Below are 102,695 nucleotides of genomic sequence, written 5' to 3' on the forward strand. Positions count from 1 at the left end.
CTGCAGATGCGTCTGGCGATGAGGTTTGCCTCACGGAACACCCGAGGCCACAGACTTGGTGAATCATGGAAGAATGGGTACTTTAGAGTTTGAAGGGTTTTAGATTTTGTGTCGTACGACCCGCAAACGATTTTCTTGTCGTTTGTCAGGGTTGGGTTGGATTCCTGTCAAACCGCATGTCAAGATCTAGAATCATTAACTATGCTGGCAGCACTTTTGAACTGCAGACTAGGAACCGAAAGGGACGCATAACATGTATATTCAAAGAGCGAATCGAGGAGAGGATTTCACAAGTGGCATCAAAATTATGAACAGGGACCAACTGGGACCGCATGATCTGTATAACACTACAGCATGGGCAATAAGCGAATTGATTGAATGGTTCTTCCCCGAACATCTTGCAATCACCCAGCGCAGCAGAAATTACGGTCGATTGGTTAATGCGGTGGAGAAAGCAACAAGTTGCATGAAAAACGATTGACTGTGACTCATCCTGCACGTGATAGTCTCACAGGAGAGCTTGCAAGGTATGGATGACAGTTCGTTTTACCAAGTGATTTAAAACATTGGAGGCTGTATGCTCCGATCTCTTTAGGAGAGTTTGGCTTGTCAATCTACGGAGGCTTGAGCCAGAGAGCGGGTCAGGCAAGAATCCTCGATATAAAGGCCGATTGGTATGGGGCGAAATACAGTAGCAGGGTTCCCAGCCCCTACGAAAGACGAATGTCTGTCTTGTCATCAAGTCCTGGGGTGCTAATTCACTTACGGGACACTTGTAAATCATCCTATATCAATAGCTGTACGAAGAATCGGGGGAACTTTCAGAAAAGTCGTCGAGAAAGTAAACCTTACCATAGTTCGTCGTTTGTCGTTCGTAGCTCTTCGTAAGGGTTGCGAAACCTGGCTAGTAGAAAGGCCTTCGATCGGTCATCGAGGATCTTTGCCTAAGTGGTACTCAAGCCATCCTGAACCTCTCGCCAACACTCGGCACTAAAGACCGGGCGTTTCGAGTGGAGGAGAATGCGACTGACTCTGGTCTTTCGAGGATGTCCTCATGGCGACATCAGAGTTTGCTCGAGTAAAGCAGGAGGAATGACACCACGCGAGCAGTCACAACCAGGGTTCATTTCGCATCCTTCTGAGCTTCTTTGACCCAAGGGGTCACATTAGGCAAGGGGTATGTTACCTCAAACGTTATACAAACGCTCAATGCCGTACTTGAGGAGACTGGCAACTTGTTGCAGATAGCTGTTCCCAACTTTCCATTCAACAGGCGAACCGTGGCTATGTTGGATGAGTCATTGTCAGCATGCTGCATTGGGAGTCTTTTAATCGACTCGCGCAGGAGATCAATTCTCTACCAACTCGAAGCTTCTGATAACGGGCAAGAGAAGCTATGCGACACCTCCAGTCATGTAGCTGCCCAGGTTGGACTTTCACCAGAGACAACATGCTTTGAAAAGGCCAGGTGGAACTTTTACCAGAGACAACTTGGTTTTTAAAGGCTAGGTGGAACTTTCACCAAAGACAACTTGCTTTCAAATGTTACCCTGAAGTTCTTGGAAGTTACGGGTGTGACTCCTTAGTGGATAAGGTTCCAATGGTAAAAATCTTTAATCCTGGTTTGGCCTAACAGTTACCACCAGGTGGGAAACAAGGCCAGGGATCAATCGATTACCTCAACATCAATATAGCTTTCAGCAATACAGGTGCGAGGCAGTGACATTAGATAAGGTGGAAGACTTGTTGCAACTCCTTCAAGGTAATGTAATCAGAGAAACACCTGGACAACCCTGAGCTATTTAATGCTTCATTGGGTTCCAATCCAGTTCCCGACCAGCTTCCAGACTGTAGAGAAAATGCTGGCACCTGGATTATCAATCGAAATAACCACGCTTTCATGAAGGGGCACAATCCTTTAAGGATGTTGATGGTTTTGGGCAGAATCCGAGAGTCTTGAAATTCCAGCAACTCCAGGATTCAACAACCCCTCTGGAGAGAAAATGACAAATGACAGAGGAAATTGTAAGGCAAATCATATTTATTTGCCATTCCAGGCCTTCACATTCAAACCAAAAGAACACAACGTACAATGAAGATACTCTCTTTTCACTCGTATAAGGTAGGTCCATTTTCATGGGTCAACTGGCCCAGTCGAAGAATGAATTCCATTAGAAGAATGAATTGCATTATCCATTCATGGATTAGTTATTTCATTATCAATGCTATGCCTTGTCTTTCTTGGACCATTGTGGTTCAAGTCAAACCAAAGACAGGGGCACGAACTTACTTTTTGCCACAGACCTTGTAGAAGTGAAAAGAGATCAATTTGAATCATATCTATATATCAACATAACCTGTATGAATGTATACGGAGCCATCTGCTGGGCAGAACAGCTATTCCTTCATAAGTACACAATACAATCATACTACATGATCAAAGGGCAAAAACCTGTGCCCCGCAGAAAGAAAATCACACCGTACCCACCCGAAATGATGAAAAACAGAACCAAAATATCCCCAAGGCTAGACACGGTAATGTAAAAAGTGATGGATTTTAGTCTGAACTTGTCAAACCTGATGTTTGGCATGGTGGTTGTCAGACTTTCCACGTGCTAAGCAGTGATAAAGACCAGCTCACATACAAGTACAATTAACATACTAAAGCCCACATGATAACAAAGTGCAGTACCTCACCTTCCAAGTTCTCAGTGATTTAACAAGGTAGTCACATCAGTTAATTTTTGCAAAGGTATTCAGTGTTTTAACATTGAAACTAGAAGTTTGAGACTGAATTTCTGTAAGGTGCACCAAAAGTCACAAATAATGAACCAGAAAAAGGGCAACCTTCAGATGCCTTCAGTGACTCGACACTAATATTATGAGCTCGAGGTAAAACAAATACATAAGGTGCACGAAAAGAAATGAAATAGAAGTTTCCTAACGAAAAAGATGTATGACATATTAGCAAGTATATCTCTATATGAAATAACATTTTTAAGCCAAAAGTCTCAAAACATTTTCATTGGTAACTTTGAAACTTGTGAATCAAAACAATGAACGAAATGTTTCCAATCCAAAAGAATTTCACCAATAATTTTATATTTCCTAAGTTTCTTGGTGACATTCTCTCTGAATCGACCATTTTCAGATAAATTAAATGGATGAACAACAAATATCATCTGTACAAGCACATTATCTTCAGGGCATACCCTGCCTTTAAGCTGAAATAAACCACCTTTATTATGTTACAAGTTTTGACATTTCTTCTCATTTCAAGCAACTGACAACTCATTTTGATAATCTACCGAAGCAATTGTTGATGAAAAACTAGGGAATGTCACCTTTACAGAGGCTCATGACGAAGTTTCTACTCGCTACTATCAAAGCGTTGGTCTCTAAGAAGATGGAACTCTAAAACTGGCCATACACAAGGTAAGCTATCAAAGCCAATAATGGATGATGAACACTGCTCAGGGGTGACATTGATTGAAAAACGAAGTTCCCATGACTGTGACAAGGTTTGATTAAATGATGATACAGATGAAAGGGGTTTATAATTAAGTAAGCTCTACTATGTCACTGGGAATTTTCATCCTTACACTGGGACTTCATTCCATCCGTGGGACACCGGTGATGCAATGGAAGCGTTCCAAAACTACTGTAGTCCATCTCATCTCAAAATCTTAAATTTCTAAGATGAAAACTGCAGTCAGACATGCAAGTCAAAAGTTTCTTTGACAGAAAGGTGTTTTTTAGAAAGGACCAAGTGATTGACGTTTAGGGCATTGCTGATGCTTAAACCATCAGATGAGATGGACTACTCCTCATGTGATACAATGTAGAAGATACATGCAATATACAAACTACAATGCATGGGTTTTTTTTCCTAATATACTACATACAACGCAGGTCTCCAGGGTGTGTATAGCATCAAAAGACATAGGACAGTAAACAAACTTATTTATAGGCAGTGGGACATCAGACATGGTTAAACAAGAAATCATCAGAGAAAATTACCCTACACCTCAAAAACAATTATTCAGCTCAAAATTTTGTCCAATCAACAGATATATAAAAATGGCACGGTGAATTGAACAACTAATGGTTTGCTTTAGACCTCGTGTTTCGAGCTGTTGATTTGATATTTTCAAAATCAACCCCCTATCAGTACAGCAGAACTTTTGTCTTGTAAACCATATATTTCCTCCATCGATGTCAAGCAAGTAGCACAGCAGCCCATTCATCCACCATTCCCCATCTTACCCCAATATGTCCAATCCTTAGTCCAATCCCCACTTGAAGCTCAAATAGAACAGAATCTTACGATTGCCTCAGATTAAGATAACATGCCAAATGATAAAGATCTGTTACCAAATGTGACCCGCTCTACCAAAACTAGGCGCTTGTCGCATCTGAACTTGACAGGTTGATACGGACTTGTTGTTCATTTCCCTATTGTAGACCTTTTGTGAAATGTGACCAAATCAGTTTGTAATAGATTTCACAAAAGGTCTACAATAGGGAAATGAACAACAAGTCTGTATCAACCTGTCGAGTTCAGATGCGACAAGCGCCTAGTTTTGGTAGAGCGGGTCACACATGCCAAATGATAAAGATCTGTTGCCAAATATGTACGTTTCATGCATATGCGACAAATAGTACAGTCAACAGAAAAAGGTTTGTGTGACGTCACAGAGTGTTGGTGACGTCATAAAAGGCATCCTAGGCGATATGATGTGCGTGACATCATTTGTGCTCATTGCCTCTGTTGTCATTTATCGCAATGCCATAAAAGTTACATATTCATGATCTATGTGACATTTCAAAACAATATGGCTTGTCAATCTTTGAATTGAAAGCCTTTTATTTGAACTTAAGCGAGACAGCTCATGGAACTAAGGAAAAGAGTTCAAGAAATGTAATTGGTGCCAGCGATCAACAGACAAATATCACAAATAACTATGGCGAAGACCAAAGGAGGATCATAAACTTTATAAGGGTGCAACATCCAATCAAAATGGAACTAGCCCAAAATGAGAACTAGTTTGAAATTCCCACAGCAACTTCAGAACGACTCAACTCAAGCAAAACACCAAATAGTTTTCAGTATCAGAAATTATGATCATCTGATTAACGGAGAACCATGCAGAAATTGCTACCATCCAATTGATCATTCATAGGATGAAAAAACGTGCGTCTGATGGTATGTGATTTAGATAGCGTCAATGTCGAAGTCTTCTTCCTCTACTTCCTGTGCCGGACGGGCAGCTGGCTTGACGGGTTCAGCCTTGATGGTCTTGGTGTGAACCTTGGTGGCATCCTTCTTGTAAACAACCTGAAGTGATAAAGACAGACATTGTGTTAGAAATCTTCCTCCAACACCAAAAATACCTTGCAGGTGTTTAAGAATGTATCAAAGTTCTTATCACTTAAGGGTTACAATTAATGCTGCTTTCAGTTTCACAAAATGAAATGATTTGGTCAAATTAACAATAAATTCAAATATACAATGAAATAGGTCATTGAGCTGGCCTCATAAAGGGACTAGTATAGTCATCATGATATATTTCAGTCACAAAATAATCATTGGCCAGCTCTTTGAGGACAGGTGGTCTGAGTCAGGAAACATCATGTTCTGATATGTGATAACTTGACCGCAGTGTACTTGGTAGGAAGTCACTGGACAGGCTGTCACAAGGTTATTGTGTTCAAGGATTGTATTTCGTTTGTTGATAACAATTACACATCAAGTGACCAAGGTTAAAAGATCATAATCATGACTCACTCACTTTTTGTAGGGCAAATAAACTCAAAAGATTAAGATTTGCCAATATTGACCAAGGTTCACCATAAGCTTCTTTACGATTTACTAATATTATGCATCACATGTATTAACATTGTTAACAAGAAGGAAACATGCGGAGCTGTTGGTAAACCACAGTCTGGCTGCCCAATGATTCATAGGGTGGCACACTGCCAGGATGCTAAACAAGCAAAGCCCAGACACTATCAACAGGCAGGGGGTATTATCATTTCAAGCACAACTTTTCATAGAAGATGGAAAACGTTTTATAAGGAGGAGATTTATTCCAAAGACTCGAAGAAAATGATATAGTGACACTGCTGGAAATTGTTATCAATTCATATTTGCACCAAACAAAAACTGCAATATAAGTCCTTTGACCACAAAAAAAGATCTGACACGAAGTACAATAGTACGGGGCAGTGTTTTTGTCAGCCATATTTGGTGCCAAGGTCTAGAGTTATCTACCACGTTTGGGAGACATGATATACACCTTAAGGTATTCCAAGAAAACCTCTAAGGACTAGCTGTCACTGAACAGGCGACGCCAGTACTCCAATGGTCACAAGCCAACATGTTCCACGTGTATTCATGAATAATTCATGTAGCATGACGTTCAATAAATCAACATAACCCAGGGATTCCCCAGATCCCACCCCCACAAGAGCTGCCGACCTTGTTGATGATTGATTATAAATAATCAACAATGAGACAAACAGTAGTAACGCTAACTGCCTAACTGCCGATAAAACTCAATAAAACTCGTACCTTATTTGGTATTGATTGGCAATATTCATTGACTTATCCAGTGCCAGATTGCAACCAAATATGGCTGTGGGATCTGAACAGCATGGGACAGCAGTTCAAGCGACCATGGTGACATGGCAAAGCTCCAGAGGTGTCCATGTTGATCTCATGGCAAATGACCTTATAAGGCAAAAATTATCATCGCAGTACTGGTAAGGTGCATATTGACAACCTTTGTTATTCCTATATGGCCGAGAAAGCCAAATTTATACCCCATTCCAATCAACAAGTCATCATATCTGTGGCCAACCACTCAGACATTGTGGGAGAAGCCAAAGATGGAATCACTGCACCACAACAGGCACCACCTGGAAACTGCAGTGACACAAACAACCTATCTTGACCCACCTTCGGGGGGGGGGGGGGTGAACCCTCACAACCTGATCAGCTCATTTCTAAGATAAGCTGCTGTGGCCCGGCAATCAATTTGACAAGAGAAAGGAATCAGACTCGCAAAATCATCAGATATCAAAGTACACTTCAATAAATCAACTGTATTTTGTAAAGCAATCAGCATTTGAACAGCAGAAACGAAGTGGCAATCTGACATGTAGGCAAGGGGCAAGATCAACAAACCAGGAGGGATAGTATTCACACAGAGTAGACACCTGCAGCTCAGAAAACACAGGAAGACCACTAACATGACTAATATTACAAGCAAAAAAGAAACCAACTTTGGGATGACCTTCACCTTCAACGAGAACGATTTCAACAGGTCTATAACAGCCAAGTACATGTAACGATTCAGAATGGGAATGATTCCTCTGCCTGACACATTTTCACCGAGTTTGGTCATTGACATAAAATGCTGGGGTTTTTTTATTCAGGATTTTGAAAGATCAACTCTGATCTGAGCCTTGATGTAGAACAATCAAAGCGAAAACCTATCTGAACATTTGGGAAGCTCTTTGATTTCTTTCAATGAAGCATGATATTGATTTTGATTTGAGCTTGCCTTTAAGGCATAGGGCAATATTGATAGACAAGCATTTCATGATCTCAATGAATGACTCATCGCATAACCTCAGCCTCACATGACTAGGGTCAGCCGGCAAGTTGCCAAGCAGACGGCAGACAACATGCAGCCAAATATTATGCATGCACCTAATGATTGTTGTTGAATAACAGACGTCATTTCAATGAACACAAAAACTTCTTCTCCATTAAATTGAGAACATTATAACAAAAGATCATCCAAACTGTGCAAATATGAATTCAAGTAATGTTGGAATTCATTTGGTGTGAGAAGAGATGTGGTGCAGCTCCCTCTATTTCATTCAAAACATAACACTGGGTTGTGTAGTCTGCATCAAATGAGCCGAGATGTTGCAAGTGCGATGTTATCATTATCAAGTCAATCGATCATTGGTTTCAAGATCAATACACTTTTTCCGGGCGAACATCTGTAGATCTTGTTCGATGCGAGACTGAGCAGGTAACCAGACATCGCAGCCTACTCCTCCGTGCCCCCAGGCGCTGCAACCGGAAACTGAGCAGCTTACCAGGTTCATGGGGTGATCAGAGATAAGTTAGCTCGATCTTTTTCTAATGATTCAATCAATGAAGAACAAGAGATGAGGGCCTCCTCAGCAAGGTGAGGAGAACCTCTGGACCAGTTTGTGTTTATGGAGCCACCGTATCACCTGTCGGAGAACAACCTGGTGCCACAACGCTCATCAGTTAATTACACCCGCCAACTCTATGAGGATTTTTCCTAGGAAAGCTGTGATTGCCGACACTTTGGGATCGCTTAGGCGATACATTTTTGAATTGGCTGTATATTCTTTTCCCTTTTATTTACTTAACGGTTGGGACAAGAAGTCTGGTGCCAGTGGAGGTTACAGACTTGCATAGCCAACTGATCTTGTGCAGTCCAGTCTTATTCATCAAATGAGCTACTGCTATGCATGTTTTGCTACAGGACAAGATACAGACAGAGGCTTTTTTTAGAAGGCCCCTCCTTTATATTCTACGAATCAATCAGTTTTCAGAATCAAGAAAGTTTCCTCCCTATTGTTATCTAATGCCAAGGCCTGGGCTACCAGCTATTAAAGTGAACTTTTCATTCAATATTATGCATCATATCGGAAGCCATTTCCGGCTCATTCACAAAAGATACCGAACTCCACCCAGAGTGACTCATCCACAGGTGTCTGGATCACATAATTCAAAGTGCCAGACACAGTGTTTTATCAATGAAATCATTCCATTCTCAGCCATACAGAGCTTGAATGGAAAACCATTCACCTATTGACAGCGCCAGTATTGCACAATTCAAATAACTGCTCTTTCTGTTAGTGTCAGATTATCCATAACATTTGAGATATCGATGGAGATTACTTCACCTAGTGAAAGGGAGAAGTACTCAGGCAAACACAGGCATATAGCCTGTGGCATGACAGGGGCTACTGATCAAAAATGATTAGGTAATACTAGTCTGAGAACAAAACAAATAAAGCATGGGAAAGATTAGGTGTGCTTTCAGTTTTAAGGAAACACTGATCTTGACACATTTATTGAACAAGACCAGTATTGTCACAAAGACACAGACACCAGCTGACACTTGGACAACCTTGTTGAACAATGTTACCGGAGCAAAGACTCATGTAATCTTGAATAAAGTTATCTCTGGCTCTCTGATTTGACAACTCGGGAAAAACTGTTGTTCCATTGATACCTAAATAGACCGCAGTGATCTTTGCAGCCATAATCGGTGATAATATGACACATCATTTCACTAACGGTGCACCATCTGTGGTGGATAATTCAAGTGGATGCTGATTGGCCAATTACCTGGAGAGAAGTGCTACAACCTGTTGCACGTACCCTGGCAGAAATGACTCATCAATCGCAACTCTAGCCATATTTACACCGAAAATGGTCTTCAGGCAATTCAGAAAAAGAGCAGCATTTTGTAGAGATTTAGATGAAAGAGTACATAAATGCCAGTGTGCCTTAATTTATTAGACATCTAGTAGTTGCGCAAGACACTGCAATAACTTGAAATAGTTTGTCTGATCGGCAGCGGGTGATTTTACGAGACAACCAGTAGAGCTGGTGGTCCTTCTTCCCAACCAGTAGTGCTCAACATGCTCACTGAAGTTGCCCCCTCAAATTCGGTGATCTCAGGCAACAGGACCACTGCTAAAATCTAAGATACAGAGGTAAACAGTGCAAACTTGTTCAACATGAGGGGATAGGTGTTTGTTCAAATAAAGAAGCAAACTGTGATGTAGACTACAACATTTATCTTCAAAACTATGCAAATTTCCTCATCTCTCAGAATAAGACGGCGAGAAACACCCCCACAACACGTGCTCAGCAGTCGGCATTCTTTTTCATGTTATGGGCAAATTACTCAGCCTACACACTCAATTATAGAAGATGGAGGCCAAAAACATCCCCACCGAACATCACCATTACTGATTATGTTCTTGGATTATTTACAAAATAGTCACAGATGCAAAAAGCCATAGATTCACTTTATAAAGATTTGATATATCGTCCCCACATCATTGCAAAATTCAAGTCTCTCCGCAGGCAATCAGTGTTTCAAGAAGAACCTCTTCACTGTTTACATGACGCCACTTTGTAATCCTACACATGTTGATATGCCCTCCCACGGTTAACAAAGTAACGAGCAAACAAAAACATTACACCATAACAGTCAATAAATCTATCGACCAACACTTGAAAGCCAATCAGGTTTGAGTCTCCTCTTTTGGTAAGGATTCTAATCACTGGTCGTTTCTCATCTCCTACTGCAACGTACCCGCGGCTAAATGGGTAAGATATCATTGCAACCACCGATGACTCATTTTGTGTGCCTGGGAACAAGCTTACGCTGTGTTTATATTTCTCTTCATGTATTTCTCCATCATTGCCGTAACTTGGGTCGGAAGCAGTGCAAAGTTACATCAGCCAGAGGGAGAATTAACAACAGGGTTTAACCCAAAGAGCCATATTCCTGAATTTTTAACACTTTGATTTGCACTGTTAGTGGTAGAAACAACACTGGTGATGACCTACTGTCTGCAACTTGCATTTCAACTTTTAGAAAGGAAGGGGAACACTATTATGTTTTCTGCAGGTGTACTGAGCCCGTCAGCAGAATTCTTAGGTGGTTGACTTCTAATGTAGGATGGTAGACTAGAAGACATAGACATCGTCATCCAGACCATATGCTTCATACAGCACAGCTCAGCAGTCTGACCGTGAAAAGCACCGTTGTGGTAATGCTATTTTTAACTGCAACGAAAACTGCATCATAGACAGAAATTACTGGGGCAGTCTTCAATTCATTACCCAGCCCAGGAACATGAAATCTAAAACCACCAGCTGCCTCCCACACAGAAACCTTAGCCAAGAAAGCTAAATATGACAGAGAGGTCGAGGAAAAACTCACACACCTCACTGCAACTGGTAATAAAGAAGCACGGGGTAAATTAGACGAAGTGAGGAAGAAGCGTCCACCATCTGGGAGAGAGTCGGCAGATCTCGAGATGAGGCAATGAACTATTCTTACCTATGTTTGTAAACATGAAAACGAACTGCTGAAAGGTGACCAGAACAGTCGGTCTCGTTCTAGGAACCTGTTGATTCCTGAGGATTTACTGCAACCTGTCTGAGGATCACCATTTCACGGTCTGGTTTTTCTATAGGAACCACAGCTGAGCTGGGCATCTTATAGAGGAAAGGTGGGTGCTGAGTCCATCCAATCCTGCTGTTCACCATATTGTATTGGTGATAAGACAATGTTTGGATGATACGCATTGAAATTCATGTCTAGTGTCATGGCTTGTGCCTTCAATCGAGTGAAAATCAACCATGTGCTCTGATGGACTGGTTTTGTGGTCCAGGGCATCATGCTATGAACTCCGACACAGAACGCATACTGTAATCTGTGAAATGCCGTAAAATGAATCCTCCATATACTTCAAGTTCCCATACTGTGTGAACATCTTGAACCACTTCTCGACTCCGAATGAACACCAGGCCAGGTCAGTCAGGTCAAAGCTGCAAACTATCAACTACTAAGAACCATCAGCTTGAAAACCTCAAAGCCAGGTGCCACACTTTTTATGACTAGCCACCTGTCTGGTGAGTGCGCTAACTGCCAACACAGCTACATCTTATTGATTTATTCGATTGGTTTGCGCTGACCTCAACCAGTTACTCATCTTAGCTCGGTAACTTCATTTTGGTTGAGATAAAATTGACCACAAGTGGTAAGATAAGCATGGTATCACTGAAATACTATTTATTCTCAAGCTTCAAATTTACTTGATAGACAGGTCAGTCATGTACATTGGATGTACTCTGCAGACAACTGTGTCTGCATTTCCACCCTGAGTGTGTGCACAGTTGGCCTTGTATAAATAAGTTAGAACACTAACAACCGAGAACCATAAGTTCCTTCAAGCTTGGTTTCAGAAAGGTAGCACAGTTCTGAGAGGCCACGTGCCAAGGGTGGATACGAGTTTACAGAGAACTGTGCACGAGATGGACCCTATGGTCAAACCTGGTACTCTCTGCACCCAAGGCTTGCCGGGTTAAAAATAAGGCTAGTCTTAATAGCATCAAGGTGGTTAATTTGTGTAGTAGTCGTAAAATATTCCCACGGTTTAAACGCCCGATTACATGACTCATCCAGTCACTGAGGTTAAGTTAAGACAACGATTACCCTTCAAACATCTTCAACCACAACTCACAAACGCTGCGTTGGCAGATTTTCTTATCTTAGTAAATCATTTGCAAACGCCTTTAAGACCTATCTAACTAACCGTCAGGTTAGCTGCCGATGCAGAAAAATCCCACTACAAAGTTCTAATGCGAGTTGTGTTTATGTTTTACAAATCTCAGCATATACTTGAGTTATCAGATTACGAAAGCGTGATGATGCGTCTGACTCATCACCCAACTCCAATGGAACATCAGATAAAACAACTCTACTTGTTGCATGACAGTTCATACAGCCTTTTAGTTTTAGTGCAGAAAAAGCTCAGCTCATAAATCATGAGACAAACTACTAGGAAATATAGTCCAAGATGGAATATCCTATTTCACAACCAAATGAATATTGAACTGTTTCAAGCTTGGATGACAGCCAATGATTTCAACATAATCAAATGATCTGATAAAGAAGTATTAGACTATAATTTGACAATAGGCTACTAATTCATACTTTAGGAGCATATTTCATTTCAAGGAGGGATGAGTCATGAAAATTGATTGAAACACAACAAGTGTACTCGAAAATGACTCTGTGCATGTATAAACCGATTCCTCAGTACACACCTTGATGAGATGATCACATGAAATTTATGAACCAGGCTGAGCTAAGTGATGACTAATCTTTGGGTGGCTTCATGACTACTACTAGAGACACCTGTACAAAGTGAGACCAACTAAAGTATTGAGCAGAAGACAGTTCTGACACCTGTTGTTAGTTATGGAAAAATGGAAAGTCTGGATTGGAATCCAAGGCTCGGCAGCAGAAGAGTTGCATTGGCTGCCTGTTACATTAACACAAGAACAAGCACCACTGGACAAGACTTGTAACGAAAGAGAAGCTCGAACATCAGTTGGTACCGCGCTCTTCTGGCAGCAAAACCAGAATTTTCAATTTTTCGACCTACCTGTACATCCCCATCTTCGTCATCTTCATCCTCATCTTCCTCATCACTTGCCTCCTCTTCCTCAGCCTCAGCCAACCACTTCAACATCGGCTCAGCATTCTTGTGGATTTCTTCACTCACTGATTTCTCGACGTACTTCTTAGTTGGCTGAAAATTCAAAATATGACTTTGATTACCGACGTTCTTAATCACAGACACATTCTGGATCATATAGAAGGTCAGAGATGGACTAGACGCAGTACGGCCCAATATTTCAGCCTATGTCTAGTGTTGAACATCAAAATAAAGGTGTCACACATTCGGGTGCACAATATTGACTTCATGGAATGTGTCTTGGGTGTGTATAAGGCTGACGTTACATAGGCCTCATTCGTTCACTTCCCACATGTCACGTTCCAGCTTTACTTAACGTTCCTCGGTGAATGCACGGCCCTGTGGCATGCATTCAGTGAGGAACGAACGCATTAAGGGGAACGTGACATGTGGGAAGTGAACGAATGAGGCCTATGTAACGATAGCCTAATGGGCCTCAGCAACAAAAGACGTACTGTACTCAAGTTGTGCAACTTGTCAGCCCTGCTTACCTTCTCACCCCATTCCAGGATAACCTCTTCCTCAAGAATTTCCAGGTCATACAGGGATTTGATGATGTGAGGAACTTTAGGCAGAAGGGTATCTCTGTGCACCTTCCCGACCAGCAGTTCAAAGCCACCGAGCAGGTAGCGCTGTGCTTTGATGTTTTCATGGCAGAACTGAAACAGAAATAGAAATACTGTATCAAAATGGATGACAGAACTGAAAGAAGAGCAGTCAACTCAAAGGTTTACTGACAGGAAGAGGACCTCTACAGCGAACTACCCCAGCCAACAACCTGTGACTTCAGAGAGGTGGTAGTGGTAGTGACCACTTCTCAATGAAGTTTTACACTTGACTCTCATCTCTCCCATCAGGCCCTGCTGTGACTTTATCCTTATCCGTCTCCAGTAAACTTAGCAGGCACTGAATTGAGGCTAATGATCTTTCCACGGGACAGGCCCAAGAAAACTCACCCTCAGGAATACCACCCAGTACTTCTTCAGGTCGTTGAGGACATCTTCAGTCAGCAACAGTTCGACCAGCACCAAGGGGGCCCTGTCGCGCACTTCAAGGCGGTCTGCTTCAGCAAGGATGGACTTGTCATGGCCCACTATCTCATTCTTCATAAGTTTATTCTGAAATTGTAAACAAGAATGTTAGAGAAAGGGCATTCAGGCTTTGAACAGAGATTACCACATGACGTTTACTCATCTTTTTGCTACGGTTGATCTGCAGTGTGGGACACGGAAGACACCCCTTCAGCACCACTGACCCCTGGAGCGGTACAGTGCTGCCATCTTCAAATGATACTTTTAACGAACGCTTAGCTCCCTGCTTATCATTTGCTAAATGCTTTCACAATGGCTTGCGCGAGGTGTGGATGAGAAGTCTGATTATGACAGGTCACAAGATCCTTTTGGTAACTTAGAGTCCCACAAGTCTCAGGATTGAACAGACTTGATCTGGACAATCCTGTTGTGATATGTGCACGTTGGTCAGTCAAATGTCCTTATTTAGTCTTTACCTTGACAAACTTGTAGAAGATGTCCAGCCTTTCACTTGATGACTTCTCCAGGTCATCATCCATAGTGAGGGCCTTAGCAGCATGAGAGAGCTCTTCCATCCTGGCCTTGATTTCCTCCTCGTTGAAGTCTTCACCCCAATCATCATCATCCTCGTCATCGTCCTTTAGCTTGGCCTTGTTGACATGATTCTGAACAGAAAATACCAAGAACGATGAATGCCTTCAAAACAATCATGTATGCTATACAAGTACACAACACAATCTTCATTGCAGAAGTCCAACAGTCAAGTGCTTTGTGCACACATTGATATCAGTATTCACTATTGGATTTTACAGCCGAATATAATAACATTCAGATATGTGTACAGTATGACAAAGAGTGGAATAGTGTCTCACTCCTCTCATGAGAACTCTGCAGCTGTTCTCGATGATATGAAACTAGAGATATGGTTTTATACATTCGATTGATATCTAATTATCGACAGTTGAAGAGCTGACTCTCTGAACTGAGGTTCTTCAGGTACAACCATGAATTACTTCTTAAATCCTACTCAATTCTATTGTGTATAGTTACAATGGCTACACTACAAACTGTTTGCAATGGAATTGTCAGTGCATCTGACAATATTTCTAGAGTTTGCAGTTCATTCCAATGATTCAAAGTTCAGGACTTTTTGAAAGTCAGCCTGGCAAGTGTCAGAGGATGGGTAATGACAATGCTCAATACCTTATCTTTAGCAGGTGTTTTCTCCTTAGAAGGCGTCGTTTCCCTGACAGCTTCCTTGGGACTGGCAGCATCACCATTAGTAGTGTTATTGTGATTGCCCTCGGGACTGGAGCGTCCCTTCTTTTCATTCTCCTTCTCCTTGCGTTTGGCAGCCTTCTTGTCCTTCTTAGACGGAGTAGCAGCAGGACCATCCTGCAGAGATTCAAAATTTACAATGAAATTTCTTTTGAGTTGAATACAATTTCCAGGAAAGAGCTATCGCTTATCAAATAGGTGGTGGTTCTAACTGCTGGCAAAGCTGACAGCTTACTTTGTTTGTCTGGCAACCTCTGTCAAAATTTGTATGAAAATGCCTAAACCTGGAAGTGAAACTCATCAATGCTATTTTTGCTCGACTTTTTTACTTACAGCTGGATTCTTCAAGATGAAGGTAGTCAGCTTGTGTGTCATATCAACCATCCCTACATAGCCACAGGCAATGCAACGTTGGTTGATCTTCTGTTTCTTGATCAATACAACCTGAAGAGGAAAATAAGAAAAAGTTTAATAACTGTCGGATATTTCTTTGAGACCATTCTAAATTCAAATATCTATCTTTCTATCAAGTTTATTCCAAATTACCCACTCAAATTAACTTTTTTACACTCCTTGTCTTTTCAACGGAATTTTTCTGAAGAAGAAATACTCAAAGCAGAGGGCACTCTTGTAAACAGGGAGATAGGGCTACTGGGCCAATTGTCTTTTTAAATCTTGGCCTCGTAACCTCAGGCATGGCAGCTTGTCACTGGCATTTACTCAAGTGACATCTGCACAATTTTTTTAATAGGAATGACACTTGGAAGCGAGACAACATCATATTGATACTTACAAGATCGGTTTCAGGGTTTTCACATTGTTGGCAGAGCACGAATTTCTTAATAAAGTTATGCAACAATTCTTCAAGCTTTGCGGGATCATGTGAACCATTAACTATGTAACGATCATTCTTAAGATCAAATTGGGTTTGGGCACCAAGTTCACATCCGAAGTATTTGGTAGGATCTGTAAAAAGAGAAAACTAACTCCTGTCAGGAAGCTGCAGTAAACTACCGGTATCATTTAAAATCTAAGAATGATGCCACAAACTGGGACAATCTTGTGATTTCACTCTGGTATTCAAGAGACTGGAGTCTGTTGGGAAAGGCTGGTTGACGTAATAGGTTACACAAAAGGGAGGTCTGCGACATTTCGCCATCTCTGCTGTTGATATTTTCCTTTCAAAATCTTGCGCGATACACCAAACCACACCAGTCTGACATATTTGAGTGGTGCCAAGACTGTATGATTATGATACTTACAAGTAGGGGGTCTGGAGAGAGCTTTAGCGATCTCTGGCATGTTGACAATGACTGTTTTGATCCCGTTACCTTTGCCCTCCACCTGACAATAGAAAATTGAAAATAGGTCACTACAAAAGAATATGCCATTGTACAAACTGTAAGAAAAAACTTTTAGAGTAATTCAAATGATCTCATTTGTGTGAAACTGATGGGATTCTATTCAAACCACATGGCAGCAACGACCTCTGCCATGATAGCTAGTTCTTTCCTTGATTGATGGAAGGTTAAGTCAATTTCTAATGTATTTCAAACTCCTTTCATTTCATCACGTGGCAGTTGAAATCATACTGGGGGAAAGATACATACCTTAGCTATCAGCTTGGGCATTTTGTACCGATAGAACTGGTCGTCCGCCTTGTTGATGTTGACATTGACAGCCATTTTGAGTTCAGATGTGCTTTGTTTTTCCAATGATATAAGTATCTATTCTGATTCAATAATAGGCAGTTCTTGCAGAAATTCATAAAAAAAGATTTAGTGGGTGATCGCTTTAGTTCACCTATGTGGTGCAATATAACTAGCCGGCTTTGCAGCAAATCTGGAAAAGAAAAACGGTTAGAACCTTAAGTTCAACAACCACAGAGAAGACCATTGGGTCTTAATTTTTTGGCATGTGCCTCTCGACATTGTTCACATTTCAGCACTGTGCAACAACATTTTTGGTCCACAATGTCAATTGTCATCTTTGATTCATGTTTATGTCAGTCAGTCAGTCACTTCTGTATTGCTGGTCGTTGTGCAATATCACTTTGCGGCAAGAAGAAGAGTCGGCATATCGCCAATTTTCATTGGGAGTTAACCTCATCACATAAATGGCGATACAACGCAGAAGTGGCAATATATCACGCAACGTTACGACGTTTCTGAAAACACCAAATATGGGAGTATAAATTGAGGTTTTGCCGGCCAGCCGGACGCCCCCATATTATCTGAATCTCCTGTGGCTGTCTAAAGTCTGAGCATGGAAATGCCATGCAGTTCTTTATCCTGTGCATAAAATCAAAATTTTCCGTCGATTCAGGTATCAATTCATTGAGCATTCTCTTTCTTATTTCACGAAGTTAGTTATTTTTAGGATCTTACTCACCGTTTCGACTCAACAAAGTCATAAAACCGCTGGAAAGAGAGTGTCTGGAAACGTGAGCGAGCAATGGCGTCGATTTGGAGGACAACGTGCCAGATGGCGAGAAAAAGTAGGCTCGTTTGGTGTGAAACACACCAAAATCTGCAAAGACAACAAAGTACAAATGATATTTAGACAATGATTAAAACGTTAACAATGTCAAAATTGTATTAATTTATTGAAATTCACAGAAATAAGGGCATGAAAAGAGGACAGAAACACGCACAAGATTATAATTCCTGGTGCAATAGGAATATTACAATTGCGTAGCAAGTGCCCGTATTTTCTAGAACCTAGGTCCTTATTGACAGATGTTTTGTACACGAATTGTGTACATTGCCCCTCTCAAATATTTTCTTGAAAGCGAGGTAAAACATTCTCGCAAGGTGCTCCTACCGAAGAGAATCACCTCGAACATCAGGACAATTCCGCCATTGATGACATCGTGGCTGCCCAAAACTATTTCTTTTGAGCTCGATTTGAAACCTTTTTCAAATAGGATATTCAAACGTTATAATCAGCTAAAAATATTTTTATCAAGAAACCAATCTAAGTGAAGAGAAGAGAAGCTAAGTTAAGCTAAGAGAACATCGAACAAACTGTCAAATATTGTCAAATAAGCTTATCATAGTAATTAACTATTTTGGCCAAATCACTCCGCAACATGCGCGACCGCGTCACAATCTTTATGCGAACTAATATTTTTAAATGGTAACGACGATGGGCAGCAGAGGGACTCAATGTTCCAAAATACCCCTGTACTCGGCTCTCGCGAGAAGTCGGCGGTCCGCCATATTTGATGAATTGACACCGAATAGATCAAGAAGTGTAAAAATAATCGATAAATTCATCCATGCCATTGATCCGATTTCAATATAAACTGTTCCTAATGAAAGATAAGGACATGTCAGATACAATGGATGAAGGACAGTTTGAATTGTACTTTTGATATGTGTGAAATGGCCATCTAAGCGAAGCTTGTTTTCTGTCTGCTGTCCACCTCTGTATTGAATGCATTGTTCACGCCTGTACATTTGACTGTACATGGAGTCGGTGTAAACACTGAACTGTCTTCGACTGAGCTGCTGAGCAGAGAGGCTGCCGAACGGACGAAAAGCGACGCATTGCTGCCCTTCGCACAGTTAAGAAAAATTGAAGTCTCACTTCTGATAATCTTCAAGTGTTTTTCAAGGTAAGGACTACACTAAGTCAAAACTGACAAAAGCATTGCAAGAAATATGGCTGGAGTAAATCTGCGTCGGCTACACTGTTGTAATTGCCACTTCTCTGCGTTACATCGTGGTTTATGTCATACTCATGACTACAATTCCCATTAAAAAGTGGCAATATAACACACAATCTTCTCACAACCTGGCGATAGTATACAATATAGAGCGACATTACTAGAATACTACAGTAAGAGCGCAATGACCAAGGCAATGTAACTTGACTTGTATATAAATTTCATGCTTTGTTTCTCAGTTCACCCCATATTGAGTCAGATTATCATGGCCATACCATTATGACATGTATGATTTTTCTGTAGTAGCTGATCATAAAAGCAGATGGCACTGCTGTCTAGTCTTACATGTATTCTAAACTGTGTGCGGACTCCAAGAAATCAATACTTGTTCTGCTGTCGTGCCTTTATTGATTTTGATCAATAAAAACTTCCAGCCATTCAATTCCCAATGTGTCAATCATAACTCCTAGAGATAATGGACGATTGTACTCTGTGTATAAAGATGCAGATGTTACCACATTGTAATCCTTCCGTTCTGCGCTCATCTTGGTCATGTGATTGGCACGAGGATCTACACTTGGAGTTATTCGTCCATTACGTTCTGTATTGATATAATGTATTTAAAAATGTATTGAAAGTATTTCATGACAATTTTATGCCATTAAAATGGGTGTTTTTCAGCTTTCCAATAAAAATTTGATCTGACTGCATATCAATGATCAATCCATGTGTACTCATTGCCCTATTCCAGGCTAAGGAAACAAGTTGCGCTGCAAAATGAATGAGTGGCTGAGGTATGATGTGATGTGTTTAGGTTGACTTGCACACTAGTTCCATGTTTTGGATCTGGATTTCCTTACCAAGTTCAGTCCGGAGTTGGTTTCCACTTTCGCCTCCTTTGTTTACGTGGCACACTTCTTGTCTGTCCAAACGTGATCTGTCTGTCAGTGTCTATTCTGTACAAAAAGACATCTTTTGTTGTTTCTGTCTTCTTCTTTTACTCTTGCCTTTGTTCACTCTTGTTGACGGCTCTCTACATGTAGGTCAGGGGGTGTCCAAAACAAAAAGAAGTCATGTGACGCCATTTCTTGGATGGCACAACATGACTGCCCATGATAGTAAGTGCCATAAAGTAAGCACTTTTAAGAGTACTAATACTATTATGCATCATGCAACCCATCATTGTTATGTTGTAGAACTATTGAACATGCTGAAGCAGCATACTGCCAACTGACAGTGGGAGAGGTCTTCCGAAATAATCTAATTGAGTAGCCACTCTACAGTGTATGTAGTTTGAAAGGTTGTTGATTTCCCTGTGGATGAGGCAAAATGATGAAAAGTCATATTTGAACCAATGCCCGCACATTAATCCAGACATATTGATTTGTCAAAGGAATAGGAAGTGTGGTGGGAACAAAAAATATACATGCACACTCATTATGGTTTAAGTCATTTTTCTGATCAGACTTATCAGACTGGTCGTATGTTTAGATCAGTAGGCATCCTTGACTCAGTGTTGTTTGCAATGGTCATCGCAGACCCTCGCCTGTGACTCTGAGACTGAGAAGAATTGGGGTGATAGCAGATCAATCTGCCAACAATATAAAACCCAATGATTATCCGGGAATATCCCTTTGATTTAAATCATTGCCTTTATAACAGCCAGGCCATTAAAATGTCAAATAAAACTGTTCTGTCTTATCACAGTTGATATTCACTATAAATAAAGCCTAATGCATTCTTGATGAATTATCTTCATTTCACGTAACATGCCTAAGGCATAAGAAAATGTCTTCCTTTGATATCCGTACAAAAATATCTGATAATTCACTTTTGTTTTGGTAGTTGAGATTATCACTATTTGTGTGGTGTAAGTATTATATCGCCCGGTATGTAAAGTTTGCACAGGATTATATTTGCGTTGGGCTGTGGCCATTGTTACACCGGTGTCGTATGAGACGACATACGGGCAGATGTTGAATATAAAATATGAAATCAATAATCTGAACCAGGCCTGGTACCATAGATTCCATTTAATATTGTATTTTGTATCTGATGTGCTGGGAGCTAGGCCTATGCACCACAGTACAGGACACATCGGCTATAGTACTTGGATATATTGGACGTGTGGTTTGTGTATTTAGTTGACCAGCTTCGTGTCTTCACTGAAATTATGGAATTGGATTGCGTGCAGATCGACACCTATTCACAACAACTTTTCCTAGCCTATGGAGAAGACATGGATAGGCTTTTTAACGAAGGGTGAGGAACATTTCATGCATTATTCAGGTTGTTAGTCAAGAGCAACAAACAGGAGATGTTCTTGGCTTCATCTTGTTTGTTGTGCATCTCTCTTGGCATTCTCTCTGGGACATTATGTAAGCTTACTTTGTGTATCACTCAAGAGCAAAATGTCAACTTGACCCATGTTTCAAGGGACAGTCAAATTCGAGTAATACCTCTGCTCTAACAGTCCAAAAGACAGTTGAGAATAGTTTTCATGTGTAATCGAGTGTTTAGTTTTAGGATTGATTATCTGCGTGCCTTAATGGGAAAGGAATACATGTATAAATACTTTAGAATATGTATTGCTTATTGCTTTATGTAAGCCATGGGCTTGGTGAGCTTGGACATTTTATTCTGAGTTTGGGATTGCTTTGATGGTAGATTATACAAGATTATGACTGAATGTACACCTTGGTTCAGTTGGCCATTGTCTTATCACGCTGAAAGATTTTTGGAAGGGCAGCATGGCAATTCCAATACTTGCTTTCAGTTCTCATCCCACTTTTCCCCCTGTCAGTTTTATTGTTTAACAAAAAGAAAGTATATACTGCCAAAAGTTTGTTTCCCTTTCACAGTGCCTGACTGTAGTACACTGTTCCCTCGGCATTGCATGGATGTAATGCCCCACCCTATGAAGATATGGCCTACTGTCTCACCAGCCGCAGCCAACATGATCCACGCATGTGGCATAAACAATGAGAACGGCTGTTGCAAATCCTGCATGCCCCCTGCAGTACCTGATTGAAGCGTTGATATTACATGGAGGTTGAACTGAAAAACATGTAGTTTGGTTGATTGATCCTAGATGGCAGGGCTGATGTTAGATCAAAATAAAACTGTTTCCAATAGGGCACAAAATCATAATGAAAAAATTATATCAGGGCAGCGGTAGCGCAGTGGAAGAGAGTCGGCCTCATGAACAGGAGGTCGTGGGTTCGACTCCCGGCCGAGTCACTGCTTAGTTCCCCTACTGGTCGAGTTCAAGTGAGCAGAAATCAATCAGGGGTTTCAAGGAGCAACCAGAAGTGCTCCTTGAAACCCCTGATTGATTTCTGTGGAGACCGGGGTGATAATGTGATATCCCAAAGCGCTTTGAGCGAGAACTATAGTGTCACGGAATTGCGCTATATAAAAGATTCATTATTTATTATTATTATCTAAATACTTGTATGATAATACTTCATCTGCTACTGCTGTAGAATATGAAAATCTAGGATCTGAGATTAACCCACTCCTTATCCAAAACAAACCTTGAATTTGAATGATGATTAGTATCAAAATAAAACCCTTGATGAACTATTTATAAATTGAGTGGTTTTCAGTCATTTGTAGTTGTACACCTTGCATATTATCAACATACACATACCTCATCAATATGGTCAAGTACCTCAGAGTTGCCCTATAAATATTGATTTTGGTTGTATATTCAGTGCATTAGTATGCATTGAATGTTGTACAATTCATTGTAGTATTACTATTAGTTTGAGGGGAATAACCATGAAAAACTATTAAGAGCTTTCCACTAGACTAAGCTAAAACAGTGTTGGATATTATTACCTGAAAAGAGCTGTTTGAACAGTTATAGTGCATTGACTTCATGTGATAATGATAGTTTATTTTGGCAAGAAAAGAGAATTTGTCGGATTTGCGTACTGTACATTTCAGTTCAGTATTTTCATGATTTGGAAAATGTTTGTTTGTCCATTGTTACTGCTTCATCAAGATGGGTCTGCCCATACCAGTTGAAAATATGCTGAGCTCAGCATTCTGCGTCATTTCCTCTTTGGCCGCATCAGCCACATCAATAATCCCCTCATTATTCAGTCTCGTCAAGTCCACCAACACAGTCACCGTGACATAAACTCATCCTCATTAATATTTGATAAGAAATCAATAAGACCAGTTCCGGTGAAATTTTCCTACAATTTTATTTCAAAGTTCAAGCGTTATTCGTTCATTTTCTGCTAAATTCTGAAGATATAATATCAGTATTCTGGAATTTCTTTGGTATTTTCCATTAATCCATATCGTACGTTGAGCTATTTATAGCATATCTCGCCCAATGAAGTAATGATCCTGCAATAATTATGATAATGGGAACGTTTCTCCCGACTGCGAATATACGACTGTCACATCTGTAGATTCATTGTGGAACAATTATCCATTATCTGACAACAGGAATCGGTGGACACAGGAGGGATGAGGTAAATGATTTCATTCTGTTTCCGTAGTAACCGTATTCTGTTGTGATCTTGTGAGGACAGCATATTTTTATGACAGACACTACGCAATGAATATGTAGCCTGTTGTAATTGCATTAGCTTGCTTATCATAGCTAAGCCTTGGGTGAATACAAATTAGCCTAATTTCCCTCAACGTATGTGCCCACAGGTTTGCACAGTAACCGTTTTCTCATACTTGTGTGGCGAGGATTTTTAGCCTTTGTCACTCTGTATCTTGGGACTCTCCCCATCCATTTTGCTGTATCATGCATGAAATGTACAGACTACACCCTACAGTGATGAGTAATGTCAACCCAGGCTATACATACATTAGTCGCCTGGAGACTGACATTTTGTCATACCATCATGTCATCCACAATTTGTTTTTAAAAAGGCCCCTGATGTTCAGTAAAACCTCTCTATCAGGGACACTCTTGGGACATCCTGATCAACGAGGTCATAGTGAGTAGAATTGACCAATTCAGGATCAAAGACAAAGTCAGTGTGTCCTTGTTAGAGGGGTGTCCTGCAAACAGGTGTATAGAATAACTGGCACTAAACCAAAATCCACTTCCCATCCAAAACAAGAAAAACTTGCACACAATTTTTTCAACTTGACGCCTAGCCCAGCAGGATTGTGTCTGTGAAATATGATGAACCTGTCCATTGTGTTGTCTGTGTTTCATATTACACCCTATTGTTCGAATAAAAGTGCCTTATTGTTACATCCATTTGCAAAAAGGTTTAAAACCTGTTCCCATTGAGACTTTTTGTTAGACGGTTCATTGAAATGAATCAAAATAGCGAGAGTTATTTTGGCCGATGGTTTATCGTGCCCTGAGGTCATTCATTGCATTTCACACCATAGGATTCAGTCCTGTGGTTTATACTGAAAAAAACATACCAGTAGTCCTTTCTCAAGTGTGTGATGTACAATTGACAAAAATGTATCGATTTGTTTTGCGGTGAGTCTTCTCTTTGATCCTTATCTTCAATTGTGTCAGAGGTCATGAAATGTTGTCTGCACATTTCATTGCCAGACAATATTTTTCCCTCAATGATTTGAGAGCTTTCCTTTGGTTCAAGTTTGTTCTTTTGTAGACAGATTCTTGGTTCATGATTGAAATGGGTCTGACTTTGGACCAGAATTTGGACAGATTTATCCTCAGACAATGGGATGCTGTGAGTGTAGAGAACAGCCAGCAAGGTGATGGTTTAACTCCAGGAATAAGAGAGGTTGATACTGAGAAAAAGGGCCTGGAAGCTCAGGATGCTGGCTGACTAATGGTTGGGACTCCTGTGGTTCAGGTGGCTCCTGATCACCTTGTTCCACAATCCTAGCATATCTCACCAAGATCCAACTTGGCTATAGATCTTATGTCTTCAGTGTATATCCGCATGGTGGATCAATAAAACCTGTCTGATGGCTATGTTCCCAGAAACGAGCTCAGTACATTGCCGCTCTATTATCATAATGTAGGCTGACATCAGCTTCTGCTGGCCGATCTGTGGTACATCTTCGGAAGACTGGCTGTGAACTCAATCTGTTATGTACAGTGCTCCAAGGTAGAAGTATTCCTCCATCTTCCACTTTAGGAATACAAACTACAGCTGTAGGGCTGTCAATTTCTTCAAAACTGGATTGGTTTTTGAGAACAATCATGCGCAGGTAAAATGTCTTGTTAATATTTTCTTGAAAAGTTGCCAAACTTGTTGATAATTATAATCTTGAGCCGGTTGTTGTACTGATGAATTAGTCACCTGGGCTTTAGGACTGCTGAGGAAATTCTCTGCACTGCATTCCTAGTCGAATGAATCTTACCATAAAATCCATATCATACACCAACGTGGATAGGCAGTCGGGGAAACATTGACTGCAGCCCGTGGTGTCGTGCAGTCGTCACATCCCAGTGACGCTTTCACCATAACATCCTATGAGAATCTGCGACGAATTGTCATTACTTGTTGATTCCATCATTTCGTGATTTAGCTATTTTGTGTATATTTCGCATTGATCCGGATGTCGGAAGTGTTGGATTCTGCTACTGGTAGTCATTTGGATTCTTGAAGCCTCGGAGTGGATGAATAATGCAAGTGCAATTAGCACCGAATATTGCATTACGCGGGTGTGTGTCAAGAATGCTAGTATGGGATATTATCATTACTTTCATATTGTGAATGTATAGTTGATACTGTATGTCTTAGAATGTTCAGAATGGAGTTGACTACGTACACTGTGGATTTTGCTAACATGTGGTTACTGCACTTAAATAGCTAGGCCGACGAAAGCTTGTCGTTTCAGAAGTTGAGGAAAATGGATCAATCCGCTACTCTAAAAGCTTATAAATTGTAAGTGAAATCTAGACCATCTGTTTGGAATCATGACTCTGGCTTCAGGGGTCGTTTTGTGCTATGTGTCATTGAAGAAGATGGCATTGGTTGACCTGACGTTCTAGGTCTCAAACTGCGCCTACGCTGAGTTATGTCCTCATAGAAGTTAGTGGGCTTTCTTTGTCAAACACCTCAAGAGAGTAGGCTGACTCTCGGGAATTTTGTCTATCAACCATGTATGACATGTATGAGCTTTTGACTACTGCTCTAATACAAACTCGAGCCTGGATCATATTATGATTTAAAAATTGACCTAAAACCATGACATTGACTTGTTGAGTGTACAAATCAATTACTGTAGCTCAGAATGATTCAGAGCTTCAGAGCTTCTGAAGGTCTGCCAGTAAACTGAAAACTATCAATACTTGAGGACTAAGTACCAGGTACAAGGCCTGCACTTTCAGCTTTCCTTCACACTCTCTATTGATCTGGCTGTGGGGTGCAATTTGTTCCGGCTTTGAAAGGTTGAATGTTTGTAGTACATGTAGTAGTGGCCATGAATTTTCAGTTCGCTTGGTCCAAAGACACCTGTTCTTCTTAAAATGACTTCGATGGGTTGTGTTTAATGGCTCGAAATAGAAGTTATCTTCCTTGCTATCTACTTGTGTTGTGGGGTTCTGTTTTCTTTGCGAGGGAAATTACTCATATTACCGGTACCACTCTTCAGTGAAGTGCTCTTTTGAGGAATTCAGTCAAATTCTAGATTTTCAAGGGCCGGCATCAGTTGGTAGTCAGTTCATCATGTCTTCACCACCTTACCTTGTATCACCTTACCCTGGATATAGCGGGTATATTGTAATTTTTGTCACATAGCCCTCCAGACAAAATCAATACCACTGACGAGTTTGATAACAACAGCATTCATCTACGGTAGTTGGCCAGCTTCAGTAATGATTACTTCATCTTGGGACTCGGCCAGCGCTAATGTTGTTATTGTCTTCACAGTCAGAATGCTAGCCATCTGATTATGACATTTGATCGAGTCTTCAAGTGAAGAGTAAAAAAGGCTTGTTTGAAATCGATCCATGTTTTGGTTATGTAATGCTTATCATGTTGACAATGAATGACCAAGGTAGATCTGTTGTAGGCCTACACAAAATGTCAGGTGTCATGTAGGGTTGAAAATATTTGCAGGCCTTCCTGCGACAACTTTACAAAGATGAGTGGTTGGGTCCACCATGTGCTTGGACTAATCAAAGATAACATCGACACAACCTTTGACTTGGCTTCTCCCGAATCATGGTAGTTAAGTCTTCTGTTTTAAGTTTGATCTGACAGCACGTGTGTTGCAAAATCAATTGGCAGTGATGGAGAATAACGCCATGGTCTCCAAAATACACTCCAGGAGACCTTCCTTGCATTGCACCATGTCATGTCGGCAAAGTTTGAATTGACGGAACTTGCTGAAGACTAGAAGAGTGCTTCTTGGGAGTTCTGACACCACTGAATTGGTGAGTGCGTTATTACTCAAGGAGTGATGCCACTTTGCCCTTTCCGTAAAACGGCCTCTTGAACTTCGAGCTGCTGCCTGTCTATTCAGTGGTATTGTGGACGATAGCTCATATTGTGCCATTATTTCAAATGGAGGCGGGGTAGGTGGTGCCCGTTGGTATTGGTTTTGATATACTCGCATTCTAATCCAATTTTCTGCAACCTAGCAACATGCCACGACGTCATGCTCCCAGGTAGTCACATTGCAACCCATTTCTTCTATTTTTAATTGCATTTCAGTATTTTCTTCAGCTCTCGGTATCGTGCGCTTGAAAAGTGGTTGTTCCTGCATGATATGAAGTGGGGTTTGCTCATCTTTTTGCCATCATTCTCACAAGGAGTTCAACTTTTGTTGACCGTGTCCAGATTCTTCCGTGTCAAGGCACCATTTTATGAAATCTGACTCAATCTTTCGTCCCTTGTATATTTCAGGAAGAAGATCGAGGAGATCGGCAAAATGACGGCCCTCTCTCAAGACGAGATCATCAACAACACCAAGACGGTGGTGCAGGGCTTAGAGACGTTAAAAAATGAACACAATCAGATACTTAATAGTTTATTATCGTCCATGAAAACGATAAAGAAGGAGAATGGAGAAACTAATCTAGTCGAGGAAAAAACTGGTATATTGAAAAAGTCTGTGGAGATGATAGAGTTAGGATTAGGGGAGGCACAGGTTAGTATTCTTACCTATGAGGATCAAAATCTAGAAATAATCGCAAAGGCCAAAAATGACTCTGTGGACCTGATCTTGTTTAATATTCCTAACATATATGACTTTGCTGACTGTGATTAATCACAATCGCCCACAACTGTCAATTCAGTCTAGCCCACTCTACTCACTCCAATACACATCTCTTGGGGCTGCGGTGATGGGGCAATATCAGCTCCAGACATTAATCTCGCAGCTTGGAATGGGAAAATCTTCTAAATGACCTTTAGAGTGACATTTATTGATTGTTTTGGCGAATACAACCTGTTTGATGGTCAGTGTTGCTAGGTTACTACTGATAAATATTCATCTTGTCATGTTGCCAATGAGAGTGTTTGGTACGGTTGTGTGGAAAGCTATCATTCTTTGCCATCTGAAATATGGGCAACTTACACTTACATTGAAACTTAAAAAAGAAACCAGTTAAGTACAAAAGATACATCCTTTTGGCTTTTAATGCCTCCACCTCTTGGTCAGGTAAAACTGGTACACTCAGTCAGAGCTGTGTTAGCCTCTTCAATTTCTGCCTTTAAACTTGTCCATAATTTACCTTTCTGATTGCATATTACAGGTCATGATGGCCCTAGCCAACCATTTACAACACGTAGAGGCAGAAAAACAGAAATTACGGGCCCAAGTGCGGCGGTTATGTCAAGAGAATGCATGGTTGCGAGATGAACTTGCCAACACACAGCAGAAACTCCAACAGAGTGAACAGAAAGTAGCCACATTAGAAGAGGAAAAAAAGCATTTAGAATTCATGAATGAAATGAAGAAATATGATTCGGACGATGCAAAGCCAGTAAGTTTTATCAGGTCAACCTGTACATCATGTCAAATACCTTACCTTCCAGGATGAGTGGAGTTGCTCAGCCCTGTCACAGTGAGTCTGAGAAAAAATGTCTATGAGAGCGTTGGCTTAGCATATCACAAGCTTGTCTGTTAGGACACCTGGTGCAAGAGGCACCCCACCCCACATGACTCCTCTGCTTCCCTAATGTATTTCTACTTTTCCAGAGTGAGGAAAAAGAAGCCGAGCCTTCATCTCAGTCATTAGATCTTGGGTTCCCAGAGGATGACGAGGACCCACAACCGGCTGATGGTACATGTTAGTATCGATTCATAAGTTCCGTCCCATCTGTGCACACTATCCCAGTTGTAATCTAATTTCGTCAGAGTTAATTGCTGTACTCAAGAAATCAATACATGAAATAATATTCCAATAGGTTTCATGTTCTTATCAGTATTTGCCAGTCCCAGGATGGCATGGGATCAATTTTGAGGCTCTGTGTGCCTTTAAAAACATCAAACATGGCAAAGAAAAATGTACTTATAGAGACAACCTCATGGAAACCATATGGAAAATTGCCCATGATGTCGACGCTGATGTTGCTGGACAGTGGCAGGAAAAGAACAATTTAAGTTCAGGCAAATTGATTGGAACTTTTACACTCTGCTGCCATGCATACTTTCCACCATAAAGCACTGTATTCTCTTTCCTCCATTCCAGTCCTATCACCTACCCAACCGAGTGCAATGGCGCAGGCTGCCAGCGGTGGTTACGAGATCCCCGCCCGGTTGAGAACCCTCCATAACCTAGTGATCCAGTACGCGTCCCAGGGGCGGTACGAAGTGGCCGTGCCATTATGTAAACAGGCCTTGGAAGATCTCGAAAAGACGAGTGGTCACGATCATCCAGATGTGGCCACGATGTTGAATATTCTAGCTCTTGTATATAGGTAGGTTTCAGAAGTCTGGTTAAAACTTAGAACTGTTAATGAGGATTGTGTTGAAATCTTTGCACCTGCTGAAATCTGAATCTGAAGATGTGGCTTAACTGCATCATATCTGGAACTGATCAGGGAACTTATTCATAGAGTTGGTATATTTAGCATGCTTTGGATTTTGGTATCTTGGTCAAAGAAAGATTTTCGGTATAGAAAGCAGTATAGTTCTTTGAACTGAAATGTGAACCATTGCGTATTGGGAGACTGCTTTCTTGAATGTTGCATGTTTGGTAGCTGGGATCCTAAAGGGAATATTTATTCAAAACATTGATCTCATGTGGAGGGTTGCTCATCTAAATGGGCTGAACACTTCCTCTCTGATATCCCTTATCCCCCAATTGACACAAGCTGTTGTGGTGAGTGTTGTGGAATTGCTGCCTGGATAGTATGGACCCACCCCTTACAATTGAAACTGTTGTTGTGCCGGCCAGTTTTCTTAATAGCTTAGAAAAAAGGGGGGTTTGTTGACTGCAAAAATGTTGGTTGATATTGATCTTTGATCCAATTCTGGCGTAAAGCACCAAATATGTTGCATGTTGGCCCAATGGCAAGCCTTGCTAAAGTTTAAAAACAGATGGCACTTTTTGGCCAGCTGGTGGTCTGATTGCCCACTTGTCCTTAAGGGCCCTTGGGAGAACTCTACTGGTTGGGATCAAATAATGATGATACTGTAACCTGGTCGGTACAGTGAGTTGGGAGTCGGGCTAACAAGAGTTGGGCTTAGAAATGCGATTGTTGCATCATATCTCTAGACTGCTTTTCCAGGGACCAAGGAAAATTTAAAGAAGCGGGTAATCTACTCCAGGATGCATTAGGTATACGGGAGAAAACTTTAGGACTGGACCACCCTGCTGTGAGTTTTGAGGGGCCGATGTGTTTTCTAGGCCTTGTTTGAGGCGTGCCCTTTGGTCATATGTCACAGGTGGTCTCACTGCTCATCTGCTGTACCTATTGATTAGGTTTCATACATTGCCTTGGGCTGCTCTATAAAATCATTTATTAACCACTCTAGGTCTGATCAAGAATTCTGAAAGAAAGACTAAACAAGTCAACTTACTGTTTTAGCTTGTGGCAAGGAGCTCTCCAGTGATCATGTGACAAAGGCATGGCCTCGAACATTCCTCGAGGGGTTCATGGTTTGCATGTTGGCCACGTCTGTCATTCTTATGGCTGAACACCCTTGAAGGGGTGACAACAATCGGCACCTTTGGTCCACGCATAAACCCAAACGTCCCTCAATCCTTGCTGATCCATGGTGGTCGTGAATTTGATTTTGACTGATAAAACTGTTGAAATGTAACCACCTCCTAGGAACCTGAGCCTATCCCCATCCACCACTCCTTGTGGACCAAAGATGTTGACATTGGGCACGGAACTGGTTTTGTATCTTGGGGCTGAATTCTGACACGGGCATGCCTGTTGGTTCAGGAACACCTGGGCATTTTGGTATCGGCTGAGGAATTTCTTGGCTTGGCTATCATGACACCATGTTCAACCTCTTTTGCTACCACTGTACCTTTCAAATGAAAGTTATGCCGCACACGGAGACAGTTACTCAGAATCTGAAATCTTGACAACTTATCAGATGTGGAGATTCAAAAAGTGATATTTGCCGATTTATAAAAAAACTTCTAATGGAAGTTGTCTTCTCTAATTTTGAAACCATTTATAAGGCAAAATCAACCTTTCTGAAGTTACTTGGCAAATTCAACCAGCTGTCTCGACTGGCGTTACTTTCATTGACGATGAATGACCTGGCTAACAACTCAACCTGCCTGTAACTAGCAGTTTGACCCTATCACTGCAACCAATAACACCTGTTATTTCAGAGACCAAGGGAAATACAAAGAGGCCGCTAATTTACTAAACGATGCCCTTGGCATCCGGGAGAAAACCCTTGGACATGACCATCCAGCTGTGAGTCAAATTTCCTATCAGCATGGCGGGCCTAGCTGGCTCCTTGTTACACATTCTGTATCACATCTTACATGTACCATCCATCTCATTGAAACTTGACAGTAGATTCTGATGAATTTGAGGGCGGGTGTGTGCGCGTGGCCCATGGGTAATTGGAGAAACGTCGGCAGTGATACTGTAATTCATGGAGCTACTGTCAGTTTTGAGATGAGATGGGAATGTCACCACACTTCAACACTTCATGTATCTGTCCCTATTTTCTTGCATGGCAATTCATCAAGATGTCTTTGTTTGTGAAAATCTTGTGCTCATACGCATGTATCAGAGTCAGTGTTTTCGAGAAAAATGTTATTGATTGATGATATTTTTATTTACATATTTTGTTAGTACACCCACCCCAACTAGTGAATTTGAACATTCTATCAAGTATAATCTCCATTATTTAATAGTTCTTAGAAAAATCTTTAACCCTATAACTTTTTTGTTCTCTGAAAACTTTATGAAAAAGTTGCATTGGTTTTGAATTCTGACTGTAGTACTCACAGCCACTGGTTTGTTTATTTGTTGTATAAAAGTATCACTTTGTTTCTCTCTCTGGTCTCCTGCCTTTTCCCTACCCAGTATGCATTTGTAGCCAATAGAGTTTTCTAACACATATTTCAACAACCCAATGTGTTTTTTCTGACCCTTACCGGTATTTTTCCGAAATTTCATTGACAGGGGGACTGAGATTGAGGTTGACAAAATAATAATCTTTGATGATTGAAACTTTTGGACTTCAACAGCCAACTAACAAATTATTATCAGTGTTATATGTTGTTCTTGTTGTTTGCTAAACTTCATTTCACTTGTCTCTATTTGTAGCTTGCAATCTCAAATATTTTCAAACTTTGAAAAGGAGAAATTACCTTTAGCCTGATGTGATTTCAGAGCTGTGGAAATCTCCTCAAGATTCATGAAGTTTAGGGGTACCGCTTTGGCCTGTGTTCATTTTCAGTAAAAAAATTAAGAAATCTTAAGTTGATATGTTGCATTTGGAGTAGATTTGCAATTGCAGTATGTGTAAATCATGTTATTCTGGTCATTTTATTTATTCTACCTGATTTTCTCCACAGGTGGCGGCAACTTTGAACAATTTAGCTGTTTTATATGGAAAGCGGGGGAAATACAAGGAAGCTGAGCCTCTTTGTAAACGTGCTCTTTTGATCAGAGAAAAGGTAAAGTAGAACTACATCAGTGTTCCTACTAGTCCTCAAGAAACTGCAAGTCCATGGATTGAAAATGATTTGATTTAAGAACCTGAGTGTCTTTTTGAGTGCCACCAAGGGGTGGAAGTTGTATGCAGGCCAGTCCAGTCAACACTTGAAATGCGCATCAGTAAGCTGACACCAGCCTGGAAGGGATTCTGTTGATAGTTGATAGTTGTTCATAAAAATTCATAGCACATAATGATTGATGTTCTGTCTTTCAGGTTTTAGGTCCTGATCATCCAGATGTTGCCAAGCAACTGAATAATTTAGCTCTATTGTGCCAGAATCAAGGAAAATATGAAGAGGTAAAACAAATTGTCTATCATTCGGGCTAGCCAGATTATCTGATGTTTTCTAGAATTATATTGCAACTTTTCATTGTAAAGGCCTACGCTCATCGTGTAAACTGTTTTACTCCCACAGGTAAAACAGAAATAGACATTGCCACTGTACAGTAACTGTTAATTAGAATACAACCAATCGCGAATTCATGACTTAGAGATTTTGGAAGAATGTGTTGATGAAGAGTTTTAAAGCAACACACTACCATGTCAACATTCTTATTAACTGACTCCTTGTTGCTGATGTGTCTTGTGTTATACCGCCTGGATTTCATTCCACCGCCATTCTAGGTCGAACAGTACTACCAGAGGGCTCTCGAGATATATGAAAGCAAGCTCGGACCAGATGACCCCAATGTTGCTAAGACTAAAAACAACTTGGTAAGGCCGGCCCGTTCCCTGTTGTGTTCCATGTGCATTGTGTCGATGGTTTCTGTTCTTTTCAGAAGAGCTTAGAGAGGGATGTTTTTGTGTGGAAAAGGAAAGCCTGGTACTTTGATATTGTGTCCTGGTCATTTATAGCACTGAAAAATCGGGTGAATTTTCAGTCTGTCATAACTCTCAACACCTACTCTCAACACTTTTGAGTTAAGTTCATGATTGTTCCTTCATGTATCTAAGTAAACTTTGTGGGTCTCAAAATGTATAGGTGTTATACAGAAAGAAGGATTGACCAAGTTAACTGTGGTTAGTACGCTGTCGAGCCAACGATTCACTCTCCACACTGAAGCATCCGTCTCCTCCCTCTAGCTGTGTAGATAACAACCGCATGATGTCTCACAGCTCCGCCTGTAGGCTACACCTGCGGTACTGGTCCAGATTAGCTCCTGCAGCACTGTTGTTACGCATGGATGCTCACGTTATCATTCCAGGTGGAGCTATACTACCAAAGGGCTTTAGAAATCTACGTTCAGAAACTAGGCCCTGACGATCCTAACGTTGCCAAAACTAAAAATAACTTGGTAAGACGGTCTAGCCTGGGTAAGGTGTCGCACTACTTTGGAGTGGTTAGATGCAACAGTCCTGTCTATCTTTAAATCAAACACTGTCCTGTCACAGTTCACCTCCCCATTGTACGTCCCATTGGGTCAGGCGTTTCTGGCCCTATATACGCCTTTAGATAGATTAACAAACCACATTAGTTCGATTTGGAGCACTTGTAGCTAATTCTGTTGAAAACTGTGTGTGAGGTAGGCTGAGAAGATCAAGTTTGTAGACACCAGACTGTTGATGTTATAGTGGTGTTCATCTGTTTCCTATCATGGATGTGCATGTATAGAACAGTTCCTGACGTACTTAGGTGTTGCAGGGATTCAATCCAAACTGCTGCATCCCTGAACTCCCATCTTCATATTGATTCCTCAGTAATAACTTAGCTTTCATAAATTCCTTTGACATTGAACAAGTCCAGAAGGTATCTATGGTATCATCGAATTGAACGCGTTCTAGCACCTGAGTTGTGTGGTTTTTTTGGATAGAAACTTGGTCTTTTCCGTTTGACCCTCACAGCACACAGACACACACTTTGAACCTGTGATCTCATAACATTCTTGTCCCACCCACACCCTTACCAGGCATGCCGCTTGTGTGCATGGAATGCTCAGCCTCAGTTGTAAATTACCTTTACCCTGAAAGCTGCATCCAAACCAATGCGGTCAAATATTCGAAATTTGCAGCCTGGGGTTCCTTGCCGGGTGACTTCACAGAGATATTTGAGGTTGGCAAAGAGAGCATGTTTTAAGTTATGGCATGTACAGAGTATAATCCTTTTGTGTTGAAGCAATACAGGTCCCTGCTTCTGAGACCCTTTCTTACACTATTCTGGGTTAACAGCTTTGATAATTTTTGGGGTTTTTACAAATTTTACAACTCTTGGATGAAATCTTTTTTCTGCCTCTTTTCTAAGCCCTATTATTATAACGAGGTTGGGTATAACTAAATGGTTAAGTTTAAAACTTGCCCCCCCCCCAGCTAGTTTCTAATAAGAGTAAAACTTGGCAATGAAGTTATATGAAATGAAATAAGGCTGTCACAACTCAAGTTGCCAAAGATTTTTGTGTCATATATGTTATAACAGCATGCTTATTACATGTATTATCATTGATTGCCCTTGATGATGTAAAAGTTCTCAATTGAGAAGCTGCTGATGGTCTGAAAACTATCTTCCCATGATAGAATAAGGACTACTCAATAACAAGCTTGCTTTGCTCATGTGTTGCTTATAAACGCGTAACCTTATGACGACAGATCATCTTTGAGAAATCACTTTCCTACTTACCACTTTCATCAAGCAAGAATGTGGGGCCTCTGCCCAGGTAGCGACCAAACTGAAGCCCAGTACTTTCTGCACCGAATGAGCATGAGAGGTGTGTTCTGATTGACCGAGACATGACAGAAGTCCCATTTCCAGCTTGGTGCAAGTTTAGAATGGAATTTTCTCTCATAAGTAATTTTCAAAACATCCACTGTTTGTGAAAGAAGTGTCCACTTTATACAAATCATATGCAGTGGAACCCTGCTATGACGACCACGACCACTGGATTGGGTGGTCCCAATGACCAAATTCACCCCTCTAACCCGACCAAAGGGCCTAATTGCCGTTGAAAGACGAATGCTGCCATGATTTTCTGCGTCTTTTTCAGGCTTCAGCCTATCTGAAGCAGGGTAAATACAAGCAAGCAGAAACGCTCTACAAAGAGGTGCTAACGCGTGCACATGAAAAGGAGTTTGGGAAAGTTGATAGTGAGTATGAGTTGTTGTCTCATCTCACAGAATATTGGTTACGCGGCTACCTTAATCTGGGACATTATCTGTCCTAGGCCCAGTTGCTCAATCGGCATAGAGAAAAAACCCAGCAGTAATATCTATGGGTCATGTGACTGCGCAGTCTTGCAACATGATGAGTTGTTCATTGATTAAACTTTTCTTCAAGGCGCCAAATGAACATATAGTCCAGTTGCAGTAGTTCAGCCTGTAGTAACTCAAACTGACTCTGTTTTTCAGATGACAACAAGCCTATTTGGATGCGTGCTGAAGAAAGGGAAGAAAACAAGGTAAGGATATTCTTCTTTGGAGGGAGGAGATTCATGAGATTTATGAACCTACTAATTCTGTCCAGTGGGGCAGAATTCTTTCAAAAATGTACTCACGTGACATTGGAGGCTTGTTTCCTAACAACTATATTGCTCATTAGTGGTCTGTCTTTTCTCTGAGATTCCCCTCATTTGACTCAAAATTAATGGGTATTGTCTGAATTTTGTATTTTAGCACATTTACATAGTGAGTAACCTGTAGTGTATGGCGTGTTTGAGATTATCAGCAATTTGTGCATGGATTTTTTGCTGTGTGTGGCTCTATTGAACATTGGTGATATCAAGTATACTTGGTTCCTACTTTTTGACATTTGATTCAGTATCTCATATCAAATAGTCACGGTTTGTATGATCTTACGAGAATAAACTCTGCAATGTTTTTATTTCCTTCCTATCTTGTACACTGTTTTGTGTGTCATCTGAATGCAAAGTGTTTGCAGTGCTCAGAGTAAATGTGGTTTGTGAGTCGTTACACTTGGGGTATTTTGCCAACATCTTCTTGTACATCTGTTTCAGGGGAAATATAAAGATAATGCATTATACGGCGAATATGGTGGTTGGCATAAAGCGGCCAAGGTTGACAGCCCGACAGTCACGACAACGTTAAAGAATCTTGGCGCCCTCTACCGGAGGCAAGGCAAATACGAAGCTGCCGAAACTCTAGAGGAGTGTGCAACAAGATCGAGGAAAACTGTAAGTTTTCATGTACAAGTCCAAAATCCCCTTGGTAATGGTAGGAGAAGAGATATCTACCTATTTAAACCATTTTTGGTGGGGAATAGTTTCCCAAAAGTAAAGTTTTATCGGTGATTTCCCTGTCAAGGACAGACAATTATCCTAACAAATAGACACCATCTCGCTCAATGGTATAACTATGACACTTGAAGGGAATCTACCCTATATGAGTTTTCCGACCATTTTGTTGCAGAACAGACAAGGTTTCTAGTACTTGGAGTTCTTACTTCAAGAAAACATTTTACATGAATATTTATACTAACATTTCTCGCATGAAAAGTTCAAGCTAGTCTAGCTGGTAGTGCATGGCCTGTCTATTACATTACCCAGTTGTCGTGTTCCTCCTTTGGTCCCTTTTACCCTGTTGCTCATACAGGATCTAACACAGAAACCTGGCTTTTCACAGGCCCTTGATGTTGTACGTCAAGCCAAGGCACCAGATGCTGCACCAGTAGACCCGAAGGATACCAAACCTATCAAGCGTTCTTCGAGCAAAGATCGAAGTCGACGTGATTCACGTGAGTCGTTGGATAGTGTTACTTACGAAAAATCAGGTGATGGAGATGAAGTGAGTATTGGTGTGGAGTGGTCTGGGGACGGGGTAAGTATGAGTACGAGACTATGGCATTCCACTACATCTAGGCAAGGCATGCTAGATAAGGGCACCCTGACCCAAAAACTGAGGGTGAAAAATCTTAGGAGCTTTGCATCTGCGGGATAGACTTAGAACACTGTATATTAGTATCCTGAAAACTGGGATTAGAAGTGGTTCTTCTTCGACTTCAGATAATCCTAAAATTTAGGATTAGGAATGGAGAGGGAGAGAAAAGTTGTTTTTCTGATGCAAAGCTAAAATGTTTCATGAAATTCTGCCTGTTTACACCTCTTCCTTCTGCTATAGCTTCTCATTGTGCCCTCTGAGGCAATCACGTTTAAAGATTGTAAATTCTGATAAAAGTTGGCCTGGAATGTTGCAATATGAGAAGCGCTTTTCACTTTTCGATGTCGAGATCTTATCAAATCATCTTGCAGTCAAATTACTTGAGATTGTTGCTCAGTTGCTGAAGTACTACCGGCTTGTAGATAGATATTTCTGCACATTCTGTGAGCGTACTGCTTCATTTTTCACCCCACTGCTTAAGTTATGCCCTGCCTGTACTGGAGATGCCATCAAAATGAGTGCATGTAACTCACTGTGGTGTTTGAACAGGTTTTAGTCACCTTTCTAATTATGTCCGGCTTGTGCAGGTTTGTCCATGTCGTCTGCTGCTTATCTTATGTTTCTTTCTTCATCAATGGATACCCAAACAAGTTTTCAATGGTCTTTTGTGACCAGGGCCTAGTATTATAAAACTTAATGCCACTTCATCATTCATAACTCCTATTTCTGCTCTATATTAATTAACTGAAAAGGAACACAACCCTGGAATGATCATGACCCAAAGTTTAACAAATGGTTTATGATACCTGGCCAAGGGCTCTTCTTGCCACCTCAGTGCCGTGTTGGAAACTTCTCCGGCCATCCTGACCAGAAAAGTTCCTTGTTTTTTGTCTTGAATTGAAAAGTCATTTCATTTTCTCCTAGTCTTTCTTGTCATGTTTTAGTATTTTAGTTGGCTGTTCTCTCATTCTGTCCTCATTTGATGTTGTCCAAGCCACTACAGGCTGTTTCCGTCTTGCTTCTGCCTGTGGTTTTGCTATGTGGTGCAAGCCACAAGGACGTTGAGTCCTCGGCATAGATGTCGTCTTATCTGAGAGAGCGCATGGCTTTTGTTGCCTGTTTTGCTAATCTTTACGCAAAGAAACTTAAAAGAGAGCTTCATTTTGGTCTATCACGATACTTTGTCTTGTTGTTTTGGCATTGGTGAAAATTAGGTTGTTTTGAAGCTCCCAAAATATCTTTCAAATAGACAACAGTAGAGCAGATTTTATTTGGTCGTGGAGAGGTTATCTTTTTATATGGTCTGCATGTGTATTTGCAGTTTGGCATGTTTTTTAAAGTTATACTCATGGATATTTCAAGGCACTTTTTCATCAAATGTTGCAGGTGTCATAGACATGCATGCCTTAATTAGGTTTTGTGGTATATTTCTGAATGTGACCACATGTGTTTGTTTTGATATTCTTCATTTGTCGGTGTCATGCTTTTGTTGTTCAAGACCTGCACAAGTCCATTGAGTGTTCTGCACGGAAGTATTTTCTTCAATCCAAAAGTGATTTTGCTGATAATATTTTGCACCAATTTGCACAAAGATGATTCGTAACATTTCACTGCAAATGTAGTCACATGAGCGTTAGGAATACCTCACTTTGTGTTTCCGAACAAACAAACAGGTTTTTATTGTCTGCACAGTGTGATTAGCAATGAGCCAAAATAATTGTCATCATCTTTTCTGAGAATATGATCGCACAATCGCAGCATCGGCTCATTATATTGACCATGATCAATGGTTCCTGGCACGTTTTTAAAATCAAAGATATTTTGCATTTGAAAATAATTTGCCATTCCACATGCGATAGTTGGCCACAGTTTATCATTGTCTTGCTTATTAGGTCATCCATCTGCAATCCTTTTCATCAATACGCGACCTGCCACTTTTGTTTGTGGCTCGACCGCAACTCCACATCTCTTTTCCTCTCTCATCATCATTTCTGTACCAAATAAGTCACAAATCATTTCAGATTAGGGGGGTGTTTATTTTTCTCTTAAATCAGTTTCTTATCATTCTGATTTCATCCTCCCTTTCTGTGCGATTTAGTTCTCATGTGAAAAGGGTCACCCGTAGATGAGGTCAGGTGAAACTGCATGCAGCCAAGATTGGATGGGGTGCCATTCTTGTACTCATACGCCATGTCTCCGGTTCAGGTTTCCTTCTATTGGGCTGCCTGTATTTTGAAAAATCTTGAGATTCAATCATTTTCTTTCTAATTCATCATTATACTTCAGGAATACTTGCTTTATAGTTAGACGAGTCATTGAAATTGTAAACTAGAAATAGTCGACAGCTCTAATTTTGAGAGTCGGGATTTCTCTAATCACTTTCTTCATTGCGTTGTTGTTGTCGTCTGCTTCTTGGATGCCGAGTCGAGGGAGGAAGATGCTGAGATGAATGCTGCTACCTTCAGCCGAGCCGGACGACACTTATAGTCAACAATCCTGAGATACGCACATGGGCTGCAGTCAGTGTTCCAGCCAACCTATGACACTGGTTGGTCCAAGTATAAACTGACTGATCAGGCACTGGAACATGTTCTGTCACCTGACTGTTGTTCCAGATTTCAATTGCCATGTGCCTGGCTTTACCCTGACTGAAGTAAAACGAATCATCATACCATGAATATTATGAATATTGTGAATCATCGACACAACATTAGCTTTTGCCTGTCAACAGTGCTTCAAGCATTCGGAAGGAACTGCTTGCTAATACATCCACTCAGACAATGATATGGAAACCAGCAGTTGAATATTTGTATCTAAGGCCGAAGTTACATAGACCTCATTCGTTCATTTACCACGAGTCACTTTCCGGGTTTTTCTTTCATTCCTCGGTGAATGCACGCCACAAGGCCGTGCTTTTACAGGGGAACGAAAGCAAAAGGGGAAAATGAGTCCTGGGAAATGAACGAATGAGGTCTATGTAACTTCGGCCTTATGGTTCTTTCAATCTTGTATGAATCACATGTCATTTCATATTCGTAATAACAATGCCAATGATATTTCCAGTATGTGTACAAGCTTTACTAGTTTCTAAATACTTATGTAGATGTTGTGATAAAAAGAACTTCGCAGTGATACGAGTTTTAGGAAATACAGTTCTGGCCATATGTAAACCAAACACTATTTCTACGAGTGTAATCATGTTTTGAGAAGATTACCTGTGCATCGCCTTCGCTAACTTCTGCAAATGATATTCTGAAATATTTGGGGCAATGCAGATTTCGTGCAACAAAAAATGTTTCTTATGGACAGAACCGTAGTGTTACGTTATTTCACAAAAGTTGACTAATCCGCATGGTGTGACCAGTTCTAAATGAAAACCTAGTTCCTCTGTATTCTCACTTGTATTGCTTTCAACTTGAGCCAATGAGCAAGTCCTCTTGCTTCTAGGATAATGAGGAATTGTAAAATGCTTACAAAAAGCAATTTGATTTACTTTGTTATTGTTTACATTTGTTGCTGTTTTATAATGTATAGCTACCAGCAGAAGAATGACGGTGTGGGTTAATGCTGTTGTCAGGCTGATAATACCATACTCAAAGATGTTGCAATTAAAGCTTAAAACGTTTGAAAAACTATTCAAGCAAATTTATTGATGAAGCAATTTCTGTCATGTCTGTAGGCCCGGGCCTGTTTTGTGAGTTGGGGGGTGCGCGATACCAAAATCCATTTCAAGTATGCTCTGTAGTTTAAAAAAGACATAGGAATATAATAATCAGTTAGTATAATCAGCTTTAGGAGCAGGATCCAAGGTTAGATTTTACATCATGAAATGAAATTCACTTCCATTATCTATCGATTCCTGCTTCGTCCTATCTATAGTAAAACTGGTTTGGTGTTTTGACTGTTATGCACATTTGGTGTGGAGTATTTACATTGATATAGCATAAAGGAATAAACGTAAAGGTATCACTAAAAAGTGTGTCATTTTCCAAAGATTCGGTTTGTGATGGAGTCAGATCACCATAAAAGCATTGTCGTAGTCTCCAAATAAGATATTTTCTTTGATGAACTGAACATTTTGTCATTTTTAGTGGTACCTTTATGTTTATACCTTTATGATAGTTCTTGCCTTGGTGTGGTTCATGGAGATCCTCTCATGTCATAAACCTTAGTTTCTTGCTTGCTTATTACATTTGAGTTGCTTCATTGATGTGATGATTTGATATTTATATTGGCTGTCACTGCTGTGTTTTGTGGCTTCGTACACAACAGAAGAGCTTGATCTCCGAGAAAATCCAAATCATACAGATAATGCATGATCAGGGAGAATATTATACATGAATGTTGTCTGCTATTTTTTCAACTCTTGCATAACTTCCCTCAGATAGTAACAAAATTTCTTTAACTTTGTGTTCAGTTTCCTAGCACTAACTTTTAAATCCTAGATGAGTTACACTTGTACATATTTGCTTCAAAAGTATTTTCATCTGTCTTTCTCTCTTGGAGTATGTGATCTAACTGTGGTTCAAGAGACAACAAATGGTTCTCTCTTTCCATAGAAGAAAAACACATTCTGAAAAATCTTCTTTGGATTCTGATAGATATTGTCATTTTCTTGTGCTCAAACGAGTGCTGAATTTATACAAACGGTTAACCCTTTCCTCCTGATTGGATTGCAATGGGCCAAGCTCTTGTGAGTGTTGTTGCATACACAGTAGCCATATATGTAGCTGGTAACCAACAAAATACCCTTTTCTTTCTGACTTCACCTCACCCAGACCGGCAAACTTAAACGCAGTGGCTCCCTAACGAAACTGAGAGCTTCAATTAGACGCAGCAGTGCCAAACTCGTCCAGAAATTGAAAGGAAAAGGTGACGAAAATCATTCAGGAAGGTAAGAATCAGTTGATGTGAGAGACAATGATCGAAATCTAAAAACGCCCGCACTTATTCACCCTGGACCACGTAGCGGTGCCCCACCGCACCGACCGCCTACCGGCACCAATCTCCTCCTCAGTGTTTTACTTTGCGTTATGCATGCGTTCTCCTCTTGCATGAGTATCTTACTGTCCCTATCACTTACCACCTGCTGTTTAACCATTGATACTCTAGTTTCACCGCTCTGAGACCGGTTCTGAATATCCTGTTGGGACAAGCAGTATGCTCACGGTAATTGGATACCATTCAACGAGTTCTGTTGGGAAAGAATATGAGTTGACAACACCAAGTTGTCCGATGGTCATTATGGCATGTTCCCACTCGGCCTTGGTTCTTTGATTTTGTAGTCGTAAACCAACCAGTCTCTGATCGGTGAAGCTTGAGTATTTTGCTGCACTGTTGTCATGCAGTGGTGTGTAGTAGTATTACGGTATAAGAATGTAATGGACACATAGTATATAGTTCTAGAATTTCCTCAGCTAACAAGATTTTTTGCCAAAGAGGGCAGTCTTAAAATGATACATGAGTTCAGCTGGTGGGATGTGGTTCTTAGTTCCAGCTGCAGCAGTAGAGATGATCTGTCAAGCTTTACAAGTGTAACAAGTACAGCTGAAGAAGATGAGGAAGAGCCAACATATCATGATGGTGATGTGATTCATTTTGGACAATTTTAACATCAGTTGCATTCTGAAGTTGGTTCTTGCGTGTTAGATTAATGTGACTTCAAGGGGTGTCTGAGATTTCAAATTGGTGTCTGAGACTTCAAATTGGTGTCTGAGACTTCAAATTGGTGTCTGAGATTTCAAATTGGTGTCTGATACTTCAAATTGGTGTCTGGGACTTCAAATTGGTGTCTGAGACTTCAAATTGGTGTCTGAGACTTCAAATTGGTGTCTGGGACTTCAAATTGGTGTCTGAGATTTCAAATTGGTGTCTGAGACTTCAAATTGGTGTCTGAGACTTCAAATTGGTGTCTGAGACTTCAAATTGGTGTCTGGGACTTCAAATTGGTGTCTGAGATTTCAAATTGGTGTCTGAGACTTCAAGTTGGTGACTGGGACTTCAAATTGGTGTCTGAGACTTCAAATTGGTGCCTGAGACTTCAAATTGGTGCCTGAGACTTCAAATTGGTGTCTGAGACTTCAAATTGGTGTCTGAGACTTCAAATTGGTGTCTGAGACTTCAAATTGGTGTCTGAGACTTCAAATTGGTGTCTAGGACTTCAAATTGGTGTCTGAGATTTCAAATTGGTGTCTGAGACTTAAATGGGTGTCACCATGTTTTAGAGTGCAACCAATGTGAATTTGATTCATGTTTGGATCCAGTTTGGTTAATGTTGAAAGTTAGTTTCAAAGTTTGGTTACAGTGGCTCCCTTTGGCTTTGACTCATGAACCAAAAAGTTAAATCTAACATTTGTTCTGCTGTTCAGGAGTTCTATTCAAAAGTTCTGATTGTTGTTACTCTGTTATATAATAAGGCATTGTTATGAAGGAACTGACCACATGTAATCATTTAATTCTGTGGAACAGCCATATACACTATAACCACTGCATATCCATATTCTTTCTGTGTGCCTTCACTATACCTCTGAATATCTTGCTTTGCTTTAAGTGTCACTTACCTTTAGCCAAGGATAGATTACTTTCTTTGCATTAAACACCAACTTATTTCATGTTAGACATAGGATTAGTGTTGATTGCAGTAACTGATGAAATATGAGTTAGTTCTGAGGGGGAACTATTCTAAAACCGTATTGAGCTTCTTCAACCCATACCACCGACCTGAGGCATTTACGCATAGCCTCTGCATTGGACCACAGTTCACAGGAACTGCAACACCTGGTGGTCAGGGAGTGAATTTCAGCTGGACTATCCTCAGCCTCCTGTTCTCATCTGGATTCTTGAAAGTGGTTTAGGAAGGCATGTAAATTTATGCATTATCCATAACTTTCCCAAGTTCATTAACTATCCAGAGTCCCCTTATCTTACTTTAAAAAGTTCAGGTCTGGCATCATGAAATGACTTTAGCATAAAACAGCAAGGATCTGTTGGCCAACAGGCATGGCTTTGAATGTACTGTAAAATCAGTCAGGAGTTGTTCCACACAAGTCGGAATGGCTCCTGACTGATCATACAGTAGTATGGAGATTTAGGTCAACACTGTTTTGCTAAAGTGCTTTCATGCCTTCATTGTGTAAATTTCCCACCCATCCTGCTTCTAAGCATGCAATCAAAACCCTTGGTTTGAGTTGTTTTCAATACTACTGCTCCATTGAATTAGGTATGTTTGTTTCTTACTCTCCTCCGAACCACAAATTTGGGTCACCTAAACTAGGGAAGGGTTCCATTCGTTCAAATGTAAACAACTGTTATTCTCCTGCTGTTAGCTTTTCACCAGCGATAAACAATATACACACCTAGAAAACTCTATGAAAATCGGTTTCTCATTATGATGTTAGTTGTCTGTTTCTGACACATTTCCTTCTCATCACTAGGCTTAGACACTATGTACCAAAACCGTATAACTTCTACTGTTTGTAGGTTATAATCATGTTGAAATGTCTCTAACACACCCTGTAGAAACTAACTGTAATAGTCTTTTAAAAAACTAGTTGCTTTGCCATTAAAATCAGCAAAACTGCTGGGTTAAAATCGCTGTAGTGTAGAATTTGGCCTCAAGAGGATGAAAATGTTTTCTCATTCCAGTATAGTCATCATCGTGTCTTGAATATTGTGTTCTAACGATTTGCAGCATGTGCTTAATAGTTTGAAAACACACAAGACTACTACATAATCAGTGGTTTTATCTTTCAGGTTTTCCTCAGTGTCCGAGAGATCATTGACTTTTTGTTTCAGCCAACCCCTGCACGTAATATTATTTCATTGACAATCCGCCTGTGGTTTTCCAGTTTATTAATGTGGTTTCTATTATCTTACAGCATGAAAAGAGCAAGCTCAATGTCAATACTGAACGTAAACAGTAAAGATGATAGATTACAGGCAAGTACATCAAAGCTAAGACAATTTCCTTGATTATACTAAAATTTGGTGTCTTCCACTTGCTTTTACTTCATGGAGAGGCAGAGGCTCTGAAATTTTAAAGTGAGAATCCAAGCATTATATGAGATATTGCATTATTTCAAAAAAATAATCCCATCCAATACCTTACTCTCTGTTTCCCTGCACCTAACCTGGCATGGCCATGCATGGATCGGACAGTTCTAAAGAAGTTTCTTGTTCTTTTCTATTCACAGGATCAGCGACGGCTTTCTAGTGGTAGCCTAGCACTGCGTGGACGAACTGCCAGCTCAGACCAGTTAGCAAAACAACTTTTTTAGCAGCTTTGTTAATTGTAGTGTTTATAGGCTTTATTCAGCTGTGCCCACAGTTTCATGGGGAGTTCATATTCTAACCATATCCAGATGTACTTTGGGACCACAGTGACACCAAATGTTGACATTTGGGGTTCGAATCTGAATGTAGAAATTGTTAAGAGAGTTATGGACTGTCATAACTGTTTACATTCACAGCCTCAGAATGCCCTCAATGAGAACGTGTGCTTGACGAGAGTTTGACTACATTGATAGTAACTCTGAAGACATCTTCAGGATTGGCTTTTCGGTGTCGGCGTCATTGCGATTATATCCTTTCGAGCAATGTTGCGGAATCTTTCCTAACAAATGTCCTTCTGTTGAGAGAAGGGCATATAGATACAAGACCTTCCTGTTCTTGTGATTTATAATCCTGCTTTTTTATATCCCGACACATTTTGGAATTTTGGTGACGATCACCTCTATTCCAAAAGAACATATCCAGATATAAATGATCGGCATGATCGGGGAACAGTGGGGGTCTTCTTAATATCCTGTTTTTCGGGTTAAAAAAATTGTGTACTAGTCTTTCTGTGCTTTCCCAATGTACATTTGGATGCGGTGATCTCTGTGGCATTTCAATGTATACATATCTTATGTAGAGCATTTGCATTTAAAATCACGGTTCTGTGATATGTGTGCAGAGAGTCGCTGGCTGTAGACTAATAATCATTAGCTTGTTGCAAGGTCTTTTTATTTCCAAGTGGATGAACTGCAAATTGAAAACTCAAACAGTCTTAGGGTTTATAGGAGTGATTTTGTAACTAATTGTCTGTTTGTAAACACATTACCAACGGGATTTTCACAAAGAGTCAATTGTTTTCTGAAAATTGTGTTTAAATGACACTGCTTTTTCATCAACACTACATACATGTGTGTTTATGAAATTGGGTTTATAGATACCGGGTATTTGAAATAGTGACGTATTTTAATAGTTGGTAAGCACCTGAAACTGTGGGCACAGTGTTTTCATCTGCAAGCTCGGTGTGATATGCTATATGGTTATGTAAAGCATAATCATTCCATATAGGACATGACATATATCCATGGTCTGCATGCTGCATGTGTGTGTAGGGTCCGTCTTGTTATCAGAGTTGGGCAAACATAGTGCAGCCATGCCACTAATCCGGATGGGAAAACGTTTGACCTTGTCATGATGACGGTTGTATTTGACTTGGCTGTGCAGATCTTTCTAATCGAGTGCGTGATGGACGAATTAGTCATGAAATAGGACTTGTACTCTTTCGGGCCTGGGACTGGAAACATATAGATAAGGTTAAAAAACATGTTAGACCTTCAATTTTCTGACTCTGACAGAAACTTTGAGAAAAGAAATGAACCTCAAGTTCAGTTTTAGTGTTCCTTCGGGGACTGTCTGAGGGCCTATGATCTACAGGTTGTCGTAACCTCTCTCGTTCACCTAGAGGCCCAAGTCTGAGCCCTGAAGCCTAACAGAAGAATGGTGATGATGATGATGATGAAAAACACCTCACCTTGTGACAAGGAAGAGCAATCTGGTACTCGTGGTTCTTAACTTTTCTCAACTTCTGTCCTTGTGTCTTCTTCGCTGTAAAGTTGCCTAATCTAATGTGCCCTCGTTTTCATCGGTGATAAAATGTATTCAAATTCTAAATATTATGTGAATGACCGTCGTATTCTAGATGAATATCCACGTGGCAATAACATGGCTTTTGTTATGACTGCTGCTGAGCTTCTGAAAGACTGAGGGCAGTCATGTCGTGACAGTACAATTAACCTAATTTCCGGTGTAATGGAAGAAACGCTGTTCTCGCTTCATTCAAGTATATACACTGCCGTACTTTTAACGTGTGATAAAAGAGAAAGAGTCTGTTCTTGTAAATTTCATGCCCACCGCACATGATGATTTTTAACCCGATTTTCTGAAAATGCTGATTCAGGGCCGAGGACTAGGCTCTCATGTAAGACCGGAATGAGCATGTTTAGAAAATTGGAGAAAAAGAGGATCAAGTGTGGTAGGCATTATTGACTGGATATCTCTTAAAATTGTGCTGATTCTAATATAATGTGCAAATCTTAGTAACAACATACATTGTAACCAAAGTTGGAAATGTGAAATTTAGGATATGTAATTTATTAAAAAGTTGTGACCTATGTATTTGCATATGGAGTAGGGTTATGCTTGTCAGTGCAGTAGTGGTTTCAGAAACAAAATGTTGAAAAATGGCAATGATTAATTATTGGATGAATAGTGGATATCTTAAATGTGACTAACTATAGAAAGAAAATAAATAGGCTTATTTGAGAGTGAATGTCCTTGATATCTTAACTCACCCATGTCTAAAAGTGTTGTGGGTTTTAATAATAACTTCAAGATTAGTATATGGTTCATTGGTATGCACTGACTGTTTTGCTTACTGGCCATGATAAACACAATCACTTCAAGCCGTGTGACAAGATAGTAACTACCAGTTTGTGATTTTCAACAGTTTTTCTATACATATAAGCTTATGAGCTAATCTTCAATGTGTATGTGCCTGACATTTAGACCACCACAGGTTGGTTAAACAAGTAAAACTGAATTGCTGTCAGTCAACTGAATTAGAGTTTGTCCATACTAAGTAAATTTAGAGTGAGTTTGTCCAGACACAGTATACTTAGAGTGAGTTTTCCATTCAAAGTCTACTTAGTATGAGTTTGTTTATGATAACTTGACTTAGAAAGAGTTTGTCTAAAGGTGGTCAATGTCTTGTGTACATTAATGTACACAAGGCCTAATCTGATGCACAGATTGATTTAATCAGCCTAGGGTGGACTTTCATCCTGATCTGTTGGCCCCTGGCCTGTAGTTTCTTATGAATCTAGTTGTACCTTTACAGATGTATGTTTACTTTCTAGTGGCGAGTTTAAAGTCGCCTCTGTTAATGTAAGTTAAATTTTGTAAATTATGCTTTGTGTAAATAAGTTGCTCATAGTTGTACAGCATAGGTGGGATTATTTGACCTCATATTGTAAAGTGGTTGGCACATGGGAAACTCAATTCTGTGAGTGCAAGTTGGAGATATCAAAATTTGGCATTCTTTTTTCTCATAAAGGCTATTATTCCTCGTTCTAAGGAATTGTATTCTATCGCTCCATTTTGCATTCACAATTTAAACCCTGTCTAGCCCAATTTAACAGATATTGCACCCAGTTTTAATCCTGCTGCCAAGGTGGGGATGTTTAAATCATGTCGCGTAGTTGTTTTCTCCTTGATTGCACCCCATTCACAGAAATCAAGAATCTTCATGACAAAATTTTACCCAAAATCTTTTGACGCAATCCTGAGGACTGTAGGTTTGTGTCTTAACACCTTCAGCGCCGAACTACGTTGATCTACGTGGCCCAAATCCCCCTCTGAGCTGCTTATCAGAGTCTCATGGACTTCATGTAAGAACTACGCCATCGCCATCTTCAGGGCAAGGTAGGAACTGAAAAGGGCAAGGCAGGAACTGAAAAATCGTTTGGTCTTTTCAGTTCCTGCCGTGCCCTGAAGATGGCGGTGGCGTAGTTCTTTCATGAAGTCCATGAGACTCCGTGTAAACATGCTTCCATACACTTTGGTGGCAAATAGTTGAACTGGGCTTTCTCCTTATTTTCACTTTAATTTAAAAAGCACTGATTGCAGAACCATGGCAGTTGAAATGATTACATATTACTTGGCCTAGGGTACAGCTTTTTGAGAGAAAAAATGTGACAAGTTGATGTGGTCAAATTGGAGTCTTTGTTCAGACGTGTGCATTCAAGACAACAATGCTTCGAAAATTCTTATGATCTAGTCCTGAGGTGATGAGATCCTACCCTGGTCAAGGGCATGTGACCTCTTTCACGTGAGGAGCTCTTGGTGTACTGGGCCTTTGACTATCTTCAGGACAACTAACCCAATTGCATGTCACTTCGGTAGGAACGCTGTGCCCTCTCATTTCGATCTGAATTGTAGCGACAAATGTTCAGGGTGGCAAGCAAATATTTCATTACTAAGAAATAGACTGGTATGGAGCTCATTGCTTAGGGATGGGCTGCAAAGGGCATAAGTGTTTAGCTTTGATATGCAATAGAATTAAACGTGGTTATCACTGTAATTAGTTTGATGAATCTTGTAGCCCTGGTGGTATACTTTCTGTGGGCTGTTTTGCTGGGTAGCTTTGACTGAAAAAATTCATACTCCTGATTTGGAATATAGATTTTTGGTAGGAGAGTAAAGCAGTTTAAAATGAGAAACGTGACCTTGTGTGAGGTCCCTTTCATTGTGGATTCAATATTCCAGATAGAATTCAGAAAACTACTTCTGGAGTTGGAAGTTGATTGGTCTTGTCTTGGGATGAAGGGATTCATATTGATGGGACATTTGGGACACCCTGTATTCTTTGTCTCTGTGCACTGATGGCATAATAGTTCTGGCTTGACCAGCATTTCATCGGAATCTCTCCCATACCATATTGTACCATTTCTCCACAGTGCTGCCACTCTGAACAGTTGAAGCCGAGCCACTTTATTAAGCTGTTGGTGTAATAAATGTATGGTATACTGCCTTTCTTGTCTGTATGCTAATTGTGGTAATAATAAATCTGACATAGCTGGATACATGATACTTGGATTGTTCATTGCTAGACTTGGGAGTTCATGTTTCAAATACATGAAAGAGACCTCGAAGATTACAGTGTCACTAACCTGGATGGTCTGGTTGTGACGATGTCCCTGATCTGGAAAATCTGGTTGTGTCAAAGTCCCTAATCATGAAAGTGTCCAATGTCCAAATAAACCTGGATGGTCTGGTTGTGTCAATATCCCTCGCCCAAATAGTGTGGTTGTGACACTATCCCTATGCTGGACTTTCTGGTTGTGACAGTGTCCCCAACCTGGCGTGCTGGATACTCGGGTTGTGACAGTGTCCCTGATCCTGACATGTTTGATAGACTGGTGGTGACAGTGTCCCACAACTGGCATGCTATTAGTCTGGCTACGGCAGTGTTGATCCCCAGTATAAAGCTTGACAGCCTGGTTGTGAGAGTGTCCCCCAACCTGGCATGCTTGATAGTCCAGTTATGGCAGTGGCCATGTTAAAGGTATGTACCAGCGTCTCTTCCCCACGGAAGACAGCCCGGTTCTTGTCGACCAAAGACAGCCTGATTGGGTCCACTCTGGCCCTACCGATGTTAGTGTGGTGGTGGTCTGAATGGCCACGTTATGAGTACAGTAGTATGGTTGCACTAGTGTATCTTCCTCCACGGAAGACTGCGTTTGGTTGTTCCTGTCGACCAAAGACCGACTGATCCATTCTGGCCCTACCGGAGATAATATGGCTGTGATAATGGTCATATAAAGGGTATTATGGTTGTGCTGGTGTCTCTTCCCTACATGATAAGACAGTCCCGTTCTTCTCGACCGAAGACAGATTGGTTCAGTCCATTCTGCCCTAACTGGAGATGGTCTGGTTGAGGTAATGGCGAAGAAAGGGTAGTATGGTTGTGCCAATGTCTCTTCCCCCACGGAAGACAGTCCACTTCTTTCTCGAACGATGCCAGATCGGTTCTGTCCACTCTGAATCCACCAAAGCTCTGTATGGTTGTGACACAGTCCCTACCAAGTACAGTCTGGTAGCGACATTTTTGTCAACCGCGCGGTTTATGGCTGGAGCAATGTCTTAACTCTGCACAGCCCAGATGCGAGGCGGAAAAAGCAACATGAACAGGGAATAGATAATGACATTGCGATTAACCAACAAATCAACCCAACAAAATGGCATTTATTCAGGCATTTATTTACTGATACATCTAAACCTAAAACATCACTTCCGCATCACGTGAAGGAATGTTCAATGTTCAGTCTAGCTGTGGCAGAAGTCTCGGGTCTTTACCGAGAGCGCCTGGGAATAGCGACGCTGAAGTGGAATTGAAGTAGCGTACTAGAACATCCAATATAATGAAAGACACACATCCCAGTTTTGCGTTAGGACTCAAATAAGGTTGTGCAGTGAAAGGAGCTAAATTATTATGGAGTAAAGTCCTGATACATCGTTTTTGATTCTGCGAGAAATTATCGATACACTAGATAAGCTTATTGGCTTCACGATCTAAAATAGTCCCGCGTCCCGCCACCAGCTCCAGGGAGACAGACTCGACTTATGCGGTTCTTCCCTATCCTCTGCGCTTTAGAGGTCCAGCACCAGATCCCTGCGGTGGTTTGCCGCTGGGAAGGAAACGCTCTTGCCCAGAGCCCGGTGCACCTCCCCTGTTTGGGTATCGTCGGGTGATGTTGGATGGTGCCTGAGTGACAGTCTCAGTCATTCCTGCTCCAGAGCCAACGTGTACTTTTTGCTTGGGCAGTGGGGTTAAACCTGACCTTGAACCGCTGCGATTTGGACGCCCTAGAAGACAATGCAAGATGAGACCAACTAGCATTTGAAATTGATTCGGTATGATCAATGAAAGAAAGAATAGATAACAGGACCTTGTCCGATTCGTGTAGACTCTGATTATTTGCAATTCATTTTTTTCGGTAAAGTGATGTGAATAGCCTTGATTTCACTTACTGGTCACAATCAGTACAGCCTACCGCACAGACTTATTGTGGTGAAATTTTTCATGAAGGGCTTGGACGTAACGTAGATCATGATGGCTAGAGGTCTTTTATTATCATCGGTTCTGTCTCCGCGACGCACTAGCGGTCTTCTTCATCAATGCCCGCACCCCAATATTGCGGTAACAATAGGTAGTTGCAGGACGGAGAAGGAGTTGTCAAGACGAATCATGCCCGGCCTGTACATAGAAGACAGCGGCGCAGTGGCTTATTCTGTTCGTCTTGAATACGACCTTCTCATTCTGATGTCCACCACACCAAAAGGTTGAAGAACAAGGCCAAACCCTTCTTTCCAAGTTTGCAGATTCTTTTGATTCGCGGTCACATTGGACAAGTTAACTCACCATCAGATAATGTCAAGACAGCCAAAGTGACGACAAGGAATACACAGCAAGCAGACGACATTCTCGAACCTCTTTCTTGTCCTAGCCAAACGATGTTGTTCCTCTCCTTGTCTCTGTTCTAATGAAATTGGTTAACTTCAAACCTTTGATTTGAGTGTCAGCCAATCTATTTTTAAAAGCTTTGCAAACACCCATGTAACACAAAACTGATAGCTCGGAGGGAATCACAACCCATTAGAAAATATATAAGACTCGTACTTTATAACATGAGTTATTTACACGTGCAGGCTATTTCAAGACAAAATGAATGTCGGACGTCTACATGTGGGACCTCGAACAACTTATCATACAAGACCCGGCAATCCCCTAAAGAAAATTCGTCACCGCCATGCAAACATTTTCATCAAAAAGTGTGATGTTTTTCCGTCGCTCATCTCAAATCGGTCTTACGAGGACAATGTCACAACCAGACGACTGCGATATAATCACTTTAAATGATATTACTTAAAGACCTGCCAAACCCTCTTAGGAATTGAGACGGAATAGGATGGGAACGTGGGATGGAAGTTGCCTGAAGACCTTGGTGATACAGTTATTTTCGTCTGCAATTTGAATACTTAGTCACTTAGCACCTCATTCCGCACACGATAATTGGATAGCGACACTTGGACTGGTTGGCCTACAAATGAGAACTAAAACTTGACTGGTTTAGATACATGTAAATATAGACTCTATATCTATATTCGCGTTTTCGGGAGAAGTTATTGAGCAACAGGTGCAAAGGCATAATACTATAAAATCGACCAGGTACCGTCCTGCATCCCTGGCTGGGACGAGTGTTCACAGACGAGCACCACTTCTATTGTAATGAGGGCAATGTGTTTTTCCGAAAACAGCTTTAAAAGAAAAGCAGTGTGGCATACGAGCAGGTCATTTATAAGTTTTTAATTGTGATATTATAGCTCAGTTGGTCGTCCTCTCAAGTCGACAGCAGCAAGTTTAGTCAATATATTCAGCACCTCTTTGATACCAGGCCTTCCATGTGACTCATGGTGCCAGCATCGTTCTATCAGGCCGCTCAGTTCTAACGGACACTCCTCCGGCAGTTTGGGCCGTTTATGAGACTCGCACACAGCCCACATGATCTGGAATTCGTTGTCCATTTCGTGAAAAGGTAACATGGCAGTCAGCATTTCCCAAAGGACCATCCCAAATGAATACAAGTCCGAAGATGAACTGGCGTGCTTGGCCATCAGCACCTCAGGTGGCATCCAGCGAATCGAACCCACCACCGACACAGTAGTAGTCCGCGCCAAGCACGTACAGCAACCAAAATCACAGAGTTTCGCATTGAAGACAGAATCAAGGACAATATTCGGCGACTTCAAGTCCCTGTGGACGATATTGCGCTGGTGGAGGTAGACTAGCCCTGCTGCTGTTTGTTGACTCCAGCGCCAGAACAACTCCCTCGGGACTGTCCGGTTTGTTTGGATGTAATCAAAGAGGGAACCGTTTGGTGCGTATTCCATGATGACGCTCACCTGCGGACAACCGTATATATCGTCTGATTCGTCGTCACTACAATAATCATACAATTTGATCAAGTTCGGGTGCTCCAGGACCCGCCAAATATCAATTTCACGTTTCACATTCTCGAGCTCAGCATCACCATGAAGGACCTTCATGGCAACGTTTTTATTTTTCGACGCCCAGTATCCTTGGAAAACGTCCCCATAACGACCGCTTCCTAGGAATGTCTCCCAGACGATTTCCCCGAATGCTCCTTTGAGAACTGGGACGGTGAAAGTCCGACTGGTCCTGCGACAGTTCATCATGTTGAAGACCGAATACTGATCCAACGTAGACCGGGTTACTGTCGTTAGGGAGGGCATCGGGTCGGTTCAGCAGAACCCAGAGACAGTTTGGATACGCCAAGACGATACCGAAAGCCTGTCGTCAAGAAGACTCAACACCTGATGCACGAACAGACCCAAAGACAAAGGTCACTTGGTTGCCAATCTGTCACATTCACAAACTAGCTACTCCATCCTTGATAACATGGTGTTTCCTCAAAATGAGTAAAGAAATAGATTCCTTGGAGGAAAGATAATCCACAAGGTTTCACTTTCTTTGTTTTCACATCATCAATCGAGCACTTGTCACAATGTATATCACACCAACCTAGATCGTGTATGCTCAATGTACAACATAGTCTTTTTAAAGCATGGGCGAAGCATAGGCCTTTTGTGCTTTGCCTTACATTCTTTCTTTGCCTTTGGTATTAGGAATACAGGCTTAATCATAGTAAGAGACATGTTTGCCCCATGGGTGGAGGGAATTGTGACGTAGAACCAAAATAGCCATGAACATTGGCCTACCTTATCCCCAAGCCAAACGATAAGAAAGTCTTTGCGTGATTATGGATAATTGTACCCAGGATGTCAAGATGTTCACCTTATCATTCTTAACAGAAATGACAAGAGAAAGGCATCACCATTCTTAACAGGGATTGGGATAGGAAGACGTCCGTCTTGGCACAGTAGGACATCCATGTTACTCTTCTTTATAAATGGAATTGTCCTCCCCAATTTTTCCTCCTAACGACATTCTTGTGGACATTACCCAACCTTTACCTGTATAAAAAAGGTCAATAACAGTAGCTTAACAACCAAGTTGCCAATGTATTTGCTTCCGTCTCTGGTAGGAGTATATACATTCTGTCAAATGATCTTAGTCTTTTGATTTGTCACGTTTGAAGTTAAATTTGAAGCTATCACATCATGCGTGTGTCCTCGATTTCACAGCTATTTAACTAGCTGATTGTGTGAACTGGGCCTAGCATTCTTTGATCGGTTTTGGCTGGCTAAACCATTGACAAACGTCTTCAAGCTACAAGCGACTGTTTATCATTCATTGGTTATTGTTGGCAAGTCACAACTGTAATCGTTGGCTTGAGAAAGTAGGCCAAACTCCAAAGGCTTAGATCTAAATATTCAAGCCCAGCAAATAGTATGCAATGATTTGATAGTTCATGTTTGAAAAATCAATCTATAATCCTCTCTGCTTTATGGATTTGTCAGTTTGTCTGATTTTGGATCATCAGGACGAATCTTCCCAGCCAGCGACGACCAATCGTTGAAGATTATTGAGGAGTACGTTTGATGTTTGAGTATCAGGACAAATATTTCTAGCCAACGACTGACGACCGTTCGTATGATGGAGGAGGACGCTTCAAACGACAGAAATCTTGGTTGTGATTTCAGACAATTAAACTGTCTTAGGTAGCCTGGCTAGGGATGTGACTTTCACTGGTATAAGGAATCAGTAACTGGTCGCAACAAGAGGAATGTTCCCTTGGTGACAGACATCTCTTGAGACAACACACCGTCGTCCAAGAATGTCCTCGTGATATCTGTCCATACGTGTCCTCGGGCTAGATAATTATCGCACCAACATTCGCCTCCCAGTCTGAGAGACAGATCGGCATTTCTCGGCTGATTTTCTTGGTTGGAGGGGCATGCTGATCTCAATCCCACACTCTAAAAGCCACAGAGTGCCAATTAGGATATAATCCACAGACACAACATCGTTAAAAGAGGCTTTCGGGATCACTTTTTTTCTAAAGACTTCAGCAACGTAGTTTTTTATGTGTTAGAGAAGCACTTTTCCGTATTGACAAAAACAGCTTTTTGGTGTTGATCCATACCGGGCGCATGCCAGTCATTGTGAGGCGTGTGAGACATACAAAAGTTATAAGAGGATTACTTTACAAGTTGATAATAGTCGATGGGAAATTCAGAGTAGAAATTCCCAATATCAATATTTGATTCGTCGAGTGGATCAATTACTTGTACGAAATGTGTAACTGTAAATGGAATACGACTTGGTAATACTAGACTAGAATTCGTGTTGGCAAGATGTCCAACGGACTACCGTTTGATTTCCCTAACTTTAATGGACATTTCGGTGAGATTCTTTGGACGGGGTACTTAGGATGTGGTCGCTATGGTAATGTTTACCATGGTTACCTGATCAAAGAAGGGAAAGATGTCGCTGTGAAGGAAGTGAGAGGAGACATTGACCCGAGACAATGTCGGACTATCCTGGGGGAATGGTGTTTCCTGAGACACCCGAATGTCCTTAGGTTCTTTGACTTTCACATGGAGACTACTGCTCTGAGAGGCACGACTTTGCACCTGATGTTGGAGTACGCCAAACACCGTTCTATAAAAGACTACCTCCAACAACACCAGGTTGTACCAGATCACAATTTCCTGCGCTGGAGCTTACAGGTTACCGGAGGACTAAAATTCCTCCACAGCAATAACATCATACACAGACACCTAAAATCATCCAATATTCTCTTGGACGCAAACTACAATGTTAAGTTATCTGATTTTGGGTACGAATTCGTTAAAAGGAACCTTTATAAGGAATTATTCGTGGAGGTTTCTTGGATTGCGCCGGAGCTTATCCGGGGGGACCAATCGGTGGAGGCGGTCGCTTCGGGCGGGAGCATTGAGGCCGATGTGTTCGCCCTTGGCATGGTCATGTGGGAGATGACCACTTGTGACCAGCCATACAAGGAGAAAGACAACCAGTACCAGATCATGTGGGCGTCCTGTGTGAGGGCTGGGAGACCGAGGATCCCTCAGAACTGCTCGGAGGAGATCAGTGAACTGATTCAGGACTGCTGGCACCAAGTGCCCGTCATGAGACCAGATGTCGAGAACATCCTCAGGCGGCTGGAGGAGATTGAACTGCCAAGAAGTGAACAGAAACGGGTCTGATTGTACCGACGTTGGCTTTAAGCTAAAGGAACTTTTAGTTGGTCAGGATGAGTCCCATCAACCTACTTTGGTCATTTCGTCCATAGTATGACCTCGTGGTCGTTGTATGAGCTAGGCGGAAGACCTGCCAGGGCATTTCGCATTCGGACTACACAACGTACCGCTGGATCTTTGTTTCAATGAAGACAAAACGTTGTTTACTTTTGGCGCAGTGTGTGGCGCTGTCCCGGATGTTGTCTGTTTCGAGAGCAGGACACGACATTGGTTTGGTTGTGTCACATCCGCTCGTGCGCTCCCGTTGTATGATCATACTTGATTTTTAGTCTACCCATTGCAAAATATCCTCTTTTATCAAAATACATTTATCTACAGTAGAATGTATTCGGCTGATCTACTAGTGTGATTGTTCCAACAACGATATTTGATGGTTTGGTTATACTGTCAACTCGGAAAGGTCACGTCCTGTCTGCCCTCTGCCGATGTCAGAGGGATCGAGAGGCGCGTCAACGAGGAGAGATAGATTTTACAATAACTAGATAAGGTCCTCATATAATATTCATAATATCAATAAATATACTCTCTTGAAAACAAGTATTTGTGTCTGTGTTAGATATATGTATTTGCAACCTATACTTAGTACAAACTGTCTTACTCGTCCCTGTCCTGTCTGAAACTGAACGCATGTGAAGACAAAGAGACAATCAGAATATGGAACATCCTACCAGTTACACTTCTACAGCTACCAAACCCCAACCTCTTCAAGACACACCTTATTCAAGAATTCAAGACAGGGCATCTAGTCATCGTACCACCGAGAGGGCATTACAACCGGCCGCGCCTGGGTAGCTCAACACGATCAGAGCTACCCCAGGCAGTCTACTAGACTTTTAAATCACTGTACATATGTTCCAAGTTTATACAAGTTTCAAGTTTACAAGTTGCAAGTTTCAAGTTTACAAGATTACAAGTTTCAAGTGTACAAGTTTAAGTTCGATGAGGAACCGAACCCGCCACACACCAGGACCCTGGTTACAATGCTTTAGCCCAAACCAGTACAAGATAGATGTAGATGAGACAATCTGTCCGCCAACAGACGTTTTACTTTGTTCAATAACACCAGGTGGCAGCACCAGATAATTCTGCTCAGTGCTGCCATCTGTATGTACTGAAACATTGTATTTCTATAGTCTGCTCAATTTTATGTTCTGACAGAACATAATCACCATCTGTTGATGTTTTTCCTCAACGAAACGCTTAGTGATGAGGTGACAATTTCTTGAGGAATGTGTGTTTATTTGCAGGTAGCAATACGTTGATAGATCTCTGCGTCTGATGGTTTTTATAGATTTTTATGAAGAGAAATGACAAGAAATGTACACGTCCACAGGCCAGTGATACAGGGTGGCCCAAAAAAATATTTTGCTAATGTTACCATTCTTCTGTATTCCGAGATGCGGGCTTGTCAGTGCATGGCTGTAGGGAGTTAAGAGCTAAATAAGCCATTAGTGTGTGTCTTGATGATATCTTAACAGTGAATTCATAGAAATTACCATCCAAGTTAGGAAACTTTTGTCCATCCTTTCCTACTCTGCTATTTAACTATTTCAGTAAGCCCGATTGCTGTGATTCTCATCACAAGTGCAGCTCGGACAAACAACAATGACAGGCCTAATAAAAGCCATCCAATTTATCACCATACTCAGCACACTCTTCCTGACAGTTAGCAATGCCAAGAAACCAAATTTCATCATATTCCTTGCTGATGACATGGGTTATGGCGATATCTCCTCCCATGGTCACCCGAGTCAGGAGTATGGAGCTATAGACAAGCTCGCTGCAGAAGGGATGCGATTCACCCACTGGTATTCTGCAGATGTTGTTTGTACCCCAAGCAGAGCTGCCCTCCTTACTGGTAAGGAAACAAGTTGCACTCTGGAAGATGGGCTGTCTGAGTGGCACAGTGGAAACATCACTACCTGTCACTTCTAATGTCCTGGGTTCAGTTCTCTGTCACTCCTGGTATGCTCATGTCACATTCTGGACAGCATAACTCTTCAACAGCATAGGCTTCCTCCAGGTGCTCCAGTTTCCTCCTACAATGCAAACAGCCTAAATATTGTCTACAGAGCAAATAATGACATGCTCTCAATTCACTATTCATAAAAATGCACTTGGAATCTCAATCACATAATTTCTAGAACATAGTGGACTTTTCCTACCAGGTGGCAAAAATGAGACAGCTCTATAATGATCAGAGATCTTTCCTCTATAAACTATTTTTGGGGATAGAATCATAAGAGCAACCTCAAAGTGTTCAATATGCATGATAATCTTTTCTTTATTGTAGGGCGTTACCCACTAAGGTATGGCTTATCAGGAGGAGTTCGAGTACTTCTTCCCCATCATTTCAGCGGGCTGCCAAAGTCTGAGATAACAATTGCCGAAGCTTTGAAGGATGTAGGATACAACACTGGCATAGTTGGAAAGTGGCATTTAGGTATGGTCTTCTTTCAGCAGTTATTTTTCTCAAGGTTGAAAATGTTTCACTGTCAATCACTCAGCTTCCTTTGTGAGCAGTTATGGCAAATTGTCCTAAAGCAGATCAGATATTTTCTTGTTGTATTCTTGCAGGTATTAATGAAGCAACAAGGACAGATGGAGGCCACCTACCACATAATCATGGTTTCAACTACGTGGGCAGTATTCTACCCTTTACTCTAGTATGGGACTGTGATACTAGCAAGGTAAGATAGTTCACCATATGACAGTCAAAATGACACACAATACTCATACATCGGGATTGGTCAAACACAAACCATATTGAAAGATTGTCTTTCTATTAAAGGGGTACCAGTTTTAATGAAAAAAACAAGTGAGATTTGATGAGGACAGTTATTCTATACGCGCGAGTTTTACTGTAACAATTGACCCTGATTTCAGGTTCACATGGAGGAGGCAAACAGACACCGCTGTTTCCTGTATCAGAATACAACAATCATCCAACAGCCGATAGACCTCCATAACCTATCCAGTCGATTTCTTCACGATGCCAAGGCATTCCTCCACGACAACGCCGACCATCCGTTCTTCCTCTATTACCCCTTACCACAGACTCATACACCAATGTTCAACATGCCACAATTTGCTAATAAATCTAGGCGAGGTAAGAATGTAATCATTAGAGGAGTTTGAATTACTTTTCATGGGCCGCCTTCGTTAAGTTGGACAACGTACAGTCCAAATGAATGTAGAAATGTCAATTGTTATAAGGGTAGGCCTACAAGTGTGCGTTGTTTTCAGAGACGGTGACCTCAATTGGTTCATTATTATTTCAGGTCGCTATGGAGACCAGATCAACGAAATGGCATGGACCATCTCTGAGATCATGGACACTCTGAAAACATTGAGGTTAGATGAAGATACGCTGGTCCTCTTCCTCTCAGATCATGGACCACATTCGGAAGTGTGTTCAGAAGGGGGCGATGCAGGGATGCTCAGAGGTAAGCGCTCAAAGATAAACAGAGGGAAACAAGACATAAAGCATTAAATTTGATGATTGACATTTTCATATCCAGACCAACATCCCAGCACCCCTTATTCAGACCCCCAGTAGTGAGGATGTTCAACTGTTTCTTTAATCTCTCTTCAGGAGGCAAATTGTCGTTCTTTGAGGGTGGTATCAGAGTCCCAGCCATTGCTCACTGGCCAGGCAAGATCAAACCAGCCAGCGTTTCCCACGACGTCATCAGCACCATGGACATCTTCCCAACGATACTTGAGCTAGCTGGAGCAAAGGAACAAGATCAACTACTCGATGGTCAGAGCATAACAGACATTCTCTTTGAAAAGGGGCATAAATCTCACGAGATTCTCTTCTACCACTTGGAACGGGACGTTTTGGCCGTCCGGTACAACAATTTTAAGATACATTTCAAAGCTGCTGGGCTTCCCACCGAAAAATTCATCAAGCATTTCTGTCCCGGTGGATTCCCAACTAAAAGTGTCATGCTAGGTGAAAATCATATCGTAGCACTACCGTTTGATAGTCCTTTAGTCTATGATGTTGAACGTGATCCTGGGGAGAGGTACCCCCTGAATCCTAGAGATTATGACAATGTGATCAGGGAGGTTCGGGAGGAAATTGCGAAACATTTCGCGACTGTTACACCCACGAAATGTCTGTTGTATGGAAACCATGCAAATAGGAAAGTTATTCCCTGTTGTAATCCACCGTATTGTTTCTGTAATTTCCCAGGAACCCAACAATGATCCTTCACATGAGACATTGTGCCATCATATCCAGTCTGCTTACAATACATAATACCTATTCTATTGTGCATAATTCACACATTTTATTATAAGAAAATTTATATTGAATGTATAGACGAGCTGAAGGTTGAATTGAAAGCACATGATGTTCAGTTCACTTGCTGCACGCAACGTTTTTTTTAGTTAAGACGATGTACAATTTCGAACATCCCAGATAATTGCATTTATTACCATATCATCTTGCCAACACTGATGTCTGTTCGACCTCATGTTGATCCAGAATGCCGACACCAGCCACAATGTTTTCAAAAGCTAATAGCTCACTTGATCTGCAAATCATGTCTTTACGCGACAGGGAAGCTAATGTACAAGTAGAGGAATGATTTTAATAAATAATTTTGAAACAAAATTTTCCGGGAAAGATCGAACTACTTTTGCTGAATGGGACCAAATCAGTTACTTAAAACTGGTGGTGACTCTCCAGGTTAATGTTTTAAAATGAGCATGTCATGTGAGAGTCATATCGTTAAATGGCACGTGGTGTAATTATGTAGTCTCTATACAAAGTTTTAATGGTTTTTATATGCATTTACGTATATTTTTGGTGAATAAATACCATGTGAAGAAGTAATTTGTTATTGTTTGTTTTTACTCATTATTTCAAATTTGGTCCTGCTGACAAACTATTGAAAACTAAAGCCATTATAGAGATTATCATATCCTTTAATTTAAAAATACAATGACATTATTTGTAGTCTTGTAACAACAATATTTCACACATAGTATAGGGTGCAAGCATTCCTGAAACTACACACTGATACATCTACAGAAAGAATCCATGGGAACTTGCACAAATAAATAAAGATTGCTGGGGCTCAGGACACAAACCAGCGATCCAAATGGCCCAGTGATGAAAGTTAAAGGGAATCTAGAGGCAGCAGCCAGGTAGGGGAGCCCGCATTAGGGTAATCAAAGTCATCACTAGAGGTCTCTCATCACACAGTACATCAAAACTATTCACATTTGTCCAAGGAATATAGTCAATGCTGAATCGAACGCAGCAATCCTCTAATAGCGCACGTTGATCACCTGAAGCTAGCCAATTTCACCACCTTGCCCATGCCTTTAGTGCCCCTAGTTCTTGCCATATTTCTGAAAACAGTTTACATGTTGAGAACATCTTCTGAATGCTGCCCCACTGAACAGAATTAAAATAAACTAAGAGTACTGGAACTCGAAACTATGTACAATCAAAAACTATCATAATATATTAGCTATATATCATCTTGTTCAATTTATCCATACAAAAAATAGCTTGCCAATGTACCATCAATATTTACAAGTTGTGAGGCAAAAAGAGACTCCAGGTCAGAGACAACTAAGACTCATGATGAGATTGAATACCTATAACTGGTTAGAGCATCCAATTGCACATGACCCAAAACAACCATGCAAAAACATTTGAGAAAAGGCAACTAACAAAGTCCAAGGTAACAAGGAATGCTCAGCAAACAAAAACACCTCACAAAATGTGAAAGGCATTGGTCTATGGTATATCATACAACTTTCCTTCTTCTTTATTAGAGGTGTTCTTCTCCAGGGACAATCCTCCTTCATTGGCAGGATAAGTTTTCACGTGCTACTTTGTTGAGGCACCAATTGGGTTTATTGACCTAGTGGCAAGTTACCGAGTACTTGCGTTTCAAATGATTCCTTTGCGATATCATTCTAATCTCAACCACAGTTTTATTCAATGGCAAACTAAAACACTGACACTCACTAATTGACATTCATGATGAAGTTTAATCACAGCTGGCAGCACAAGTACACATGCTTCTTCATCTGACCCACACACAAAAGGTGTCAGTCACCTAAAATGCAGGCCAGTAACCAAACAAGTGGAACAACAGCAAATGCATTTTCAAAGTCCTTGTTGCACATGTGTGCACAAGTTATGTTGCTCTCCAAAAGGCATGTGCCATCCTCTTAGCCATACACTGTCAAGAGATATTGTTAAGAGATATAATCCTACAAGCACGACCTAGTTTTTGGCACATTTTCAGGCTAGTCATCCTTATAGAAACCTGGATGATATGGCAAGTCAAAAGCTAAAGGTGTGAGCCTGAATGACTTGATGTTAACAGCACAACCTCCCTGCACAAAGAGGGACAGGGGTCAGGTTAACGTTTGGTCACATTGTTGTCTCTCATATTTTCTGATTGATTCGAATATTTGGGTTAGCCATCGGGTCGAGGAACGGATCCTGGTCAGCAGCTGCCCGGCCGTATCTTGAAAAGATGATCAGGACTGTGAGGAATCCTATCAATCCAATGACTATCACAATCAGAAACCGTTTCATTGTAGCATTTGGATCTCTCTTCTGTTTTGTTTGCCTGGACCTGTAAGAACAGAAACACTTAAAACAGCGATCAGCAACCAAACCTGTCACCAACAAGGCAACAATTGATACGATGACAGCCAAGTTTATATGAGACATCGGCTTGGTTCTACGATACAGCCCTAGAAAATGTAAATTAAACACTTACTTCCAAAAATAAACAGCAGTGGTATACACTAGCTCATGCTGAAGAGAAGGTTTGTTAGATCTGACTCTTTACTAGCTCATGCTGAAGAGAAGGTTTGTTAGATCGGATTCTTTACAAAAGGTACTTACTTGAACCAAGCTGTAAACCAATGGAATGCAGGTCGTCTCTTGTACTTGTCCTCATCGTGGTCAACAGACTGGCTTTTGATATCCTGTCCTCCAGTTGTGTCATAAACTTTTCGAGGTGCTGTAAAAGAACCACACTCATGAGATTGGCAAAGAAGATGATGCATTTCATTCTTTAGAGGTCTTTTTTGAATAAAATGGCCACTAATCTTTCCAGTTTACCCCTAAAGTGTACTTACTTGACGAATAAGGAGGCGGTTGTTGTCCACCAAGCGTCCCCATAAACGCCGACAGATTATCCATGTTCACTTTACTCTCAACTGGTTTCGATTCCTCCTTTTGATGGTGCATCTGTTGTACTGACATACTAGGTGTTTCGTGAACGTGGTGTGAGTGTGCGGACGCTCCTGCAGATTGTAACTGTGATCCAGTGTTAGCTATCACAGGTCTCTGTGGCGTGTCTTGACTTGACGTATATGTGTTTGTGGTCTGTAATGACTGGACTGGGGGCGATGACTGTTGGCGAGGTTCAGGGACAGATTCAGGGATTGCAGCTTCCTCAATCTGCAAGACAAACCACTATTTCATCAAACATTTACTCATTGATTGCTACATCAGAAATTCAACATTCAGGCACATCTCTAAGAGAGAAAAAATCCTCTTGACCGAAATTTCTGTGACATATGATAGATTATACTCAAAAATAACAGTTTCACACTTTGTATATTTTAAGTTTTTTAACACAATTTCAATGCAGATTTTCACCAGGTTTTACTTTCGTGAAAAGCTCTAATTGGTGCATGGTCTACTCTAATGCAGTTCAAGAAATCTTACCAATGGCAAACCAAGACCAGCCCTGGCCCAATTAACGGTAGAAAGCACCGTCCTCAATGTTTCTGCAACAGGGGATATAACATTTGGAGCCGGGAAAATCCCAGTTCTGCATGATGGGCACTGGTATCCTGCCGGGGCAGTGTTGCCAGGTAGTTGTCTGGCATAGGCATTCAAACAAACCAAATGGAACACATCTGTAAAGAGAATCAGGAATCATATAGAAGTGCTGTGATAGATGATTAATTTTCTGATAATGAGTGACTGTGAGGATGCTTCTAGACACAAGAGACAACGATTGATTCTCACTTATACGTGGAGATTACATCTTTAACACCGTGTTCTTCAGTTGAGTAGACTTACCATAACATAATAAACGAACACATTCACTTTGTTCTTCATTGTCAAGTCTTCCACTGCAAAGTTGACACACAGGTTTATAATCACTGTCTTGCAACCATCTCAAATAGGACTGGACGATGCACTGGAAAAAAGGAATGGCTTTTCATATTATACACAAGTGCATTAGCTTGGTTCATGTGCGAGCCACAGACAACACAACCATGACTTTAATTGACAACAAACCAGCAGCGAACAAGACTAAGAGTAAGACTGCATGGATCAAACAGATAATGTACTTTTCTTCCTTGTGCCACGTTTGTTTCGGCTCTGAACAGCCACCACTTGACTCTGCACTTGACTCGGACTAACACATACGAAGACACGTTATCGTCCACACCCATGAAATCACATGGGGATGTCGCGTAGTGATTTCCAACTTGTAAGTTGTATGTCAAAACAACAAACAACTATCACTCAACTCGTCACCAGTACTAGGCATACACTAACGACATTACATTGTTTACAAGTCGAACATAACAAGCCAATCGTTTCCTACAACTGCCATGATGGCAGTCCAGAGCTAGCTTTGCTTAGTCATCACATCATCGATATACTTGTAATTTGTATGTCGGCCTGTGCACAGACAGTGCATTTCGATGTATGTCAAACATGATGAATAGACAGGATCAGTTCAAAGTAAAAGTTTACCTTCGGATGGTTTGCAACCAAGCAATGTTCACAAACATTCACACGATGTTCAAAACAAAAGAGATTCGTCACTTTCTTTTTGGGGCATTTACACAGCCCCATATTATTCAGTTTTGGTAAAAATCGGCAATTTGAAGCGAGAAACAATTCCAAACTTGGCAAAAATTCTTCTGCCACGTAAATGGCCTTCACCTCTGTGACCTTTCTGCGCCGGCGAGACTGCTCTCGCAACTTCGAGATCCCAAAAAGGAGCGTATTTGATATAAACTGAGCAGTAATTCGGTAAATTTTAATTTCTTAATTATTACATCGTTTTGCTTTAAAATGTTTTTTACGTCCATATTTGCTTATTTCTCTTTTCATTGTTCAAAACATAAGCGACATTCAAGAAAAGATGTTGAAAAATGTGTTTCAGGTGCCGTCAAACTTCTCTTTTTCTTACTTTCCTGTTCATCAATTTCTTAACTTTACACATTAAATATTTGTATCAGAAGCATTTCTGAAATTTGACTTCAACTGTCTAACCAAGTTTAAATTCAGAAACCCATGACCATTGACAACTTTAGTGAGATAACTTATCTTAGGCTACATACATTACAAGGCTGAAGGCATATAAAGATGTTTATTTCTGATTTTACAGAGACCTCTCTTGAAGAATGCGTGGTCCAAATGCAGCTCTGGGGGAATATGTCAGCAGCAGTTACGATATTTTAGGTTTTCTGAAGAAGATGAAGATAATACATCACCTTTGGATCCAATGGTCCCGCAGCGTAGTAGTCTTGGGAGGCACAGGGATTTCATCACCAAGCTGCAGACAAGATTTGACTTTGAACCAGAGACAATAAGAAATTGGGCCCGGAACAAGAAACAACAGCTGCTTGTTGTTGATCAAAGGTAAGCTTTACATGTAAATGGTGGAAAGTTAGCCTTTCCATTGTGTTCTTTTATAGGTTCATTGATTGATTGATTGTTTTCTTGTATTATGAGACTTGAGAGTCAACCCAGATTGATTGAGAATTTTTTTTTCAGATATAATTCCAAGCGCTTGCAATTACTTGGCCCTGAACTGGCTGCAGCCCACTTTGTATGTCCTCGGGGTGGAACAGTCAAGTTTGAAGGAAACGACCGATGGTTTACTAAAGATCCAAAGGATGGCTTAGTGCCATTCTTGCCAAACACAAAAACTCCCGGAATTCATGTAGAAGCTATTGACTTATCAGGCGTTCACATAGTTTTTGAAGGATTTGATAATTTATGTAAGTAATTTCTGAATTATACACTTATGCTCAAATTAGAATAGAGACTAGAAATACCTGGGTGGAGTTCATCACCATGTCTTTGACCGAATGGTACTAAAGCTGCCCTCAGGCATAAAGTTGACCATTTTTATTCATATTGGAAGAGAGAAAATAATGAATTTTCTAACTTGACTTCTTTTCCTTTTCAGTGCGACTCAAACGCATCAAATATTTAAGTCTCAGTGGCTGCCTTTTTGTTGATGATTGGTGCTTATCAAGATTGCACGTATTGAAGGAATCGCTTCTACATCTCGACATTAGTGCATGTCCTAACGTAACAGAGAGGGGCATTGCTACACTGCATCATTTAACGTAAGTAATTTCAATAAATGATATATCTCAGAAAGGCAGGATGAGTCTCTAGAAAAGAGAATAAGATACAGCAAACAAGCACAGAAGAATAAAGCGTCTAATTATATCAATCATTCAATCAAATTGTTATTTCTATGATGCAACGTTTCAGGCAAGACTCCTGTTCAAATGCGTGCTCCCATCAGTAGTAGTAATACGATTCTAATGCTTGTCATTCTTCAAATTTCAGAAATCTTCGAAAATTGAATATAACAGATATGCCAAACGTAGCTTATAAACAATTAGTGTGCTCTCAACTCGAGGAAGAAATGCCAAACTTGTTCATCAGTGGTGTGGATTATAGTCCAGAACAGTCAGATCGAGAGTTAGAGGAGGCTGAAAAGATTGAAAAAGCCAGAAGAGAGTGGCAGAAAGTTACTGACTTTGATCCGGGATACTTAGGAGAACATTTAGCAGGAGTGAAAAAGTTTCAGAAATTCTTGTCACTATTACCTGAGACAAGTAGAGGAGGTATATTTGATGGTTGGTTCACTCCCAAGTTGAAACACAAGGAAGTAACAGAATATTGAGAGAAAACATATGAATAGAACTTCTTTTTGGAAACTTTTCTGAGACAATTGAAAATGTTTCAGAATGTGGAGTCAAATAAATCATTGAGTTATTGTTTTACAGAAAAAATCAGTTTGTTTGTTTGTTTATTCATTAATGATGTGTTGTTGAAATTCATTGGCACAACTAATTGGATCAATTATCACTGTCACAGACAGCAAAGGTGCGCCGAAAGGCTCAGTTATTAAGATAGCTTACAATGGTAACATTCCTCAGCTTTTGGGCAGAGGGCTGATCCAGACACGCAATGCAATTCTGACAGAAAAAGCACACAAGAAGATATATTTTTCATCATAGCTTTATTTCACAAAATTACACCAATCATTTACATGTAGGTCTGGTACCATATACGGTGACCTTCACTATTCATGAACAGGACAAATCTCGAAAGTGGAGGGCGCAGTGTACCAAGAATACAACGGTGCCAAATTTGTATGAATCATTGTCACTATTTCAGTCACCATCTTGCAAAACATTTGACCCTTCTGCTGTTAACCGTAATGAATCTGAATATTTTCTGAATTACCTATATCACGATTTCTACTCTAAAGGACCAATAAAACTGTAAAAAATAACTTACAAATGGATGATTTGGAAAAAATTGATTGGGACCTATTTTGTAAAGCCTCTTGTCAAATGATCAGGTGGTTTTTAGCTACATAATCATCAAACTTGGGGAACAGAAGATTGAATGTTTTAAACAGCTTTGAAATTTGGCTGATCACAACTCTTAACTTGATCACAAATCCAGGAAGACACAATTCAACTATTTTTATTTATGAATACATGAACTCTTGAACAAAAAGCACATTGACAACAAAACCATCTAGTGGAAGATACGGGCAGATCATAGAACCTCAAATACAAGAAATACAGAAAAATCCAATTATCTTGATAGGTTTTGAACGTTATCCTCTGCCAGTTGAGCTATACCACAAAATACACTAGTTTTTACATCAATTGGTCGAATTCGAGGCATCTAGATTCTGCGATGGCTCTCAAATGTCGAGAACTGCTCAAGTGTCGAGCAGACAATTTGTCACAAACGCAAGTTTGAATTTAGGTCAAGTTCCATTTGGATTCGAGAGACAAGTGAAGGAGGCAGAACACAAAGGCAGTATATGAAAGAATACATGACACACTTTGTGTCTCTTGGATAAATGAAAATACTTGAGTCAAGTCTCTGGCATATGCCTTATGCACCTCAGTGTGGTCAGTTTTGGTACTGCTGGTATTGTTGATACTGTTGATAGCCTTGCTGATAGTTGTAGTTTTGATTCGAACCAGTACCCTGAAACAAACAATAAACAGTACCGTTAGTTACTTTAATACTACCACGCTTCATATTTTCTTACAGATTAACACCTTCAGCGCCGAACCACGTAGATCTATGTGGCCCAAATCCCCCCTCCCCTTGGAGCTGGTTATCGGAGTCTCATGGACTTCATGAAAGAACTACGCCATCGCCATCTTCTGGGCAAGGGAGGAACTGGAGTCTCATGGACTTCACGAAAGAACTACGCCATCGCCATCTTCAGGGCAAGGGAGGAACTGAAAAGACTTCAGTGCCTACCTTCCCCTGAAGATGGCGATGGTGTAGTTCTTTCATGAAGTCCATGAGACTCCGATAACCAGCTCAAAGAATGGTGATTTGGGCCACGTCGATCTACGTGGTTCGGCGCTGAAGGTGTTAATGAAATTTTCTAAGATGACAGATAAGGTTCGACTTCCAGTGAATTTGCCTGACATTTGTAATTCTAACTCGGCACTAGTTTCTTCCATACAAAATTGAAAGAGGCAGTCAATACAATGTAGGTTGTTTCCACCAGCATAGGTCACATTTAGGTCAACACTTACGGCATTATAACCTTCCCAGTTGCCATAATTGTACTGTTGTGAGTCGCCACCATTGGCGGATCCATCATGAGCGCCACCACGCCCTCTCTTGCGCGACGAACTTACATCATCGTCAGCCCTGGAAAAAAAGACCGCAGATTGAGAAACCTATCGTAACATACAATAAACAACGTGCCCCTACTTCAAGAGTCCAATTTCATGAATTATCTGTCTACAGGGCCAAATAAATAATGTGGGATGAAAACCTACCCTCTCTTCCTCCCGGTATGTTGTTGTCCACCAAGCGTCCCCATAAACGCCGACAGATTATCCATGTTCACTTTACTCTCAACTGGTTTCGATTCCTCCTTTTGATGGTGCATCTGTTGTACTGACATACTAGGTGTTTCGTGAACGTGGTGCGAGTGTGCGGACGCTCCTGCAGATTGTAACTGTGATCCAGTGTTAGCTATCACAGGTCTCTGTGGCGTGTCTTGACTTGACGTATATGTGTTTGTGGTCTGTAATGACTGGACTGGGGGCGATGACTGTTGGCGAGGTTCAGGGACAGATTCAGGGATTGCAGCTTCCTCTATCTGCAAGACAAACCACTATTTCATCAAACATTTACTCATTGATTGCTACATCAGAAATTCAACATTCAGGCACATCTCTAAGAGAGAAAAAATCCTCTCGACCGAAATTTCTGTGACATATGATAGATTATACTCAAAATAAGTTTCACACTTTGTTTATTTTTAGCTTTTTAACACAATTTCAGTGCAGATTTTCACCAGGTTTTACTTTCGTGAAAAGCTCAAATTGGTGCGTGGTCTACTCTAATGCAGTTCAAGAAATCTTACCAATGGCAAACCAAGACCAGCCCTGGCCCAATTAACGGTAGAAAGCACCGTCCTCAATGTTTCTGCAACAGGGGATATAACATTTGGAGCAGGGAAAATCCCAGTTCTGCATGATGGGCACTGGTATCCTGCCGGGGCAGTGTTGCCAGGTAGTTGTCTGGCATAGGCATTCAAACAAACCAAATGGAACACATCTGTAAAGAGAATCAGGAATCATATAGAAGTGCTGTGATAGATGACTTATTGCTGATAATGAATGACTGTGAGGATGCTTCTAGACACAAGAGACAACGATTGATTCTCACTTATACGTGGAGATTACATCTTTAACACCGTGTTCTTCAGTTGAGTAGACTTACCATAACATAATAAACGAACACATTCACTTTGTTCTTCATTGTCAAGTCTTCCACTGCAAAGTTGACACACAGGTTTATAATCACTGTCTTGCAACCATCTCAAATAGGACTGGACGATGCACTGGAAAAAAGGAATGGCTTTTCATATTATACACAAGTGCATTAGCTTGGTTCATGTGCGAGCCACAGACAACACAACCATGACTTTAATTGACAACAAACCAGCAGCGAACAAGACTAAGAGTAAGACTGCATGGATCAAACAGATAATGTACTTTTCTACCCCGTGCCAGGTTTGTTTCGGCTCTGAACAGCCACCACTTGACTCTGCACTTGACTAGGACTAACATATACGAAGACACGTTATCGTCCACACCCATGAAATCACGTGGGGATGTCGCGTGGTGATTTCCAACTTGTATGTCAAAACAACAAACAACTATCACTCAACTCTTCACCAGTACTAGGCATACACTAACGACATTAGATTGTTTACAAGTCGAACATAACAAGCCAATCGTTTCCTCCAACTGCCATGATGGCAGTCCAGAGCTAGCTTTGCTTAGTCATCACATCATCGATATACTTGTTATTTGTATGTCGGCCTGTGCACAGACAGTGCATTTCGATGTATGTCAAACATGATGAATAGACAGGATCAGTTCAAAGTAAAAGTTTACCTTCGGATGGTTTGCAACCAAGCAACGTTCACAAACATTCACACGATGTTCAAAACAAAAGAGATGCGTCACTTTCTTTTTGGGGCATTTACACAGCCCCATATTATTTAGTTTTGGTAAAAATCGGCAATTTGAAGCGAGAAACAATTCCAAACTTGGCAAAAATTCTTCTGCCACGTAAATGGCCTTCACCTCTGTGACCTTTCTGCGCCGGCGAGACTGCTCTCGCAACTTCGAGATCCCAAAAAGGAGTGTAATTTGATATAAACTGAGCAGTTAATTCTGTATAATTTTAATTTCTTAATTGTTACATCGCTTTGCTTTAAAATGTTTTTTACGTCCATATTTGCTTATTTCTCTTTTCATTGTTCAAAACATAAGCGACATTCAAGAAAAGATGTTGAAAAATGTGTTTCAGGTGCCGTCAAACTTCTCTTTTTCTTACTTTCCTGTTCATCAATTTCTTAACTTTACACATTAAATCTTTGTATCAGAAGTATTTCTGAAATTTGACTCCAACTATCTAACCAAGTTTAAATTCAGAAACCCATGACCATTGACAACTTTAGTGAGATAACTTATCTTAGGCTACATACATTACAAGGCCGAAGGCATATAAAGATGTTTATTTCTGATTTTACAGAGACCACTCTTGAAGCATGCGTGGTCCAAATGCAGCTCTGGGGGAATATGTCAGCAGCAGTTGCGATATTTTAGGTTTTCTGAAGAAGATGAAGATGATACATCACCTTTGGATCCAATGGTCCCACAGCGTAGTAGCCTTGGGAGACACAGGGATTTCATCACCAAGCTGCAGACAAGATTTGACTTTGAACCAGAGACAATAAGAAATTGGGCCCGGAACAAGAAACAACAGCTGCTTGTTGTTGATCAAAGGTAAGCTTTACATGTAAATGTTGGAAAGCTAGCCTTTCCATTGTGTTCTTTTATAGATTCATTGATTGATTGATTGTTTTCTTGTATTATGAGACTTGAGAGTCAACCCAGATTGATTGAGAATTTTTTTTTCAGATATAATTCCAAGCGCTTGCAATTACTTGGCCCTGAACTGGCTGCAGCCCACTTTGTATGTCCTCGGGGTGGAACAGTCAAGTTTGAAGGAAACGACCGATGGTTTACTAAAGATCCAAAGGATGGCTTAGTGCCATTCTTGCCAAACACAAAAACACCCGGAATTCACGTAGAAGCTATTGACTTATCAGGCGTTCACATAGTTTTTGAAGGATTTGATAATTTATGTAAGTAATTTCTGAATTATACACTTATGCTCAAATTAGAATAGAGACTAGAAATCCCTGGGTGGAGTTCATCACCATGTCTTTGACCGAATGGTATTAAAGCTGCCCTCAGGCATAAAGTTGGCCATTTTTATTCATATTGGAAGAGAGAAAATAATGTATTTTCTAACTTGACTTCTTTTCCTTTTCAGTGCGACTCAAACGCATCAAATATTTAAGTCTCATTGGCTGCCTTTTTGTTGACGATTGGTGCTTATCAAGATTGCACGTATTGAAGGAATCACTTCTACATCTCGACATTAGTGCATGCCCTAACATAACAGAGAGGGGCATTGCTACACTGCATCATTTAACGTAAGTAATTTCAATAAATGATATATCTCAGAAAGGCAGGACGAGTCTCTAGAAAAGAGAATAAGATACAGCAAACAAGCACAGAAGAATAAAGCGTCTAATTATATCAATCATTCAATCAAATTGTTATTTCTATGATGCAACGTTTCAGGCAAGACTCCTGTTCAAATGCGTGCTCCCATCAGTAGTAGTAATACGATTCTAATGCTTGTCATTCTTCAAATTTCAGAAACCTTCGAAAGTTGAATGTAACAGATATGCCAAACGTAGCTTATAAACAATTAGTGTGCTCTCAACTCGAGGAAGAAATGCCAAACTTGTTCATCAGTGGTGTGGATTATAGTCCAGAACAGTCAGATCGAGAGTTAGAGGAGGCTGAAAAGATTGAAAAAGCCAGAAGAGAGTGGCAGAAAGTTACTGACTTTGATCCGGGATACTTAGGAGAACATTTAGGAGGAGTGAAAAAGTTTCAGAAATTCTTGTCACTATTACCTGAGACAAGTAGAGGAGGTATATTTGATGGTTGGTTCACTCCCAAGTTGAAACACAAGGAAGTAACAGAATATTGAGAGAAAACATATGAATAGAACTTCTTTTTGGAAACTTTTCTGCGACAATTGAAAATGTTTCAGAATGTAGAGTCAAATAAATCATTGAGTTATTGTTTTACAGAAAAAATCAGTTTGTTTGTTTATTCATTAATGATGTGTTGTTGAAATTCATTGGCACAACTAATTGATCAATTATCACTGTCACAGACAGCAAAGGTGCGCCGAAAGGCTCAGTTATTAACATGGCTTACAATGGTAACATTCCTCAGCTTTTGGGCAGAGGGCTGATCCAGACACGCAATGCAATTCTGACAGAAAAAGCACACAAGAAGATATATTTTTCATCATAGCTTTATTTCACAAAATTACACCAATCATTTACATGTAGGTCTAGTACAATATACGGTGACCTTCACTATTCATGAACAGGACAAATCTCGAAAGTGGAGGGCGCAGTGTACCAAGAATACAACGGTGCCAAATTTGTATGAATCATTGTCACTATTTCAGTCACCATCTTGCAAAACATTTGACCCTTCTGCTGTTAACCGTAATGAATCTGAATATTTTCTGAATTACCTATATCACGATTTCTACTCTAAAGGACCAATAAAACTGTAAAAAATAACTTACAAATGGATGATTTGGAAAAAATTGATTGGGACCTATTTTGTAAAGCCTCTTGTCAAATGATCAGGTGGTTTTTAGCTACATAATCATCAAACTTGGGGAACAGAAGATTGAATGTTTTAAACAGCTTTGAAATTTGGCTGATCACAACTCTTAACTTGATCACAAATCCAGGAAGACACAATTCAACTATTTTTATTTATGAATACATGAACTCTTGAACAAAAAGCACATTGACAACAAAACCATCTAGTGGAAGATACGGGCAGATCATAGAACCTCAAATACAAGAAATACAGAAAAATCCAATTATCTTGATAGGTTTTGAACGTTATCCTCTGCCAGTTGAGCTATACCACAAAATACACTAGTTTTTACATCAATTGGTCGAATTCGAGGCATCTAGATTCTGCGATGGCTCTCAAATGTCGAGAACTGCTCAAGTGTCGAGCAGACAATTTGTCACAAACGCAAGTTTGAATTTAGGTCAAGTTCCATTTGGATTCGAGAGACAAGTGAAGGAGGCAGAACACAAAGGCAGTATATGAAAGAATACATGACACACTTTGTGTCTCTTGGATAAATGAAAATACTTGAGTCAAGTCTCTGGCATATGCCTTATGCACCTCAGTGTGGTCAGTTTTGGTACTGCTGGTATTGTTGATACTGTTGATAGCCTTGCTGATAGTTGTAGTTTTGATTCGAACCAGTACCCTGAAACAAACAATAAACAGTACCGTTAGTTACTTTAATACTACCACGCTTCATATTTTCTTACAGATTAACACCTTCAGCGCCGAACCACGTAGATCTATGTGGCCCAAATCCCCCCTCCCCTTGGAGCTGGTTATCGGAGTCTCATGGACTTCATGAAAGAACTACGCCATCGCCATCTTCAGGGCAAGGGAGGAACTGGAGTCTCATGGACTTCACGAAAGAACTACGCCATCGCCATCTTCAGGGCAAGGGAGGAACTGAAAAGACTTCAGTGCCTACCTTCCCCTGAAGATGGCGATGGTGTAGTTCTTTCATGAAGTCCATGAGACTCCGATAACCAGCTCAAAGAATGGTGATTTGGGCCACGTCGATCTACGTGGTTCGGCGCTGAAGGTGTTAATGAAATTTTCTAAGATGACAGATAAGGTTCGACTTCCAGTGAATTTGCCTGACATTTGTAATTCTAACTCGGCACTAGTTTCTTCCATACAAAATTGAAAGAGGCAGTCAATACAATGTAGGTTGTTTCCACCAGCATAGGTCACATTTAGGTCAACACTTACGGCATTATAACCTTCCCAGTTGCCATAATTGTACTGTTGTGAGTCGCCACCATTGGCGGATCCATCATGAGCGCCACCACGCCCTCTCTTGCGCGACGAACTTACATCATCGTCAGCCCTGGAAAAAAAGACCGCAGATTGAGAAACCTATCGTAACATACAATAAACAACGTGCCCCTACTTCAAGAGTCCAATTTCATGAATTATCTGTCTACAGGGCCAAATAAATAATGTGGGATGAAAACCTACCCTCTCTTCCTCCCGGTATGATGCTGCTGTGTGTTCACTTGATTCAAGTCCCTCTCCCCACCTTTAGTCGTCTTCTTCTCTTCGACTTTGTGATCTTTAACCATCTTCTGGTGCTCCTCATTCACCTCCACAAGACTAAAATAGAAAAGTAGCATCCTTATTCCCTGCTATATCTCACTGTGTACAAGTATACCAGGCTATACTCCAAAGGAGAAGGGCACAGATTCTTTGTTGGGCAGGGTATTTCAAAACTAATTGGAAATGCTTTCATATCAGCTAAACACCAGCGGCAGTGAAATATGCACTTATAAGAAGGATGAATTGAACTGCTACATATTTCACCCTACCTGCCAACCTTGCAGCCAAACTCTTCCAGGTACTCCACTCTCCTCCTCGAGAAGGCTATCTTCTGCTCCAAGGGGAAGTCATCGTTGAGTAGGACCATGTCAAAGATACGCAGTATCTCCTCGTCACCAGGGTCAGGAGACTGGTATTCAAAATCCAGCAACTGTAGGTACAGCTTGATGTTCATCTGAAATACAAGCAAAAATATCAAGTTTTAACTTACAACCGGAAATGTTTTCTAAAGTACAATGTATGCCGTACCTGAGACAATTAGGGACAGGGAATAAACAGTGTTTGCCTAATCTCAAGTATTCTACAAAGAATATGCACCAACCTTGTCTTTCTCAATAGCTTGCATCAATATCCGTTGTGCCTTCTCTTTGTCTTTCATCACCTGAAATATAAGTACATTTAGATGAACTAGCAGTCATTTTGGGCAGTCATGGAGACCAGAAGCTGGGCTTTCAACAACATGAATTTGGGTACACCCTCATGTCAACTTGGTGGTTCTTTTTAATTTTCATCCACCCAATATAGGCGAGTCCAACGTTAAACGTCCCAACCCCATGTAACAGCCGACAAGGTAGTAAGTCATGAAACAAAACCTTGAAGCTCCTTACCCTAAATGCATATCGAGCATACTTTGTGGCAAAAAATGTTGAGATACTGGTGGACTTGGCGTTTTGAATATACTCCTGGAATAGATGCTCAGCTTCGGAATGGTTGCCTTGGCGACGCTCGAAACCTATCCGCCGAATTGACAGCATCACCAGGCCTGGCAAATTGGACTCAATCCCCTGAAGGATTTCCCAGGCTTCTTCAGTATTTCCTGTAAAGACAATCACTGAGTAGTATCATGAACAGCACCCTGGTAACATGCTCACAGACATGAGAAATGAAAACACAAGACAAGTGACCTCTCTTATCAAGACACTTTCCTCTTAAGCAGAGCACTTGTCAGCCCCATGGGTGCCCTTAACGAGTGTTTTGTTGCAGTAACTTGTCAGGAGCCAAAAGCGATTACAGTAGAACCTCTCTATTAAGGACACCCTCGGGACTGATAAGTGCTTAATAGAGAGGTGTCCTGATTAGAGAGGTCAAATTGAATGGAAACAACCAATTTGGGACCAAAACTAGTGTCCTTAATAGAGAGGTTGTCCTTAATAGAGAGTTGTCCGCTAACAGAGGTTCCACTGTAATTCCATCTCAATCCTTACCATTTCTTTCCTCAAATGCAGCCCAAGCCAAGTGAATGTTTGGTTTCTTTGGCAGGTGGATTGTACAAGCTCTTCTGAAGACGTTACGGACTCCATCAATGCTGTGCTTTTCCAGATATCGGGCATACTGAAATGACAAGGACATTGAGTACACAATTGAAAAGGTGAAGTGACCAGGGTTGAAACCCATACAACACCCACTGGATTGCGAGTCAAAATGTTTTAACAAGGTCAAAACCACGCTCAAGACATCATTATCATACCTTCATCCAGAAATCTTCATATAGGGCACAAGCGATCATACATCTCTCAAACAGAACAACCACACGTTCATGTGTTCCATTTTCCATCTCAAAGTCCAGGTACTCTCTCCAGTTCTTCAACTGGGCCCGCTCAAGTGGCTTCACATGGAAATACGGACGACGAATCTGAAAAAGAAATTGTATAAGGTCAGAATCCTTTATCAGACCAGAGTTTTGTCACCAATGAAGATTCCGAGAGATACTGCAACGATCGCTGGTCCGGATAGGGTTCACCACCAATGTCCATAATGAAAATTCATGCCAGGTTGGGAGTTCAACCAAAATCTAGACCACTTCTTCACTGCAGCCTAGCCAGCCCTGATGTCACAACACCCACACCAAAAGGTGTTTTCTGATTCCAATGCAGGAGACGTTCAAAGACATGCCCACTTACCCCTTCCTCCAGAGCCCATCTTTTGCCTACTTCTACTTCATTTTCAAGGTAGATAGCCTCTCGCCCATTGATTATCTTTTCCCGTAATGCTAACGTCTCCTCGTCATCATTCTGGAAATCATCAAAAATAGGTTAACATATCTGTGTCAAGATCTCTCGAGACAAAATATAGCTAAAACAAAAGAATATCTTTGAACGAACTGAAAATTGATAAAAGTGGCCTGGCTTCAGCTTCTTCTCAAGCCCAGTCTATGTGACTTCAAAACCTAACTTACTGGTGTTTTTTTAGCTTGGGGTTCCATTCCAGGGGGGGCATCATCGTCCGGGTCACCACCAGGTGGTCCTTCCAGCTCATCCACTTTGTCTGATGTCAACGCACTGGCCTCAACAACCTCTTGGCGTAGCTTCAGGAATTCATCGAGATCAAGGATGTCCTTTGGATGATGCTTCTTGACGAAGATTTTGAAACTGAAATAATGATTTTAATATTTTGACCCTTAAATCAGAAATCAACACAAAAGAATATTTTTTCTTCAAACTCAGTCTCTTTCACTGGATACAAAGAAAAATTTTGTTCTCCTTTGTCATCTCAGTGCCTCGCAGGAAGATGATACTCATTTCAAACTATGCCAACCTCAAAGAAATGACACCTACTTATCAAAATGCTGACTGTATAACAACGTTGGAATAGTAAATGCACGATCGTAGATGGCTGTAACTTTCTTGAGATCATAATCCTTCTCCCAGTTGATGTATTGTTCCCACAGTTTATCAGATCTGAAGTCCATTCCGGATGCAGATAGGGCACGGTCATAAAGACTGGAATGAGAAGAGAAGAATCGCAACAAACGTTAGAAAAATTCTATCAATAGTGCAGCCGAGGGTGCATTTTAGCTATGGGGGTCAAGAGAGGACAGGACAGTAGCCTCCCTTTGGTTTATATGAAGATACCGGTACATACTGTAGAACAGGAAATGTTTGCAGCAATAGATTTTCACTGCTGCCAAAGGATGGACACATTTGCAGCATGATATTCATTTTCAAAAATAATATCTGTGAATAAATTACGCTATACAAAATGGACCTCCAAACAGATTTTTACTAACTTACTCTCGTATTCTCTTTTCATCGTCTTCCCACACACTGAGAGCAAAGTGGATGTAGTGTATCCACAGGTCGACGCTGAGTGGAATCGCGCGAAGTCCTCGTTCGTACACCTGCAAAATAAGAACGTTCCCAAAGATTACACACAAATTTGGTTATCGCAACAGCAGAGTCCCCCAGAGGTTGAACAAACTGCTGTCGACCGGAAAAATTTGGAACTGAAACTGCCCGGTGTCAACAAAATCAAATCAAAAACTGGAAATCTATAATCCTGGAATTCGCATCAGAATTTACCTTTTACCTGCCATTGTGATATGATCCTCTGAAGAATTTGTAAATTGGGTGTGCAATAAGAAAACGACTGTCCAGGACCACGATTAGAAACATGTTGTGCTGACCCTTGCTCAGGGTAGCATGACATGAGAAATCCACATTAACGTACTGTCCAGAAACTTGGAGACACGTCCCGACCACCCCGTGACGGGCTGGGCAAAGACATATCATATCCATGCACCGAAAAGGAAATGAAATTGGCTACACATAAAATTAATATGAGATTCACATAAACGGATAAAAATTGAAAAATCGACACAAGATTGGATGGCCAACACCCGGACTAGGATTCAATCTTCCGTGTGGTACTACAGCCAGTACAGGTTGATCGTTAGAGGACTAGCTCCAATTAATCTCAGGAACCCTGTGAGAAAAACAAATGCAATTCATGAGGTATTTTACAAGGTTGTGCCTGAAAACAACACGAGTCCAAGGTCCCTTTGGAGGAGATAAACGGGGTATCTCCTCAGGGATTAAACTCGGACAGAAGACGGGCAAACGGGACACACTTCTCAGCGATTGGATGGAAATCGGACAACACCGCCTCAAAATTCATCATAAAACAATGCAGATTGCAAAGAGTTCCGAAAGTTATGTTCAATTTTCCAAAGATGAGCCCAGAACGAACTGCAAACTGCATTATTTTATGAATTAAGAGGCCTGTATTGTAGAAAGCTGGAAGGAATGTCTCCATAAATAAGGAAAGTATCAGCAATTTATCACAGTTGCCTTACCTCAGCAGCTACCTCCATGTTACTGTTGCCTTGACGCTTTTCCATGTCGGCATATTTTTTCCAATAACCATAGCAGTAGGGATACTGCTTGAAGAAAGCATCAAACGCTTCCCTTGCCCAGGTCATTTTGTTCTGAAAGATTAGAAAAACACATATTACTCAACAATAATATCCCTCAAAATGAGGAAGGTAGTCACATATAGTCTCAAGACAGCGACCATGTGCCTTTGATTCTCTTTTTTCTCATACCATACACTATGAATCGCCTTGTGAATGCGACTCACGGCAAGGTGGATTATCTTCTAGCCAAAGCTGAGTGATAACGCAATATTTCATTGTACTCACCTCCTGCTCCACATACTGCAGCAGATACGTCCACCCCGTAAAGTCAGCCGGATTATTCTTTACAGCTTTCCAATATTTCTCCAATTCGACTGTCCGTTCATCCTCTTCGACACGCTCCTTCCTCCTCTTCTTCTTTTTCTCACGGTGCTCAGGCGACCGTGGTCGTTTTTCTGCATGCTCATCCTCAGGTGTAGCCGCACCACTCTGACTCCCATGACTACTTTCGGCATCTCGCTTCTTGGCTATTTCCTGCTCAATATGAGCGACGACACGATCTGCAACACCCACAGATTCCTCCTCTGTTGGAGAGGCAGGTGTGGCCAATTCCTCGACTTCATCTTTCACGATGACATTTGATAAGTTTGAATCGTCATTATCACTTCCTGTCATTTCTGCCCTGTTCATGTTCTGTTCTGGTCCTGGGGAAAGCGGGGTGAACCCTGGGGACGCAGGGGTATCAACATTATCACCCGATTCAGGTTCTGAAGGCTCAAGTGGCAAAGGAGGGTTACCAGGGGAATCTGGCCCATCAGCTGACTTGTCATCGGACTCCTGCATGGGTTTAATGTCCTGCATTTTCTCTTCAACTGGTTCAACATTTACAGGAACTGTCTCCTGTTGTTCATGTATGGCAATAGTTTCGGTGTCTCCTGCACCTAGTGAGCTCAGCTCTATGTACTCAGGGCTCTTCTGCTTGGTAACAATCTCAGTTACCGTTGGTTGTTCCATGTTTACTGAATCAGCTACCGGTAGATCTTGAACAGTGGCTTCTGTCGAGACCTCCATTGGCTCGTTCACTCCATCACTCGATACCCCATCAGTTGGTCCTGAAACAGTTTGATGAATGAGTTTAATTGAACATTAACTTAAATAACATTATTGTTAGGCTAATTGCGATAACAGTCCCATAACGGGATGGGAATGTGAGATTGTGACTTTATTATGGCATAAAAGGCTGTCTGCTAAAAATAAGCCCTAACAAGGGGCTGAACAGAAGACCAGGTAACGTAGAAATCCAAAACGAACTAGGTGTATAGGGGTCTATGTAATGTTATCGCAACCACATGATGTAGCCGGCCCTGATATATCAACAGCACAGGACACTCATCACGTCATGCACTACCACATTAGTACACAACAAATCATGGGTGTAGAAAATGTACAGGACAATATAACAATGTACTATATTGTACAGTCCAAATAGGTTGCTCACTGTTACCATACTATCACATATACTTGACAAATAAAACATTCTTAACAAAGATTGGTTCATGAAGTATTGATAAAAGGGAATTCATTTTGAAAATATGGTAGGATGACGCCAGATTACCCTGATTTTCTTCACCGACCGTCTCGATATGCACAGCATCAGCCATATTGGTTACTTCCGTTTAACGAACTAGCCTGGCCGTCAGGTAATCTAGCTGTGTACGTTGTACGTGTAATCATATACGAAGTAAAGCACCTGGAGACGTTTTAATTGCCGGATAAACTTTCTGTGTTTTGATGAATCTTTTTCCAATAAAATGCCTAATAAAATCGAACAGGGTCATTTTGGGAAAACCCGAGATGGAAAAGAAATAAGTCGGTAGGATGCTCTCTATGTTGGCGTGTCGCACAAATACTGACAAGCCGGCAGAATGAATATATGCACCAATTACCTCAATCTTTCCCGAATCTGTTTGTATGTTGTGTGTGCGAATACACTGTTGACTGTTGTTGTATAGGGTGTTTCAAAAAATTTCAGCCATGATATACTCAATACTGCTGGGTTCCTGTGATTAAAGTATGAGGTTTTTTACTTTAAGCATATCACAGCAGTTATAAATAAATAGACAGATTAAACGATGAGAAACTGTGGGGAGTTTAGGTTTTGGTATCTGTCACTTGCTTCCTTCCATTTGAGTAGAAATTGTTCCGATATTTAGTTGTAAATATGCTTTTGGTACTTTTTCAGATTTAAGTTCAGCAACTTGAATAATGTGACTGTGGAAATAATCAATTTTGGTTGCTATATCACATCAATTAATGTCCCTGATCGAAATGGCAAATTTAAGGACATCGCTCTTGGATACAACACAATTGAAGGTACGGTAGCCTATGCCTCTGTTGTCAATGGTTCTTGGTTGGGACAAGATTTTACCCAGAAGATATCACATTGTTCATACATGTAACACTTTATTAAATGCACATGTACGGTTTTTACCACCATTGCACTCAGGGAGGAATGTGTTCAACAAGAATTTATCTGTCAATCGTAATTGGGTTCCATTTTCTCATCTCAGCATATAATTTATAATCTTTTCAGAATATGAGGATGATCAGTTCTACTTGAATAGTGTTGTTGGACGTTGTGCCAATCGGATCTGTAAGGGCAAATTTACGATCGACGGGGAAACCCATCAACTCAATGTGAACAATGGGCCAAACCATTTGCACGGAGGATTATGTGGTTTTAACAAGGTCAGCGTTGAAAAGAATGATTGGAAAAGGTCAACTTAGTGTTCTCATAGGGAGACTGGTGGCATAGTGGTTAGACTGTCTGGCTCATAATCAGTAGGTCATGGGTTTCAACTCGCGGAGGGATCACTGTTTTTCGTCTTAGTCAAGTTAGTGTCATTGAGCAAGTCTTCTCAACCTTATCTCTATAAGCCATCATCCTTTGAATGAGATGTAGAGCCTTGACTCCTTGTAACAGTGGAACTTCTCCTTTCAGAAAGTCTGGGAAGCAGAAGTTCACGACACATGTTTAATCTTGTCTTACACTAGTCCAGATATGGAGGAGAATTACCCCGGTGCTCTGACGGTCCACATAAGGTATGAGCTGACTGATGACAATGAGTTTAATATCCACATGACTGCCGAGACAACAAAGACATGTCCTGTCAACATGACACAACATACTTACTTCAATTTGGCTGGCCATGTAAGTACACAATCATCACAATAAAAAACAATTGTCCTTGAATACCATGGTCTGTTGTATGATCCTCCTTGTACTTGTAACTGCAGTGGTGCTGTGACAGTAAAGAAAACAGCCTGCTGGAAGCTTTTGAGTTTACTCTTGGCATATTCTTTGTAAGTGCAGAGTAAAAGGCCGCGGAGCTCACTGGATGAGAAGAATACTAACCAAGTGGAAAATAAAGCCTTAGATCACTGGTGTTGTGTTCACAAATGTCCGTACACAATCGAAGAAAAGGCAAAATGCTGATAGACGTTCATTTTTTTGAAACTGCTTTCTCCTTCCTTCATTCAGGACCATGGCAATGTCTATGACCACTTGCTAACACTATACTGCGATAAGTTTACGCCAAAAGATGGTACTGGAATTCCATTGGGTATGTAACATACATGTACTACCATGTTGTATGTATTGTGCCATTGTCTTCTTGTTGTGTGACTGAAAGTTATGTGAGAGGATGATTGTTGTTGGTAGGCTGAGTACAAAAATCCTTCAATAAAACACACTGGTCTTACACACTCTTTCAGACAGTGCCCAAAGATCTTTTGTTGGGGTGTTCTGGTTTTATCAGTCATTGTTTGTTCCCCTCAACAAGTTCATGTCAAATGTCCGGCTGGCCCCATTGAGTACGTAGGACCAGGGTGATTGAAGTCGTTGTCCATCCCTTTGGTCTTGAAGGCTGCCTTATTGTGATTGGATCACCACTCCATATCATTTTGTACTGATTTACAGGTGAAATGGCACCAGTCTCTGGCAGCGTATATGATTTCCGCCAGCCATCATCAATGGGGAAACATATCAATGAGGTGCCTGGTGATATAGGCTACGATCACTCGTACCGCATCAATGACCCCTCATTATCCTCAACATTTGCCAGGTAAGGTTCTCAAACACCTGCGATGCACAATATGTTGAACTTTTCTATAAGGGACACCATTGGGCTGCTGAGCGCTGTCAGTAAACCATGCTATTGAGAGGTGCCCTGATTCACAGGTCAAAGGAAGTGATTGATTAGGAATCGAAATTGTCCTTATAGTTAATCAGGTTTTCTCTTCTGTCATTCTACTTAATCTTACCTTTCAGGCTTTAAATATCATGGAAAGTTTGGGCCTGATTACCCTAGTTTTTTATCTCTGACAATAATATTTTTCAGAGTTGAGGATCCAGCATCTGGGCGTGTGTTAGAAGTTTCTACCAATCAACCGAGTGTCCACCTCTATTCAGGCAACTACTTAGACTGCAAAGGGAAGGATGGGTCCGTCTATAAAAAACATGCTGGATTCTGCTTGGAACAGCAGAATTTTCCTGATGCAATAAACCAGGTGAGCTTCCTCAGCTCTCTAAACTTTTGTGTTGGGACTTCTGATTGAAAGATATGGAGTCCACGTTGTAACATATCTATCTTACTCCTTATTTCACAAGGAACTGCCATAGCCAGAATGCCACTTAAAGTCTAAGGTAGTTGAATTGGTCGTCATTATTTGATTTTAACAACTCTTTCTTTTTCTTTTAGCCAAACTTTCCTGACTGTCTTCTGAGACCCGGGAAGAAATATCTCCATGATTGTGTTTACAGATTTTCTATCAAGAAATAAGGGAAAGGGACTGTGGTCAAATATACATATCAGTCTGGTGTAAAATGTATTTACATGTAAAGGAAGTACTATTGTAGTCACAAATGAACTTATACATAGATGAAATATCATACATGTATGTATGTAAATTCAGGTGAGGCTCATTCCTGTCATGCTTGGCCTATCTGCTTCACGAAGGGTGTTGCATAATACAATTACTGTCATTTATTCTTCAAAATCTGTCCAAAATGCTTTATAATTTTATACATGATGATGTGGTCAATGCATGTATGAATGATAAATATCTCTATTTAATTCAATTACATACAGTTCTTTGTTGTTTTTTCCCCCATCTTTTTTTTTTTAAAGTTCATTCACGGGTAACAGTTGGAAAGTTTCTGTCCTCTTCAACAATGCAACCATAGCGGTGCTGTCCTGAGCTGTGGATACCTTACAAGAAAATATGACCAATCATTACAGTTGTCATATGAGAGCCAGAGTATATTGAGAACCCCCTGATGATACGAAGATGCCTGAATCACAACCAGGCTGTTGGTAGATGTACATGTACATGTAACTGATTGAAATATTTCAAATATTGAAGATTTGGTTGAGTCAGGAAGAGGACATTTAACCTTGTCATTCACAGTTGTTCCAGACACCATCCTACTGATGAGTGGGACCAACCAGACTAGCATGTCACAACCACTTATTCCCACCGGAAGGTGATGGATGTCAATCACTCATTCATGACACATCACATCACATATTGGCATGTTGAAGATCATGAAGACGTCACTCCACTCTAGCAATTCCTAGTTATACCCATATTATTTTCAGCAAGAAAGACACAATATCAGATTTATAACTTATTGTGTTCACATTTTATTTACAGAATAATGCTCATCTTGATACATGTAAGTGTTTGAGAACATGACTACACCATTGGAACAAATGCAGTGCAGCCAGTTTTAAAAGGAGCCTTTGGAGGTGTATCTCGAAAGCCTGCCAGTATTGAAATAGTACTGCGATTTCCTTTATTAAATACTAAAGTTTTATTGAAAGACGCCAAATACATACAGTACCGAAACCAGGACCGACTATAATTCCATAAGCTTATATCTTAACTGCAATGATAACATCATTAGAACAAGACACATGATGATAATAATATTACATATAATAACAATTATTTTAACAAATGAATAGCACCAAATAACATAAATGACCCCAATTTTTCATTTTATTAAAATCTTTTGGGGGAAAGAAAGACGAAAAATAAAAAAATGTTTTTCAAGTTAATTGGACTACAAATAAGTAAGATATGAGAAAATAATGGGGATAAACAGTATACCTATGTAGTGGGGGATATGGTTTCTATTAAATTTGGCAAGAAACCCCTGTTAAACACACATTGATATTTACACTGACATTGACAAGATAAATAACTTGCATAATTTGTACAACATCAATACTTGTGCACGAAAAAGTATGATTCGTACAATATTTTGAATATACAATCTAGAAAATCAAGCTGCTCTGAGTAGAATTCAGTCCACAAAATGTGGATTGCTGGAGACTATTTACGAGGCAAGTTCACGCGTGTACGAGATGTTCTTTCCGATTCATTATTTCCCATCTAAAACTCTCTCAATTTGTTTACAGTCACAAAGGCATTCCAATAGTTCAATGGTTTAAAACTTCACAAAAACATCTGTGTTTTTCAAGGCAACTTGATATTTTGTATAGATACAGTGAAACAACATTAGCACATTACAATTAAGAATGATAATCTTATACATACATGCATACAAGAAATCGAATAACGTTTGCAAGCACAAAATGGCAGAGCCTCAATGACTAGAATTGCTATTGCTTATAGTTGAAATGAAGGCTACCCCTCCCTACAACTTCAAGAGAGAAAATGTTATTGCTCACTAAGAAAGTAGTATAGTTCTGTAATAACTTCGGCAAGTTTTCCTCCTGATATCAAAGTGGTAATTGCATCTGCCCATAAAATTTTCAAGTTTACCAATATTCAATACTGATCATGCACTAAAATGTGTTGAAATACAGGCAAAATTTGACAAGATGTTTTTAGGATCTATTTTGATAACACCAGACCACATGCGTGAAGGGTGATGCACATATGTACATTAATACTGAGAGGAGAAAATGCAGTAGGGGATGACTCAGGACTGTCCAAAGCCTCAACAATCTGTGTACCTCATAATCATTTCAACAGCACCTCTTTGATATCTCTTAACATGTTTCTGGAATGTGAAACAATGTCTGTATCATTTACACCAATTCCCAGTCTCCCTCACTCACGTCACTCCCTGCTGATATGGTACGAAGTCGACTGTCTAATCGCTGGTGTCTCAGTGGTATAAAACTGCCGGTCGTCCTCTCGTAAAGCTGTCCCTCTTTAGTGATTGCCCAAAGATCGTTGTGTGGTGAGGCTGAAAATAATATGATTGCTTTTCATTACTCCTTCATAGCATGTGTTAATCTACCTCTTAAGGACAAAAAACGCCAAAAATTCCATCACTCAACCAGTGCAAATATGGACACAATAACTTACCTGATATTTGACTGAAGATTCCCGGTATCTTCTTCCAGTAATTCCCGACACAGTCCTGATCGGTGAGTCCATATCGAGCCAGGACCTCCCCTGATGGTGATAATGCCCAAACCATGTCCTTGCTGATGGTCATGTGTTCAGCCGAGGTACCTGGAAGGCAAGGGGATAAATAATCAGTCTCACAACGATCGCTCTCTGAGAATGTCATCGAAGAGGATGCTTCCTGTACTCTGTTATTTGCAAGAAACTTCTGTCTGAAAACAAGAATCAAGTAGGGAATACAGAACTACCTACCTGGAACAGATATCCAGTCTGTACCCAAGGGCATAGTGTCAGTGATGCCTATCCTCACGTATACTGTCTTCTTATTGTCTATGGCCCATACCTGGAAGTTTAGAAACAGTCAAGCTAAAACCATACGTAGTAACAATGTTATAGGAAACAAGTTGCAAAGGACGGGCGTTACTGTTGATGACTTCAGCATTGTAACATTTAGAGATCAAAGTCTAACAAATTACAAAACATTCCTACCTTACGATCTTCAGGCCCAGTGAACACCTTGACAAACTGTGCACCACTTTGAGGAGCGCCATCCACTGGCACCCAGACTGGGTTCATCACTTGGTTTTCGGCTGCAGTCACCCCAATCCTAAGGTAGATGGTCCCTTCAGAATCCACTGACCAGACATTCATCATCCCAGCACTTACATACACGATTTGTTTGTCAGCTGAAAATGTACAATGATGATAATTATAAAGAATGAGTTCCAGGGTTAACAGAATGACATCATCTGTGACCTTTTTCATTGCTGCATAATTGGCAAACGGTTGTGAAAAGGTTGCCCTACGACTTTCTGTTGAAAAAAAGATCACTCACCCAGTTGTGCCAAGTCAAGTTCTATCCATGAGAAACCCCAGGGGCAATGGGTAGCGATGCCACTCCTGACATAAATCTTTCCATCCTCACATAACGCCCAAACGGCATCCTTGGCCACGCTGCAACACGCCAAGGGGATATGAAGTCCTGGAATAGCTGCAGTGGTACACGACTTGTTCTCTACTGAGATGTATACAATCTCTCCATTGGGTTGTTGGGCCCAGACCAAGCCTTGCTGGCCATCTACTTGCTGTGCACACACATGAGCCCAGCGCATTGATGGGGCTAAGCCTGCTGGTGCGGCTAGCGACCAGCTATGACCTGTCAATGAAAAACAACATTTGAAATCCTGGCAATTAATGAATTGTGGCTAAATAATCTGTACCAGACTAAAAACTATAGGTGCTGTTGTGATGGGGTTTATCAAATATGATATGCAGGTCAGCTTCTAGTTGCACAATGAAGATATAAATTGATGGCATGCTCGGTCACTTGTCGATACCATCACTGCTAGAGACAAACACACCATACCTATGAGAACACCTCTGGAAACATGGATCACATTCTTGAAGTCGGGACAAATCCAAATGCCAACTCCGCCCATGCCTGAGACAACGAGTCCTCCCTTCTGTCCATAGATGGCGCTGGCTAGATAGTGTGGGTCAAGGATTTCCCTGAGGGCCTTGAAGATGTCTAGAGCAGTCGCATCCTGCATGATATACTCACTGAGGGAAACCTGCAACACATACAAGGCACATGAGCATGGGCAACATTTCTGGGACATGAGCCCTAGAGGGCCTATAAAGGTACTTCGATGTACAGGGCACCTAGATAGAACTATCTGAAAATGGAACTGAACGGATCTTTGAAGAATTCCTTACCTGCCACCAGTTCCCTTCTCCCATCGGGTTGTCCATAGTCACCCCTGTCTTAAAGAACATCCGACCAACAATGTCCAAGGCCCAGGCAGTGTTTTCTTCACCAAATGCTAGACAGCATAGCACTGTGTCACATACAGGGCTGAAAGAAACGTGACGCAATAGAGCTTAGGTTTGCAAAGCTGGCATGGTGGTGCGAGCATCAGCATAAGTCTGTCCTTAAAGGCCTACTCTGTCTGTTCCAAAATTTCAAAAACTGAACTTGAATTCACTTAAATTCAGATTTGGAATAAAGTCCACAATCAAATTGGCACCTCATCCCTGTGATCCATACCTCTCAATGTCGACCCAATTTGTTCCCTCCGGGCAGTAAGCATCAATGCCAAGGCGTACGAGCACCCGGCCCTCGTCTGTCAGACCCCACACCACTCCATAGCAGCACACAATCTCAATCAATGTGGCATGGCAGTCTATTTTGATGGATTGGAAGAACGGACGCTCTTTTGACAAGCCTTTCTGCATCATGATCCCACCGTTATTCTTGATATACCTGAAAATAAACATAGTGAGGCTGTGTTACTGGACATCTTTACTTAACGTTTAGGCCATATCAATCTACAACTGCATTTATTCCTGATCCTGATGGCCTCAGTGGATCACAGCTGTACAGCCACATCCTGATTGTTTGCAGAGCAGCAAAACAGACAATTTCATCAGTCCCACAAGTTAGCAGTACATGGTAAGTGCATATAGCCTTTGCTACGCAAAAAGGTGCAATAATCTTGTATTGAGAATGCCAATGATTTCACTTACCAAGCTGACTTGTCCTCAACTGCAATGTACGCCACATCCCGCAGAACCTCCTCTGACTTTAGGCCCATGGGTGTCTTCGGGGTGATCTTAGTCCCCACAAACACACTACCATTCTTTTTCAACTTCCACACAATATTGCCATCGGGAGACACAGCGATCTGACGAACACCGTACACGTCCTCGTCCCGTTTCCAATTTAATGACGGCTGATTATGTCCGCTGTAGAACACTCGTTCACTTTTATCAACAATCCAAATGTGTTTCGATGATACAGCTAAACTCTGGATGTTTCCTGGGGCAGTGAATTCAGTCCAATTGTCCGACAGAAGGTGTGACACACCAGTCGCTGATGTGGATCCAATAGACAACTCGGACATCTGACTTTGGTATTCCGAGACATAATCAATCTCTGTTACTGATCCTTGACTGTCGGAGCGATGACGATATTTCGTATAGATGTCGTCCACAGACGCGTCGTGGACTAGTTTCCCGCGTGAGGATTGCTCCCCGTATGACCCCGGACTACCTGCACTCTCAGTCCGGTTCATAGAACCTGTACTCTCTTTACGCCCATGTGACGAGTCACGTCTTTCCTGGTCACATTCTGAAGTAATACTGTTTGTCTTATGCATCACTACTTTACCACCAACAATCTTACACTCAAGAGGGCTCAGAAGATCTGGAACCACTTCCTCTGATCTCGAGTTTTCAGCATCTGTCTTCAGCGGCAGGGACATATCGGGATGACTCGGAATAGGATGGTCAACTTCTGCCTCATTTTTCTCCTCCACCTTCATTTCCTTGTCCATCTTCGATGGGATGTCTGTTTTGTCGTCATTAGCCACTTTAGCTGACTGGTCAGAACTGCTTTCTGTTGGTTCTAAAACTTCCTTAGAATCTGTTGATTCTGTCATCTGTGACAACTCATGGGTCTCCAACTTTCTGTTAACAGCTGGCGAGGTAGCCGCACTTCCTTTACTTTCCTTCTCTTTGGCTGAAAAAAGGGCGGCTCATGGTAACATAGCATTTCATAGTGCAGAAAAGAAAGAAGAAAAAACCAATAATAACTTTACAGGTTGATTCAAAAGAAAATCAGAACTAGATTTCTTACAACATTTCTTACAAAGGCAGCATACATGTACTTACAGCGACACATGCCCATTTTTTGGTTTTAAAACCGGACAGCTCAAAAATCAACCACTACAGCCGGGTGAATGAGCGAAACAGACAAATATCGTAAAATCCTGGTTCATTGAATTCTTTCTATCAACCATTGATGTATTCATGTTAAAAGTATGTCAGACACAACCATTATATCAATTAAACATCATGATTATTGTTGTGAGTATCAGTAACATCATTCAAATAAGGGCCCAGAAGCTCATTGCTATGCCAGATATTATTCACTATCTCAGTATCTGTGACGGGTGATCTGTGACAGCACAGTCAACCACACTTCCAGCAATCTAATTCAATTACTTGGCCAACTGATGATAACTTGGTTCCTGTGTCCGACTCATCAAGGTAAGCAGTCCTGCTAGAATGTTTTCCGATACAAAAGCAGGACATCTTTGATATTTCCATGTCATGAGTTCATCAGTTAATGAATGACTTGAGCTTGGACAGCTGCCAAGTGACAAACTTTCTGTCATTTTGTACTCTTTGGCAAAATAATCTGGAAAGCAATCGGTATTGACTCACCTTTTTTCTTCTTCTTTGGTTTTCGGACCGCTGCCTGAAAGACAATATCTTCCTCAAATTCTTGTTTGATGACAGCTGCAAACTTATCGTCAACCTTTCCAAAGTCCTTCTCATCTTTAGCTACAATGTCATTTGACTCTTCACGACCGTCATCTGTATTGGGAGCAATGACAACTGGAGCCTCCGTGATCTCAATCTGAAGCAAATCATCTGACTCTAATCTGACAATAGGTGGCAGGGTCGTCGCACTGCTCTCGGATGCGCGTCTGGGAGTCCATGGAGTTTCTTCAGTGCTGTCTATAGAACGGAATGCTGATGACGACATCGCCCTTCTATCACCTCCAAGGGCCCCCGATACCGAATGGCTGGTAGGCCTAGTTCCACCCCCTGGGCTCTGCTGTCCTTCCTTAGCCACAGGCTGTGCCACTGACTGTGTCATTAGGGGAGAATGTTGTCCACTTGGACTGATCTTCCCGAAGATATTCGTTGGAATAAAAGCCAGTGGCGATCCGCGATGACTTAGGTGGTCTAGTTGCCTAGCAACAGGAGACAAGGAGGAGCTCCTTGAGGAACGTTGAGATGGGGATGCATTCAATCCATGTCTGTATTCTGAAAGAAAAGATATGTTGACACGTCTGAATAATAGTATACATAATGTTTTAGAGCCATACAGCGACACTGAAAAACTGCAATCAATCAGGTTTGTTCTTGTCCGTTTTACTTCCATTTTTATCCACTGTCCTTGTACGGAAAGGGTGGTTCTTATATTCCACCTGTTAAACTCAATGACATGCACCTGAATCACTTACCTGGAGCAAATATTGGCGGCTTCTCCGGATTCTGTGCAATCCGTATCACACAACGATTCGCTCCCGTCCTCAGCACAAATATCTCATCCTCATACGTAGCAATATCCAAAATAAACCCAATATTGTCGTGAGCTCCAAGAACTGATCCAGTATTTGGATCAAGAATGTATATTCCACTGATGTCCCATGTGATCACCTGATCTTCACCATAGATCAGAATCGGCCCGAACTGGCTTTCAATTGCTTTTGACGGGCTCCGAACAACCAGGGTAGACGAGAGTAATGCTAATGCCCGCCGCTTTTGATTGATAGAGTCTTTGAACATTAGGGTCGAATCCACTGAGCCGTCTAATTTGGCCTTCCATAAACGTAGCCCGGGTCTCGCAGCGTAGATGATGGCATCAGCTGGTTTACACAAACACTTAGTGAATGATGCCCCAAAGTTTCCAAGACTGAAAGAAAAGTTGGATTGATTTGACAATTTATTTTGTATGGTTGGCGTTACAAGATGCTGGACATCTGTGACTCATTTAACATCTGCTCAAAAAGGTCAGCAGAAACTGTTAGTGCGGAGAGATGGAATTAGAGAACTTCACTTTCAAAGTGAATCCTGGATGACCAGAGCTACTATTTGAGCCAGAGCTGACCTCAAGCACCAAAACCTTGTCAAACATTTCATCAAATATCTTACGCCTTTCTCTCTTTCTGTCCAATCTGAATGCCGACACTGTCTTTGTATATCACACTACGTAATTTGGTGGAAACAACCAAAGCCATGTGTGCGTAGCTCAGCTGAACAATCTCGTAGCCTTCCTTCATGATGACTGATGATTGGCTCTGTTTCTGAAGGACAAGGTACAATTTGTATCAAAAGCAGAGTAACTCTGTTTGTGGACTCCCTTGAGACTGTAACATGCTGTCCTTGAGAGAAACTTCTCAGAGATGTCCTACTACAGAGGCTAAAGTTATTGGAAATGACCAATATCGCTGTCTATATTACAAAGACTGTCCCGTGACTTTGTCAACGCCAGCCTTCAGCTAATTTTTTAGTTAAAGAGAGATTGACCACTTTGCCAATGAGCTAAATAGTTGTTCTCACCTTACTGTAGTCCATTTCAGTAAGAACCACAACTCCATCTTGGTCACCAGTGAAAATCTTCATCCCATTACTACTCCAAGCAATACTTGTGACAGAGGACTTATGGAGGCTATCAACAGTGTACTTCTGGAGCTGTAATGCATTAATGGGAGTACAAAATGGAAAATATGTCAGATTCAAAAGAATGTCAAGTTCAAAACTGACCACATTGGAATCGACACTTTCTAACCTTTTTATAAGAGGGCAATTGAATTAAGAAACTCTATCTCTCAAATTCTTGTCGAAATGTTTGGTTTTGACCAGAGTTTCACCACCAAAAGACAACTAACAGGTAGGGTTTAGTGCTTCAAATCAAAATTCTTGGAATATACTCAGTTTCAGTTTAAATGACATCCTTTACCTGCTTGACTCTACCAGGTAGAATGGAAGGCATCTGGAATACACAGACGAGACCAGAGGATGTGCCAGCTGCCACCATGTAGTCCAGGCTATTCAGCATCTTCACTGATGTTATACTACCATTCTTTGCCTGAAATAGCATTAGAAATTTATGGTTGTTTGAAATTTGACTATTTTGCCTCAAGTGGTAAACAATTTAGCAGCAAAGATCCTAATGGAATAATGTTTCTGCCAGGATTTGAAAAGGGCATGGCTTTTTCTCCTCATAAGTTGAAACTTACATCACAATTGAGCCTCTGTAAAGTCTCCTTCTTCCTGTCAAACAGGAAGATCAGACCAATGTTTGACCCCAGGGCAATGTACTCCTTGGTAACATCAATGCTTATCAATTCTATCTTGATTGTTGAAAAGCCTTTCTGTGCTTTGGTTGGAATTCGGTTCAGTATATAGGAGAGAGGTGCAAACTCCTGAAGTTGCCTTGGAGCATCAACTTCAAAGCTGGCCTGGTCGAGATGATCCTCCATATTTGAAACCTGGAAGTGGAATAATTGACATCCAGAAGTCAGTTTGCATCAATACAGACAATAGCCCTGCGTGTTTAATCGTAACCTTTGCTATTGACAGTGAAGTCCTTCGAAGTATCCAATGGAATATAATAGAATGTGAGGGTTACACTATGGTGTCTGGTGACATTTGGCAACGACGTTATAAGATAAATTTCATGTTAGTACCACTGGACACGAGCAGATCCAGAACGGACAATCATCAAACCTCATACCAACCGCAACTTGATAAAGTAAAGTTTATTCTGGTGTCGATTATTTATGAAAGTGGCCTTTGTTCTGGTCGTCATAGACCAAATTATTCATGATTTTTATTGGCAAAATTCCCCAAAATGACCTCAGCCATCTTTTTTCTTTCCCTTGTCTGCAGACTATTTTTACACAAATCAAATCATTGTTTCAGGACAAAATCAGGAGTAAATCCTCACAAAATAAAATAAATAATAAAATTTTGTTGTATATTGTACAACTTATACTTTTTAAATTGTTGTAATAAGGTGTTAAAACAATAAATTCTATGTCTGTAGACAGTTTGGACTTTGGTCGCTCACCTATCAGGAAAAAAAGGTTGCATATTTATGCTGAAAAAAATCGGAAATTTAGGCGAATAAATAAGCTTTTCAGTACAATGAAGTATCCATTGGAGTGATTTGTTATGAAAATAAATGCGTTCTTTCCAATGAGTCAAATAACGAAGCCTGTCGTTCTCAGGTTTTGACATTGTTTACCCGTACAATATACATACCTACAGTACATGCTAAGTATACTACCGTGTCGGGAGGCCTGTCTTTAGTCCACATCAAGCACTGTACCTGTGCATCTAGATTGATTGTTTACCTGGAGACGAGACGTTGTTTATCAACAAGGGTATGGCCTAAACTGGGGTATAGATAGGCAGCACTCAAGAAAATGGCAGATGTGTTGAGAATGAGATGGTACAATAGTCATACGGGTCATCAGCCTAAGGCCGCCAAGCAATGGCTCCACTCTAGAGGTACCGTCTTAGAGGCCCTTAGTCTTAGTTCACAGCAGCTCTTGGAATGACAAATAAGGTAAGCTGCTCTCTCATTTGATTAATTTTTTTCAGTTTTTTTAGATCAATGTCTGGCGCGTGGTAAGGATGGATGTCATTCTGTTGTGTGTCGTTGGCCTGTTCATCCTCACTCTGGTATTATTCTGGCTCTCCGATGCTGATCCAATTCTGCTGTTCTGTGACAAGTTCGGAAAATCTCCTGGTAAGTTATTTGTTACACAAACTGTAACCCACAGTCTTGATTTGAGCCAAAGTAGAATCTTAGTACTGATTGCCAACGCCATGAAAATGCAGTGATATGTCCTGTTGCTTGTAAGAGGTGCTGGAGAAGAGATTTATGTTTTTTTTCAATTGCAGCAAGCCTTGCTGGTAAGGTGATCTGGATCACTGGAGCATCAAGTGGAATTGGGGAATATCTTGCCTACGAATTGGCTCAGAATGGGTGCAAACTAATCTTATCTGCCAGGAGGCCTCAAGAGCTGGAGAGGGTAAAAAAAGCATGCTTAGGTAGGATTGTTATTACTACAATGTGTTGCTCAAAGTCTGCCAAGGTACTATTATATACTTCTATTGATCATGGAATCTTTGAATCAGGAATTGCCAAGTAGGATGACAGTTGAATAGATCTTCAAAAATTCAAGTACTGTAGTCTGTGTTCCCTTGGGTTTGAGCTGTTTTTTCAGTTTGGCACGGTCGTTACACTGCAGTTGATGAAACGTTAAGACAAGATAGTGTTTTGCATTATGTCATCAAGGTTTGCATTTCTGTTCATTGGAGCATGAAGTTTCTCACAGGATGGTCAGCTCATGCTTAACAGTACAGTAGATGATTTTCTCCCCTTGCAGGCAAGTCAAGTCTAGCTGATGGTGATATCATGGTTCTTCCACTTGATGTACTAGACTTTGACAATCATCCAAGACAAGTAGAAGTTGTTTTAAAATACTTCAAAAAGGTTTGTTTTCTATTTAACTTAAAGTGAAGTTATGATAAAATGGAAAGGCGAGAGTAGCAAGATTAGCCTGGTATTAGGTGCAAAGATATTTTTTTGTAGAGTTGAACCAACACAAGTCCGAGTTCTGATGAACTTTGATGCATACCCTACTGAAAACCAGTGGCACTTATTGGGTGCGGATGCCCTATTGAGTGGGGTAGAACTTTATTAGAAATATATTTTCCTTTTCAGATTGATATTCTTGTGAACAATGCTGGCCGTTCCCAGAGATCCGAGTTCCTACAGATGCCACTCGCTGTCCATCGTGAGATGCTGGAGTTGAATGTATTAAGTGTAATATCGTTGACCAAGGCTGTCCTTCCTCACATGTTAGAACGTAAACAGGGACAAATCGTAGTCACAAGTAGTATCGCTGGAAAAATAGGTATGTACTGACATGAACAAACAAAAAGGTTTGAGACTTCATCAGCTGCCCGAGTAGTGAAAATAAATGAACATTTGTGCTGCCTCCCTCCCTGGCTACTATAAACCTGTTACTTTTTTCTGTGAATCTTATTAAATGAAATCGTCATCTTTAAAGAGTTATTCTATTTTTTCTAGGTGTTCCATTCTCGGCCACTTACTCGGCAACAAAACATGCACTTCAGGTAGGATTCAAATTATAATGGCAGCATTCTGTAGTCTCTCACTTCATCCCTCTAGTGAGCATTTATTGCTTGCTATGGTTAGGCATTGATTGGGTTATCCGCCAAGTAACATTAGGCAAAGAGCGGAGTCCATGTCGCAAGGTTTTCTCCACTTGAAGGGGATCTTCTGCTTTACATGGCATAGGCACCAGTTACAAACATTGGTGATCATTCTGATAGCAGAATACATGAGTTCAGACCAAATCTTATCATGTACCCTAAAGGCATTGATCAGTTACATGCAGTCCAAGTAATGAAAAGTTATAAGTCTAGTCTAAATTCCAGGGTCTGTTATTCGCCTTACAATCTGAGTTGACTGGGACAAACATTGCTGTCTCCATCGTGTGTCCTGGGTCGGTGATATCAGGGATCGTGAGGAATGCATTTACATCAAAGCCAGGAGAGGTAGGTAAATGTACAACAGGTTTGCTTTTGTTTGACAGATTTAGGCAAACATCATGTCAGTTGAGTGATGTGACGATACTATCCTGACATCGCCAACTCGGACATCCAAACACTGACATTGTAGACCTCTTGTCAGTTTGAAAAAAGTCCTCTTCCAAGCATGAACAGATGGACTGTGGAGACATCTATTGGCAAGATATATTGTCAATTCTTGCTATCCGTCTCCCCTGAAGCAAATCTTGGTTCTTGTTTCAGGCTTATGGAATAGACATTCCGGATGAATCTATGGCAACAGAGAGATGTGCTCATCTGACAGTGGTTGCCATTGCAAATCGTCTGCTGGAAGTCTGGATTGCCAGACAGCCACAGCTGTTGGTCTGTTATATGTTCACCCACTTTCCAGTCGTGACAGTAAGGCAAGTAGCTTTTTGGGGGATGGCTTCCCTTCACAATTTGAGAAGAGCCCTCTTAGCATGTCTCCACATATGCGAATGAGTTTTACTGAGTTAGTCCTTGGCTGAATCAGATTATGTACACAGACACTGTACAATTCACATTCAAGCAACAATTCACATTCAAGCAACAATTCACATTCAAGCAACACTGTATACTGCATTAGTGCTAGGTGGAAGCATTATCTCAATGCACTCCTTCTTTAATAGTGTCGTTGTTATGGTTTATTATATATTATGTTATTATCATTTCAGATTAATCCAGATGTTCGGCATGAAGAGATTTTCGAAATTTTGGAAGCCTAAAGCAAAGCCACCAAACGCCTGAGACCCATCTCACCAAAATGGGTAGTTGGATGCATTTGGGACAGCTTCATTTTGATGCCGTCTTGGTATCTTTTGTGGTGCTTGGGATGCTAATAAATATATTTGGAGAAAACAGCAAGATTTTTTATAACAATATTGAGAAAATCAAGGCTATTCTCTTTGAAATGCTTCATAAAAATTGTTTTGAATTGTCTATTAAGCTGAATGTAATTAGAGTTGGTTGACTGCATACCTATACGTGTATCTGGTGTTCATGAAGCTATTATGCCTTAATTTGAAATTGGACAAAAATTTACAGAATTTTATATTGTCCATGATTGTTCAATAATAGGCCTGGTGATGTACTGCCTAATTTCGTATCGGAATGAAATAATCAAGTCAGTAATGTACACCATAATCCTACAAGTTTCATTGTACATTCATGCAATTATTAGGTGCTATGGTTTAAATAAAGATTTATATGCTAACATTTATCTTGTCTTCGTCATGTCCAATGGTGTCTATTCCTAAAATGTCAGGTTTGATGGCGAACATCTGTATCGAGTGTGTCCCCATGAAATGCATGATATAGGAGGATTCCTTTGCCGTTAGTGCAGATGTTCCCATTGCCCAAATTAAGGAACTTTGGACGTAGCTATTCAGTGGATGGGTGGCATGACAGACTACCTGTTGGAAGGGACATTCACCAGCATTTGGATTGGGGATCGGACCTACCTGTCGGGAGGGACGTTCACCAGCATTTGGATTGGGGGATCGGACCTACCTGTCAGAAGGGACGTTCACCAGCATTTGGACTGGGGGATCGGACCTACCTGTCAGAAGGGACGTTCACCAGCATTTGGACTGGGGATCAGACCTACCTGTCGGAAGGGACGTTCACCAGCATTTGGACTGGGGATCAGACCTACCTGTCGGAAGGGACGTTCACCAGCATTTGGACTGGGGATCAGACCTACCTGTCAGAAGGGACATTCACCAGCATTTGGACTGGGGATCAGACCTACCTGTCGGAAGGGACGTTCACCAGCATTTGGACTGGGGATCAGACCTACCTGTCGGAAGGGACGTTCACCAGCATTTGGACTGGGGATCAGACCTACCTGTCAGAAGGGACGTTCACCAGCAATTGGACTGGGGATCAGACCTACCTGTCAGAAGGGACGTTCACCAGCATTTGGACTGGGGATCGGACCTACCTGTCAGAAGGGACGTTCACCAGCATTTGGACTGGGGATCAGACCTACCTGTGAGAAGGGACGTTCACCAGCATTTGGACTGGGGATCAGACCTACCTGTGAGAAGGGACGTTCACCAGCATTTGGACTGGGGGATCGGACCTACCTGTGAGAAGGGACGTTCACCAGCATTTGGACTGGGGATCGGACCTACCTGTCAGAAGGGACGTTCACCAGCATTTGGACTGGGGATCGGACCTACCTGTCAGAAGGGACGTTCACCAGCATTTGGACTGGGGATCGGACCTACCTGTGAGAAGGGACGTTCACCAGCATTTGGACTGGGGATCGGACCTACCTGTCAGAAGGGACGTTCACCAGCATTTGGACTGGGGATCGGACCTACCTGTGAGAAGGGACGTTCACCAGCAATTGGACTGGGGATCAGACCTACCTGTGAGAAGGGACGTTCACCAGCATTTGGACTGGGGATCGGACCTACCTGTGAGAAGGGACGTTCACCAGCATTTGGACTGGGGATCGGACCTACATGTGAGAAGGGACGTTCACCAGCAATTGGACTGGGGATCAGACCTACCTGTCAGAAGGGACATTCACCAGCATTTGGACTGGGGGATCGGACCTACCTGTGAGAAGGGATGTTCACCAGCATTTGGACTGGGGATCGGACCTACCTGTGAGAAGGGATGTTCACCAGCATTTGGACTGGGGATTGACCTACCTGTCAGAAGGGACATTCACCAGCATTTGGACTGGGGATCGGACCTACCTGTCAGAAGGGAAGTTCACCAGCATTTGGACTGGGGGATCGGACCTACCTGTCAGAAGGGAAGTTCACCAGCATTTGGACTGGGGATCGGACCTACCTGTCAGAAGGGACATTCACCAGCATTTGGACTGGGGATCAGACCTACCTGTCAGAAGGGACATTCACCAGCATTTGGACTGGGGATCAGACCTACCTGTCAGAAGGGACATTCACCAGCATTTGGACTGGGGATCAGACCTACCTGTCCGAAGGGACATTCACCAGCATTTGGACTGGGGATCGGACCCGTCAGCGTTTGTTTTAAACCAACTTGCTACAAAGCTGCAATCATGATTGATTGCTTACCTGAGGTACGAATGCAAACTGCAACAACCAGAATGAATACTGACAATGAGCAGGTAACCAGTTATAGTATGCTGATTGAAAGCTGAGCTCAGACACAGCTATGATTATTACCTGGAACTGTGGGAGAACTATCCCATTATGATCGGAGA

At 41.1% G+C, this 102,695-nt stretch overlaps 12 protein-coding genes and 1 long non-coding RNA gene across 28 annotated transcripts; 7 read left to right on the top strand and 6 right to left on the bottom strand.

The window, feature by feature from the left end:
- Positions 1 to 2,023: 2,023 nt before the first annotated feature.
- LOC135484438 (eukaryotic translation initiation factor 5-like) lies at positions 2,024 to 18,368 on the bottom strand. The gene is made up of 12 exons (XM_064765898.1): positions 18,307 to 18,368; positions 18,045 to 18,182; positions 17,264 to 17,495; positions 16,916 to 16,997; positions 16,447 to 16,619; positions 15,987 to 16,097; positions 15,579 to 15,770; positions 14,852 to 15,040; positions 14,301 to 14,462; positions 13,836 to 14,003; positions 13,252 to 13,398; positions 2,024 to 5,338 (listed from the first exon to the last, which is right to left on the bottom strand). The coding sequence occupies exons 3-12, from the start codon at positions 17,336 to 17,338 to the stop codon at positions 5,216 to 5,218; spliced, it is 1,422 nt and encodes a 473-aa protein (XP_064621968.1). The 5' UTR covers positions 17,339 to 17,495; positions 18,045 to 18,182; positions 18,307 to 18,368; the 3' UTR covers positions 2,024 to 5,215.
- A 505-nt stretch (positions 18,369 to 18,873) lies between these two features.
- LOC135484440 (kinesin light chain-like) lies at positions 18,874 to 51,119 on the top strand. Of its 14 annotated transcripts, none has more exons than XM_064765909.1 (16): positions 18,874 to 19,272; positions 28,146 to 28,389; positions 28,997 to 29,227; positions 29,443 to 29,533; positions 29,936 to 30,164; positions 32,042 to 32,129; positions 33,245 to 33,346; positions 33,601 to 33,684; positions 34,012 to 34,101; positions 36,363 to 36,462; positions 36,724 to 36,773; positions 37,329 to 37,505; positions 37,954 to 38,148; positions 42,987 to 43,102; positions 46,086 to 46,146; positions 46,401 to 51,119. In XM_064765909.1, the coding sequence occupies exons 2-16, from the start codon at positions 28,171 to 28,173 to the stop codon at positions 46,482 to 46,484; spliced, it is 1,917 nt and encodes a 638-aa protein (XP_064621979.1). In that variant the 5' UTR covers positions 18,874 to 19,272; positions 28,146 to 28,170; the 3' UTR covers positions 46,485 to 51,119. The 14 variants fall into 14 exon arrangements, 13 of the variants coding, with proteins under 13 accessions (XP_064621979.1, XP_064621977.1, XP_064621971.1 ...); XM_064765907.1 differs by lacking the exon at positions 18,874 to 19,272 and adding an exon at positions 20,095 to 20,117; XM_064765901.1 differs by lacking the exons at positions 18,874 to 19,272; positions 32,042 to 32,129 and adding exons at positions 21,380 to 21,585; positions 30,978 to 31,065.
- Positions 51,120 to 52,279: 1,160 nt separating this feature from the next.
- Positions 52,280 to 53,585, bottom strand: LOC135485218 (uncharacterized). The gene is made up of 2 exons (XR_010446536.1): positions 53,459 to 53,585; positions 52,280 to 52,902 (listed from the first exon to the last, which is right to left on the bottom strand). It is a non-coding gene; the product is annotated as an uncharacterized LOC135485218 (long non-coding RNA).
- LOC135485217 (mitogen-activated protein kinase kinase kinase 20-like) lies at positions 53,586 to 55,662 on the bottom strand. The gene has a single exon (XM_064767041.1). It carries the CDS (start codon positions 55,348 to 55,350, stop codon positions 54,415 to 54,417), a length of 936 nt encoding a protein of 311 aa, XP_064623111.1. The 5' UTR covers positions 55,351 to 55,662; the 3' UTR covers positions 53,586 to 54,414.
- Positions 55,663 to 56,421: 759 nt separating this feature from the next.
- LOC135485219 (probable serine/threonine-protein kinase DDB_G0267514) lies at positions 56,422 to 58,829 on the top strand. Its single transcript, XM_064767042.1, has one exon. It carries the CDS (start codon positions 57,376 to 57,378, stop codon positions 58,246 to 58,248), a length of 873 nt encoding a protein of 290 aa, XP_064623112.1. The 5' UTR covers positions 56,422 to 57,375; the 3' UTR covers positions 58,249 to 58,829.
- A 602-nt stretch (positions 58,830 to 59,431) lies between these two features.
- Positions 59,432 to 63,148, top strand: LOC135484441 (arylsulfatase-like). Its single transcript, XM_064765914.1, has 7 exons — positions 59,432 to 59,549; positions 59,857 to 60,160; positions 60,596 to 60,745; positions 60,880 to 60,992; positions 61,189 to 61,411; positions 61,584 to 61,748; positions 61,898 to 63,148. Exons 2-7 carry the CDS (start codon positions 59,908 to 59,910, stop codon positions 62,515 to 62,517), a joined length of 1,524 nt encoding a protein of 507 aa, XP_064621984.1. The 5' UTR covers positions 59,432 to 59,549; positions 59,857 to 59,907; the 3' UTR covers positions 62,518 to 63,148.
- A 71-nt stretch (positions 63,149 to 63,219) lies between these two features.
- On the bottom strand, positions 63,220 to 73,191 carry LOC135484881 (uncharacterized). The gene is made up of 12 exons (XM_064766577.1): positions 73,027 to 73,191; positions 72,347 to 72,467; positions 71,988 to 72,181; positions 71,395 to 71,720; positions 71,146 to 71,263; positions 70,508 to 70,579; positions 67,070 to 67,336; positions 66,383 to 66,503; positions 66,023 to 66,216; positions 65,428 to 65,752; positions 65,192 to 65,309; positions 63,220 to 64,916 (listed from the first exon to the last, which is right to left on the bottom strand). The coding sequence occupies exons 1-12, from the start codon at positions 73,126 to 73,128 to the stop codon at positions 64,724 to 64,726; spliced, it is 2,151 nt and encodes a 716-aa protein (XP_064622647.1). The 5' UTR covers positions 73,129 to 73,191; the 3' UTR covers positions 63,220 to 64,723.
- On the top strand, positions 67,443 to 69,343 carry LOC135484443 (distal membrane-arm assembly complex protein 2-like). Its single transcript, XM_064765915.1, has 5 exons — positions 67,443 to 67,484; positions 67,710 to 67,963; positions 68,099 to 68,325; positions 68,517 to 68,679; positions 68,909 to 69,343. Exons 1-5 carry the CDS (start codon positions 67,464 to 67,466, stop codon positions 69,246 to 69,248), a joined length of 1,005 nt encoding a protein of 334 aa, XP_064621985.1. The 5' UTR covers positions 67,443 to 67,463; the 3' UTR covers positions 69,249 to 69,343.
- A 221-nt stretch (positions 73,192 to 73,412) lies between the features above and the next one.
- Positions 73,413 to 75,311, top strand: LOC135485220 (distal membrane-arm assembly complex protein 2-like). The gene is made up of 5 exons (XM_064767043.1): positions 73,413 to 73,444; positions 73,670 to 73,923; positions 74,059 to 74,285; positions 74,477 to 74,639; positions 74,869 to 75,311. Exons 1-5 carry the CDS (start codon positions 73,424 to 73,426, stop codon positions 75,206 to 75,208), a joined length of 1,005 nt encoding a protein of 334 aa, XP_064623113.1. The 5' UTR covers positions 73,413 to 73,423; the 3' UTR covers positions 75,209 to 75,311.
- A 214-nt stretch (positions 75,312 to 75,525) lies between these two features.
- Positions 75,526 to 83,505, bottom strand: LOC135484444 (pre-mRNA-processing factor 39-like). Its single transcript, XM_064765916.1, has 15 exons — positions 83,454 to 83,505; positions 82,124 to 82,950; positions 81,779 to 81,910; positions 80,718 to 80,824; positions 80,262 to 80,426; positions 79,883 to 80,075; positions 79,608 to 79,718; positions 79,175 to 79,339; positions 78,912 to 79,038; positions 78,315 to 78,523; positions 78,029 to 78,088; positions 77,697 to 77,881; positions 77,350 to 77,484; positions 77,101 to 77,218; positions 75,526 to 76,534 (listed from the first exon to the last, which is right to left on the bottom strand). Exons 1-15 carry the CDS (start codon positions 83,497 to 83,499, stop codon positions 76,457 to 76,459), a joined length of 2,658 nt encoding a protein of 885 aa, XP_064621986.1. The 5' UTR covers positions 83,500 to 83,505; the 3' UTR covers positions 75,526 to 76,456.
- A 92-nt stretch (positions 83,506 to 83,597) lies between these two features.
- LOC135485222 (galactose mutarotase-like) lies at positions 83,598 to 86,941 on the top strand. The gene is made up of 8 exons (XM_064767048.1): positions 83,598 to 83,711; positions 84,081 to 84,211; positions 84,432 to 84,586; positions 84,840 to 85,049; positions 85,380 to 85,461; positions 85,818 to 85,962; positions 86,239 to 86,407; positions 86,599 to 86,941. Exons 1-8 carry the CDS (start codon positions 83,650 to 83,652, stop codon positions 86,677 to 86,679), a joined length of 1,035 nt encoding a protein of 344 aa, XP_064623118.1. The 5' UTR covers positions 83,598 to 83,649; the 3' UTR covers positions 86,680 to 86,941.
- Positions 86,942 to 87,536: 595 nt separating this feature from the next.
- Positions 87,537 to 96,734, bottom strand: LOC135484446 (tectonin beta-propeller repeat-containing protein 2-like). The gene is made up of 16 exons (XM_064765919.1): positions 96,601 to 96,734; positions 96,100 to 96,351; positions 95,820 to 95,948; positions 95,420 to 95,551; positions 95,012 to 95,163; positions 94,321 to 94,772; positions 93,512 to 94,120; positions 91,811 to 92,804; positions 91,332 to 91,547; positions 91,001 to 91,139; positions 90,651 to 90,855; positions 90,120 to 90,440; positions 89,774 to 89,970; positions 89,537 to 89,627; positions 89,243 to 89,392; positions 87,537 to 89,120 (listed from the first exon to the last, which is right to left on the bottom strand). The coding sequence occupies exons 2-16, from the start codon at positions 96,340 to 96,342 to the stop codon at positions 88,960 to 88,962; spliced, it is 4,191 nt and encodes a 1,396-aa protein (XP_064621989.1). The 5' UTR covers positions 96,343 to 96,351; positions 96,601 to 96,734; the 3' UTR covers positions 87,537 to 88,959.
- A 177-nt stretch (positions 96,735 to 96,911) lies between these two features.
- LOC135485223 (dehydrogenase/reductase SDR family member 7-like) lies at positions 96,912 to 100,695 on the top strand. 3 transcript variants are annotated; one of them, XM_064767049.1, is made up of 9 exons: positions 96,912 to 96,948; positions 97,469 to 97,616; positions 97,772 to 97,921; positions 98,260 to 98,366; positions 98,598 to 98,790; positions 98,967 to 99,013; positions 99,338 to 99,457; positions 99,713 to 99,873; positions 100,165 to 100,695. In XM_064767049.1, the coding sequence occupies exons 2-9, from the start codon at positions 97,502 to 97,504 to the stop codon at positions 100,235 to 100,237; spliced, it is 966 nt and encodes a 321-aa protein (XP_064623119.1). In that variant the 5' UTR covers positions 96,912 to 96,948; positions 97,469 to 97,501; the 3' UTR covers positions 100,238 to 100,695. The 3 variants fall into 3 exon arrangements, with proteins under 3 accessions (XP_064623119.1, XP_064623121.1, XP_064623120.1); XM_064767051.1 differs by lacking the exon at positions 96,912 to 96,948 and adding an exon at positions 97,122 to 97,131; XM_064767050.1 differs by lacking the exon at positions 96,912 to 96,948 and adding an exon at positions 97,152 to 97,248.
- Positions 100,696 to 102,695: the final 2,000 nt, after the last annotated feature.

Source organism: Lineus longissimus, chromosome 3, assembly GCF_910592395.1.
Source record: "Lineus longissimus chromosome 3, tnLinLong1.2, whole genome shotgun sequence".
Lineage (NCBI taxonomy): Eukaryota > Metazoa > Nemertea > Pilidiophora > Heteronemertea > Lineidae > Lineus > Lineus longissimus.

What these genes read in the sequence shown, in the direction of transcription:
- LOC135484438 (XM_064765898.1), bottom strand. Translation starts at nt 17,338, where the DNA reads ATGGCTGTCAATGTCAACATCAACAAGGCGGACGACCAGTTCTATCGG. An exon ending in AAAACCCTGAAACCGATCTT is followed by an intron (nt 16,098 to 16,446) that starts GTAAGTATCAAT and finishes TTTCCTCTTCAG; the next exon opens with GTTGTATTGATCAAGAAACA. An exon ending in AAACACCTGCTAAAGATAAG is followed by an intron (nt 15,041 to 15,578) that starts GTATTGAGCATT and finishes TTTTCTGTTCAG; the next exon opens with AATCATGTCAACAAGGCCAA.
- LOC135484440 (XM_064765901.1), top strand. Translation starts at nt 21,497, where the DNA reads ATGGAATTGGATTGCGTGCAGATCGACACCTATTCACAACAACTTTTC. An exon ending in GATAGGCTTTTTAACGAAGG is followed by an intron (nt 21,586 to 28,145) that starts GTGAGGAACATT and finishes TGTATATTTCAG; the next exon opens with GAAGAAGATCGAGGAGATCG. An exon ending in ATTCGGACGATGCAAAGCCA is followed by an intron (nt 29,228 to 29,442) that starts GTAAGTTTTATC and finishes CTACTTTTCCAG; the next exon opens with AGTGAGGAAAAAGAAGCCGA.
- LOC135485217 (XM_064767041.1), bottom strand. Translation starts at nt 55,350, where the DNA reads ATGCCCTCCCTAACGACAGTAACCCGGTCTACGTTGGATCAGTATTCG.
- LOC135485219 (XM_064767042.1), top strand. Translation starts at nt 57,376, where the DNA reads ATGTCCAACGGACTACCGTTTGATTTCCCTAACTTTAATGGACATTTC.
- LOC135484441 (XM_064765914.1), top strand. Translation starts at nt 59,908, where the DNA reads ATGACAGGCCTAATAAAAGCCATCCAATTTATCACCATACTCAGCACA. An exon ending in CAGAGCTGCCCTCCTTACTG is followed by an intron (nt 60,161 to 60,595) that starts GTAAGGAAACAA and finishes TCTTTATTGTAG; the next exon opens with GGCGTTACCCACTAAGGTAT. An exon ending in CGATGCAGGGATGCTCAGAG is followed by an intron (nt 61,749 to 61,897) that starts GTAAGCGCTCAA and finishes ATCTCTCTTCAG; the next exon opens with GAGGCAAATTGTCGTTCTTT.
- LOC135484443 (XM_064765915.1), top strand. Translation starts at nt 67,464, where the DNA reads ATGTTGAAAAATGTGTTTCAG. An exon ending in TGTTGAAAAATGTGTTTCAG is followed by an intron (nt 67,485 to 67,709) that starts GTGCCGTCAAAC and finishes CTGATTTTACAG; the next exon opens with AGACCTCTCTTGAAGAATGC. An exon ending in CTGCTTGTTGTTGATCAAAG is followed by an intron (nt 67,964 to 68,098) that starts GTAAGCTTTACA and finishes TTTTTTTTTCAG; the next exon opens with ATATAATTCCAAGCGCTTGC.
- LOC135484881 (XM_064766577.1), bottom strand. Translation starts at nt 73,128, where the DNA reads ATGGGGCTGTGTAAATGCCCCAAAAAGAAAGTGACGCATCTCTTTTGT. An exon ending in TGTTCGTTTATTATGTTATG is followed by an intron (nt 72,182 to 72,346) that starts GTAAGTCTACTC and finishes TTCTCTTTACAG; the next exon opens with ATGTGTTCCATTTGGTTTGT. An exon ending in TGGTTGCAAACCATCCGAAG is followed by an intron (nt 66,504 to 67,069) that starts GTAAACTTTTAC and finishes CCTTTTTTCCAG; the next exon opens with TGCATCGTCCAGTCCTATTT.
- LOC135485220 (XM_064767043.1), top strand. Translation starts at nt 73,424, where the DNA reads ATGTTGAAAAATGTGTTTCAG. An exon ending in CTGCTTGTTGTTGATCAAAG is followed by an intron (nt 73,924 to 74,058) that starts GTAAGCTTTACA and finishes TTTTTTTTTCAG; the next exon opens with ATATAATTCCAAGCGCTTGC. An exon ending in TGAAGGATTTGATAATTTAT is followed by an intron (nt 74,286 to 74,476) that starts GTAAGTAATTTC and finishes TTTCCTTTTCAG; the next exon opens with TGCGACTCAAACGCATCAAA.
- LOC135484444 (XM_064765916.1), bottom strand. Translation starts at nt 83,499, where the DNA reads ATGGCTGATGCTGTGCATATCGAGACGGTCGGTGAAGAAAATCAGG. An exon ending in ACATGGAGGTAGCTGCTGAG is followed by an intron (nt 80,825 to 81,778) that starts GTAAGGCAACTG and finishes CTTATTTTGCAG; the next exon opens with GTGTACGAACGAGGACTTCG. An exon ending in TTTGGCTGCAAGGTTGGCAG is followed by an intron (nt 77,485 to 77,696) that starts GTAGGGTGAAAT and finishes TTTCTATTTTAG; the next exon opens with TCTTGTGGAGGTGAATGAGG.
- LOC135485222 (XM_064767048.1), top strand. Translation starts at nt 83,650, where the DNA reads ATGCCTAATAAAATCGAACAGGGTCATTTTGGGAAAACCCGAGATGGA. An exon ending in TGGATACAACACAATTGAAG is followed by an intron (nt 84,212 to 84,431) that starts GTACGGTAGCCT and finishes TAATCTTTTCAG; the next exon opens with AATATGAGGATGATCAGTTC. An exon ending in GATTATGTGGTTTTAACAAG is followed by an intron (nt 84,587 to 84,839) that starts GTCAGCGTTGAA and finishes TTCTCCTTTCAG; the next exon opens with AAAGTCTGGGAAGCAGAAGT.
- LOC135484446 (XM_064765919.1), bottom strand. Translation starts at nt 96,342, where the DNA reads ATGGAGGATCATCTCGACCAGGCCAGCTTTGAAGTTGATGCTCCAAGG. An exon ending in TACCTGGTAGAGTCAAGCAG is followed by an intron (nt 95,552 to 95,819) that starts GTAAAGGATGTC and finishes AATGCATTACAG; the next exon opens with CTCCAGAAGTACACTGTTGA. An exon ending in GGACAGAAAGAGAGAAAGGC is followed by an intron (nt 94,773 to 95,011) that starts GTAAGATATTTG and finishes CTTTTCTTTCAG; the next exon opens with TCTTGGAAACTTTGGGGCAT.
- LOC135485223 (XM_064767049.1), top strand. Translation starts at nt 97,502, where the DNA reads ATGGATGTCATTCTGTTGTGTGTCGTTGGCCTGTTCATCCTCACTCTG. An exon ending in CAACAAAACATGCACTTCAG is followed by an intron (nt 99,014 to 99,337) that starts GTAGGATTCAAA and finishes TCTAAATTCCAG; the next exon opens with GGTCTGTTATTCGCCTTACA. An exon ending in TTTCCAGTCGTGACAGTAAG is followed by an intron (nt 99,874 to 100,164) that starts GCAAGTAGCTTT and finishes TTATCATTTCAG; the next exon opens with ATTAATCCAGATGTTCGGCA.